The 140599-nt window shown below is 41.1% G+C and overlaps 2 protein-coding genes across 4 annotated transcripts in view; one reads left to right on the top strand and one right to left on the bottom strand.

The window, feature by feature from the left end:
- The window catches only part of LOC138967617 (phagosome assembly factor 1-like), a gene marked incomplete in the record, with an annotated part of 28625 nt that extends 24364 nt beyond the window's left edge, over nt 1-4261 (bottom strand). The window contains 2 exon segments of the mRNA XM_070340226.1: nt 3004-3086; nt 4072-4261. Of these exon segments, the coding sequence (XP_070196327.1) occupies nt 3004-3086; nt 4072-4135 (147 nt within the window).
- Nucleotides 4262-27822: 23561 nt separating this feature from the next.
- On the top strand, nt 27823-87738 carry LOC138967596 (core-binding factor subunit beta-like). 3 transcript variants are annotated; one of them, XM_070340198.1, is made up of 6 exons: nt 27823-28024; nt 30641-30727; nt 57571-57690; nt 76918-77034; nt 81706-81834; nt 87572-87738. In XM_070340198.1, the coding sequence occupies exons 1-6, from the start codon at nt 27887-27889 to the stop codon at nt 87722-87724; spliced, it is 744 nt and encodes a 247-aa protein (XP_070196299.1). In that variant the 5' UTR covers nt 27823-27886; the 3' UTR covers nt 87725-87738. The 3 variants fall into 3 exon arrangements, with proteins under 3 accessions (XP_070196299.1, XP_070196315.1, XP_070196307.1); XM_070340214.1 differs by lacking the exon at nt 27823-28024 and adding an exon at nt 28165-28298; XM_070340206.1 differs by lacking the exon at nt 27823-28024 and adding an exon at nt 28206-28343.
- Nucleotides 87739-140599: the final 52861 nt, after the last annotated feature.

Below are 140599 nucleotides of genomic sequence, written 5' to 3'. Positions count from 1 at the left end.
GGGGGGGGGGGGGGGGGGGGGGGGTGTCTCCCGGGTCTTTTCAAAGAAAATCTACACCACTTAAAGGCAGAGTAAGCCTCCCGTAAACCATCACAGATACGGTCAGGCTTTTACACACAGTACAAACACCATTTCATTTAAACACTCACCAATTGAGAACATCCTAGGTGCCCTCCGTAAAGAGCGAACAATTTTCAAAGAATTTATTTTTGCGTGGTTTATCTTACCCCTGAGCCATCGTGAACCCGTGTGATCCAGTTTTCCCTTTTCACAATGCAGTCGTCATAGTTAGTCATTTGAATGCGACTCGACGTGAGCTTATCTACAATAGCACGTTTTTTTTTATGCACGAAACAACGGCTGTGGTTCACAAGAACTCTAGCGATGGCTTTTGACTGTTGAGAGGAACGGCGATTTGCACTGATAAACCGGCCGTCGTCTGCTACGACCCTTGCGTGACCCTGCTTCCGGGCTTTTCTTTTTTTAAACTTTCACAACTTCGAATTGTTCTGATCTTGTCTTGATGAAAAACGAATTCTTTTATGATTAAAGAATGTTTGTGTAACAAGCTGTCAATTTATTATTTAGATTTTAAAAGTTAGGTCTAGCGCAAAAACGAGGCGCCGTTGTTGTTAACGGAACAAGTCTACGAAAATAAATTCTTTGAAAATGTCTCACGCTCGACAGAAAGCAGCCAGGATGTTCCCGTTCGGTGAGCGTTCAAATGGAAGTATGCTTGTACTGTATTTAGACGCTCGGGGAGCTCTGTGATGGTTTACGGGAGGCTTACTGTGCCTTTAAGTTTGCACAATAAAACAATACCCTCGAGTTTCGTTTCGAGTTATGTTTCGGAGACCGGTAACACCTATGGGGTTAAAACTGAAGAAATCAATACCGCCACAGTCTGAATGGCCTTTGTGTCTCTGAATGCAAATTCAGTGTAGGGCTGGACCGGACAGTTGTGGGTCACGGGGGCAGTTCTAGGTCAGTAGGTCCCCCATCCCCTCCACTTCATGAATAATGCCTGCACCTCTTTGTGTCAGCCCAGTACGGATGATGTCAGTCGCTTTGGACACATCACTTCTTTCCCCAAACAAGACTTTGTTTGCAGAAACTGATGGTGATGACATTATAGAATATGTGCTTTCCTTTCTAAACCTCTGAAGAAATCTACTTGCAAAAGGTCACCAAAAGAGTTAGGTCCTTGTAATGTAATTAATCTTAGCTTCTTCTTTTTTTGGAAACAATCATTTTACACATAAGTAATTGTAATTCTAAAGGGATACACTTTGATGATGCAGTACTTTGTTGATTCTGAAATTTCACATCTCAGATCTGCAGACTGTTGTGCTACGTGTACTAACAAACATAATTGACATGAGCATAAGTTTCAGTGGTTTGAGTTATCACAAATAATTAAATGAAAACTTCTCATAAACATATTATATATCAAATGTGGAAACCGATTTTAACAACTCCAAACAAGAGTGCATCAGCAAATACACCTTATACAAATTATCATTTATATGCCGTACGTGTATAGCTTTCTCCCATACGCACTTTATTCAGCCGCTCTTAGTGAACTTCCCATGGTTTCTTTTTCCTGTTGGAGATTCCATTTTCAAACACAGTACTGTTGCTTTTGGTTGTGACTGTATCCACAATGCGAAAAAGCGAAAGTGAGCGAAGCGAAAGTGAGTCTCCATCTAAACAAGCCACTGATTGGTCAGAAAAGGGACATGACAACCAATCAACAACCATTTGTGCTACGGCTGCCGAGCACTGACCTGAATAACAGTCGAGTTTTCGAAGTTGCGTTTTCATGTACGTTTGTGACAGTGTTTACACTTCCTACGGTCCGAAAAATCGTGTCCGCGTCCGTAAGTGGCTGGTGTCCGTCCGTTAAAGGTTAGTTATTGTTGAAATCGTGTTCGTTCCATGATAAACTGTCCGTATGTAGCAGGTGGCCGTTACAACAAGGGTCCGCTAGACTCAGGTTTTACTGTTTGAGGTTGCCGTTGTTGTATTTTTAGATTGCAAAACTACATCATGAAAGTGGCAACTAAAGGTTAGGTGACAAACGGAAAAAAACTTGTATGTACCAATTCTGGATTACTCCTTTGAATAAAAAGCTCCTATATATAATCTCAATATTTTCTTAATTGTATCGAATATTATGAACAACTGACACTAACACACTTTAAGACCGCTGTTGCACTGTTGAAAAAAATATCAACCCATGAATTGAATTTATATTTGAAGCGGTGATTTTTCAAAACAGTTTTTTTTTCTTTCTCAAAACAGCGAAAATTGAGATTCGAGGTTTATGAAGTACAACGACGATATACAATAGAGGTACAAATATCACCAGTATGTTTTTTTTATCTATTTATTTTATGCAATTTATATCGCGCACATATCTCAACCACGGATTCAAGGCGCAGGGATTTATTTATGTGTTGGAGCGGCAATCCTATACCGAACCAACCTGCTGTTATTTTACATCATCCATTCACAAGTGAAACTGACAGGTGTGTTAATTAACTGAGCGATATTGTTCCCACATTTCCAATGGTAACTTCAGTGTTTGAATCCTGTCACAGTCAGCAGCTGTTGGTTGGAGTTTGGTTTTCTGGGTCAACATACATGCAGATGTACTACATGTAGTGCAAAAACCATCTTTGTGAGAAATACTGATGCATGTCGTCAAATACACATACTTGTATGCCTGCTAGGTATCTGTGAGTTTCTTGTTAAACCCCCAGACTTTCGCTTGAAAATCCTGATATTCAACATGCGCATTGGTGTTTTTGCCTACATTTGCACACATGGGTGATACGATTCCGCTCGCTTAGAGTTTTGCACCGAACGTTGACTGAGGAAAACGCACACACAAAAACCCTGCTGTAACTGAAACTCTCACAGATAGCAACAAACTGGTTAGAAAGCCAATGAGCTATCAGCTGAGCTACCAACCCATCCCTAATGATAGACTGCACTGACCTGGTCGCTGTACCAGACCTGGACCCCCTTGATGTAGCGGTCCTGTCGACGCAGGATGTTTACCGCCTGGTAAAAGGGCATACCTGCACAAAAGAAAACAAACATTATTCATATGTCATACAACGATACAGCCCATTAGCTGGAACCATAGCTATGGAAAGCCGTTTGGCTCATAACCATTACACGTGTAAAAAATGATTAGTACACGTGTAATAAATAATTAACCCTTTCGCTGCCAATCAAAACTTGCGTATGTGCATTCCTGACTGCCAGGGAATATTGGAGTTCGGGGTGTAATAATTCACAAAAAATTCTAGTTCCAAACTGGCAGTAGGTAGGTAAGTAAAACCTATGTTATTTTTAAGGGAAATTGAACCAAGAATCTGTTTTTAGTGTCTAATCATGGAAATAATAATTAGATTGGCTTATAATGATGTTTATGAACCTTGGTTTTACACCAAAAGCTCCAGTTTCTACTAGTACTAGTCATGTGACAACTTTAAGCCTTGTCATATCTCAGCTAGTTACTGCCATGGTATTAGTAACTATGAACAAAGATTGGGACATAGATCATCTTAAGAATATAAATTATACATGTACTAAGTTATAGTTATAGGTGTGACACACTAGAAGTAGAACAATAAAACAATGAAGTGCACTGCAGTGCATAACAAGGACAAGCTCACAAACCAGATTAGCTGCATAGCATGCACTGCCCACAGATTTAAAATCTAAAAATACATTTTACCCAGTAACTAATATTGTTACAGAATGAACTCTTGTTATTGATTTGCTGTGTCAGAATAATCTAGTATCATAAGTATGATTCATGCAAACTGACAAGGATTGAAGGAACTGCATGGGTACAGCCCAATTATGTCAATGTACGTCAACATTCCACACATAATTATGCATTTAGTTGTCCAGTGAACGAGTATCGTGGTCAAACTGTCCAGTTTTGGTATCTGTTAGTACTCTTTTGTTGTCACTCGCTGGTCCACAGCTGATTTGGTGACGTTATGTGCATAAATAGAATCTCTAGCGAAGGGAAATCAGGTCAAAACTTACCCAAGACAAATTCCCATTGCTCGTTTCCAAGTGACCTTTCCGGGACAACTTCAAGATCGAGCATGGTTACGGTTCCTGTGGAGAAACCATACGGTTATTTAGAGGCAGGCAGGAACTCTAGATGGTCATGATCAGCTCTGTTCGAATGTGTTTACAAACTCACAGCTCAGTCAACGCCATTTTTGTTTTGTTTTTGTCAGCCTCCAGTATGGTTGTGTATAAAATGTGGATCGGAAAACACAAGTTTTTCCTATCCCGATTCCATACGAAGAAATACATCTTTTTGTATGATTTTTATGCTCAGTACTATCATCAAGAGAACAAAACATAAAAACAATACCATACCTGAAAATATTACCCAGTCTTTGATAAATTCAAACTTACTACTGCTGTAACTTAACCGCATGATTTTCCGATGCACATTTTCTGATTCACAAGAGAAAAGTTCGTCTGCTCTGCTACGTAGCACAACAGACGTAAACAAATCCAATTCGGAGAAGTGGGACGCCACATTATGCAAAGAGAACAAAGGAATTCTGATATTTTTAAATCACACCAGGAACGACAAGCTTGCACAGGTTGAACAATCGATCGAACCTCCGACTCGTGACACAAAGGTTAGCCTTGAGTCAGTCAGCTGCGATTGATCTATTTATATCGAAGGCCAATGGTGATAGAATTTGTAGCGAAGGAAGAGAGTAGAGAAACAGAGAGCGAGGAAGGCGAAAAGTCGGCCAGTGACCATGACACTGACCGCGTGCGTGTGTACCGTTGCCCTCTTGATGTGTAGGGTCAGCAGAAAGTTACCAGCACACCTGAGGAGCGATTACTTCAAAATATGCTACGAACTTGATGCTGCTACATGCAGAGAGACTGGACATTTTGAACTGAAAAACGAAGTCATTGTGAATCTAGCATTTCAGACACTGTAAAGTACAAAGCTGGCTCGTGCACTTGTTGTGCCGTAGTGATGTTGGCCGTAAGGGCGTGATAGTGTGCTGAGGGAATGAATAGCCCTGATATAGAACATTCAGTACTGACAAAACAGAGAGAGAGAGAGAGCATGTGTGTGCAGGTGTGTGGTGTGTGTCACTGGCAGTTCTGCAGTCTCATGTGAGCCCGAGTTTTCAGAATTTTTGACCTTCTCAAGTTTTCACCTGATAAATTATACCTGGCCTTTGCCACGGGTTCACTATATAGTAAATTCGAACAAACAGGTCAATTGTAGGTATAAATTTGAGTTCCCATCGGAAAATTGACAGGGCAGGAATTCCTAATTTGAAAGATTATTTCCTGGCAGATGTCCTGAACTGCATTTTCATAAAAGCAAGAAGAAAAGAAGATTTGTTTAAAAACTGAAAATGTGCTGATCATCGGAACGGCTTCAAATCTATTTTTCCACAATCCAAACATTCTCAGTTTTCATTTCTGCATTTAACTTGCAGCCGGCTACACATTTCTGAGTAAGTTAATAAGATACAAGTATATCAGTCGTGCCAGACTGATTTCATTGGTCACACCGCCCGAGTTAATGTTGATGACGTACAAGCTGTACAAGAAAAGCCCAATCTGACAGAAATTTTATCTGAATGACTTACTCATCTTGCCTTTTATTGTCAAATCTAGTATTTGATTGTACAAACAGTCCCAGCCTCCCCCCCCCCCCCCCCCTCCCCAAAAAAAAGCCAACCAAGAAAGACAAACAGCAAAACAATTAGAAAAACAACACACACCCACACACACACAAATCAAGAACAACATCAACAACAGACAAAACAGGTTATGATGCTGATGCTGTTGCTGGTAAAAGAATTAGTTTTCAAAACCAAACTGTAAAAAGCCACTGGTTTAATGTCACATAAGTTATGACAATCAATAGTATAGCGAAACAACACTGACTGAAGGTGACGCACGCGACACAGTGTACTGCGCCACACGCGCGCACAGTGACACGCCCACCAAGAAGAGTGATCTTCACTGACAATGATGTTCGCGTTAGATCACATTACAAACATTGAACAATGACATAGGTTCACTGACACACAAGGTTACGCCAACCTGAGACTCGAGGAACTAAGATTGATAATTTCTAGTGCAGTATCGTGACGGTAGATAGGTACCGGGAGAAGACACAGGGACGTCGTGTAAAAGGGGAAAACATACTTTGCTGAAAGTGTACGTGTGTGTTTATGTAACCAAAGCAAGATTTCTCTATTTTCAAGGGATCCTGTGAATTGGATGGCAATTCTGATGTGTATGAGAGAGAGAGAGAGAGAGAGAGAGAGAGAGAGAGAGAGAGAGAGAGAGAGAGAGAGAGAGAGAGACAAGACAAGACAAGACAAAATCTTTATTATCGAGGGTAATAGATAAGCAAGAATATTGCTTTTTTACATCCAGCCCTCGCCCTAATATAGGGTCAACAAGAACAGAAAACAATATAATCAAATAACTATCACATCAAACTTATAATACATTATATATTACTTACTTACTTACTGCCTTTCACGCCTGGTGGCGTGTATGGCAGCGACACATTATATATATATACAGATATAAATTAAAAAAAAAAAAAAATAAATAAATAAATAAAAAAAAAAATAAAAAAAAAAAATTAAAAAAAAATTAAAAAAAAATAAAAAAAAATTAAAAAAAAATAAAAAATTGTCATGCTGCATTTTAAGTACAATTTCCAATAATAAATATGTCAATTTTTAACATATCTTAATTTAGATCTGCATATTATTATAATTTAGTTTAACATGCACATACATTTTAAATGAATTGTTGAACCATTCAGCACATGTTTAGTTGCATTATGTGCGACATATAATTCTTTTTGAAGCTGTCTGTGTTTGTTTTATGCTTAAGAAAAATAGGAAGTGAGTTCCATAGGACCGCACCTGAATATAGAAGGCTTGATTTGAAAAGGTCAATACGTGGAGTCGGTGTGATAATTTTTAGTCTGTTATAGTTCAAAATAAAATTATCACGTAATGTCTCCGGTGCATATCCTGACATCACTTTATGCATTATAACACCTTTATTATACATTAACCTTTTTTGAAATGGTAATACTTGCAAATTTGTATAATCAGATTCTGAAGGAGTGTGATTTTTTAGCATAATAAGCTTAACTGCTCTTCTGTGAAGACTGGCTAAAGGTTTCAAAACATTAGCACTTGCACAATCCCACACAGTGGATGCATAATCAATATTTGACAAGATGTGATTGTAAAAAAAAATCTTTCGCGAGTGGAGATTCAAGAAATGTTTTATTTTTGATAACTGATATATTTTTTGGGAAGCAATCTTACAGATGTAATCAATGTGATCATGCCATGATAAATTATTATCAATCTTTACACCAAGGACTTTGTGGTGAGACACTTCTTCCAATACTTGATTTTTAATATAAAGAGGTGGAATGCTCGATAATAGATTTTGTCGTTTCTGTCTTGTGGTTATTAGCATAAATTTTGTTTTAGTGTGGTTAAGAGACATATGGTTTAACTCTGACCAATTCAGGAGTGCATCAATGCTTTCTTGTAGAGTTTTTGATAAATAATTTATGGAATGGTGACTAGAATGAATAGTAGTGTCATCTGCAAACAACTCACAGTTATTATGTATGTACAGTGGTAAATCATTGACATAAATGGAGAACAATAATGGGCCTAAAACAGATCCCTGTGGGACCCCATATTTCAAAGTACTTTCATTTGAATATGATGCATTAGTAAATGTAATTTGTTTTCTATTTAAAAGAAAAGATTTAAGAATATTAATGGTGGTGCATTGCATGCCATATATTGACAATTTCCTAATGAGAAGAGAATGATCAATAACATCGAACGCCTTTGCAAAATCAACAAACAGTGCTGCAGAAAATTTGTTAGAATTTATGTTGGTTAGCCATTGATCAATTAGATTTATAAGAGCTGTATGACATGAGTGCTTTTTGCGAAAACCAGATTGTTTTGGATGGAATAAATTGTTTTTATCAAAATGTGCTAAGGCATGTTTATATACAGGGTGACACGAAAAAAACAGATCCCACCAAAAGTTTAATATTTTCTGAAATAATCAGCCGATTCTTTTATTTTTTCAGGTGAGCCAAGCTGAAATGATGTTCTAACAGCCCACCAAGTTTGAGCTTCAAGATGTCATGGACAACGGAGCATAAGACATTTATAGTCGAGGCCTATTTTCGCCGGCGAACAGATTTGCTCGGGCTGCGCACAACAGACTCTCTGACTGAATCAATATTCCTCGGTGTCCTTGCTGATTTAGGTCGACCAGAGTGGGATCCCCTGTTAGGGTTTTTACTATTGAGGTTATTGACAGTCCCATGGTCTCTGAACTTATCCCTCCATCCATAGATAACTGATTTAACAGGAAAGTCTCTACGTCCAAACTGTCTTTTGAATTCCAGTTGAGCAGCGTGGATAGAATTCGACCGAAAATAGGCCTCGACTATAAATGTCTTATGCTCCGTTGTCCATGACATCTTGAAGCTCAAACTTGGTGGGCTGTTAGAACATCATTTCAGCTTGGCTCACCTGAAAAAATAAAAGAATCGGCTGATTATTTCAGAAAATATTAAACTTTTGGTGGGATCTGTTTTTTTCGTGTCACCCTGTATATGTTTTTCCAAGGGTTTTGAAAGTGGTGACAGGATTGAAATAGAGAGAGAGAGAGAGAGAGAGAGAGAGAGAGAGAGAGAGAGAGAACTCTGAACTCTGAACTCTGAACATTTATTGAATAAACACAAGGCTCATTTCAATGGGGAAATGGGGGGAGGGAAATTCAGCGTAGTACATGTGTCCACAGTGGAGCCGAATAAAAACAACAATAAAACAGTGAAAAACAAAACAACAGAACAGACATACAAACATGCCACACGTGAGATACCGTGTTTTAGGATTGAATGGTGATCATCTTAACTAATGTATTGAGATCTTTTCTTGAACACTTTATACAGAAAGTTCGACACATCCATGACATTCTTATCATCATCCGCACTCATAATTGCTGCCACATCGTCATTGGCTTCAAAAACAGAAAGCTCACTTCTGAACTCGTCATATGCAGCACAGTTCAATAAAACATGTTCTTCGTCTTCGTTTTCAGTCTTACATACTGGACATAATAACTGTTGAGGGGTTACACCGCGTTTGTACCTCGTCCTGTGACAGTTTATAGGTGATATACCAAATCTGAATTGGACATAAGCAATTTTAAAGCAACGTAACTGGCTACAATCCACATAATTCTCAATCTTAAACGATCTTTTAAACTTGGCATAGAACACGTATCTCTCTCTCGTCTGGATGTCATTATCCCAATCTGCTTTAAAGCGATTAATGAGTCTTTCTCTTAGTGTTCTAAGAAAATTACCAATGTCACCAACGCTTTGTTGCTGCCATGCTTCATTACAGCCATTCTCACATAGAATGTTCTTTAAATAGAAAGACCAAGATTTTTTACCAGAGTCACACAGAGCACATGACATAAGATACGCTTTACGAGGAAGTCTGTCCTGTGGCATAGCAATCAACCGTAACCAGTACTTCACCACCCTGATTGCTGAGTTAATGAATAGCGGGTGTCTACCCAGATCACCATACACCAGTCTGTTTGGGATTTGTTGCCCCACACGCAAAAGTCTTTTACACGCAAATAAATGCACTTTCTCAATGTCCCCATAAGCCTGGAAGCCCCAAACCTCTGCCCCATACATTAGAACAGGAAGAATCTGGGCGTCAAAAATCTTGAAGAAGATACTACTTGGGACATCACCAAGTCTGAAGAGACATCTTAAAATCTGCATAGTTCTTACCTTGGCCTTAACGGCCAGCTCACCAATAGCTTTCGTGAGTGATAACTTAGTTGTAAAATGAAGACCTAAATACTTATAGCTATTAACGACTTCTAAACGTTCATTACCATATTTCCACTGCTCTCGCTCAGCAAGAAAACCGCCTTTGCGGAAAACTATCACTTTGGTTTTAGACAAATTGACGGACATTCCAAAGTTGTCTGCAAAGTTTTTCAAAATGTTAATCTGCTTTTGGAGACCCCAGGCCGAAAAGGACGTTAAAGCGACATCGTCCGCGAACAAAAGGATTAAAATCTGAATGACATCTGGAGTCAGCTGAACACCATGTATTCCCTTTTCAGAGACCTCTACGGCTAGTTCATTTATCAAAAATGAGAATAATGTTGGTGAGAGGACACACCCCTGCCTTACACCAATGGGACACTCGAAAAAGTCTGTAATGCTGTCCGGACAGCGCACACACGAGCGAACTGATTTATACATACTTTGTAAAATCCTCAACATTTTCCCACCAACCCCAGCTTTTCGCAGTGTGTTCCAAAGAATTGCTCTGTTTACACAATCGAATGCTTTACGAAAATCAACGAAACATACATACAACTTTCCAGACCGTTTCAGTAAGTATTTCTGCACAATGCTAAAAAGAACAAAGACGTTATCAATAGTGGAATAACCCGCACGAAAACCACTTTGTACTTCATCGATTTTGTTATTCTCACTCGCCCAGCCTGACAAACGTTTATTCAATATGGTAGCAAACACCTTTCCTAGGATACTAAGCAATGAAATTCCACGGTAATTGTCAGGAGTATCAACATCACCACTTTTGTGAATTGGAACTACAATAGCACCTGTCCAGGCAGCGGGATAATTACCAGAGTCAAATATTGTGTTGAATAACTCTACTATGAACGGCAAAGTTTGCTGAACTGAGTTTATTAACATACCGGCAAGAATCCCATCGGGACCAGCAGATTTATTTGGGTTAAGATTTTTTATTGCAGAGGCGACTTCCTGAGGACTAATTGGCATGTCCAAACATTCTACAGCAATATCAGTATTTTCAGGATCAACCAAGTGTTCATCGTTACCAGCCTGAGTGTTACCTAGATCAGCACTAAAAACATTCTTGAAATGAGTGAACCACTGTTCACTAGTAATATCTGGGGTTTTACCAGCCGACTGTCGAATGGACTTAAGTTCGCTCCAAAAGAGTTTAGAGTCTTTTGCTTTTTCGGCAAGAGCAGCAAGTTTATTTTGTTTAAAAGATTGTCTTTTAGATGTTAATAAAAACCTGTAGGATTTTCTGTTTTCTACATAACTCAGCCTGTGTGCCGTTTTATTTTGAGTACAATGCAGCATTGACACACTTGAAAATAATTCGTGTTCACTGTGCACAGAGAGCTCCACTGCGATGTGCACTCGACCGCGGTCGAACGCTGAATGGAGAGAGAGAGAGAGAAAGAGAGAGAGAGAAAGAGAGAGAGAGAGAGAGAGAGAGAGAGAGAGAGAGAGAGAGAAAGAGAGAGAGAGAGAGAGAGAGAGAGAGAGAGAGAGAGGAATAGCTTGTCAGACTCTCTCCATTCGCATGAGGCGAGCCCTGTCATTTTCAAGGTCACAAGCACTATCTTCAGGGCATGACCGAAACCAGCAGTGGTTAGGTTAGTTTTTATGTTGTTAGGGGCAGGGCTCCTAATATGGACCACTTTTTGTTTCATGCTAATAACTAGCTTGTTTTCTTCCGAAGAAGTTTCATTTTGTGTTTGGTAGTCCTTCTCTCTTAGGTTAACGGTTAGGCCTAATTAGAGTGAAATAGCTTTGATAGACATTCAGCAAAAATTAAATACAGAAAAAATCACAAAGGGTCCATATTAGGAGCCTGGGTGCCTAATATGGACCAGTGAAGCGGCCTTCACGAATCACTGTAAAAAGCTCCCTATACTTCAAAATAACATGATACAACTTATTGTACAAGTCAGACTAATTAAAATATGCTTTAGATTTAGCTGTTTCGGGTTGATGAGAGCATTATTTGAAGCACACCAGGAAACTAAAGAAGCTTATCAAAAACAGAGTGAAAATAAGTGAAATTATCAACTTCCACGAAAAGAAGACTTTTTGTTATTTTTTTTTTAAATCACGAGGGCTAGTTATAGGTTATTTCCAGCAAGCTTCTTAATGAATTAATGAAAATAGTCTTTAGCTTTTTATATTTAGTGAAGTTTTGACTAAATATTTTAACGTAGAGGGGGGAATCGAGACGAGGGTCGTGGTGTATGTGTGTGTGTGTGTCTGTCTGTCTGTCTGTCTGTCTGTGTGTGTGTGTGTAGAGCGATTCAGACTAAACTACTGGACCGATCTTTATGAAATTTGACATGAGAGTTCCTGGGTATGAAATCCCCATACGTTTTTTTCATTTTTTTGATAAACGTCTTTGATGACGTCATATCCGGCTTTTCGTGAAAGTTGAGGCGGCACTGTCACGCTCTCATTTTTCAACCAAATTGTTTGAAAGTTTGGTCAAGTAATCTTCGACGGTGAGCTTGGTGGCTTAAAAATCTGAAAATTGTAAAAAAAAATATTTTTTTTATAAAACGATCCAAATTTACGTACATCTTATTCTTTATCATTTTCTGATTCCAAAAATATATAAATATGTTATATTTTGATTAAAAACAAGCTCTGACGATGCTACGAGTATACGGTCTTGCTGAAAAATGGCATTGCGTTCAGTTTCATTCTGTGAGTTCGACAGCTACTTGACTAAATGTTGTATTTTCGCCTTACGCGACTTGTTTTTTCTTCGATTTGTTGAAGGTGGTCCATATTAGGGGACTCGCACATACTTTGAGATTTTGCTATTATTTTCTGTTTGCAGTAGAAACTCGGGGTCAAACCTGCTAACATGTAACAAATACGGTCTTAGCTGTCATATATAGCAATTTTTGTGTGATAAAAGCTTTGGCTGTGGGCAGAAACGAGTCCGTTTTAGGCGGCAAATTTAGAGTGAACGCTGCCAAAAGTGAAAAAAAGAGAAAAAGCCTAACGGTTTTGAGATGTGTGTTTCTGCAACTGTTTTGACATGTGCAAGTTATCCAGAGAGGGTGAATACAGCGAATAAGACTTTTTTGAGCGCTCTAGCGCCGTTAATTTGTCAGAACAGGAGGTGGTCCGTAGGAGCCGGTAGGAGCCCTTCCCCTATTACAGCAGCATATCGTCAAAACGGTGATACCCCAAGGAGACAAACAATTAATGTACCATCATAGTGACTCTAATTGCTAATCTTTCGACTATTTAAACGTAAAAAGCTAGTGCCCAAACTAACAGTAGCACCCGTACCCTGGCAGACCGCTGAAAGCCCGAAGCAACCTGTGACGTAGATTGTGGACCAGCGTGTCACGCACGTCACGTCATTTGACGGCTCATGACGTAGTTTGCCCGGAAGGTGCGATCAGAGGTGACGGTACCCACATTTTGACCGTCGTCTGCGTGTGCCCCAACACAATAAAAGAACGGGTGTGTGGTTATTATTTTAATGTCCACGCAATTAGAACCGGAAAAGTCAAGGTCAACCTTTGGTCACCTTTGTGTGTACGAGTAGTTTCTTTAGAGGTTAGTCTCTCTCTCTCTCTCTCTCTCTCTCTCTCTCTCTCTCTCTCTCTCTCTCTCTCTCTCTCTCTCTGTCTCTGTCTCTCTCTCTCTCTCTTTCTATCTCTCTCTCTCTCTCTCTCTCTCTCTCTCTCTCTCTCTCTCTCTCTCTCTCTCTTATCTTTTTTTTAGGGGGGGAGGGGGGGTGCCGGTCATTTGAAATGGGCAAGATAAAAATACAAACTGATTTTGTAGCCAGTGGACTTGAGTGGGGATTGCTTATTGATTTGTGACTAAATAAAACGTGTTGCTAGAACATGCTGGAAAAGGGAGAACGGAAAATGTTCCAAGCGTTGAGTGTGGACCAGTACAATGTATATCTTAAACTTTCATAATAATTTACAGAATCTATGGCAGACTAGTGAAATCTGCGTATTCGAACTATTTGCGTCAGAATAAAAAAAACCAAGAAGTGTAGGTTAATTTATTATTGATAAAACGAAACGTTGCATTTACTAGTTCGTCAACACAATGGTCTTTTAATAGACAGACAGACAAACACTTATAATACAAATAATGAACTTATCTTAGAAGCGTGGATGTAATTCGCTTTCAAGATGCCAGCGAGGTCATTTGAAATCCTTGGGAAGACATCTTGCCTGCGTGTTGTCAGATTATTGCAACAACAAACAAGTCGCGTAAGGCGAAATTACTACATTTAGTCAAGCTGTGGAACTCACAGAATGAAACTGAACGTAGTCCGCCGCTAGTGCAAAAGGCAGTGAAAGTGACGAGCCTGTTTGGCGCGGCAGCGGTTGCGCTGTGCTTCATAGCACGCTTTACTGTACCTCTCTTCGTTTTAACTTTCTGAGCGTGTTTTTAATCCAAACATATCATATCTATATGTTTTTGGAATCAGGAACCAACAAGGAATAAGATGAAATAGGTTTTGAAACGATTTTGGAAATTTAATTTTGATCATAATTTTTAATTTTTTTAATTTTCAGAGCTTGTTTTTAATCCAAATTAACATATTTATATGTTTTTGGAATCAGAAAATGATGAAGAATAAGATGAACGTAAATTTGGATCGTTTTATAAAAAAAATTTTTTTTTTACAATTTTCAGATTTTTAATGACCAAAGTCATTAATTATATAAAAAAAGATCCGGGGATATAATTCACAGGAACTCTCATGTCAAATTTCAGAAAGATCGGTCCAGTAGTTTAGTCTGAATCGCTCTACACACACACACACGCACGCACACACACACACACACACACACACACATACACCACGACCCTCGTCTCGATTCCCCCTCTATGTTAAAACATTTAGAAATCGGGCTTGCTGCAGGGAGAAAAACAAATCAAAACTCAGCTTGCAATCACAGTTACTCAGGAACTGGTAATTAATTCAAAAAAGACATCACGCCCTTTCGACCCCGAGTACCCACCCCTTTCCCATCCTCATTTCCTTTTTCTTTTCACCAAGCATCACCCTTCCCGGGTGTCCGGACACCCGACAGAGTTTCTTTTTCACACCCCGATTTCCTGCAACTGACGATTTCAACTTGTGACTGTTTCTTGTCGGAGCCGGTTTGCACGTGCAAAATTCTCACCGGCTGTGACAGTGTCGATGCGCGACCTACTTTTTCCCACGGTGCGGCGAGGCACTGGGGTATATAATTACGCCGGATTGCAAAGCGCGTTCATTCTAATGACAGACTCGTGTAATGGATCCGAACCTGACCACTAATTTGCGTCCGGGGTAGAAGGAGACTGACCTATAATTTGATATCGGCGTTGATGGAGACTTGACAAGAACGGCTCGCTTTTGGGCTGTTTTGAAACAAGTGACGCAATTAGCTGTCAATCAACGTACACTTGCACGTGTGAGATGAAGTCATGAACCCCCAAGAAAACGTCTGATTGACTGAAGAAAGAAAGAAAGAAATACCGTCACTTTTCAAGCAAATTTCGGTGTCAAGTTTTCGAGAGATTTTCTGTGCAGTCAAGTCTAACTTGAGCATTATAGTGTCGGCCAAGGTTGAAGAAAATTATTGTATTTGTTATGTGTAAATCCTTGGTAAAACGAGACTCTCTTTTAAAATTCGCTTTCTCAAAATCTCTCCCTTCCTCCCCACCCCCCCTCTCTCTCTCTCTCTCTCTCTCTCTCTCTCTCTCTCTCTCTCTCTCTCTCTCTCTCTCTCTCTCTCTCTCTCTGTTTTCTTTGTTTCTTTCTTTTATTCATATTTGTTTTATATCTAGCCCATGTATTGTTGACACAGAAAAAATGTCCAGCCCGATCTTGTGTTCAGACCACACCAATAAACTAACCTCAATAGTTTCTATGGGTCAGCATGTAGTTTTGCTTGTCGACACCCTCCATAATCCATTGGGCAGCGCATTCAGGCAGGCGTCTGATATGTGTCTGCAACGCACACACCATTGATCATGCATTGTGGTGCTCCTGACACCCTCTCCTCTCATACACTCTTACAGCAAAGAACATTTGGTCCTCTTTATGGATGGACACGCCTGGTATCTTGTCCCTATTGTCGCTGCAAGCAAATTGCTCTTTTGTTACTGCTGAACGGATTTATCGGGTGGCAGTTTTTGTTACTTTTAACAGAAGAGATTTACTGACCAACAAAACGGTTACTCCTTTGTTATTGCTGACCGGCGGATTTACACGTTTTCTCTCTTCTCGCCGTGAAAGGAGCTACTAACCTAAACGTTGCTCTATTGTTATTGCTGACCGGATTTACAAGCCGGCGCTGTTGTCACCGCTGAAAGGACTATTTACCGAAACGTTGCTCTGAAAAGGATTTACAAGTTGCTCTTTTGTTACTGCTAACAGGTTTACAAAAAGGGGACGCACGTTAGGCGTCAGCGCGGGTAAATGATAAAACAGGACTTTGCAGAAGAGGGGAGCGTGTTGTAGAATAGCGCTCAAAGGCCGTTGCAGTTTTTTCAGCTGCTTGTCGGCGCGTGCGCTGCACGTGCAAGACTGCCTGGGTCAACACAGGGCGCGGGCTGCAGGCACGTAGTGACCGTCGTCCGGCTGTATGTGCACGATGTCCACTTTGTTGGTCCGCAGCCATGGACACCGGATCAGCCTTCATCAAGTAATGGCCTTAGGCTGCTCTGCATTATGCGATCTCATGAAGACTGTCCTGCAGTCTACTGTTTTTTTCCTTTTTCCCCTTTCCTTTTGTTTTTACCCATTGCCCCATGTCGACTCCGGACAAATTGCGAAGTCCTTCCCTAACCGTTTCAAGCCGCTCCTCGCAGATCTTGCATGGTTAGCTCACGTGTATAAACGGTTGTATCTTCACTGCAGTACATTAATTTCAAAAGGCCGCCATGCAGCCCAACCATCGTTCGTCTTGCCCTTTACTTGGTCGTCAGTACTGGACAACCCAAACAAAACTGTTAAAATACGATATCCTGCTATTACGGTCGGTGGTGAAAAAGAAGTTGGTTTTTTTTTACACCGAGCATCTGCACTACACGATTTAAGTTCTGTTGTCCGCACAAGCTATTTGTCTGGAATCAGTCCGGCATCGCAGGTGCATTCCAGGTGCTTGGCTGGTCGTCATTCCTTTCCTCGGGCAAACCTTGCGTCTGGAGGTGATTATCCAGCGGAAACCCCAAGGAAAACGTTATCCTCACCCTAGCCACTGTTGGCAAATCTCGATAGTTAAATTCTTGCTTTCAAAGTCACACCATTCACTATGACAGTGTTCTCTTTCAACGACGATATAAGCATACATACCCTCTTTCGAAGATCGTCAGATAATGACGATGTGGTGTCGTCAAACAAACAAACAAACAAACAAACAAACTCACTAACTCACTCACTAACTAACTAACTAACTAACTAACTAACTAACTAACTAACTAACTAACTAACAAACTCGTGTCTGTTTATCTGCCTGGCTGGCTGTCTGTGTATGTGTGTGCGTGTGTGTGTGTGTGTGTGTGTGTGTGTGTGTGTGTGTGTGTGTGTGTGTGTGTGCGTGTGTGTGTGTGTAATCGCCCACTTCACTAGTCCTTAATTTGTCCATCGCTTCGTACAAGTATCATTGCGCTATAACGAGCTGGGAAGTATACATGACCGAACGAAACGTCTGTACGTCCCAAACAACTCCAAACAACACCTCTTAACCCTCAACCCCCCCCCCCCCCCCCCTCCCCCCTCCCCCAAACCCGGCCTCCTAAAAAAGATTAGACACTATCAAGAAGAATATCGCGGTATCATTACAGCTATAGATGACCACTGGGGCCGGACATGCGGGTCAAGCGCGTGTCGCGCGTGCTGCAGTGTCCACGCCAGATGGTCACTAATGTCCATTTGTCCACCCCTATCATAAATGCGTAGGTATCCCTCCCTTTCAGGAGGCTGGCCTGCTTTCTTTGCTTCATCAAGTTTTGTTCAGAGAGAGAAAGAGAGAGAGAGGGAGAGAGAGAGAGTACATTGAAGGTGAGCCCGAAGTTTTACTGAAAATTCGGTGCCAAAGCTTCGTGCAACGAGCTTCGTGAATTCGACTTTGCGATGTCATCTTTGCCTAATTAATGTCAGGCTGCACTGAACTACTTTTAGTTTTATGACCATGCTAATGAAGATGATGCCCACAAATTTGACGACAGTTCGTGGAGTCCCCTCAAGCAAGCTTCCATCTTTTATTTTGTTTTGATTTGCCAGCACATCTTCCTGCAAGATCACCCCGGTCGCTCTGTCCCGTCTTCCTTAGTCTCTCCGACTGTCCGTCCGTCCGCCCACCCTCCCATCCCACCCCCTCTGTAGCCTCTGAGCATTTTGTTTTGTTTTTTTGTTGCCTGAACACTGGTGTTTTTCACGATCCCTTCGGGCAGCTGATAAAATGTATCATGTCTGTGTCCCCATGGTCAGCTGGGGTGCTGGCTGATTCAAGGGGATGGGAAAACACGAACGGACACGTCAGTGTAAACTATAGGGACCGTCCGAAATGTGACCATGCATGGTCCGGCGTCCTTTTTAGTTGAACGAGATTGCGTTAGATGGTATCATGGTGCATATTAATCTAGTAACTTGGGTCAGTGTTTTTTTAGGGCCTTTTTTTTTCGTGATTCATATTTAGTTGATGAGAGATGGGGATAAAGGGGGGGGGGGGGGGGGCGTGGGGGGGATGAGAAAATTTTATTAATGCGAGTCGGATGGGATATGTATCCGGAGTGTTTGACTTGGGATGATCACGACACAGGCTGCGACGCATTGGTCTATTAAATAAACACGCGAGCAAAAACAATGTCGTCATATATATTTGACACTAGAATGAATACCCGCTTCGCCGGGAAGAAGTAGAGCCGAATGAAGAAGTAGAGTCGAATACCCGGCTTCGCCGCCGGGAAGAAGTAGAGGACAGTGACCTTCTAAAAATAGTAACGGGAATATCCGGCTTCGCCGGGATGAAAGCGTTGTGGACAGTGACCTTCTAAAAATAGTAACGGGAATATGGATTGACGCCACACGAAGGAAGGGATATAAACGCAAAACACTGGAGAAGATAAGGAAGAGTTACTGGGAATGGATCTGGGAAGATGAACAGAAAAACCAAAATCGGTTCAGTGCTGCGCGCTGAGAGCACGTGTTGAAAATTCTCATCGACCAGGTTGTGTCCGGGGTCTACCTGAATATGCCCACCAAATTTGAAGCAGATCCATCAAGAACTTTGGCCGTGCATCGCGAACACACACACACACACACACACACACACACAGAGACAGACAGACAGACACAAGCCGTATATATATATATATATAAAAATATAGATATTACTTATCTAGAGTTTGTGGAGTGTCAGCGGCAACCAGAAACACAGTTACTGCATTGACATTGTTACACTAATCATCAGCTAGTTTCTGGATTTAAAACTGTTTTGTACATTAAAATGGTGACGCAAACAAGCAAGCACACACACACACACACACACACATACACACACCGTGGCACACACATACACACACACACACACACACACACACACACACACACACACACACACACACACACACACACACACACTATACCGATTATACCCCCAAAACTTATAAATATATGATGACCAAATCTCTACTTCAAAACCAACACCTCCTCAGTATACTCCTTCTAGCCCCAAGCCTACCGTCGACACCCACCCCAAGATTGTATCCACCGTATTTGTGACCAAGAGGTGTTTTTGTGGCGCCGTTTTGTGCAGACACCCGACACCCGGGCTGAGCGATCTACCCGTATCTCGCCCCCATCGTCATCTACAGGCTGCAGTCTCACCACCCCGGGTGTGAGGTCGGGTATCTCTCGTTCCCTCCCCCATGATGAAGCGAAAACTAATGACATCGCCTCATCGCTGTTCGGATGAGGATTAGCTTGGGGTCCGATTTCTGCACTGGGAGGATTGACTGAGACAAATGGTAGCGTGCAACCTGCTATAAACCGCCGTCATGAATATGACTAGATTTTCTTTTGCTTTTAGATGGTTATTGGCGATACAGTATAGCTCTGCAAGAAGCAAATTAACGGATTTACATTACTTATAAGACTCTTGGCGGAGGTGGGGGGGGGGAGAGATAGATTGAGACACACACACTCGCACGCACACACACGCACACACACACACACACACACACACACACACACACACACACACACACACACACACACACACACAGACAAATGTATTAATATTGTTATACATATATAATGAGATCTCGTCTGGTTCCTGTCCCACCCTCTTGCTCTACCTCTCCCCCTCCCATATATAGCTTACAGGACCAAGCCCCTCTCCCCTCCCACACATCCCCCGCCCCACCCCCTCCGTCCTAACGCCTTTCATTTCAGCCCAATCAAATCTTATCAAGTAAATCAGAAACAGTAACCAGGCCCAGTCCTACTGAAACCAGGCACCGGAGTCATTATCTTCTTCATCCCGCATGATGGCTGTTATGACAAGGTATCGTCTCAATCCGTGACAGTGGCCAGTAAAATCGGTGTCGCTACAAAGGGATTTAGGTTGATGAGCGCGAGGCGAGTTTCACGTGCGCTAAAAGGGAAAAGTGTCAGTGTCAACTGCTGCCTGTCAGATTAGTGCTCGTGCTGCTCGCTCTGTGAGTCACGCCCTCGTCATTTGATCAGTTTATGAGGGACTGGAGGATATGACATCGGGGTTGACGCGGATGAAAAAGATGTTGTCTTGGAAGGTAAAACTGTATAGTGGACAGCGAGTTGACGAAAATGATATCTTGCAAAATCATAATCAGCGACACATAAAGCATCATCATCGTCGTGGTCGTCGTCGTCATCATCATCGTCTTCATCATCAGTCGTCGTCGTCGTCATCCTTTCCTCCTTCTTCTACTCCTCCTCCTCCTCCTCATCTTCGTCGTCGTCATCATCATCATCGTCGTCGATTGCGTCATCAAAATGTTTGTTGTAAAAAAAAAAGGAAAGACAGTAAACAAGGGGAAAAACTGCAAAACATAATGTTGTCGGTGTGTGTGTGTGTGTGTGTGTGTGTGTGTGTGACTCGAGGGGTGTGGGTGTGTCAGTCTGTCTGTCCTTCTGTCGGTACGTCGGTCTGTGCATGCGCCGTGTGTATCTTTGTCTGTGCGTCGGTGTGCATGGTTATCTGTGTGTTCTACTTTCTATACTAGTGATTTCTTACTCCCATCATCAGACTTTTAACGTCAGCAACCTCACAGGCACCAGCCTCCGTGTCCATGGTGTCTCTGAATCGCCCGGATTGAGCTGGACACGCGCACTGCACGCGCTAACAACGGGTAAAGAACCGGTACCAACATTTCCACGGAGACTTCATGTCTTCGAGCAAATCTTCACGGAAATCTGAAGATGTTGGTCGCATTTGTCACTGTCTAGTTTCCTTTCAATGCTTAAGACAGATCTCACTGTGGCGGCTACTTTGTCTCACGCCAAGTTTCACATGAGGCGCCGCATGCATGCTTCTCAAATTTTCATTACTAGTGTCTTTGTGAGAACTGGTGGCTTCAATATCTGAAACTTACAGGAAGTAACAGTTCAAAAATTAAAACAAATTAAAACAAGTCGCGTAAGGCGAAAATACAATATTTAGTCAAGTAGCTGTCGAACTCACAGAATGAAACTGAACGCAACGCAACGCAGCAAGACCGTATACTCGTAGCATCGTCACTCCACCGCCCGTGGCAAAGGCAGTGCACGTGGAATTGACAAGAAGAGCGGGGTATTCGTTGCGCTGAGAAGGATAGCACGCTTTTCTGTACCTCTCTTCGTTTTAACTTTCTGAGCGTGTTTTTAATCCAAACATATCATATCTATATATTTTTGGAATCAGGAACCGACAAGGAATAAGATGAAAGTGTTTTTAAATTGATTTTGAAAAAAAAATGTTGATAATAATTTTTATATATTTAATTTTCAGAGCTTGTTTTTAATCCGAATATAACATATTTATATGTTTTTGGAATCAGCAAATGATGGAGAATAAGATAAACGTAAATTTGGATCGTTTTATAAATTTTTATTTTTTTTTACAATTTTCAGATTTTTAATGACCAAAGTCATTAATTAATTTTTAAGCCACCAAGCTGAAATGCAATACCGAACCCCGGGCTTCGTCGAAGAGTACTTGACCAAAATTTGAACCAATTTGGTTGAAAAATGAGGGCGTGACAGTGCCGCCTCAACTTTCACGAAAAGCCGGATATGACGTCATCAAAGACATTTATAAAAAAAATGAAAAAAACGTTCGGGGATTTCATACCCAGGAACTCTCATGTCAAATTTCATAAAGATCGGTCCAGTAGTTTAGTCTGAATCGCTCTACACACACACACGCACACACGCACACACGCACATACACCACGACCCTCGTTTCGATTCCCCCTCGATGTTAAAATATTTAGTCAAAACTTGACTAAATATAAAAAACAAGAAAAGCTCGTTAATTTATTAATCGACAAAACGAGACATTCACCAAAAATACACTGTTCAGTTATATTTTAAAGGAAGACCATTAAAGACGAAGAAAACGAAAATCTGAGAGACAAGGTCTTTCGCTTTGTTCACGTCCATTTTTTTTTTTTTTTTTTTTTACAGATTACATCTCTACAAAATAAAAGTTTCACCCTCCCCGGCGGACCGGCACGGTTGGCCTAGTGGTAAGGCGTCCGCCCCGTGATCGTGTGTGTGTGTGTGGGTTCGAATCCCGGCCGGGTCATACCTAAGACTTTAAAATTGGCAATCTAGTGGCTGCTCCGCCTGGCGTCTGGCATTATGGGGTTAGTGCTAGGACTGGTTGGTCCGGTGTCAGAATAATGTGACTGGGTGAGACATGAAGCCTGTGCTGCGACTTCTGTCTTGTGTGTGGCGCACGTTATATGTCAAAGCAGCACCGCCCTGATATGGCCCTTCGTGGTCGGCTGGGCGTTAAACAAGCAAGCAAACAAACAAACAAACAAACAAACCCTTCCCGGCGTTGTCCCACCCTGCACCGCGCTTGAATTAAACAACATCAAGCAATTTTGTTGTTGTTACATGCTCAACAGCATGGGTGAGTCTTCGCCGATGAACCTTATTGAATGGGGCATATTTTGGAATATTTATTTTTCAGTCTTGTTGCCATCCGTACAAAAACAATCAAGCAAGCAATCAGGACACACACATACACACACACACACTGTGACACACACACACACACACACACACACACACACACACACACACACACACACACACAGAAAATCTAGTGTGATTTCAATAAAATATCACACAGAGATAAATTCTCGGAAGAATTTTTGCGTGAGGTTCGTGGGTTGATTGGTTTGTTTCTTGAACCAGGCTGTTTAGTTAATTCTTGTTCAGTCTTTATTCTTTCCATGATTCAAAAGTGCATGGAGTTTGGTTCATTGTCCTTGTCTCACATTTGACGTCTGTTTTCAGCGCTTATTTAGTTACTTTTTTTATTTTTATCATTTCACTTGCATTAACTGATTTAGCTTTTTGTTTAATTTCGCCAAAAACTGGAGAGTAAAAAAATGTTCGTGGGAAAATGTATAGTTGATCGAGTAACGGTAAAAAAACCATAATTATAATGTATTGTTACACCACCACTCTTTAATACCTAAAGACGCTCTCTCCCCCCCCCCCTCCCCCCTCCTCTCTCTTCTTAGGTAAAGCTATCGAGGCTTTGCAGCGGCTCCCCTCCCACATTGCCATTGCGCCACGGAATGGAGGGAAGAGTTGTCGTTCGTCGACTGTTGTAGTTTAGAAGAGGTTGCCTCCCTTGGGTCGGCGAGGTTCGCGTGCGTTCGTGGCGCGTGCAGCCAGCGATTGGTTTACAAGCGGCGTGACCTTTTCACTCGCTTTGATCAAAGAATGGAATGAATATCGATGGGGGGAGATGGTAGAGGGAGGGGCTTGGGCCCAAGGGGTGGGGCTAAAAAATGGAAGGAACCGCTTATTTTCACCGTGATTTTGTGTGAGTGGAGAGTACTAATTTGACTGACGTTGTCAAAGGTCTGTGACTCGAAATGAAACTGATTTTTTCCCTTCGCTCATGTCTGTCTCCAGTTTTCTAACATCCCCACCCCAACCCCTAAATGATCCACCTCCACCACTCTCTCTCTCTCTCTCTCTCTCTCTCTCTCTCTCTCTCTCTCCAGTCTGAGCCGGTTTAATTCAGTAACATTTCTTAAAACAGCAGCCAGTGAGTCTCATTGTCTCCGTTTCTTCTTTGTTCGTTCTGTCCTGTACATCGTGGTTTTTTTTTCTTCTTTTCTTTGTTGTTCACTTTGCTTCATCTTCATATTTTTTTTTTATTAATTGCTGTGTGTTCGACGACTAAACCCTCCTCATTATTTTTTTTACTGACATAGAAAACCGTGTATTAATATTGAAAGTACTAGTCACCAGCGGCTGAAAAGATCAACAAAATGCTCGTTCATTTACCGAGAAGTGATGAAACACTATTAGAAACTCAATCACACCCCTACCCCCCCCCCCCCCCCCCCCCAAAAAAAGGCTTTTCCAGCTTAATTTTTTCCTTCTTTAGGTTAAGATTAGAATTTCATAAGTGTGGTAAATAAAGTGTGAGCTTTAGTCAGTTTAAATCTGACTCCAGTTTAATCACAGTATGGGCTTATTTTCGTCTCATAATAACTCATTTGTTGTATTGCTGTTCTTTTTTTTCTTTTTGTGAAATACATACATGCTTTTATTCTTAAAAAAATGAATGCTTTGTAGATTGAGTAAAACTCATGTATTGATTCTGACATCATTCTTCTTCTTCTTCTTCTTCTGCGTTCGTGGGCTGAAACTCCCATGCATACTCGTGTTTTTGCACGAGTGGAGTTTTAAGTGTATGACCGTTTTTACTACCCCGCCATTTAGGCAGCCATACGCCGCTTTCGGAGGAAATTCGACATCATTAAAAGTCATCACTCTGACACTCACAATCAAGTGTTCATCGCATTCTGATCCAGGATTTGGCAGCTAAATTAGTTGGTGTTTTGGGATGAATTACTTTCGCAGATGTAGGCCTACTACACTAGTGGCTTTTCAGAAAATAATCATTCATAAAAACAAATTCCCACTCTGCGCAGAAACTATGCAGGCTGTTCGTTTTGGGTATGTGTCCGGTTGGGGGGGGGGGGGGGGGCCGCTTTATCCGTCGTAAAAGCCTGGCCAGTGAGCTGAATCGTTTAGGCAAAAAAAAAAAATAGTCTGTTAACGGTAACCCGACCGACCCTATTTTTTTCGCGCGACCCTAGACTTTTTTTTGGCATTTGGGAAAAAAAAATCTTTTGGTTTTTTTGCAAAATAACGTAAAAATGTTTTTTGAAAAAAAAAAGAAAAAAAAATCCCGACCTACCGACCCTATTTTTTGGGCCTATGTTACCGTAAACAGACCTAATTTTTTTTGGCCTTATATGGGAAGGACTGTGCACAGTTTTTAAAGTGGACTCGTATAGTCTTGTAACTCGCTTTCTGCCCGCCTTGCCTTCAATGATCCTCTTTATGAAGAGTGTTGTACATACAGAATGTATAGACGGATATAGCGTACGTCGATTTGTAACCGACTGTCCTGTTAAGATTTTCCCACGATATTTTACAGACCTTGAAACAGACGGTATTCTATGCCCGCGAATCCGGAACAACGAAATTAGGTGATATGGGCGAGAATATGATAAATATTTAGCAGAGAATTCATTGATTCGAAGAAAACTCTCTTCCGGCATTCCATCCTCATCAGTGTGAGCATCTCGGCATTTCCAGTACGCAAGTTCCATTCTGGTACATTATTATATTATTGAGTTTGCATTAGAAATATTTCATGCAACTTTTAAACTATGTTAAAACATTTAGTCATAACTTGACTACATGTAAAATAGCAGGCGAGTCAAGGAAGTGCGGCCGCAATCATTCACTTCCAGCTCCTTCAATGAAAAGGACCATGAACGAGAAATAAACGGTTGTTTCCCTTTGTGCACTTTAGTGTTGCGAGGGTCTGGAAATTGTGCGAGTGAAGCAGAAAAGGAAGTTCTGGGACAAATTTAACTGAATACCACTTAATCTCACTAAAAATCTTTTCTATCCTGTCTGTGTGTCTGTGTCAAGTTCTGTCTGGTTTCCTTTTTCCCCCACAAGAGAACTATGTTTAGTGGCTGATGACTTGGCAGAAAACAACAAAGCTGATTATAAATGTTCAATTATTCTAAATTCTTGGAATAGAGGGATGTGTGGGAGTAAAGCGGTGGTTTTTACACCCCCGGTATAGGGGTGTGTATAGGTTTCGCTCGATGTGTTTGTGTGTTTGTGTGTTTGTGTTCGCATATAGATCTCAAGAATGAACGGACCGATCGTCACCAAACTTGGTGAACAGGTTCTATACATTCCTGAGACGGTCCTTACAAAAATTGGGACCAGTCAAACACACGGTTAGGGAGTTATTGGTGGATTAAGATTCTACAAGGACTTATAGAGTGACATTTTAATGGTCAAAGGGAAATAACCTTCTCAGTTGGTGGCAGTGAAAATGGTTATTTCCCTTTGACCAACGGGGGTGTTTTTCCTACCTCGAAGGAATTTCTTGTTTTTCTTACAAAGACCAATTAATATTATGTGGATTCTCAGTCTCCCCCCACCCAAACATTTTTTTCCCTTCATGTTTGCTTGAATGTCTTTTGCCCGAAACATATCCCTATTCAGTCATTCTGACAGAGAAAGAAAGAAAGAAAGAAAGAAAGAACTGAGGCGACGACGAAGAAGAGCGAGAGAGAGAAAAACAAGAAGACTCGCCTGAATACTTCAAACACGCCGAGGAAGACTATTCTGGATAATAAAAAAATGAATATGAAAAGAGAATGAGTAAATGAATTCATAGATAGATACATGAATTAGACCATAGACCTATCTAATATAGGTCCCTGATTAGACTAAAGAAATAAATCGAGAGAATAATCACCGTTTTCAAAAGTATTGATTAAGGCAAAATACACGTATACTAAGATATTACGATGAAAACGACACTTTCACGAAAATAATAGTGTTCGGTAGGGAAATAACAAATGTATAAGTCACGTAACTCGAACATAATGGCCTCATATGGGGAACCGAAGGCCTGAAAGAGAGAGACAGACAGACCGAGAGAGACTAACAGGGTGGTACCTTAAAATAAGGCGGTACCGTTTCAGTCAGTCAGTAATCACAAGCAATCAAAACAGAAGTTTGTCGTGTTCAGTTTGTATACAGTTTGTTTTGAAATCTGTGTTTAAAACAATCGCCCCACCTGTCAATCCGACATGACTTTCTCTTGCAACAAACACTGGATCTTTTTTCAGTTACTGATCCATTGACATTTGAAAGTCGTGGGCACTGGCAACGCCTGCCAGCAAAGTCACGCTCAAATCACGGCTCCCCGCCCGCTTCGCACTCTCTGCTCCACTTCTCTGTCGCACGCTCTTTCCGCGCGCCAGCCTCGCGCGTAAATGTTCGTAGTAAAAATCGTGTGTAAGCTCTAGCACGCGGTTTACTCCTCGTCGTGGAAATTAGGACACTCGGCAGCCTTCGGAAGTGATGAATAATTCATTGCTTACGGAATATTCTATATATGGAATCTTTCGTAAACGCGAAACCGAATCTCCGTGTTCGTTTTCCGCCTGGTAAACATTTATTGTGACGTACATCGATCGGGTCCCGCAAATCACCATATATGGAAGTCGGTGGTGCTCGGCCGATCCCGGACGATATCACGAAAGCCGAAGCGGTAGCCAATCAGCGACGGGCGGCTTTCCCTGCCCAGTCAACGTTGATTGTTGTGTACTACGAATGAATGAAGTGTCAGCAGAAGCATGTTACCATTCGAACCAAGCACGTTGTGTTGTGAACTAAAGACGAGACACATATTGAAAATGCCAAGAGTTGTGTCAAATCAAAGAGCAAAGTTTGAGAACGACGAAATTTTCAGAAAACTCAGCCGTGAATGTGAGGTAAGTTTCGCACAGCCCTTCAACTTTTTGGGGGCTTGGCACACATGTATAGAGCGAGCAGTTAGTAGTGTTTCGGGAGTGTGAATTTGGGGAATACCGGCACTTGCGACCCCGAAAAGAAAGCTGTCTTGGGACTTACAGAAACCACCATCACCCCTCGGAACCGAACTGTGATCCACTTTCTGGAATAAATGTCATCCACCTTGAGACTTGAACGGATGGGAAAATGCGTCGATTACCTCATCGGTTGGCTTTCGGACACATCCGATCGCCGGTATGGTGTGTCGTGTGTATACTTTCGCTGTGGAGGCGTGAAGGGGTGCGATATATAGGAATGTATTACACACCTTGTTGTGTTGTGTATATCGTGAAACTACTGATGAAAGTTCGGTGTGATTGTGCGATTGAGAATTTTTTTTAATTGATACATGGATTGTTTACTTCCGCGAGGTTTTCTTACACATGTGTGTGCTTTACCGATGTGTGAAGTTTACAGGTGTAACACATATAAATACGATATATGTGGGCCCCAAAAAATCAACTTGTGATTTTTCACTGACCATGGACTAATGTGATATTTATCATGTGAAAGTACTCTATTTCAAACGGATTTTCGTCTCGGCATCAACATTTTGGTCTTTCTAGTTTCCGATAAAGTCTCAAGTTTCACGTATTTACTAATCTGTTAAATGTTTATTGACTGTTAATTCATTCAGTCATCGTTTAGAAATATTACTTCTTTTTTTTCGTCAAAGGTGATTAAGAAATATGTGTTACTACAAGCTTATAGCTGCATCTTCGCTGATTCATTCATACCGTGAAGCTAGTCAGTCACCACCCCTTTAGTTTAATATCAGTATTCAGATACATCGTTTTCTTTTATGCTAACATTAAAAGATCCTCCTTTGTATGAGGAAAGCACTTCCAAGCAGAACACTTCAAAGCGATAATAAACAAGATTTAATTCAATTCTTGATACTCAGTGGAGGTGATGCAAAATAGTCCAATGTAGTCGATCCACAATGTGTTCTTTCTCAACTCAAGTTTTCCGTGAAGAAAATAATCAGGTTTCACACAAGTACTTCAAGTACAAAAAAAGATTCACTCTATTATTCACTAATCTATTCAAGGGAAAAGATTTAATCGTCTCGAGTTTTATCACCTGAAAGTTTGATTTTTGTGAAAGATGAGCAGAAGAATGTATCACACTTGCGCCTTTATTTCTACGTTCACTTCCGTATGTCAGTGTTCGGTGCTGACTTGAAATACTGGGATTTTTGAGAACAATGTTCGATGAATAATTTGCAAAAAGGCTGACGATTTGTGTGGGCTGCATCTTTTTTTTCCCACATTCACTTCCCTATGTCAGTATTCGATTAACGGTTTGTAAGACGACTAAAATACAATTCTCATAGCACATTCTGCAAAGACTTTTTTAAATCCCTTATCCTATTTTTGCGATGATATAATATTAATGTGCGATCATATGTCAGGAATTGATACGAAATGTCTTCTGACTCGCGTTCTTGTCACGAAACTAGAGTCAATTTGTCCGACTGGTGGTCCGTTTTGGAATGTACCCATTGTCCCAAGATGACAAATCAGCTCATCTTTTGTGGCATGCTGCCATTTTTTGTTAAAAAGAACAGACGGGGAAACCTTTCTTTCAACATAGTTATAAATTAGTCTTATCCAGTTGGTTTTCTGGACTATTCATTTTAGCTTTTAGTTGTCACTGGTGGAGTAAGATCATAAAAAATAAAAAAAAGATTCCAAGGCAAGATAGGCTTTTATTGCTGGATTTGTATACACTGCTGGATTGCTGGATTTGTATAATATATATATATATGTCTCTTACTAAAAGTCTCTGTATTTCCTTTGATCCGTGTTTAGCGTTGTTTTCCAACAAACATTATAAATGTTTGATCATAATTTGACTTTAAGTATTCTCATCCTCTAAACCGGCTCAAAGTTAATACAGTGACTGAAGTCATGTTTTGAACCTTGCTAGATACTGAGGTTGATTGGAAAAAAAAGTTTCTGTTTGTAACCCACATAACAGACAGTACAGTTGTATCGTTTAAGTTCAGTCTAGTGTTTATTTAGACATTGATAAGTAACAAACCCCCTCCCTTCAAATACCGAGAAGACATAAGTGATCAGGTGACGAGCGTGTCATTGCAAATCATTCAGGAATTAATCAAATTAATGTGACTACTGCAGAATCCTCATTAATTTAGTACAACAATAATCATTATACTGTTGCAGACAATAGTGCATACTGCTGGACAAATAATCGTCGATGTGAACTGTCTTTTGCGCAATATTTTTAACACGGCGTGCATGTGTATTGTGCCTCCCTCAGTTGGCCGTGAAGAAATTCCCCTTAAATGTTTCCTTTTGAGAAAGGAAACCATTCTACGAAGGCAGGTGCATTTCGGATAAGGATGTGTAGATTGCAATGAGAAGACTATCTATCAATACATTATTCCTTAAGACGTGAAACTGTCAATTTTCCCTTGACCCTAATTTTGGCGTGTTGTGTGTTTCACGTGCTATTTGGGACTGTGCGGTGCGTCAGTGTTTGTGACACAGTGGCGTGTTGTGACGTTGCAGGTACGCTACACAGGCTACAGAGACAGATCGCTCGACGAAAGACAGTTAAGATTCCAGACAGAATGCAGGGAAGGACACTCCGATCTTGTAAGTAAAATGATAACATCATTTTATTTGTTCATTTGATTGTGACCAGTTGTTTTTTTGCGTATATTTTTTCTTTGGCACTGCAGTCTACTTTGTGTCCGAATCGAGTGTGTAAACTGGTTTAGCTCTTTATGTGTGTGTCGTTTTGGATGAATCTGTGTATGGAGCTCCGCAGTCTCCCATATCATGCTGTAATCATTGTACATGTAGGCTACTACTGAAAGTATGAGGTTCAAATGAGAATGCAGATGTGATTATGTTGTTGTTTTGATTTGCCTCTTGCTTTTGTGTGGTTTATAGTAATAATAGTAGTCATGTTTGTTTCCTTCTATCTCTGTGCTCTTTTTACTTTTGAACTCTCTCTGACTGAAGTGTACACAAGTCAATTTTGGTTAAAAACTTCCCCATGAGCAAATTTAAGACAGTGCACAGGCTCAACACACAAAAACTACATCGACAAGGCCTATAATTCGTTACGCATACAGTTTGCACATTAATTTACGCGGATTGAAATTAACTGATTCCTTGTTAGAAATTTGTACCTTTATAAAACCACACACATTCATGTTTGCAAATATTTTAGGGCAAGGATGGTACTTTATTTGTACGAAGTTAACTCTAAGATGTGCAGTGTTTACCAGTTTGAATAAAACAAACTTGTTCTCTCAGTAATGATTGTGCTGCGCCTTGATGGGGTTTCTCTGTGTCATACCAATGGACTCATAAAACCATTGTTTATCTTCTCATATATGTTATATCGTACGAATGACCGTATGAAAGCATTATACTGTCACGTGAATAAACGTGTTCTTGGCCGACAACAAACCAGTTTTAAGTCTTTGCAACGTGGTCTAAGTTAATTGACAGAGCCATTTACATTGTTTACACAAATAAATAATGTTGTTGAAAAACAAAAGAAATCGATACTCAACAACACAAAGACAATGTCGAATGTTCGCCTATTGAGGCTTCTTCCCCATATAATCATATAATATGGTGAAAATATTATGTTGATCGAAATATATAATTTGCGGTATTCCAGATTTGCATTTGTCCGGTGCTCACTTTTGTCATGTTTCTTTAGACTTAGCGAATCAAGAGCAGAGCATTCACACACACACACACGCACGCACCGCACCGCACCGCATGCACGCACGCACGCACGCACACACACACACACACACACACACACACACACACACACACAGTAACAATGTACCGTCGGGATGTAACCTTGAACGGTTGAAAACGACGTTAAACACCAAAGAAAGAAAGAAAGAAAGTAACAATGTATCAACTTAAATTATATCACGAAAATCAAACTAAACAGACATTTTAACATGGTAACCTTGGAGTTGTGTGGGTAAAGAGGGATACAACTCTACAGCTTGACAGTGTGTGTGTGTGTGTGTGTGTGTGTGTGTGTGTGTGTGTGTGTGTGTGTGTGTGTGTGTGTGTGTTTTGTGTATGTGAGTGTATGTGTGGTGTGTGTGTTTGTTTGTTTCTATTTTACTTGTTTGTTTATTCTTTTTTCTAACAATTTGGAAAGCGAATTTATATCACTTTACTTAAGTTATATTGTAAATATGGAATCATGTTTATCATACACGTAGTTTGACAAACAGTTATATATATATGTATATACAGGAAACAATACACTTACAATAACCCAAACTATTGTAAATACCGTATGAAGGTTGCATACATTTCAATCCGTATTGATCGATGGACTTCAACTGCAAGTGTAACAATCGGTTCATACGTTGAATATTAAATCAAAAGTTATTGCATAATGAGTATTAATACACTCCATGATTTTTTTTATCGGTCCTAATATCTCACAGCTTAGTCACACTAAACAAATACCTGCATGCAAAAGTGCACGAGTTTCCGTCTGATAATGAATAAATATTATGTGGGCGTACACCGGCATATCATATTCAACTCAGCGTGAATAAACCTGTTATTGAACGTGTTCCATTCATAGATCAACAAAATCCGACAGCGTGTGATATGGCTTTTTTTCCTGGAACAGAACACTTGACAGTCGAATGACTTGTAACTTTGCTGTGAATTGTATCCCTTTCTTTCTTTGTCAAACAAAGGGGATAGTTCTGTTTCGGTATCAAAACTTTTCCTGTGTTCCTACACTGTGTGGCTGTTAGGTGTCTGTTGTATTGCAACTGTGTGAACAAGAGCGGGTAAAAGCTGATAGAAATTGTGAATCATATAGATATATATATATGTCACACGCTTTCCTTCTTTGCCACTACTAAAGCAAACGTGTGCAAGATTGTATGTTACACGCTTTGGAGCATGTGCAAGAACGGATTCAAACTCGAAATCGTCCCCCCAAAAACCCCAAAATGCACACACGACTTTTATTTCTCCTGCTGTTATCGTTTCTTCTCTTTACAAATTCTTCAACGCTCAGAATACTGAAAACGGCATCCCAGACGACAGTACTGTTTCCATACGCGAATTTAGCTGCCCTTGGAAAGTGGCTCGCTCAGGAGGCCTGTTAGTCTGACACTATAAGGACAGAGTTCTGAACATAGATGACAAAGATCCCAGAAAGAACAAACATTTCGCGGATGCAGACACAGAAAGACGTCATGAAGATTGCGATGCTTCAAAAGATACAGACTGTGACGATGACTGTGACGTCATTCACATATACCGAGACGTCATTTATAGTTGTTCGGTCACTTTCGTCAAAAAGTAGATCTCTCCACAATGGCTGCTCCTGTGTTTAGGTTTATCAAGCGTGAGTACGCAAAACGTGTTTGTTCTCTCCTCTGTTGAAGCTGTGAGACATAATCGCCATTACGATCTAGTCATGTGACAGAGAGTTTTCTTGCACACTCGACTGCTGCTGTTTGACTCTCTGTCACACGACTAGCTCGTAATAGCGGGTAATATACATGCACTGTTTTCGTTGAACAAAATACATACCTAAAACGGTAGCCAAACTGTTCCCGCTAGTCAAGCACTGTGCGGTTTTGTAAAGGTTCCTCTGTTCTGTGGTTGTGTGAACAGAAGTCTTTTTTTTTGTTGCTCCCACAATAGTTTTGTTTTGTTAGTTTCTTTTTTGTTTGTTTGTTTGTTTCTTTGTTTGTTTGTTTCTTTCTTTTTTGGACTGGTTTTTTTTTTTTTTTGGGGGGGGGGGCTGCTTTCACGTGCTTCTTTTCTGGAGTTTCTTTCTGAAGTCACCTCTCTTTCCAGAGAAATCACCACCATCTTGTAAATCATCGCGAATCTATCCAAAATTGTACGCTCTCTACCAGCACCACTCGTGATTTGAATATCATGCCAGAAAAGTGCTTTTGATTTCTTGCTCATCGTACTTTTTCTGTGCAACACTGCAACCCCCCTTTTCATACCCCCAACTTTAACCCCCCCCCCCCCCCCCCCCGCACCCCCCAAAAAAGGTCACGCATGTGCGCACAGACGCACACACCTCCGCCACTCACACACACACACACACACACACACACAAACACACACACATAGAAACACACACACACACACACACACTACCACACACACACACACACATTTCTTTTACTTTGCTAATTCAGATGATCTGTTCCTAATGTCTGTAAATGTACCTCCCTTTTAAGACTCCCTCCCTTGTAAGGCAATATCGTTTCAGATTTTCAGGTGATGTTAATAAGGGTTTCACTATACTGTGAGGCGTTGAGCAAGACGTCAGCTCTATTTTGTGTACATGTGTCGACCTGTACCTGTGGCCCAGTGCGGGTTATCTGTCACTTTAGTTCCGGGGTTACAGGGGGAGGAGACACGACGAGGCTAAGAAAAAATCTGACTTCATGTGACGGTTAAAACTATGTCCTTGCATTCTTCAAGTTTCATTTACACCCCCCCCCCCCCCCAAAAAAAAAAAAAAAAAAAAAAAAAAAACCAATCTCTTACCCCCCCCCCCCCCCCTTACTTTAGTCAGCATACACCCGCCTTTGTCTACCCTGCAGCTACTCGAGCGATATCTTTATTAAAGTGTTGTTTTCCGCAAAATCATCGTCATGTAAAAGGGCTTTTGCTGTTGCAGTATTGAGCGAGAGATGTGAAATGAAATATATCTTGAAACAGGTACAAACACAAGTTAAATTCGCACGCTCAGACACCGACAAAGACGCACAGAGTGAGGCTAACAAAGTTCGCACATATCAATTGACTGTCGATGATTGTTACATGTATCAAGAACTCAAGGCAGCGACGTAACACAACATGAAAGCATAGCTCTGAAATATCCATTTTTGTAAACCAACTACAAGCAAGGCTTTGGAATTGTTTTTGATGATGTCATGACTGTATGGGTGGTATACGCCTAGATCCATGTGTAAAACACATGCATTGAATTCTCCATACAGATAATGAAGTGGACAGGAATGGTAATCGTATTATATCGTCTTGAAATGTGTTGTATTGTTAAAGTGGCCAATATTAGTCTTGTAACTGTGGCTGTGACTTCAACATGTCTGCGCATTTTGCTTTTTTTTTTGAGAGTAGCAGACACGATTTAAAAAAAAAAGAAAGGAAAGTGTATGCTCACAGTTACAGTATTAATAACTAAGTACACAATGGCATCTAGGGGGGGGGGGGGGAGACAGACAGGTACATGGAGACAGAGAAAACGACCGACAGAATGACAAAGACAGACAGACAGACAGACAAAGAGAGAGAAAGTAGTTAACGGAGCACTATCAATTTGTGAACTCCAGAACTGTTTTGCTGCAACGATGATAAATAAAGTATGACATTGGCCGCATGACTGAATAGGCATTAGCATACCCTGTTACATCGCGTGTTGCCTTTCGCAGAGGATAAGATACAGCAAGTTTTTGTCTGTTTGGTCAGAAACACATTTGAAACAATTCCTTGTTGTTGTTATTTTCTCAAAAATCAGTGTAATCACGGGGTTTTTTATGCTTGCATTGAACGCATATCATTTGTGGATTAAAATGAATGCACACTACTTCCCATGGAAACAGTTCAAATGGCTTTTAAGGTGGAGGTTAAGTCAACTAATACGTACGGAAGTCATTGTTTTCAATTGCACCGTGCGTCTTCGTTTCTTGACCAGTACTCTTGATTTTGGTACCGGGTTGTGTTCCTAAGACTCTGCACTTTCCTTTGATATAATAAGGCTCACTGTGTATAACCGGATGAAACACGCAATAGTCGCTAATGAATACATTTTTTTAAAATTCCGATTAAGGTACATACTGTTACTAATTGGAACCTGGCAGTCAGCGAGGAGGGTATAACAGCAACAGTTATGTACCCGTGTTCGCATGTTTGGTTTTGATCATCTGCTAGAAGTGGTATAGATATCAGCAAAATATTAGTTATGGCCGCCATTTGCATTTCATATTTTCCAAAATATCTACTTTCTCAAACAGATAATGCAATCTAGTGGCTGCTCCGCATGGCGTCTGGCATTATGGGGTTAGTGCTATGACTGGTTGGTCCGGTGTCAGAATAATGTGACTGGGTGAGACATAAAGCCTGTGCTGCGACTTCTGTCTTGTGTGTGGCGCACGTTATATGTCAAAGCAGCACCGCCCTGATATGGCCCTTCGTGGTCGGCTGGGCGTTAAGCAAACAAACAAACAAACAAATCTAGCAGATAATCAAAACCAAACATGCGAACACGGGTACATCAGGATGTTGACTTTCTGTTTCGATGATACTCTCCTCACTGCCAGGTTCCAATTAGTAACAGTATGTACCTAAATCGGGAGAGAAAAAACTAATTACTTCATTCCTTAGCGACTATCATGTGTTTGATCCGGTTATACACCATGAGCCTAATATCAAAGGAAATTGCAGTGACTTCAGAACACAACGGTACTAACATCAAGAGAATTGATCAATGAACAAAGACGCACGAAGTAATTGAAAACTGTGACTTTCGTACGTAGTAGTTGACTTAAACCTATACCTTAAAGTTACTGTCCTTGACACTTCAAGGTGCACGGAGCTCCCAGGGCTTTCAGTCATGGTTCAGGCGTCTATCCATTTGAAATTATACCAAGTGTAATTGACCTTCTTGCAAGGCGGAGTCGAACATTGCAATTGTTTACGAACTCATTTTCGTCCGGGCAGGACAGCGTGGCCCTCGATCAGGCTCAGGAGAGGGAGAACTCTTTCCTACCTTGGGTACTTTGTGTCAAGACATTGTCGGTTTGATTACGAAAGAAAAATTTAAACGATGGTATGTGGGTCCATTTTGGCACAACCGCACACAGCCAGTTCAGGCCCAGAACGTGATCACGGGAAATGTTCATTACATTTTGGCGGGAGATGCGAACTAACACTGAAACCGCCTAAAGTTTCGGTAGGCTGACAACACTGAAGGTATACATGTGTAGTCATCTGTGAGATAGTTGTGCCGGTACAGCTTTTGACTGTTTATATCGTAATCTGCGACCCAAAAAAAACAAATCGTTGCTTCGGCAACTATGATGTGACCCTCTTCGGCAGCATTAAGAAACTGATTCATACAAAAATCTAGGCTCCGCACAGGAAGCACTGAGTCAGGGTGTTGGGTTTTGGTGTGTGTTCAAGTGGAGGTCCCCCCGGATGGTCTTACTCTTCTTATGCCGTGTAAAAGCCAGGGCAGATATGAGATTATGCCGTGTAAAAGCCAGGGCAGATATGAGATTATGCCGTGTAAAAGCCAGGGCAGATATGAGATTATGCCGTGTAAAAGCCAGGGCAGATATGAGATTATGCCGTGTAAAAGCCAGGGCAGATATGAGATTATGCCGTGTAAAAGCCAGGGCAGATATGAGATTATGCCGTGTAAAAGCCAGGGCAGATATGAGATTATGCCGTGTAAAAGCCAGGGCAGATATGAGATTATGCCGTGTAAAAGCCAGGGCAGATATGAGATTATGCCGGGTAAAAGCCAGGGCAGATATGAGATTATGCCGGGTAAAAGCCAGGGCAGATATGAGATTATGCCGGGTAAAAGCCAGGGCAGATATGAGATTATGCCGCCGAACTGTTTACATATGAAGGACTATGCCTTAACATTGAAGGATACTGTGCTGCTCAACTGGCTCTCGTCGAGATTCTCTCAGTGGATGTGTAGGCTTGTGGTGGTATGAGATACATGACTGTTCAGTCTCACTGCACACCAAACGCTGCAGTTATGCTCAATACATCAGCCGGTGAAAGTTGTATCATTATGGAGCGCGGAGTGTCTCCGAAATGACATGCATGGGCGGAACGCATAACGAATGTAAAGCACGATTGTAGGCGGTGTTTGAAAATGTTGGTGATGGTGTTTGTTTGTGCGTCAGCCGGTGTGGGTTCACGGTTCGTAGGCGCTTGTTTGTGCGTGTGTGCGTTCGTACGCATGTGTGTGCGTGCGAGTGTTTGTGTGTATTTGTGTGTGTCACTGTGTGTATGTGTGTGTGGGGGGGTGGGGTGCGCGCGTGTGTGTGTGCCGCGCGTGCTTATGTGCTTGTATGAATTTGGCAATAGCATCAGAAATTAGCACACTGAAATGCCTCATTAGTTTTAATAGTTTTAGAGCCGAGGCCCGTACCTTTCAACATTCATACACGGTTCGAGTCCCAGAAAGCGGGCGAAGCATTGAACCACGGGGCCAGCTAGCGGGACCCTCTGGGCAGTGTTTTAGCGGTTATTAGCGGCACACACCTCACCCACCAACAATGCGACCCCCGACATGAATGAAATATCAGCCCCACATCGCTCACATTCTTCGGCGGAATATCATGACCGTTACACCTCCCCTTTTCAGTCGCCTAGGGCTTCCCAGGAAAAGCTTAGTCGTGGAGGAAGGGGGGGGGGTGTGGATGAAGAGAGTGGCTGTGTGGTGAGAGAGAGAGAGAGAGAGAGAGAGAGAGAGAGAGAGAGAGAGAGATATTTAAAATCGGTGCAAATGGGAACCTTGACGTTCTTCAAATAAGTGATGAGTGTCATGTGCGCGTGTGAGTACGTCAGTGTGTGTATATGTGTTCGCATATATGGAAACCTATCCCTTGCATTTATCATAAAAATGCATATCAGATCCTGTATTCATATACTGCCACACACTGTGCCTTTCAAGAAGAAAAAACAAGTCGCGTAAGGCGAAAATACAATATTTAGTCAAGTAGCTGTCGAACTCACAGAATGAAACTGAACGCAACGCAACGCAGCAAGACCGTATACTCGTAGCATCGTCACTCCACCGCCCGTGGCAAAGGCAGTGCACGTGGAATGGACAAGAAGAGCGGGGTATTCGTTGCGCTGAGAAGGATAGCACGCTTTTCTGTACCTCTCTTCGTTTTAACTTTCTGAGCGTGTTTTTAATCCAAACATATCATATCTATATATTTTTGGAATCAGGAACCGACAAGGAATAAGATGAAAGTGTTTTTAAATTGATTTCGGGGAAAAAAATTTGATAATAATTTTTATATATTTAATTTTCAGAGCTTGTTTTTAATCCGAATATAACATATTTATATGTTTTTGGAATCGGCAAGTGATGGAGAATAAGATAAACGTAAATTTGGATCGTTTTATAAATTTTTATTTTTTTTTACAATTTTCAGATTTTTAATGACCAAAGTCATTAATTAATTTTTAAGCCACCAAGCTGAAATGCAATACCGAACCCCGGGCTTCGTCGAAGAGTACTTGACGAAAATTTCAACCAATTTGGTTGAAAAATGAGGGCGTGACAGTGCCGCCTCAACTTTCACGAAAAGCCGGATATGACGTCATCAAAGACATTTATCAAAAAAATGAAAAAAACGTTCGGGGATTTCATACCCAGGAACTCTCATGTCAAATTTCATAAAGATCGGTCCAGTAGTTTAGTCTGAATCGCTCTACACACACACACAGACAGACGCACATACACCATACCCTCGTTTCGATTCCCCCTCGATGTTAAAATATTTAGTCAAAACTTGACTAAATATAAAAAGTCACGCATGTGCACACAGACGCACAAGCACGCGCGCATGCACACACACACGTCCTTCCCCCGTCACTCACACACACACACACACACACACACACACACACACATACACACACATAAAGACACATCATGACACCTCCTTATATCCTGACTTCAGTTTCAGTCGTATTTTACATTCATCATGCATTTTGCGCACTCATCAACAGTTGCAAGTCACCAACACTCCTCTTCTTATAAAGATATTGTTTTTTCTTGCTGAAGAATTTTGTACGGCTGCAATGTTTGATGTATGGAGAGATCCTAGTCACTCCGTTTGCTGCGACGAAATTATGTGTGTAGGGGATAAATCAGTTTCTCACAAGCGTTATTATTACTTTTTTATGACGGAGGAAACAAGTCACAGCTTGAGAGAACATAAATCATTTTAATTAACGCAGTTCAAAACTTGGAGATGATGTAAACATGACAGGCCTCCTACACTGAAAGTCGAAGCCCTGCAGCTAACGCCACAAGAGAGTGTTAGTTTCTCTTCATAATTCAGAACATTTTATTTCGTTTTTGAATGCGTGTTTCAGGTTTGGGTTGATGGAATTCTAATCTTTTCAAGCTTTGATTGGATGGAATCATATTCTTTTCAGCTCAGGAAATTGACTTATGGAAGGTTTAGAAACGTCCTTAAAAGTTAAAAGAATGATGACCACGATGCCGCATAAAACTTTTAGAAGATTTTAAAAGAAACACACACACAAAAACGTAAAGAAGCATGGAAAGGAACGTTGCATTCTGCTAACCTGACCTGGGTACACAAAAACTACAAAAGCAACCAGAAGAATCATATGTGTTAGAGCATGTGACACTGAACAAAATAAATAAAAAATAAATAAATAAAAAAAGAACAACGAAAGTCTTCGTGATTGTGAGAAAAAATAGAGCCTGACTTGAATTTTTTTTCTTCACACACACACACACACACACACACACACACACACATACACACACACACACACACACACACACACACACACACACACACACACACACACCACACACACATCGCCTCTCCTTTATCCACATGACTCTGAGACATCCCATGATACAACGATAACAAAACATCGATCTTTCAACTTTTGAAAGAAAAAAAATCCACCCTTAATTCACGTGAGGTTGTTACCTTACAAAACATGCTGGGGTTAAACCGCAAGTCAGCTGACCCCCCAAAAAGTGCGGGGGCTAAACCTCAAGTCAGCTGACGAACAAATATACTGACAATACAACCCACACTTTGACAGCAAGTTCGAATAGACTACCCCGGCACTCACACCCCCCCCCCCCCCTTCCTTTTAAAGTACGGCCGGGGTTAAACCACAAGTCGGAAAACAAAGTAAGCCTATATACAACCCCTGACTTTAGCACACTTTGTGTTTGAAAAGTAACCACACACACACACACACAAATAAATAGATAAATAAACACAAATAAAAAGCATGCAGGGGTTATAAACCAAAAGGCAGGTGACGGACCAAAATACCCACAACGTTCCCAAACTTCAACAGTGAGTTAAAACAAAATTTAGAAAGAAGAAAAAAAATCAAACGGAAACCACATGACCTATTTGGGAGTCGTAATTCACTGAGCGGGCCAAGGTGTAACAAAAACTCGGCTCAGCTGTGAGTGAGAGAACGGTGTGTGAGTGTGTAGGCCTTGCCACGTAATCTGCCGACCTCCTTTCTCGGTCGAGGTGGGTTTTTCCCCCCGAATACTTGCACCTTTCAGGGTCGCGCAAGCCGGCCGCCAAGAAGAGGGTTCTCCTTTACACTGTGTCTAAACTTGTGCTCCCCGAAAGCTCAGTGTGTATAGTTGCTATTCTATCTACGGCCTCGCCTCCCACCCCCACAGCGGCTGTTCTGGCAAAATGCCGACTCAGGTGTTTTCCGAGTTTAGCATGGATCGAGCGTAGGCCTCGGGTGCAGTTATGGCACCCTGTTGGCTCATTCATTGCATTGCATTGCATGCCGAATTCAAAAGTGCAGTTGATTATTTGCTGAGAGTTACACAGACAGTCATGCGATATGCTTTAGTCAATTCAAAGTGATGGACGGTTTATTTCAATAGTGGTGGGTGGGTGTGATTGGGAAGGGGGGGGGGGGGGGGTGGGGGGGGGGGGAGGGTACATGGGTAAAAAAAACAAGTCGCGTAAGGCGAAAATACAATATTTAGTCAAGTAGCTGTCGAACTCACAGAATGAAACTGAACGCAATGCCATTTCAAGTTTCAGCAAGACCGTATACTCGTAGCATCGTCAGTCCACCGCTCATGGCAAAGGCAGTGAAATTGACAAGAAGAGCGGGGTAGTAGTTGCGCTAAGAAGGATAGCACGCTTTTCTGTACCTCTCTTTGTTTTAACTTTCTGAGCGTGTTTTTAATCCAAACATATCATATCTATATGTTTTTGGAATCAGGAACCGACAAGAAATAAGATGAAAGTGTTTTTAAATTGATTTGGACAATTTAATTTTGATAATAATTTTTATATATATTTAATTTTCAGAGCTTGTTTTTAATCCGAATATAACATATTTATATGTTTTTGGAATCAGCAAATGATGGAGAATAAGATAAACGTAAATTTGGATCGTTTTATAAATTGTTATTTTTTTTTACAATTTTCAGATTTTTAATGACCAAAGTCATTAATTAATTTTTAAGCCACCAAGCTGAAATGCAATACCGAAGTCCGGGCTTCGTCGAAGATTACTTGACCAAAATTTGAACCAATTTGGTTGAAAAATGAGGGCGTGACAGTGCCGCCTCAACTTTCACGAAAAGCCGGATATGACGTCATCAAAGACATTTATCAAAAAAATGAAAAAAACGTTCGGGGATTTCATACCCAGGAACTCTCATGTCAAATTTCATAAAGATCGGTCCAGTAGTTTAGTCTGAATCGCTCTACACACACACACACACACACACAGACACACAGACAAACAGACACACGCACATACACCACGACCCTCGTTTCGATTCCCCCTCGATGTTAAAATATTTAGTCAAAACTTGACTAAATATAAAAAGGAAATAGGAAAAACAAAAAAAAAGATCTCAACAATTCACATTCCTGCATGTTGGTGCATGGCCCGGTGTTGACACCGTGATCATTTATAGAAAACATGTCCCATCACGTTGTGACACTGCCTTAAACCATTTGTATTATCGTATATAGTCGTCCTTTCCTGTTCATTGAAAAGTTTTACTGGTGCAGTATTTTCACACAAATGCTTTCTTGCTCACTTACACCGTCTCACAAGACACTGAAACATGTTCAAGTGTTCAATTATACTTGAAGTGTTCAATTATTCCTTGACCCACGTGACTCAATGCAAGGTCGGCGGTACTAACTTAACTCATCTATTGATCATTTGCATTTCATTTCTACATCTTCCCACTCGGAACATTACCTTCGCAAGTCGTTCTGTTCTATCAGTGATGAGTGTACAGTCTTCAATTTTTGCCGAGAGACTTACTTTTTTGGACAAATCTATCTGATTTCGCAAACAACCGAGAATTGATTACGCTATATCCGTACAAGCACTCATTTATTTTGCCGTGAAACGACGGAAAAAAAGTGCCTTTGTTTGGCCGCCGGCCGAAACTGACGAGTGATTCGCTCTTGAACTTGAAATCTCAGAAATCCCTCCGCGGCCGGCTGATTCAACGCACAACCCTCCGGGTTTGTTTTACCGCTTGTAATTTGCGGCCTTATGGCCGTAATGTTGAAATCCATCGTCGGAACCGGCTAAGAAAAATATTTCGTTTCGTCTTAGTTTCGGTTTTTTAAGAAGGTGTCGTGATGTTCGCTTTTAGCATTTTATACGTGATGTCGTAAAAGGTCAAGTTTGGTTCCTGATCATTGAAGCTGCGTGGATGGCTGATATTGGATGGATATTGTGCAAGATCGGACTACGTTTTACACGCGCAGAACGGTGTCACGTGCACATGGGAACACGCATGCGTGAAGTGTTATAGAATTGTTTCTGTCTTTCTTCTTCTTAGTCATGTAGGCCTAATTACTAGTTTACGATATCAGTTTTGACATCATGATCTGCTTTACTGCTTCGACCTTCTTTTTCCAGATCTGAGATCTCTTGTTTTCCCGCATATTTTGGCATTATTAAAGCGTGTGATTTGATGCCAAAATATAAGGAACATGCAGGATTTAGGCCAGGCGGTGCTCCTCGATCTTTCGGCGTACACTGAAAGTTGAAATGGCCGATCAGTCCAACCATAGATAATTATATATCTATGGTCCAACAAAGAATCGGTCGTGTGACCCACTTAAATATAATTTCTTGCATGCCGTTAAGGCCTTCTTTAATTGATCCCGAAGTTGACTTCGCGGAGATTTCAGTCGCAACATCTTTTTACCAAAATCTCAGCGGCAAAGCTTCGCGGAACGAGCTTCGTAAATTAGACTTTGCGCAGTCGACTTCGCCATATTAATATCAGGCTTTATCAAATGAGTGAAATGCCGCACCGACCCTTTATTGTTTTTATGACTCATGTCATTGATTTCATTATGTATCGGTTATACCTTTTCTGTTGTTGCTAGTTTTCGCCTGAAATAACTTCCGATGTACAGGGTGACCCAAAAAAAAGAGTACCCAAACGAAACGTCATAAATTGAACAAAAATAAAGCAATCTTCATAAAATGTATTTACACACACAAGTAGCCTCTGCATGATTTGCACAGAAAATTTTAGCGTTCTAGCTTGTCTTTCAGGAAAGTTATGCTCATTCTACAGAACATGCTCCAAATGGCCTCCCCCGGATTTAAATCCCCCAGATTTCTATCTTTGGGGGTTCCTGAAAGACAACGTCTACAGGAACAACCCACAGACAATCACAGAACTCAAGAGAGCCATCACAACAACCATTCGCGGAATCTCGCAACAGGAGTGTGTGCGGGTGATTGATAACTTAGCGCGGCGAGTTCAAGTTTGCCTGCAGCGGCGCGGAGGCCATTTGGAGCATGTTCTGGAGAATGAGCATAACTTTCCTGAAAGACAAACTAGAACGCTAAAATTTTCTGTGCAAATCATGCAGAGGCTACTTGTGTGTGTAAATAAATTTTATGAAGATTGCTTTATTTTTGTTCAATTTATGACGGTTTGTTTGGGTACTCTTTTTGGGGGGTCACCCTGTATAATGAATTGGTCAATCTTGGGATAATTCGGGCGTAAAAGGACTTTACTTTCTTTACGAGTCTGTCAAATGACCCATCTTACACTTAGGTTGATCCTAACTTAAAATGACTGATTATGTTTAATACTGATTCGGTCAAAGGTTAATCTTGGGCGGATTCTGACGTAAAACGACTCTTTGTTTTTATAACGAATCTGTCAAAGTACCTATCTTAGGTGGATTCGTGCCTGAAATGACTCTGATTTTATAACGAATCACTTTAATTGACATGTCTTGTGTCGATATCTGACACAGTAACGAGTATAAAAAGGGAGATAGATTCTAAGTTAAACATTACATGCTAGTTAAACATTACATGCTCAGTAACGTCCTTTTTAAAAAAAAATTGTATGCCTTGTAGCCCATAGCATATCACGTCAGAAACAACGTCGGCCAAAATGGCTGTCCTAAAAGTGTCCACTGTCTCATACAGTTTGTCCAAAATCACAAACGCTTCGGCCGTCGAGACACGATAGCAACAGAGCAATATCCTAGTGCTTTAGCCGTCTCGGTGGCTGTGCTGGTAGTATTCTTTCCAAGACTGGATATCCTGATGCTGTACCTGATTTGTCCGCCCTGTCTCCTCATTAGGCGAGGAGAGGGTTGAAAATAGCCGTTGATTGGACAAGATGTTGACGGTAGAAATGCCAAGGGATCGATGGTGGACCAAGCCAGTAGAGTGCTGCGTACTCAGTCTTTTGCTGTTCAGACAAGCTTTCCCGCTGCAATTTTAAGACAACAACAAAATACGCTTTGAGAGAGAGAGAGAGAGAGAGAGAGAGAGAGAGAGAGAGAGAGAGAGAGAGAGAGAGAGAGAGAGAGAGACAGAGACAGAGACAGAGACAGAGACAGAGACAGAGACAGAGAGAGTTCTTTATTTTTCGAGTGTTACAAGAATAAGAATAGATATGCCTTTTCACATAGAGGGGGAATCGAGACGAGGGTCGTGGTGTGTGTGTGTGTGTGAGTGTGTGTAGAGCGATTCAGAGTAAACTACTGGACCGATCTTCATGAAACTTTACATGAGAGCTTCTGGGAATGATATCCCCAGACGTGTTTTTCATGTTTTCGATAAATGTCACTGATGACGTCATATCCGGCTTTTTGTAAAAGTTGAGGTGGCGGAGGGAAACCTGGTAAACGGAACGGAAAAAACTCTTTTCTCGTTTAGTTTAACATCTTTTATTCTATTTCAGTTTTGTTAACGGTCTGTCGCTGAACTGTAAACTCTTCACGCGCTCTTTCTCTTCAATTTCAATCGCCGCGTAACCTTTTTACGAGACCCCTGAAGGCTTTTTCCTTCGCGTAGTAATATGCGGCGAGGGTTGTGATCAATTATGAATGAACTTGGATTGCTTTTTCAGAGTCCCTGTCCGTTTTCGTCATTCCAAAGCACTTTTAGCAGCGTGTAGTTTGACCTTGAAAGAATAAGGGTTAACATGGTCGATTTTCTAAATCGCAGTTCATTGCAGATCTTTTCGTTTTATGTCTTTGCTTGTCAGGTCCGATTTCACGTTCTCCGTATGTCACGTGCATGCACAGTGAGTTATACAGACACTAATTTATAACCTAGTGGTCACATGTATATTACCGATGCTGAGTGTCGTTCGATTACTATTATGACTGCATTCTTTGTGGTCAGAGGTAATCCGGATTATTGATTAGGCAGTCTCTGAATTAAGTTTTGCTGTCTATTTCTCCCCCCCCCCCTCCTCTCAATCTTATTACCTGACCACCCCCTTTCCTTCACGATTGTATTCATTTTATGTCGATAAATACTGGACACACACATTATATATTCCATCCGAGAATTTGAGCCCAGGTCAAGTTTCTTCGTGTGTGCAGTGTACGTAGTAGTGTGGCTCAGTGGTTTGCTCATCTCTAAGGTGAAGCGAGAAAGAGAGACTGGTGATCTTGTCTTATAATAATAATAAGAAGAACATTTATATAGCGCTAAATCAAAAACTTTCGTTAAAAAGGCTTGCTCTAAGCGCTTGACATCTAAACTAAAACGTCATTCACACTCTTTACAATGATGTACAAGAACTTCATGTCACACTCTTTCATTCAGTATAGCACCATTCACACAGTTGTTATTCTTATATTTGTTTTATTTGCCAGTTTAGCTGATTCAAAGCATAACACCAGGCTATTTGTGCGCACGGGGCAAGGACTGGCTGACTGCGTTCTGAATCTTTTCAATCTTGCGTTCGTTGACCTGTTCGCTACGTGCTGAAGTTGTCGCCGGGGGAAAAGAACAAAACGTTTATGGATATGACCCGGAGTTACATTTTCTGCTGCTAAAGTCACAATAATGACAGAAAGGATCAAATTCAAAGAAAGACTGAGACTGGCATTTTCCACAAAAATATCAGTAAAAAAACACCCAATAACAACAGCAACAAGGAAAGACGGGATCGGGAGACTGAGACGGAAGCAAGTAAGAAGGTCAGCTAAGTGTAGCAAGTTAAACCCATTATCGACAACTCGGCTCGGTTGGACTTCAAGGGACATAACTCTTCCAGTCTGAAAGAAAAAGCTAAGGTTTTCCTGCAGCGTGAAAAATCACCTCACCTGTAGGTGCAGATAATGTCACGGGGTTGATGCCATCATCTTACCTGGAAATACTTTGACTCCCAGAGCTTCTTAGCCCCTCCTGTTTCCGGAGGGAATTTGAGGAGCGTTGGAGCGGAAAATGTGACCGGTGAGAAGCCAATAAAGCGTGGATCGTTGTTCCGTTAGATCTTTGCTCAGGTATGCCGTGGCGCCTATACCTTGTGACAACACCAGCTTCCACTCCTTTTTCCTGTCCAGTCTTTGGTATGCAGGTAATACCGGCAGTCATTTAGCACTGGTGGGAGTACTGGCAAAAGTCTCGCGCCGTAGCGAAAGTGGTAACGTACGTTGCAGTATACATCGAAGTTCAGTCCTACTGCGGAAGCATAACTTAAAAAATAAAAAAATAAAAAAATTCTGCTTTGTTTTTCTTTCTTTCTTACAATTCATTTTACATCCTATCTCTGCTGTGATAAGCGGCTCTCCATCTGTCTCTTTCTGTCTGTCTGTCTGTCTGTCTGTCTATCTCTCTCTCTCTCGCTCGCTCATTTCCTTAACTCACGCAGGATTTATGGACCGTTTACTCGAGCCGAATGCGAGGTCAGCTCTTTTTTGTTTTGTTTTGTAAAACCTTCCCGAATACTCGTTTCAAATTGCTCTCTTTCTCTTTTTCTAAAAGTGAAACTTATGTTCTTGTTCTTCTTGCGTTTCAATCAATCAATAGGAGGCTTATATCGCGCATATTCCGTGGGTACAGTTCTAGGCGCTCTGCAATGATGCCGTGTGAGATGAAATTTTATACGGCCAGTAGATTGCAGCCATTTCGGCGCATATTTACCTTTCACGGCCTATTATTCCCAGTCACACGGGTATAGGTAGACAATTATTAACTGTGCCTAAGCAATTTTGCCAGGAAAGACCCTATTGTCAATCGTGGGACGTTTCCTTGCTACTGACAAAATAACGAACTAAAACAAAAACAACAACAAAAAGAAGAAGAAGAAACAAAACCCATTGCATTTCGCCTCGGTCAACCTTCCATCTTTGATGTTTTCTAAATGATCGTCAGTAAACCTTTTTCTCTTCGTTTCTTTTTTCATTCTTATACCTCCCTCATCCCGCATTGCATGCAGGAGTCGAAATGTCCACCACAGTCCCAAAAACTGTTCGCTTTTAATTTTGCCCGTTTTTTAAACTGATTATTTTTTTAAATGTTACCCTCATGATTGTAGTTATGTCCCAAAACTAATTTTACGGGATCGCTCAGTCACGAAATGTAACAAAAATTGCTGGTGGAAAACTGAGTGTGAATGTAAGACGAAAGTGCTTAAAACACACGAAAAAGAAGAAAACCGATATTGTTGCATCACGATAAGAAGGGTAATGGTTTGTGAAGGGGACAATGAATTGAGTTCGTCGAAAGGGCATGAGCACGTGTGTTTTCTAGCACACTCAGATTTACTTGTGCGTTTGTGTAGCTTCATTTTTGTGTTTGTGCGTTTTCTAGCACACTCAGATTTACTTGTGCGTTTGTGTAGCTTCATTTTTGTGTTTGTGCGTTTTCTAGCACACTCAGATTTACTTGTGCGTTTGTGTAGCTTCATTTTTGTGTTTGTGCGTTTTCTAGCACACTCAGATTTACTTGCGCGTTTGTGTAGCTTCATTTTTGTGTTTGTGCGTTTTCTAGCACACTCAGATTTACTTGTGCGTTTGTGTAGCTTCATTTTTGTGTTTGTGCGTTTTCTAGCACACTCAGATTTACTTGTGCGTTTGTGTAGCTTCATTTTTGTGTTTGTGCGTTTTCTAGCATGTCACCTTCCATAAAGTATATCAAGGTCATATATTCATGTACGACTGGTGTACTTCTAAACGAAAAGGAGAAGAAGTAAACAATAACAAAAAGTAACAAAAAAAGACTCTTTTCTATTGTGGTAAACTAACTTTAACAGCGCCCTTGGTTTGCAAGCGGCACTACAGTGTAGCGACGCTATAAAAACGTGTGTGAAATTTTGATCTTCTTCCTCTGTTAACAAAAACAACATGATGCAATGCATCTGTACAGAAAAGTGAAAGTGCAGGCGACTACTTTGGATGATACGGAAACTGCCACGTCCGTGATTCAAGGTTTTTTGTGTGCATTCGCGTCGCAATTATACTTGAGGAAGTTAATGGTTTACTAGCTTCCGCCTTTTCAGAACTTGATGAGTCTATCGACAAGCATGTTTTCCTAAAGCAGTTGTTTAATGGAAATATTATCTTCCTTAAAGCATTCGACGTGCTCGACTTTTTGGTGACTGTGGCACAGTCGGTTTAACTCTGTGCGTGATTATCTGAACCAGGAAGGCTGTTTAGAGATGATTACAAAAAACTCTTATGTAGTCACTTGAGGTTTAATTCGAGAGGGTGTACGTGTATACTTCACGCAACGTCTGTAGTCTCATATTACATGTATAATATTAAAGGTACACTCCGTCTCAGAGCTACACAGTTCAGTCTAGGGTTTGAAATGTCACCACACGCCATAGTAATTATATAATGCCTTGACTTCAGTGTTTGAATGTTCAGTTGTTCCAGTTTTAAACGCAGTTTTTTTTAATCTTTGCAGAATGGGAATAAAGTCTGTTTATTTGATTTTTATTTAAAGAACGTTTCCTGGCAGAACGAAACCACATCTTTGTATCGGTGTCTTAATCAACTCCGGCTTTGCCTATTTGACAGTTGAGATACTGCAAGGAGCGAGGGAGTGAACAAAAGCAGGGGTCATGCCAGAAGTGCATGTAATCCTCCAGCATTGATGCCATGAGGGTACAGTCTCCCGGACATATGCTTTTGACACCCGCTTTCCCTTAACCTTTCACGCCTGATTGTGTCACAGTAAATTGAAGCGAAGGACAAGGGAACAAGAGGGAGAGATTAACATTTTTTGTGGCCGTCCTTCCGATGGCCTTTCACTTTTAATTGTGACTAAGAAAATTGAAGGCAAGTAGAATTAAACACGAGGGAGAGTTCAACATTTTGCGGTTGTCGACTCAGAACTGTCTTAATCCCTTTAGCCTGCCACACTTGACTGTGACAAAGAAAACTGCAACCAGGGTGAAACATACACGAGAGGGATGGCTTAAACATCTTATTAGGCGAGTGTCGACTCAGAACCGTTTTCATTGAGGGTGGATTTGCAACTTTCAGGACTGCAAGGGCGATAATGCAGTGGATAGAATTGAAGTTCGTGCATCTCAGTCATCTGCATCGGTGATTTTAAGTGTCTAGCACCTGCACCATCTGTTGGTAGCAGTTCGAGTAGAATTCTCCTTCCTTAATTTGTTACCTCCCTTTTCTGTAGCATCATGTCTTTAATAGGATTTGTAACATAAGGTTTAAATTGTTTTGAGACGGCGGGTTGGAATGAGCAGGCTGTAGAGTTTTCCTTCCTTGGTTTTGTACTTCTCTTTTTGTAGCATTATGTCTTAAATAGGATTTGTAACATAAGGTTTCCATTGCTTCGAGACGGCGAGTTGGAATGAGCGGGTCGGATTTTAAACGGGGGTAAGGGAAGAGCCAAGTTCAGAGCAAATTATACAAAATGTTATTTCACGCCTCAGTGACTTTCATACGAGTTTGAAAGGTCGCGGTTGGAAAAGAAGAGTTTTGCAGCCACCACGTGCTCGACGTTTTGAAAACCTTTATCAACAGTGTTAAGGTTCCCTTTCTTTTAAGAAAATGCGGAGAGAACGACACAAGCATGTCTATAGAATAACGGTTAGAATAAAAATGAACCAGTAAAATCAAAGTCCAGAAAAGAGCGTGGAAGGACGGATTTTCTGCACAATAGCCAGGGACTTAGACGAAGTTGTTTTTTGTTCCCCTCATGTTTATCTTTTCCTTTTTGAAGACTTTCGCGCCTCAGACTGTGAAGATAGTTGAAGGTCTATTAACTTTATTGTTTTGTTTTACTTTGTCTTGCACATTTCTGGTAGCCATCTTTTAACATTTAATTTTTTTTTTTATTTTTTTTTTTTTACAGATTCTCAAATATGCCACTTGGCACAAATCCTGCCACCCCACGCGGGTTAGGGGGAAGAATTTACCCGATGCTCCCCAGCATGTCGTAAGAGGCGACTAACGGATTCTGTTTCTCCTTTTACCCTTGTTAAGTGTTTCTTGTATAGAATATAGTCAATGTTTGTAAAGATTTTAGTCAAGCAGTATGTAAGAAATGTTAAGTCCTTTGTACTGGAAACTTGCATTCTCCCAGTAAGGTAATATATTGTACTACGTTGCAAGCCCCTGGAGCAATGTTTTGATTAGTGCTTTTGTGAACAAGAAACAATTAACAAGTGGCTCTATCCCATCTCCCCCCTTTCCCCGTCGCGATATAACCTTCGTGGTTGAAAACGACGTTAAACACCAAATAAAGAAAGAAAGATTGTTGTGTGAAAGTGTTTTTTGTTTGGGTATATATATATATATATTTTTTTTTTTGGGGGGGGGGGGGGGAGTGAGGAGAATGTCTTTTTTACCTGATCCAAACGAGTTGAATTTTAGTCGCAGAATGCACCAGATTGCACTGATTTTAATGTACCATTTAAACAAAATTCGGGGGAGCATGCCCCCGAACCCCCCTAGAAAGGGATTTCCTCGTTTTTCATCACAAGAGAGTCCCACCCCTAATGGAGTAAATTTAGGGTATGTATCTGAGCGGGCGGAAGCTATTATCTCATGCATTGTGATGATCTGGAAGATGGTTAACAAGGGAAGAGGGGTACCGTTAAAAACGGCCGAGCAATGCCGCTTTATAGATTTATCGCTGACAAGAGAATACAAAAACTCCCACTTTCCGTTGAAATGGGGATCAAAGAGAGATCGACTTTTAGTTTTGTCCGTACTTTGAGAAAGGACAAAGCTTCACACACAAAAATTAACTTGTCTTTGAGTTTAACAACCAAAGAAAGTGAAGAGATGGAATCGTCTTTTTTGTGTTTTGCACTGAAACTGAAAAGTTACTGCAGTTTTCTGTCTTTAATCGTCTTGAATGAAGATTACGATGGGATTGTAAAATGGAAGCATACTTAAAATTATTTTAAAAAAATCAGAATACAAACAGGTCGAAGAAGAACAAGAAGGAAACGAACGGAAAAGGAAAAGAAAATATGTAAAGGTGGATCGGAACTTTGAAAGTAAAGGACATAACAGCAACAAAGAACGAAGAAGAAAGAGCTAGAAAGAACTTACTGCATCTCAAACTTGAGAACACGGAATAAATGGCGTAGCATTACTTTGCTTAAAGTAATCAAATCCAAGATATGACCGTGAAGCTGGTCACGATGGCTGGAATAACATCATTTTCTTGTTTTCCAAACCTCTCTGTCATGATCAGCTGAGAAAGTGTTTACAGGCTCATTTTGGCGCTGCGGACAAGAACAAAACTTGTCATTGGGGTGATACGATCCTTATCAATCTTACTTCCTGTTCCAAACCGCACGAATCCTAGCATCATTGTGGCATGTAGCACTTGAGAAAAAAAAGGGAGGCGGAGGAAACCCGAGGACAAACAAAGAAAAGAAAAAAGATTAACTAGAAAAAAGATAGCTTAGGTTTCAATCAGATATCCACTTAATTGTTTATTTTTATTGTTTTTCTGTCATTTTTTTCTCTGTATCTCTTTGCAATGTTTGTTGAAAGTGTGACAGCAATATGCACAATATCCGTGTCACTGGATCTGTTTCATGCTTCAACTTCCTGAACCAAATGGGTTTTTCCGAAGATGATCATGTTTTAAAGCGAAAGTGCTCAAGGAAGATCATCGCTGAACGTAATCTTGTTCATGACAGTGAATCATAAAACAGCGTACCATGTAATGTTTTATTCAAAAAGAGTGCAGAATTTGACTGACTGGGACAGATTCTTACGTCAATGCACGTCAACCATCAAGGTAACCTGTTCACCATGGAACGATCGAGCAAATCCCGCTATGGCGAGAATTTGCGAGAGCCATCAGGGATTTAATGACGATTCTTAATCTTAGTCCCAGTCCTTTGCGCATCAACTTCATGTCCCCATAAACAGGCACTAGTTTCCTGTGAGGACTTTTAAATTTAGCCTTACCCAGTCAGTTGACAGTTGTTACTATGTCTTAGCTACTTACCATTGACACTGTTGGCTGACAGAAACTAGGGAAGCATAATTTAATTAGAAACGACACCGACGAAAATAAGACGATAAAGCTTGGCCCTCTTCCAGCGTTAATTATCTGACGTCAGAAGATAATCAAACTTCGAAATGATGTCACAGTACGAATAATGGCGTCACGTAAACATTCTGTCACTTCTGCTGCATGTCTCTCAAGTAACCGACAAAGACTTTCGAGAACAAATTTTGTCTCGGTGACTGCGTCATATCAGCAGCAAAAAAATGACTCTTAAGGTCACCGCATGGCTGTGCATGTATCTGTATCGTAGGTCATTAATAATGTACACCGCCAGGAGGTTAACAATGGGTTTTGTTCAACAAGAATTGATGACCAGCAATTACTGTGGGGCCCGGGTAGCTCAGGTGGTAGAGCACTGGACTTGTGATCGAAAGGTCGCTGGTTCGAATCCGGGCCGGGACGGACACGGGTCAACTTTATGTGCAGACCCAGAGACGGTATCCATCTCCCACCCCCGTGTCACCACAATGGCACGTTAAAGATCTTGGTCATTCTACCATAAGTGCAGATGGCTGATACCACCTAAACACGCATACATCAAAAGCCGTGAGGGCGTAAAAACTCGAATCGTATAAACCAATTCATGTCCAATATAGGCAATTAAGACCTGACGGACAATAAGCCCCTTAAAATTTACTTTTTTTACAATTACTGTAATGAGTTTCAGTTTGGGTTATCTGACCCATCAGAGGTTCTGATAGTTTGTAAATCCAAACTTGATTAAATTACGAGAAAAAAAATTGTCAAGCGAGGTTGTTCTCATGAAATTAAGAAAAGGAAGCACTTCCGAAGAGATAGAGTGTCGATTTTATGTATGTTGTTCGCTGATTTAAAGCGACACATAATTGGAATTCTATATTCGTTCTTGATTTTGAAGAACAAGGCTGAACGATTGTTTTGTGATTGCATTTTCTTGTGCGCACCTGCGGAGCTTTCACAATCACGACGTGTTTAATGGATGGTTGACCTCTCAGTAGAGGTAACCTTCAGTGATATAGGCTAAGTGAAATTATCAAGTGTGCACCCAAAATCATGTGTCTGTCTCAATTTACACGGCAACTTCTTTTCATGGAAAGTAATCAGAGGTAAATGCAGTCAAATGTCCTGAAGTACGACTGACAAACCTTTAATTGTCTAAGATGTGGCTTTATTGATAACTGGACGTGTTGAAAATCCACAGTCATAGATCAGTGTGTCATATTGTGAATCATTCAGGCTTGACGTCTTTTACAGAGGCTGAAGCACAGGAATGTTGCAGGGCTTCCTGGCTTCCGGAAGACTCTCTCTCCCCCCCCTTCACACATGAACGTGGGCTCCCAACATGGCCTTGGGCAACCGCCGTACCCTTGCCTTATTTAGGAAGGCCCCACCCACCCCCACCCCGTTCTCATCCAGTCAAGCCCCGTGTTAAAACGACTACCGGAATTTTGAAAACCATGTCAAAGGTCAAAAACATCAACCGGTTAACCCTCTCAGTTGCGCGTGCATATAGCTGCAAGTTGTTCAATAGTATATATTGTCCACTTCCTCGAGATACGTAGAGGTTACATGCCGAGTCTCAGTGATTATTAAAAATAATGGTCGAAGTTAGCGGATCATGAAAAATGCGAGCTTTAGCGATCTTTTTCGTGACCGCGAACTGAGACCATTATTTTTTATAATCACCGAGACGAGGTGTGTAACCTCTTTATTCCTCCTTTCTTCAGTTATTCAAAGAAAAGAGGAGTTTTTTTGCGAAAGTTTGATCGAATCCTATTCACTCAACCAGTCAACCTGCGCAGGCGATCGATTAATGCGCGGTTGTATTATATAGTTCCGTGCAAATCATTCCATTCTGTTAACACTTCTTGTCAGTTTTCCTATTTTGGACTAAAATGAAGTACACAGATATGCTGTTATTCTGCTGTGGCGGCAAAGGCGGATATTGTGTGTTCTGTATATGTTTTGGTATCGCTTAGGATAATGTTCTTTTGTCAAATGGGACTAGCAGACGAACTTTTGCACCCGTGTTCCAACGTTAAAAACTGTATGAAGTTCTGTTTTCTGGGGAAAATAGTGTATGAAACCGCTTTATGTTGTTTAAATTGATGAGATGTGTGCATTTGGTTGCGTGTGATCTGTTTATTAAATGAAATATTGTTGAAAACTGACCGTCGGATTGCAGTCTGTTGTCGAAGAAACTGAGTGAAAAGAAATTTGAAAGGGGAACTACTCATGTCGCTGGACAAAGTATGAGAGTTACTTGCCTTGGGAATTTGCTTGTGATGAACCGTTTGTGCACAGCAGACCAAGATTCAGAAAACAACCAAACTCATGGATTTTATATGGAGATTCATGTGTTCAGGCCTGTAGTTGTTAATTTAAATGCGATATGTTTGTATTGTTTGCTCCAGAGATGTATACTTCGTACATTAGAGCGTTCGGAACTTTTCAGTCGCAAAAGTAGTACCGACGCAGAACAGCTTCTCAACCCATTGCGCTATCGAGGATTCAGGCTGTTGCTGGGTCGTTATTTGTTTGGTTGCTGGGTGTTTATCGAAAAATAACTAGCTCTACAAGTTTACAGAGGTAAAGAAGCAGAGGGGGGGAATAAAGTAATTTACTGGAGATGCTTGCAATCGGGAGCGAAGGCAGAAACAATGACAATAATTCTCTTCACTCATGTCCTATATTTCTCTCTTTATTCCACAAGCTCCATCTCCTCTTACCGCTAAAAATCTAATTTTCAGAACCTCATTGAGATTTGTCGCCCGTTTCCGGTAATAAAATCCACAGAATTGAGTTTAAGGGAAACTGGAGAAAGACGTTTGAAATGATACCGCAGGAAACCGAAGAACGAAATGAAGTTTTGTGCGTGTTTTCTTGGTTGCAAGCGGAGGAAGGGAGGAGGATTGGGGGGGGGGGGGGCGGGGCGGGGGGGGGGGGGGGGGCGCGATACAGTAAACATTTGTTATCAGTGCTGAGCTATTGCTAGCAAAAAAAAAGTACAATCAAATTAGGATAGTTTTGTTCTGTTTCTTTTCCCTTTGTCGTGGAATTGAATTCAATCATCGATGGTCAAATTTCATGTCGTTGACATTGATATTTCTTCCTGGTTCCATGTTTGGTCTACATCTCTTTGGGTTCACACACACACACCCACACACACACACACACACACACACACACACACACACACACACACACACACACACACACACACTGTGTGTGTGTGTGTGTGTGTGTGTGTGTGTGTGTGTGTGTGTGTGTGTGTCTCTCTCTCTCTCCTCTGTCTGTCTGTATGTCTGTCTGTTTGTCTGTAAGCCTTCACTAGAAATAAGACATTTGATCAATGTCTTTTCTCCGTCTTTTGCCTTTTTGATGTTCTGTGTCTTTTCTATTCGCTCTGCTCGTTTATGCGACACTTTTGTGGGTAAATATTGCTTTGCTAATATTGGTTTGCTGAAGGGAGTTTTTGTCGCCAACAAAATCTGTTTCAACTCGCAGCAAAAGTTAATATTCGCCATATTCTTTTGGACCGGGGACATGACAATGCACAGTAGGACTGCCGTTATTCGGTGTATTCGGTTGACCCCCACACACCCCTCGTAAGACCCCCTGTTTTTAGCCAACCCATTGTCACACTCACCCCATAAAGACTATGTTTTCTCAGATTTTTTTTGTTCACGAACCTTTTAAATTCATCTCCAATGTACGACTTTTGTTGTTGTTGAGAACTGAGTTTTTTTCAGTTTTTTCTTCTTCTTCGAGGTCTGTAAAATAAGACTGTCACTGCAGCTATAGCCCTTATTGCTGGTCATTTGATCATTGCTTGCTTGATTGAACGATCGCCTGACCCGTTGATTCATTAGCTTCAGTTCTGTTTGTTTCAGGCTTTTGTATCGACGGGGACGAACTTACAGTTGAATTTTTCCGCCAACGCCTGGTCGGACATAGCAGAAGAGAGAGTGCCCACCAGAGAATTCGTTAATTTCGACAGAGAACCTGGAAAGGTGAGTCACGCATTTACTTTGCAACAAATGTTGTCTTGTTGTGGAAAAAAAAGTCACATTGTTGTATACTTGAGTTTTGGTTCAAGCTTTATTTGGAGTTTCCGTGTTGTGAAGCTTGAGGTTTGTGTTTTTTTGGTTTTTTTTTAAGCAGTGTTGTATTCACTTCAGAACAGAAAAAGAACAGACAAGTTAAGATCTACAGCAAGTTTGAAGCTCATTGTGGTACTACACATAGTAATGCTCGTCATCTCTCTATGGTTAATGTGTTCGTCCGTTTGTAATTCATTCGCACTAACGTCAAACCAATAATTCATAACTCCGTCATTGTTAATCAGCAGTCACTGTTAACGAATGATTACACAACAGCGTGGAAGACAATGTTTCATCAAGACAGAGCCTCATTCAATGAAACAAAACGAGACACAAACACATCACACGAAAGTGTTTTCTTGCCGTACCCTTTGTGGTGACGAGGAGACTGCAATTGTGCCAAAAGAAACACACATTGCATTCATCAGTTATAAAGCAACACACGTTCGAGTGAAAATTGATGATTACTGCGTCGTAAGGTCAGCTGATTGTTTTGCCTCGGGGCGGGGATGGTAGGGGATTTTTTTCTTCTTCTTTTTTTATATTTAGTCAAGTTTTGACTAAATATTTTAACATCGAGGGGGAATCGAAACGAGGGTCGTGGTGTGTGTGTGTGTGTGTGTGTGTGTGTGTGTGTCTGTCTGTGTGTGTGTGTGTGTGTGTGTGTGTAGAGCAATTCAGACTAAACTACTGGACCGATCTTTATGAAATTTGACATGAGAGTTCCTGGGTATGAAATCCCCGAACGTTTTTTTCATTTTTTTGATAAATGTCTTTGATGACGTCATATCCGACTTTTCGTGAAAGTTGAGGCGGCACTGTCACGCCCTCATTTTTCAACCAAATTGGTTGAAATTTTGGTCAAGTAATCTTCGACGAAGCCCGGACTTCGGTATTGCATTTCAGCTTGGTGGCTTAAAAATTAATTAATGACTTTGGTCATTAAAAACTGAAAATTGTAAAAAAAAATAAAAATTTATAAAACGATCCAAATTTACGTTTATCTTATTCTCCATCATTTGCTGATTCCCAAAACATATAAATATGTTATATTCGGATTAAAAACAAGCTCTGAAAATTAAATATATAAAAATTATTATCAAAATTAAATTGTCCAAATCAATTTAAAAACACTTTCATCTTATTCCTTGTCGGTTCCTGATTCCAAAAACATATAGATATGATATGTTTGGATTAAAAACACGCTCAGAAAGTTAAAACAAAGAGAGGTACAGAAAAGCGTGCTATCCTTCTTAGCGCAACTACTACCCCGCTCTTCTTGTCAATTTCACTGCCTTTGCCATGAGCGGTGGACTGACGATGCTACGAGTATACGGTCTTGCTGAAAAATGGCATTGCGTTCAGTTTCATTCTGTGAGTTCGACAGCTACTTGACTAAATATTCTATTTTCGCCTTACGCGACTTGTTACTTGCTTCTGTTCGTCTTCTTCTTGAAGTTGTTCCTTTTTATATTTAGTCAAGTTTTGACTAAATATTTTAACGTAGAGGGGGGAATCGAGACGAGGGTCGTGGTGTATGTGTGTGTGTGTGTGTGTGTGTGTGTGTGTGTGTGTGTCTGTGTGTGTGTGTAGAGCGATTCAGACTAAACTACTGGACCGATCTTTATGAAATTTGACATGAGAGTTCCTGGGTATGAAATCCCCGAACGTTTTTTTCATTTTTTTGATAAATGTCTTTGATGACGTCATATCCGGCTTTTCGTGAAAGTTGAGGCGGCACTGTCACGCCCTCATTTTTCAACCAAATTGGTTGAAATTTTGGTCAAGTAATCTTCGACGAAGCCCGGGGTTCGGTATTGCATTTCAGCTTGGTGGCTTAAAAATTAATTAATGACTTTGGTCATTAAAAATCGGAAAATTGTAAAAAAAAATAAAAATTTATAAAACGCTCCAAATTTACGTTTATCTTATTTTCCATCATTTGCTGATTCCAAAAACATATAAATATGTTATATTCGGATTAAAAACAAGCTCTGAAAATTAAATATATAAAAATTATTATCAAAATTAAATTGTCCAAATCAATTTAAAAACACTTTCATCTTATTCCTTGTCGGTTCCTGATTCCAAAAACATATAGATATGATATGTTTGGATTAAAAACACGCTCAGAAAGTTAAAACAAAGAGAGGTACAGAAAAGCGTGCTATCCTTCTTAGCGCAACTACTACCCCGCTCTTCTTGTCAATTTCACTGCCTTTGCCATGAGCGGTGGCCTGACGATGCTACGAGTAAAATGGCATTGCGTTCAGTTTCATTCTGTGAGTTCGACAGCTACTTGACTAAATATTGTATTTTCGCCTTACGCGACTTGTTGCCTTTACCTTGTTCTTGGGCGTTCTTCTGCTTCTGACATGCTCGCTAACTCACTCACGCACTCAATCACTCACTCTCTCACTTACTTACTTTTAGAGTGATCAGAGAATGCTAAATTAGAAAGTATTTCACCAAAGAGTAATAGATAAAACAAAAAGAAGGTATTAAAGGAAGAAAGAAAGAAAAGAGAGAAAGAAAAATATTGAGAATGATCAGAGAATGCTGAATTAGAAAGTATTTCACCAAAGATTCATAGAGAAAACAACAAGAAGTCATTAAAGGGGAAAAGAAAACAAGTCGCGTAAGGCGAAAATACAATATTTAGTCAAGTAGCTGTTGAACTCACAGAATGAAACTGAACGCAACGCAACGCAGCAAGACCGTATACTCGTAGCATCGTCACTCCACCGCCTGTGGCAAAGGCAGTGCACGTGGAATTGACAAGAAGAGCGGGGTATTCGTTGCGCTGAGAAGGATAGCACGCTTTTCTGTACCTCTCTTTGTTTTAACTTTCTGAGCGTGTTTTTAATCCAAACATATCATATCTATATATTTTTGGAATCAGGAACCGACAAGGAATAAGATGAAAGTGTTTTTAAATTGATTTCGAAAAAAAAAATTTGATAATAATTTTTATATATTTAATTTTCAGAGCTTGTTTTTAATCCAAATATAACATATTTATATGTTTTTGGAATCAGCAAATGATGGAGAATAAGATAAACGTAAATTTGGATCGTTTTATAAATTTTTATTTTTTTTTACAATTTTCAGATTTTTAATGACCAAAGTCATTAATTAATTTTTAAGCCACCAAGCTGAAATGCAATACCGAACCCCGGGCTTCGTCGAAGAGTACTTGACGAAAATTTCAACCAATTTGGTTGAAAAATGAGGGCGTGACAGTGCCGCCTCAACTTTCACGAAAAGCCGGATGTGACGTCATCAAAGACATTTATCAAAAAAATGAAAAAAACGTTCGGGGATTTCATACCCAGGAACTCTCATGTCAAATTTCATAAAGATCGGTCCAGTAGTTTAGTCTGAATCGCTCTACACACACACACACACACACACAGACACACACACGCACACACACACGCACATACACCACGACCCTCGTTTCGATTCCCCCTCGATGTTAAAATATTTAGTCAAAACTTGACTAAATATAAAAAAGAGAGAGAAAGAAAGACAGGAAGAAGAAAAGTAAAACCAAAAATATAAAAAAATAAAGCAATGATACTGTTTACAAACAAAATACTTCCACCAGTTTGTTTGTTTGTTTGCTGAACGCCCAGCCGACCACGAAGGGCCATATCAGGGCGGTACTTCCACCAGTATCCGTGACCGTTTTTATACCGTGTTGGGGCTTGTCTTTCAACTGAACTATTAACACCATTTTTTGCTTCAACCTCCTGTTTTATTACTTTCGGTCCACCCAACGCACCTCTTCTTCTGATCCGCTTTCACGCGGCTCGTTTTGACGTAAAAACACAAAACCAGTAATAAAACTGAGTAATATTGTCGCTTGGGGGATGGGTGGGGAGGGGGTCGTATTTCCCATTAGGTGCTTTAAAATGAAGCCCTGAATATGACTAAGTGTTACGCCTATAAGCTAAACGCGTTGTACTCCGTTACAAGTACAATTTACATGTATGCGGGATTTTATTTTGCCAGATGGTTGAATAAATCGTTTAGACGAATATGATTAAATATAGCCCTGGAGATGTGGAGTTGCAGCTAAAGTAACGTTTACTGCAGCGTGTAGAGAACGGACGCCTCAGGAGCAGACATTTTTAAAACTTGCGGCTTTCATGCACGCGCCCTGTGCGTGTTCTGCCCGTTGGAAGCTTGGGGGGAGGGGTGACGTGAGGGGAGGGGTGACGTGAGGGGAGGTTCGTATTAGATTGATTAAAATGAAACCATAAATATGACTAAATAAATAGATTTTGAGTTGCAGATAAAATAAAATGCAAAGCGCGTATACATGGCACGACACAGGGGCAAAAATTGTTAAAACCTGCGGCTTAGCTATAAAACACATTGCCCAATGTGTTGTTTTCTGCTCGTTTGATTGGCGAGTCGCGTTGCTTTTCACGTTCTCGCTTTTATTTTAATGTAACTAGGTACGTGGGGAAAAAATGATAAAAGTGTCGTAATCGTCTAAAGGATAGTGACCCGTCTGTGCGCGTGGAACAAGTGAGCGAATGATAACAGGAAAGGAAATCCTACACTTCAACATGAGTTTAAGGGTTTAAGCTGCTTCGGCCCATTTGTAATGACTAAGGTTTGAGAGAATGGTTTCAAAGAGAGATAAAAAATGAGCTTGGTTGTCCACCAGGCTTTGTTCGCAAGTTTTTGGCCTTCTTTGCGACAGCGGGAAAGTTTATTTGATCAAATGGTTTGACTACACACGCACGCACGCACATGTATCAAGCGCGGGGGGAGAGGGGAGGGAGGTAGCCAACCACATGCAAAACCTCACACGCTGGTCAACGGAAGGAAAATCGAGCTGCAGTATAAAGGATCAAAAGCTACAAACTTGTGTCTTTAAAAAAAAAGTCCGCCGAAGCAAATGCACCAAGGTATGTTCTGCTCAAATAAAGAAATCGATGCAGTATTGTGTCAGAGTCTTATTAATTACGTTGGTATTGAAAAGGGGGATGGGGGGGGGGGGGGGGGGGGAGAAAAAGCAAACATGAAAACTTAAAAAAGAGAAAATGGAATAAGTAGAAAGCTGCAGTTTAAATGTTGATGACTGACGCACTATTTTGTGGAAGTGCATGTACCGCTACTTTGCTGTCCAAGGAACATTGATTCTGTTGGGCTTGAACAAATATTCATCGGAGCTAAAAGCATCTCATCCGGAATCAATCGTCTGTCGCAACAGAGGGAGTTCAGTTCTTGGTGCCAGGTGATTGATGCGGCTTCAATTGTGGGTACAACTCCTCACCAGACAGCCTTACAGGTGAAATAATAAACGGTTGAACAAAAACTTCGTCCGTTATTTTTCAGTTTAAATTGTCATGTGTCTCCCATTGCTCCCGATCGTTAAAACACATAATCGTCGTCGTCCTGGAGTTTTGGCGTAACTCGATTCTTGACAATTTTGATGTTTTTGTACTTTAGACTCAGTAAATTATTCTTCATGAGAAATATTCTCTAACACAAATGATGGACAATACATGATTTAACGTTCTTTTATCTTTCTTTCCATACCAGGTACAAACAAAAACACACACACACACACACTATTTCAGAATAAAAATAATCAGTTTTGGTCTTCTGCTGAAAAGCTGTCTCAAATGAGTTAAACGCCAAAATTCCAGGACGACGTCAAAATGATCAGAAGCAAAGGTATCAAATACAATGGATGAGATTCCTGTATAGAACACATCTATAGCAGATTTCGCCTCTAAAAAGGTGGAACGATTTCCTGCAGATACTTCCATTGTACGATGTTGCGAGCACAACTCGAGCTTTTCTGCTGAATAAAAAGCAACGAAAATCTACAACATACAACCTACTAACTACAAGAAAAAGACACGGAGATTTAAAAATAAAGTATCTTGGGTATCAAAACACAGAATCCCCCCCCCCCCCCCCCTCAAACACACAAACACGCCAGACTTCACTCCGCTCCCTCCTTCATCACAAGCGAGGACAACTCTTTTTTTTTAAATTCCAGAACAGGCTCCCTTGTGCAAAACTGATCGGGATAACCCGTCGCCGAGATAACAATCTGCTCATGTCTCAAAACAATAAAATAAAATAAAAATAAAAAAATAAGTGAGAAAAAAGCAGAAAGAAACAGGCATAATTATATGAACGACAGAACTGAAAAGCCAAACCTTGCCCCACGAAAAAAAAAGAAAAAAAGAAAAAAAGGAGAGTGAAAACAAAGTAGGCTATCAGGGAGCAAAAGCAGAGATGGGCAACTTTCCCACCTCCGTTGTTTCTTCGTCAGCACACTGCAACATTGAAACTAGTCCCTCCGTAAACTCAACACCAACGAGCATCCCTCCCCCGGGCCACTGGTCGGACCTCGGGGGCCACGATGGCGCACGAGATGGAGTGCTCGTGCCTCTCTCGTGCGTCTCGAGCTAGTTGTCTGAACGTGTCTGAACGTGCGTCTTCGTCGTTCGTTCGTTCGTTCGTTCGTCCGTTCGTTCTTTCGTTGTCACAGCGCCCCCCTGCCGGGTCGGCGTCAGTCGTTGGTCTCGAGGTTGCGGAGAAAACGGATCGAGGCGAAGATGACGTTATGTTTCTCATCCAAGACTGCAGGTGTAACATCCTGTTTGGTGATGCAAGTTTGGCCCTCGAAGGACCGTTTCGAACGGGTTAACATCGTTGATCTGAGAGCGTCATTTTTGTCTCGGTTCTGTGCGGAGTATTCCGTCGTTCTCCCCGCAGCCTCTCAAGTAGCGCTTGTAAAAAAAAAATGCAAATAATTCATGTGAACGAACAATTACTCTTTTAAGGTGTAACCGGTAGTGTCTCCGGGGTTGATTTCAACTTTGAGTTCAAGTTGAACTGTTCCGTTGCTTGGTAAGTGATGGCATAAAGGGCTGCCTCGTACGAAGCAAGTTAATGGTCTTTGCTGGGACTCGCGCAAACCTAATTGGTTACTTTATATTCTGCTTGATGCCATATGAATGACGTCACTCGAGTTTTGCCGAAAGAAAAGACGTTTACTTCCGTACGCTCTGTGGCTTCTTCTTATTCTTTGTTGGATCAAAGTCAGCATATAAACATTTAAAATAAAACAGAACGTTTTAAGTTCCGAAGGCGGAACGTTCAATCGTAACACGTTAGATCGTGAGATTGATACATTAAAAATGTTAAAACAAATATAGGCCTATATATATAAAATTCTGAAACTCAAAACGGTTTTGGTAACTGGAAAAAACATACTAATATAATACAAACAATCCGCCAGAGAAGGATGACGTACAACTGTGAAACGAACACCATGGGCCCAGAAACAGCAGAAGTGCACGTGATACACAGCGGGACGAATAGCCTGGATATGCATTTCAGGGCTACACAGCCAACAGGGATCGCGATTACTGGAATTTTCCGGCATTCATGATTGTACTGAAAAATACGAAGATACTGCTTCACGGTAGATTTTTCGTTTGAAGTTTGTGGGGTGTGGGTTTGTTCAGTTTTGCAAACAGTTAACAATATGATAAGTTCAACATAACTGACCAGTTTTCATGAGAATTGCCGATTTGGGACATGGCTACCGCGACCACCAGAAAAGCCTAGAAATTATGAACATTTCTGTGTTTTCTTGATAGCGGCGTACGTGAAAACTAGAGCAAGCAAGAGTTACGTCTTAAGCGCATGCTTCTTGATGCACATCCAGGTTATCTTCCGAGCAGATCTCCATGTCGTTTGGCCAGGCGCGTGGCCGTGTGTATCTGTGATTTTAACACCTCGTGCACAGTTACAGCTACTACTGCTTCCTTCCCGTTATAATCATCGTCTCAACCCTTTTCCTTTCCTTGTTTTGTTTCCCCGTCTTGACAACACACCATCAAAACTTTTATTCCGGCTCGACAGTTTAATCTTGAAATCAGACACGACAGCAGGGTAATTGCCGTTAATTTGGAAAGTCTTTGGGCTCACGAAAAACACAAAGTGGCGTTTGGTTGGACAAGTCATTATCACTTTCATCTCCCTGTCCTGAAAATATTTTTAATTCTGCAATGTTTGGCACTTGTGGCTGTCTCCTTGGCGCTCTCGGGCAAATTAAACAATGCCGCGCGCTACTTTTACGTGGCCCTAGAATTTAACAAGGCGTATCGGATGTACTGTAAATGTGTCTTTTTTTGTTTCGCTTAAATACATGTAATAATAAAATAGAATGTAAAAAAAACATTGCGGAGAAGGAAATGGGGAACTAGGACTTTCAATTGTAATGTCGACAGAAACAAAGACTTTTTTCGGCGACCCTACCAATTTCCTGAACTCTTGACAAATGTAATTGGAGCTTAAGTGCACTTGAACTGCATTTGGCTGTCGCAAGTTGAAGTTTTAATCCCGTTCTTGCCATCTTATTGTCTCACAGCGAGGAACATTGGGAGGAAAAATTAACAGAGACCGGAATGAATTCTTTTTAAAAAGCTGCATGTGTGCACATGCTCTTTATTATCTAATATGCAGGCACTGTGCTTTCACAATCACTTTTCAGTTTTTGTCGGAAACGAATCATGAAAATGACATGAAGTCCTTATTCTAACCACCAGACAGTATCCAATGCACATGCCCGATATCGAAACAACAAAAAGAGAACACAAGTGTGAAGAATAAATTATTTTCTATTTTTCAATTTCCCTGTTCTGTTTAACAGGTAATTATATATACTTTGACGAACACAATCTTACGATAAATTAAGATTAAATGCGAAAGAGCATACATCGCGCGTGCGTGTACGTACGTGAGCGCGTATATGAGTGTGTACCCGTGCATGAGTGCGTTCGACGGTGCATTCGCAGTGTTGCTCTTTTTGTCTATAGGACAGTGACGAAGACCGGCTATGACCACTTGAGCACCTGTGTACTATTTTCCCGTTTTCATTATTATTTAAAAAAGAAACCGCCCACACTCCCGGTTTCCGATGTCACATGAACCCGACTGTGTAATATTCGGAGAAGCAGTGATTGTAATTACATGTACTCGGTTTATCTTCCAGGGAATTCCAGCAGATCACAGCGCTGCGCACAGACAGTAAAAAAAGCTCAGTACCAAAGCTCACGTGCAGCTGTGTGTACACAACGGATCACCGCCTTTTGCCCTCATATACCCGAGTAGCTGCGGGGGTTCCTGCTTTTCTTTATCCCGTTTCTGCACTTCCCTGCAGCTAGGGAAACACGATTTTCATCCGTTTTGGGCTTTTTATTTTTTAATCTTTATCCTTTTTTTTCTCTCCAATTTTCTGCCATTTTTTTCCCCCCAGTGATCTTTTTCTGTTTTGCTGTAATATTTACCTGACCCTCGCCTGCGGCCAGCGAGCTGGAATTACAAAACGGGTTTGTGCTGATTGGATGGAGATCGGTTTTCAACCAAGTGCGCTGTTTTACCTGCCCGAGGCTATCAAATATGAGATCTTCTGAGTCCGCTGCAGTTGTTGTGGTGGAATATGGAGATGAGAATGATTCACACAGGGAAAAATAACACGCGCAACTCAGTTTTTAATCATAAAAATTATCCTGCGCCGCAGCAAGCAATCAAAGAAATTGGAGTGAAATAAAACTGTTTCTGGATTCTTCGTCTGGAAGCTAATGAAATCTGACGTCGTGAGGTTAAACAGTATTAAAGAATACGTCATCATTAAATGTCGTGTTTAAAATCCTAAAAGGCTACAGGAGTAAGGTCCCGCAGTGGGGCACTGCGGTTATGAAATTAAAGGCCCCTCCTGTTTTTGGAACCGCAGGAGCTTTCTAGTTTGCTGTTAGGTAGATTTTTGGTTCCTCTTTCCTGTCATGCTCTCTTTTTCTTCATGAATTCTTTTCTTTTTTCTGCCTTCTTGCTCATTCACCTGTATTTTTTCCAAAAATCTCTTCTCTTGCCGCTTGTCTCGCGATTCATGTATAGTTTAATCTGTTAGTGTTCTGATGTAAGTCCAGCAGTAGATAGGTTAAGCCTATTTTAACATACTGGAAACTGGTAATCTTCCAGTAGGTATTAATTTAGTTTTACTAAAGCCTGCTGGGACACAAGTAATGGGTTAGTGCATTTGTAAACAGGAATCGCTTGACAAGTGGCCCCCTTCATCCCCCCCTTCCTCGTCCTGATATGGCTCTGCGTAGTCGGCTGGACGTTAAGCAACAAATAAACAAACAAACAAACAAACAGGAGTAAGGAAAAGATAATGTCATTGAGTCAAGCGAAAAACAAAACCAATCGATGTAATTATAAGCATGCAAAAAATCAACCATATATGTTGGCAGAATTGGCCTGTGTAATTAGGCTATTTTGGGAAAAACGGAATTAGTTCTTGATACAAAACACGATCACACGCATTTCAAGAGTCTGCCCATCTTCTAAGAATGACTCGAATTTGTCATGTTTCATTCAATCCATTTCTTTGTTTTGTACCCGTTTATTAGCTGAAATGTGTGACCCCCCCCCCCCCCCTCCCCAAAGGCAGCCCAAAGCCTCTAATAGTCTGCTTACAGCTCAATGAGAATCGCTTCAATCATTTTCAGGATCCATGAATTGTAAATTGATGTTCCCGAGTTAAATATGTGTGCCTCCTTTTTTGTGTAGCGTTTTTAATTCCGAGACCCTGCAACTGCGACTCAAATTTCTTTAATAAGCTCGGTTATGAAACAAATATTTTCTGTTCGAATCGATTTTGGAACTTGGATGAAGATCGGGTTCAACTGACTAGTTTTCTTCTGGGACAAAGCTACTGTTTCCTCTTTGTCATTTTCTTTGTTTATCTAAACAACAAACATACACACAACAAAGTATGAAACAAGAAAATACGCGCATAGAATCAGGGAAAAGAAATATGATCTGATATCGTTCCATGATCTGATAGCACGAGGTATTTAATTCAGTCTATATGGCTGTTTGTGTCATATCTCCAATAAATACAAACATTTCTCCACCAGAGAGAACATGCCCTGTTTCCTGTCTCTACTTCCTCATTTTCTCCCCCCCTCCCCCCCTCCCCCGTGTTTCCTTCTTTCCGTCTTTCTTTGCCTTTCGTCCTTTGGATCTTTGAGATGCAGCACTTTAAAATGTTTAACTTGCAGCTTTTCAGAATGACTATTCTGAGAAACGCAAACTATCGTTTTGGGGGCAATGTAAAATGTATAGAAGCCTGGCGTCTGGAATGTCCCTTTACTTTTCCCACAATGACTTACACATTTAATCTTACGCCGGAAGCACTGAGACGACATTCATTCAACGCCGCGGTTCTAGTCCTGTTCTCCTTGATACAGAAATAGTGGATACTGTATAATTATGTTCGTCTGTCTATGTGTGCCTTTTCTGTGAAAGCATGTGACTCCGTTTCCCTTTCCTCCCCTCTAAAGTACTTTTCAAGGTCTGCAGTGGTGCTACAAAAACACGACTTTTAACTCGAAAACGCGGTTAGATGAGGTAGGGTGAACAAGCAAAATCGTCTTCAATGATAGCTTTACAGGCCTCAAACCATTGACACCGAAAGTGTGTGTAAATGTGTGGTCCAGTGAAATGTCGTAGGTCTCAGGCCGTTGAAGCTGAAAGTGTGTGTAAATGTGTGGTCCAATGATAATTCCATAGACCTGAGACAGTTATTGACATCTACTGTCTATGTAAACGTGTGGTCAGACAGTGCCGATGGCCATAAAACAGTACATTCAAACCAACAGTAGGAACAGACGACTTCGTTATTGACGATGTCTACCATCGACCAGATGATAATTGATTGTCTAGCTTGCTTGTCTTTCCAGTTCCCTCTGCTTATTTGGACAGTGTTAAGCGCCGTTCACATCGCCGATTTTGAACCGACTTTTGTTAGCTAGAAGTCTTTTAGAAATTGGCGACACAGAATCGGTGAGAATTTGGCCATGTTAACAGACCCTTCGATTTTTCATGTTAACAGACCCTTCGATTTTCAATCAGCTCTCATTCGACTCGAAACCCGAGTAGAGCATTGTTCAACTTTCTAGCCGATATTGAAACGACTTATTCCATTTGGGGCTACATTTAGCGCAGCTTTCCATTGGCTCGCTTTTTCATGCTTCCGAGGCGTAGACGTGAGGAGTCTGGTGAAAATCGATGAGCCACCTCAGCTGTTGAGCGACAACTTTCCAGCGATTTAGCGCTACAATGAAAACGTTCAGCAAGGCTGCTGACACTCGGATGAAAAGCATCCATGTGGACAGCACTTTACAGTAGGCTTGCGTACACCACAATGGGTTACTTACGGAATCAACGGTCAATCCGGAACGGAGAACTACTGAAGTGGGCGCAGTGTCTATAACAGCCTGCTAATTACCCCATTGAAAACGCTTCCCGTTGAACATTCCGGATGGTTTTTCCACGGAACTGACTGACAAACGCAGCGTTAGGTTATCTGTCGTTGCGACGGAAAAGGACGGAAACACTAGATGGCGCCATTGACCTGCAGGGTCTTTGATGTGCGGTGACCTTTTTATATTTGGAAGTACAGTGCACTTTACTTTTCAGTTGTACGTTTTCCGATCACGTAATGGTGTACTGGGAAAGGGGGTCAGAGCAAGGAAGAAGGAAGGAATCGAGGTGATTGATCTATACGGGTTTAAATGGGACATTCCTTCTCGTGACATACCCGGTTGTTTTTATCAGCGATTATGTTAACCACCAGAGATCTGTTTTAAGCTTATATTACGGGATGTGAATGCGTGATATATTGTGTAAAAAATTCCATCTCACACGGCATTAATAGGTAGGCTAACATGCGCCTTGAGTCGCCTTGTGTGGTGAGATACGTGCGCGATATAAATCCTCGTAAATAAAATAAATAGATAAATAAGAGCATCCTACAACTGAAATACATGTATATATAAACAGAAACCAACAGCCTGGCTGCTTTCTGTGCATTGTGGGAATTTCTTGTTGAATTGATTCAGGACACCTATATCAAGCTGCTAAACTAATTGAGAAACTTTCTTTCTTGTTGAATTGATTCAGGACACCGATATCAAGCTGCTAAACTAATTGAGAAACTTTCTTTCTTGTTGAATTGATTCAGGACACCTATATCAAGCTGCTAAACTAATTGAGAAACTTTCTTTCTTGTTGAATTGATTCAGGACACCGATATCAAGCTGCTAAACTAATTGAGAAACTTTCTTTCTTGTTGAATTGATTCAGGACACCTATATCAAGCTGCTAAACTAATTGAGAAACTTTCTTTCTTGTTGAATTGATTCAGGACACCTATATCAAGCTGCTAAACTAATTGAGAAACTTTCTTTCTTGTTGAATTGATTCAGGACACCTATGTCAAGCTGCTAAACTAATTGAGAAACTTTCTTTCTTGTTGAATTGATTCAGGACACCTATATCAAGCTGCTAAACTAATTGAGAAACTTTCTTTCTTGTTGAATTGATTCAGAACACCTATATCAAGCTGCTAAACTAATTGAGAAACTTTCTTTCTTGTTGAATTGATTCAGGACACCTATATCAAGCTGCTAAACTAATTGAGAAACTTTCTTTCTTGTTGAATTGATTCAGGACACCTATATCAAGCTGCTAAACTAATTGAGAAACTTTCTTTCTTGTTGAATTGATTCAGGACACCTATATCAAGCTGCTAAACTAATTGAGAAACTTTCTTTCTTGTTGAATTGATTCAGGACACCTATATCAAGCTGCTAAACTAATTGAGAAACTTTCTTTCTTTCTTTCTTTGGTGTTTAACGTCGTTTTCAACCACGATGGTTATATCGCGACAGTGAAAAGGGGGGGGGGGGGGGGGAGATGGGATTAACACACTTGTTTATTGCTTCTTGTTCACAAAAGCACTAATCAAAAAATTGCTCCAGGGGCTTGCAACGTAGTACAATGTATTACCTTACTGGGAGAATGCAACATTTCTTACATACTGCCTGACTAAAATCTTTACAAACATTGACTATATTCTATACAAGAAACACTTAACAAGGGTAAAAGGAGAAACAGAATCCGTTAGTCGCCTCTTACGACATGCTGGGGAGCATCGGGTAAATTCTTCCCCCTAACCCGCGGAGGGAATTGAGAAACAAAATCCTAGTGAAAGTTTAACATAAGGGAAGGAAAACGATTGAGCAAAGCAAAGAAATATTATAGTCAAAAATGAAATACGACGCACAATCATACACAGTGTATATGTTCCCCGTCACAGATCTGTCCAGATTTTCATGTGGAGTAAAGAGAATCTTAGATTTGGATACATACCAAAAATCAACAGCGTCGCTGCATTCTGTGAAGAATGTTTTTTTAAATTTTTTTTAAACTAATTTTGCAGATTCAGTCACATGTGCTGAATGATAAGTTTGCTTGTTGACTAGTTGTTAGTTGTTTAATTTGTTGCCCCCACAGTCTATGTTACATCTTCGTTCTGTTTTAGATCTGAACGCTTTTGTGTGAGTTCTGGTTTAGTGTCAGACTTTTTATGTGTAACTATGTGTCTATTACTTATCTTACGTGTTTTTGTTTTTGGTTTTTTTCTTTCATCTTTTTAAAAACAATTTTTCTAGATTATTTTATATAACTATAAGTGGTCGTTGTCTAGGAATTGTGTGTAATGCTTGTATGTTATTTCTTACGAGAAAACTTTTTATGTAAAATGTTAAATTTTAATGTCTAATGTAAAGCGCCATGAGACTGCCATTCGGCGGTGAACAGCGCTATAAAAATGTTTTATTATTATTATTATTATTATTATTATTATTATTATTATTATTATTATTATTATTATTATTATTATATACTATAGGTGTCACAGAAGTGGATCCCGCAGTGGGGCACTGCGGTTATGAAATTAAAGACCCCTCCTGTTTTTGGAACCGCAGGAGCTTTCTAGTTTGCTGTTAGGTAGATTTTTGGTTCCTCTTTCCTGTCATGCTCTCTTTTTCTTCATGAATTCTTTTCTTTTTTCTGCCTTCTTGCTCATTCACCTGTATTTTTTCCAAAAATCTCTTCTCTTGCCGCTTGTCTCGCGATTCATGTATAGTTTAATCTGTTAGTGTTCTGATGTAAGTCCAGCAGTAGATAGGTTAAGCCTATTTTAACATACTGAAAACTGGTAATCTTCCAGAAGGTATTAATTTAGTTTTACTAAAGCCTGCTGGGACACAAGTAATGGGTTAGTGCATTTGTAAACAGGAATCGCTTGACAAGTGGCCCCCTTCATCCCCCCCTTCCTCGTCCTGATATGGCTCTGCGTAGTCGGCTGGACGTTAAGCAACAAATAAACAAACAAACAAACAAATCACAGAAGTGGAAGGGTGTTCTTACCCCGTGTAAAAGCTCAACAATAACAACATAACATAATGATTGAAGAAAGAAAATCAAGAAAACAAACGAAGGAAAATATGGGCAAGAAGGAGACACGACGCAAAAGACATCGCCCTAAATAACTGTGTCACTGCCTGTATGCAGTGGTTCCATGTCGTCATGCCTCCTGGAAGAGACCATACTAATATTACAGACAAATATGTATTGATGACTCTAAAAACACTTTTAATTATGGAATATGTTGCCTCGGGCTGTTTGCAGATGAAGCGGCTTATCAGCCTGAGGTTTGTGTGAGATGAACTTGAAACTCATTCAATTTCGAATCGAGTCAATGAAAAATACACTGCTAATGTAAACCGCGCGTGGTTACGCCGCTCTCAACTCTCTCAACACACACACACACACTGGCACACACACACACACCGTGCTCACACACACACACACCGTGCACACACACACACACACCGTGCACACACACACCGTGCACACACACACACACATACACATCATACACACTGACAAACACACACACACCGTGCACACACACACACACACCGTGCACACACACACACACACACACTATGCACACACACACACACACACACACGTGACGACACAAAGCCTCCTTAATTTCATAAACGCAGTTCAGAAAATGTTAGACTGATGACTGAACCTCAATCAATCTGGGTGGTTTAAAAACACGTTGCCTGTAACTGACTCACCTCAACTGAACACGTGATAGACGGAGGTGTATAACAAAACGCCAGAATGCTATTAAACTGCGCACAACTAGCAAATAACTATACTAAGTTATTAACGATTTGGCCTTTTTTGCCGGGGTTCAAAGTCCATCCAAGAAAACTACGCACTCAGCCCCACCCGAACCCGGCCTTTCAACCCAACATTGTTTCGGTATGATCTGGCACTACAGGGTATGCCAAGGCCCCAAAAGATGGGGGCAAAACGAATCAAAAATTCAAGCAGGCCCAACAAAGCCCCCAGCAGATTTTGCGGAGGTGGTCACTGACTCACGCCTTACCTGTGACCTTACACACTACCACCAGCTGGCTGACCGCCTCTGCAATTTCCTGACCTACTTTTTTCAGCTGGGGAACTCCCTCTAGCTTACGCCTTTTTATCGTGTATGTAGATTTTGGTTCTCCGACATCTTCATTCTTTTGGAGGCTTGGTCGTTGGTATTGACTGTATTCAGCAACGATGTTCCACTTCGGTTGTCTTCTTTGACAAAAATGCGTTTATATTTTCGCTTCTGTCACTTTGTACTCTCTAAGAGCAGTACTCAGCCTTAGTCGCAGAAATGAAAGGCGCCGACTCACACTGCGCAGCCAAAATCGAGAAAGAATACAGTCAGTTGATCGCTTTTTGACAGACTGCAGACTGTGTCCCGTTTCCTTTGCGCCCACGAGCGTCTTACCCGCACAACCACCTGCTCTGCTACTCATTGCGACTGGCTGCCTATGTAGGTCATTCTTGCCTCGCCTTCGCTCTGACCTTGCCAGTTCGCGGGTTTCCCGAAGACGCGCGTGTGGAAGAAGAAGGAACGTCTGCCAAAGATGTTACGACAAAACACGCAACAAGTGTCCGTTCAGGACGAGATTGACCGATCGAACTGGAGGGGAATGCCGCCAGCTCGGCCTGGGAAGCTACCGGACTCCGCACACGTGGGCCATGAAGCGTAAGAGGTTGAAGAGAAGTGATAATGAAGGGGAGAGTTGTGCGAGGGGCTCTGTTCCCAGTCAGTGGAACAACATGGCGTAACCCGTTAGACAAACACAGGCGCAACAGGCCGACGACTAGGGGGAACGTTTTCGGCTTCTTTCCAAATCGTGCGTAATTTTGATGAGTGATACATGGCAAACCTTGTGTTGATCACAGGTCTTGTATTGTTGTAAGAGCGAGGGATGATTACCAGTTTGTTTCTTCTTCATTAGCAACACAGTGCAATTATGAATACAGTTATCATCACTATCACAGTATCAGACGATAACAACGAAGATAACAAGTTCAGACACAGATCAGTTTGCAGCTGAAGCCACTCCTTTTGAGCTTTCGTTTTTGTCATTTAGCTGTTCGACCAAGGTTTCCTTGACTTTCTTGTTGCCCTTAGGCCTAATCCGTGACTACAGGAACACAATACAGTACAAACCGAGTGGGTGTAAAGTGGGCGAAAATCTCCATGCTTCAGTGATTTATCATAGACCAGTATAAAGGCACTTTTATTATTAAGTTGTGGATGAAGTTGTGATTTTGGTTATTTTTTTTAGACAAGTCTGGTTTGTGCAGTAATTAATTGTTTTACTAACAAAAGCAACACCCACAAAAAGACATGGGACAAAGTTTGTTGACGCTAATTCATATACCCAATGCACCACACATGAGTGCACTGGACTTTGAGGAGTCAGAGGAGTCCTGTTCTTTGTCAGAGTGCCACACATGAAGGGTTGACTGTGTCCTTAAAGTTTCACCTGTTGTTGACCAGAACTTTTGAGTAGGCAGGTGGATTTGGGCCAGTGTATCCACTATATATATGTCTTTATTTTTTTTTTATTCAGCCTACAATTCATTGCTTCACCACAGATCAATTCCACAGTGCTTTTCAAAGATTGTGTTCACCATGGCCATACTGTTATACAGTGCAACCCTCCATTTAAGGCCACCCCACTTTCAAGACCCTAGTTTTCAAGATTTCCAGTTCTTAACCTGTGTACATTTACCTCCATTTTAAGGCTCCTTTCCCTTTTAGTGCCTGATTTTCTCAGATTTGTGGAGGTCTCTAAAGGGGGGGGGGAGGGGAGTACAACTGTACTATATGTTCACCAGGGTCATACTGTTAGTACCCCTCAAGCTGCACATGTGGCTAGGGTAGAAGGGCTAATAGAAAAGATTCAGGATTGGCTCCTATACATCCAGTGAATCAGAGAGGAAGTAGGATTGCCAGGGTGGTGTACAGTATGTAGTTTCAAGTAACTTGGACAGATAATGTGGAGGATGGTTGTAACAGAGAAAATGTATATGTAGGTTGGTGCTGAGTGAGTCTGCGTGAAGCTATTTGAATGTGACTCGTGAGAAAAGTGAGCAACCAACCAATCACAATGTAAGCTTTTTAAACATTGTCCATTTGTAAATGTGAGACAGTTTCTTTTAATTTTTTTTAACTTTTCTTTTGAATCACACACTGCATGTGTGCACACAAACTGTTCCCAAGAAATATGATAATTCTTCATATTTAAGAAAATTGAGGGGGGGAGGCTGGACACAAGAGCTCACGAGTCACATCTGGGTTGAATTCTGAATATTGAGTGTTATCAATTCACACAGAGAAGACTTTTGGAACTCCCATTAGCAAAGATGTGTCTGCAACTTTCGTTTTAATAAAAATGTGGTGCTACTGTCAACAAAAAGAAATGAAAACTGTTAATGTTTTATTCATTAATAGCAGTGAATGAGTAATGCATGGAGGTGCACAACAACAAACAAAAACAAAACAAAAAAAGGCTTGCAAGGGTTTGTCGACTTACAAACTGTAAAATCTTCTGAAAGTCAAAAATGTTATAAATCATCTTTTTTGCATGTGCTTTTTCAAGAAACACAATAATTGAAGTTTTATTTTGACGTTTTACCGCTTTCTCTATTTCAGGTTCACTTAGAGACACAGTTTATTCTTGATGGCTAAATAAGTAAAATCTAAAATACTGTGATATATATGGAATTAGTCATTTTTCTTTAAAATGTAAACTACAAGAAAGTGAGAACTAAAATCTGATGAAATGCCTTTTTTCTGTGTTGCAGGTTCACCTAAAGTCACAGTTTATTCTCAACGGCGTATGCGTCATATGGAGGGGCTGGGTTGATCTTGATCGGCTTGATGGCATTGGAAGTCTGGAGTTCGACGAAGAAAGAGCAGAAGTGAGTACACTGTACTGAAACCAGAATGGAACCACCCTTTTACTTTCAGGCCTCCAATCTGAGAAAATCAGGTTGTATGAAGGGGAATTGACAATGAAGGCAAATCATAAAACAACCACACACAAAACCCACCCCAAAACAGGGTCTCAAAGGCCGAGGGTCGGGTATAAAAGCAGAGCGGCGCGTGGCACTTCAGTCTAATGTCCAACCCTTTTCAGGAAACGAGCTCTCACTTGAAATATTATTTTCAAAAATACTCTGTCTATACAAACTCAAAAGCACCATTTTTGTCAGGCAAATATTTGAAGGTGTACACGACACATGCACCCCAAAAAGTGTGTATAATAAGTCCTAGATAACGTACTTTCAGAAAAAAAATTCACTCACCAAATTTGAATTCAAAATCAAACAGTTGTCAGTCGTGGTGGACTGGGCGGAGCTAAAGACTCGAGAAAGATAATGTCCACGCACCGCTCATTCCTTTTCGGCAACACACACCCGCCACATAACGTTTACCAGATGTTGCCTGACCCCAAAGTTCCGGTCACTCCGCGCTATTGCAGCCGCCCTGGATGCTACATGACACCTCTGGCTAATCTGCCTGAGCACTTTCAATGATCGTTCTGTAATTAATAAATCATTTCAAAGATAGTCTGCACTTTTCGAATGTTAGTTTGGTTTATATTACTTCTTTTTTTTAAAGTGAAACATATCCATCCGAAAAAAACCGTTTTCTTCTTGGGCTAAAAGGTGAATACCACACACACATACACACACACACACACACACACACACACAACGGGAATTTACAGAGGTTCACAAGAAAGGCACACACACCAAGGAGAGGTATGCAGTCTGCTGTTGGCTTGTTTAATCAAGCGGAATGCCTTGGCCACTGCATCCACCAGACTAGGTAACTTGGGTATTTTGGCCTGTTGGACCTCGGCCTTTAAATTCGATAAGTCTTTAATCAAGGGGTCCTAAAAAAGAGGTTCTACTGTACTACTTCCCTTGCTGATGGGGAAAGTTTGTTGGGCTCTGCTGCTCTAAAACCCCACCCACAACTGTTACTTTAAGGGTGTTCTCTTGTTCTTGGTTTGGTTGTTCTTCTGCCCAGGCAATATCATGATCTCACTAAAAGGCATTTAAATGTGAACTTGAATATTAACAAGCTCCTGTCTGTAAGAAGAAAAAATGGGCACTAGGGGAATTATTCAGTCCTTGCTCTCCAAATTTAAATGTTTCTGAGATTCTGATCATTTAGAAGTAATTAATCATGTTTTGGACATATCATTATGCAAATAGATCTGTGTGTTCTTGAGCACAGTGGAGAATGCAACATCTGTTCCTTAACTTGTCGCCAGTTTTTCAGAATTGGTGTCCGAGTTAAACAAAAATCTTTGGTATATCTGGTGCTAATTTGTTAAGTTTCAAATGATTGTTACCAGTGAAATTTAACAATGAGTATGGAGTAGAGACTTCAAATGCAATTTATTTTATTTTATTGTCATTCAAACCCTGTCAGGTTCTGTTTTTAAAGTAACAAAATTAATTTCTCAGTTGGAGAGACGGGGAACAAAATCAGTACCTCTAAATTAAACCCCATGTAAATCATTTTTAATTAGCATTTTCTTCCATGTATCCACAGTTAAATCTAATATTTGAGAGAAGTTTGATCAAATGAAAATGAGGACAAAAATACAGCATTACCAAATACTACTCTTGAGTAATTACGTATTTTCCCCACTTGATGTTGGGGAGCAGATTCAGATCAGCAGCATTATAGACACAAGAAAAACGACTGCTCTTAAAACTAAAATAGTTAGGTCATATTTTGTTTGAATATTTTCAGTTACAATTCAGATATATACACTTTTAATATCCATTTGGAAGTTATATTCATGTGTATAGAGCCTTTTTAGGGGAAGTCCTACGCTTATCAGCGTTAAAAAAGGGATACCAATAACATTAGAAGAGAAAAAAGGTTTTCCCAGGGTGAGAAAACAGATAAAGAGCTTTTTTTGTTTATTAAAACATTCTTTAAGCCCTGTTCATAAAGCATTTTCATCTGTTAAGGAGCAGGTAACTGGGTAAAAAATACAATGAAAGAATTACCGTCATGCGGCTGATTCAAACCCTCTTCTGACGAGGTCCTGACGGAAGTGAATTCCGATATGAATTTTAATTGGAGAGAAAGATAGGGACATGCCTGTGGTTTTAGCCTACAAGATGAGATTTGTCACACATGCAAATGTAGATGAATATTGCTCAACACTGCCAGATTTTGTCGTTCTTTGTTCCATAACCTCATCCTGTGTTTTGTGGGGAGGTTGGTGAACCACAGGCCATATGGCCGCTTAATCATATTCTTCGACCAAAATTTTATCGCTGCCATGAAGGCGTTCAAGATTCACCACAGTAAATACGCCCTCCCTTCCACATCATCGTCTTTCCCCGCATCTCGCCCCTCGCCTCTTTTGTCTCCGCTTCATTTTAATTTCAGATATGAATAGCGACCGTGGCGCTTTTTGAAATCATTGCCGGAGCCCCGTCTGTGGTGGAGTTTCTTGGGCGAATCTTGGGGATGTGGTTTGCATTTCTTAGTCGTTTAATCCAATTAGTCAACCTGTCCCTGAGTTTTCTTGTCTTTTGTGGCCAGTGTGGTGAAGAGGAGACCAGATGATACAAGATGGGCTGGGAGTGGAGAAGAAAGGAGGAGAGAGAGGCGGCAAAGCACCAAGCATAAGACGGCATCTGTGCCCTCATTCTGTCCCCTTCTTCCCTTCTTCTGGAAGTTTTTGGCCCCTGTTTCTGTCACATCTTTCATAGCTCACTTTGAATGGAAATTCAGAACAGCTGGGTTTTTTTAAGGATGGAAATTCTATATTTTAGCAAATTAAGGAGCTCGGAAAATCCTGTAAGGAATTGCAGTAAACAACAAAACCAATGACTTGAATTTTTTTCTTTTTTGCTTGGCAGATTTTTTGGCCCTACCTTAACAGCTTGATTGAAAACTCCACCAGCTTCAATTTCATTTGCATGGGGAGAAAAAAGACAAAGAAATGAACAAAAGTTGGACTTTTGGTGCACCAGAATATCTCTTCAAAGCACAGGTTGCACAATGAGGGGTTGAAATGGGACATATTGTGCAGAGGAAGACTTCTTTGTTTGCATCCTGTTGGCTCCATTAGACATCTTGCCTCTTTCTTCTGTCTCCCCAAAACTCCCTCTCAACCCAACAAAAATACAGAAAAACCACAAAGAACTACAAAAAGACATGAAGAAGAAGTAGAAGATCATTTTCCAGTGAGTCAAACAGGACCAGAAGGGGTGAGAAGGGGCCATATTGTGAGGAGAAAGAGCTGGGACACAGTGGAAATCTGCCTCCTTCTCTGGGCCTGTGCAGAGAGCAGCTTGCATGGGAAGGGAGGTAAACGCTCTGTGACCAAGGCAAGGGCAAGCCCGGGCCTGCAGCAGAGAGTTTGGGTGGAGGGGTGTTTACCATTCGTCCTGACCAGGCCCATATGTTGCACCCACTCTCACTTTTTAACACTGGGCAGTAACAGGACACTATAATCTTTGCTCCCTGCTTTCTTTACATGATTTTACCCTCAGTTTTTTTGCTGGCACACTTGCCTGTGAGGTGCACACACCCCCTTCTGCTTGCCATTTTTCTTGTAGGGGCCTGTTACCCTGGCTCCTTTCTTCCTTCCATCTGCCACTTTCTTGACAAGAAACTGCTAAGACAATGGAACAAAGAGGCTGAAGGAAGCAGGAAAAGAGTCTTTGCAGAGATTGTGGAGGTCCCAGCTTAGCTGGAAGCACATGTTTACCAGCAGCTTCTGTCAGCTGGCCCTTCACAAAAAACCCACCTCATAAGATTCATAACTTGGGGCTGGCAAAACAAGAAAATTAAACTGTAAGCACACAATGGGGCAGGGGAGGAAAGACAAAGGAAAAAATCAATATGCAAGTGGGGGTCCTTGGTCCTGCTCAGCTGTGTGGAATGGTTCCCACCTTTATTAGGGCTCCTTTCCTTGTATCTTTCTTAGGCAACTCTTGGGGCAGCCATATGCATGTCTGGCAGGCTGGCTGGGACCCCATTACAATGGCCAAACCAATTAAAACTGGCTTTGTTAGCTTTCTTAGCAAGGCAGCTGATAGTGTTTTTCCTCATTTCCCTGGCTTTCTTCTTGCACAAGGCACATGTTGTCCTTTGTAAGCAGGGGCCCCCCTCTTAGTCATGATCAGCTGGGCCCTCCTGCCTGCCCTGCCCCCTGCCTGCTAATCACACAACCCACTCATGTCTTAATAAGACCTCCTCCACAATTGTTTAATTATACACACAGGGCACAGGTGAAGCAAGTTGCTTTCCTCCAAGATGCTGGCCTTTGCCTCGTCCCGTCATTGAGGGTGGGTCTGGCGTCATTGTTCGGGCCTCGAGCGGCACTCGTAAGCAACAAGGGGCAGCATGCTGCACGCATGTTCTCCGCCCCGCACCTGGGTTGACACACACCGTCGACACTTGCAGGGGGCGTTCATAAATCTCAGATTATACCCCGGGCCCCATTAAGGGCCCTCTAGATTTGAGAAATGACATCTTGCTCAAGTCCCGTTAGAAAGTCTGTCAGCTGATGTAATAGGATTGCTTTGTTTCTCTCTGTCTGGCAGGCGGAGGACGCTTTGTTGCGGGAGCAGGATGAGGAATACGAGAGAATCTTCAACCAACAGCAGGAGTTTGAAGAACGACAGCGACGATTCCGCCAGGAGCAGGAACGACAAGCAGAATCAGAAGCCGAGGTAGTGGAAGCTTTGTTACAGATTTCCAACCCCCCAGACCACCCCAGGCCCCACCCCCCAGAAAAAAAAAACAATAATCCGTCATGAAACTTGTCGTTCCGCCTCCTAAATTTGTGCTATAATGTCTGGAACCAAACTGAACGGGCTCCACCCCCACCGTGTTCTGATGGTCTTTGTCTCAGAGTGACAGCACCTTGCTGCCTCCAATCCCGTGGTTTGGAGGATGTGGCGAGCATTTGTCGTTACTTGTGATGGAAAAACAGTATTTACCCTCCCGCCCTCTCTTCCCATGGGTCGATCTTTGCTTTGTTGCGATGCATGCATCTCAGGCTTTCTGTTTGCATGAAACAGTCAGCACTATGTGATGGAGAAAATGAGGATGTGGTTTGAATGTTGACATGTACATATAATTTCTCAACCTTCACACTTCATGATCATTTCGGTTTTCAAAATGTAAAGATGTATGTGAAAGTTCTACAAAAAGTCTACCTCTGTTTTGTAAGCTTTGGTCGCTGTTGTGGTTGGCATGTGCGAGTGTAAGTTGCTGCATGCACTTTTTTGTTTGATGTGATTGTTTGCTGGTAAATTATGAGACCTTATGTGTCAGCTTCTTTACTAGAGTTTGACTGGTTTTCATACTTGCACCAAGTGGTATTTTACATATTCAAATCATTTGTGACATAAAAGTGTTTTTATTTTAAATATGGCACTGCTGATTATTGTCTTCTGTGTTAGTGATGCACAGATAGTTTCTTCTGCAAGAAAAATGCAAACTATATTTTAGATTTGTTCCCATGAAGAATATATTATACAAGTATTTTTTTTTAACTATTTGTTAAACAAAAACTTTGATACTATTTCTATCATCTTTTCTGTTTTGTACATTTTGTTGATAAAAGTGTTCCGTGTCCTTTTTGTTTGAGAGACAAAACTTTATTTTTGTTCAAGACTGCTTGTGATACCTGTGCTGTTGCTGAAGCAAGTGGTAGTAAACTAACTGCCAAAAGTTACAGTTGCTGTTATGTATTTTAGATGTGTGATGTTGTGAAAAAGAGTGCACCTTCTAGTCAGAAAAAAATCTTTCATGTGTCATAAAATAAGACTGAATCTATTTTCAAAGTAGATTTTTGTTCTGTTTTGATCCATGTTCAGCATGCTTTTGTTACTTTGTATCTTCTGACTTTGTGAAAATGAAAGCTTTAGCTTTTTGTCATGTCTTTTTTGTTGTTGAAAAGTGAGCTGTCCTCTTTTTTTATCGTGTTATTTTGTGCATGGTTCTTTAGTTGCCTCTTTTCAACAAATTTGAAATCTGTTTTATGATTTGGTACAAAGGCAATTACAAAATAAAATAATGTTTTACACTTCTGCTTGCGTTTTGTATTGCATGTAGCTTTTGCATGTTTTGTGTATATTATTTGTCCGACTTGAAGCTTTTTCTTTTGTCTGGTCTTTCCATTTCACCCCCTTTGTAAAAAAAAAAGTGCTTCAAATGTGTATCACAAATTTCAGACACTTGCCTCAAACCCTTACACTGTGATGAAGTAAAGGTAGACAACTGTGCTACCCGGTCCTTACCCAAAATACATTACCTGCCGTTGCAAGCACAGGCGTAAACAATCCGGTGAGCTGCGAATAAAATCTAACGGTTCCGTAGCTAGCTTGCCTGGCAGTGAGAAAGAGAGGGCGAGAAAAGGCCGCGTTGGCGACCGTCCTCCCTGCCTCTCCCCTCCCGACTGAGGAAGCAACAATGTCCTGTTGCCTTCCCCCCACGCCACAAAAATCGATTAATGGGGTGCGCAGAGTTGCCTCCCTTTAACAATCGACAGGGTTCCGCGCTGCCTCAGCGGGTGAATTTTGACTGAGAAAGCCGGTGTGCTTGGGTTTACAAATTTTGACTGAGAAAGCCGGTGTGCTTGGGGTTTGCAGTTCCTTATGATTTTAAAGTTTATTTGCAGAGTGAATTTGTTGTTTCAATGCTAGTTATATAACATGGAATTAGGTTTGTGTTGTGGTTTTTTTTTTGGCACCAGAATAAATTGCACGACTTACCCGCATCGAATGAATGCATATACTGGTACAGTTGTCAAACCTTGCACAACGGTTTCGGCACTGGAACGTACTTCGTGCTATCTTGGCCTAAGGGAATTTGTTTCCAAAGAACATCATTTGGGCGAGGGTTGCTGATGATAATGTCTCCTTCTTTAATAACTATCTTTTTCTTACCATTTCTTACTAAATGTTTTTTAAATGATTTTTCAACGTGAATGTCCGTTGTATCAAAAACAACACAACAAAACAACAATATTTCTCATAGGACGAGACATTCATGAAGTATGCCGCATCGAACTGACTGGAACGTTTTTATGACTGGTTTAAAATACATATCATGGACCGATGATTACACTGATAAGAGTTGGAAGTAAGGGATTTACTCATGTGCTTGAAGTGGCCCGGCGGAGACGGTCAGCGCCGACCGAGCAGGGTTTTTAAGCCGCCTTTATGTAATAATGGGGCTTATAGGATTTACTCGGTCTGTTTGGGTGTTTGTTTGTCTACAGATTAGATTTGTATCTCTGGTACTCTGATTTGTTTTGTTTTTCCACCGGTAAATTTTACGTAATGGTCATGGAGGCAGTCCTTGGAGTCGCTTTTTCCGAACCATGGACACATTCTGCAATTCTGCCTAGCTGACCCAACATTTTGTGGACATTTGAAATAAGTTGCGGCGACTGCCGACTACAAACGACATCCCTGGGCAGTGTGCATGGGAATATGCCTGAAATCAGATTTCGGTAGTTTTATTGGCGGTAAGGCAATTGTCAGTCCCGCGATTATCTTGTTAAGCGTTCACATTTGCCTTGAGTCAGTAGCGCACATGAAAGTTTTACTTACCAGACGTTTGAGCTCACACGCATGTGCTGATGGAGACAATCATAAAATAACTACAGCATACACAAAGGCAAAGTTGTTCTTAGATACGCAGAGGTTAGAAAACCGATTACAGCAAGACCTCTGGTTTAAGACCTTTAAAAAATCTGAAAGATTTAGGTCTTAACAGAGATGTATGTCTTAACAGAGAGGTTAATTTCGGACACTATGAAGAGAAAGTCTGAGGAAATTGGTTTTTGGTTTTTCAGAGGTCTTAAAATGGAGAGCCTTAAAACAGAAGTTCCACTGTGTCAGAATTGATAGATATGTCTGTACTGCGACGTTATTTCCTCGACAGACGGTCTGACAATCGTAATTAAGACCGCCACACAAGCTTGGCCACGAAGAACAACACAGAGCGAAACTGACGGTGTATAATTGCCTTCAAACGGTACCGTGGTCACGGACTTGTGTGTATAGAGAAAGGACCGTCCCCATTGTCTACCCCTACACGACATGTGGCCAACCTGAAATGGAAAAAAAAGACCAACACAAACTCTTCAACTGGGCAAAGAAAGAGAAAAGATAACGGGTATTCAGAGACCTTTTCTTCTCTTCCCCTTCCTCTCGGCCCCTGTCCTTTTCTATTTCGTCTTTCTTTCAACATCTCTTTTTCTTCGTCTCCTTATTCTTTTTCTTCTGTTCTGTCAATTGGTCTGGTGTCCCCTTTCGTTTTGAGACGCTTCCAGTGGCCAGATTGGGCGGTATTTTTTTTTCTTTCTCGCCCTATGAATGTGGATGATATTGGGGTGGAACAAGGCGGCGGAGAGCCACAGACCACAAGGTATTTGTTCGCTCAAGATCTTTTTTGACCAGGCTTCGTCTTTGATTTTTAGCCGCTCTTTTTGGCAAACCCCGCCGCCTCCCTTCATCCCTAGCCCTCTGTTTCTCCCTTCATCCCTAGCCCTCTGTTTCTCCCTTCATCCCTAGCCCTCTGATTCTCCCTTCATCCCTAGCCCTCTGATTCTCCCTTCATCCCTAGCCCTCTGTTTCTCACTCCAGCTTTTAACAACGATCCTTGTTGGACAATCCACTGTTGAAGCTGTCGGGTTTTTGAGTACTGTGGATGATAATACGGAGATTTAAGAAACAGCACGTTTCGTTTTGCAGCTCGTTTCGTTTGGTGAATGAGTCACCCCGCGAAACGGAACGTGTAACGAGACGGCATAGGCCGCAGACAAGATTTAGATGTATTCACGTTTCGTTTCGGAATGAAAGGCCGGGCATGGCAGGATATGATCCGCTGACTGGGCATGGCACAATTTCAACTCCACGAGTCAATAAAGGATTGACATACTCGCATTGCACGCACAAGAGCTTCACATTTTTCAATTCATGCACCTGATCACATACGAAGCCAGAATAAAAATTCGATGCGATGACCTACTTCTGCTTCGCCATTTGCTTTCTCACCATGAAGTTGGATAAATGTACCAGGATCAGCACCCTTCAAAATATTTCAGTTCACAACAGTTGTCTACCTCCAATGAACACATTCTCAGCGCTGAAAGACTGTGAAAGGGTTGATGAATCTCGCAATGCATAAAATGGCCAACAAATAAAACTGTTAGTGTGCAAAAATACTCACAAAAGTTGACGAAATATTGTTCGTTTTTGGGGGGTGGAAAACGTGACTGCGTTTTGACGTTCCACGTTCCGTTTCAGTTGACCTTCACCTTTCCAGCGAGAGACCCCCGAAATAATGACGTTTACCACAACTTCAAAACGAAACGTCCCAACGTTTCGTTTCTTAAATCTCCGTAATATGGGCTTTCGTCGTTGTAGGTTTGTTTGGTTAAAAAAAAATCAGATTGATTTGTAGTTTGAATATTAAAGCTTAATAAAAATAAAAAAAAGCGATCAGGGTTGGACAAAATGCACCGTTTACGAATATTGTAATGGATTGAAAGCTAAGCACGCTTTCTCACGCAAACGAGTGTATGTACTATTAAACACACATTTACCCACACTTGGAACAAACAAAAGAAAGCGAAGTTTAAACGTGCCCCTCTCGCCGCCTCCTCTCGCCTCCCCCCTCCCCAATTAAAAAAGGCAGCCAAAGCCCCCCCAACAACAAAACAAAAAAAAACCAACAACAACACGAGAGTTAGGACTCGTACGGGACTCAGGGGTATTGCTGGTTTGCACCCACTGTCGAACAAACACTGATATGGAACAGAAAGCACACGCAAATAAGTTGGAACGCAAAAGCCCACTGACCATCTTACGTAGGAAACGGGAGCACGTGCACACACTCAATCACTGACAGCGATATACGCGCACCAATGTCGGTCTTTGGATAGGTTTGTAAGGATTCTCGAACGTGTAAAGTCTGTGTGAATGTGTTTGTGTGTGAATGTGAATTGTGGCTGTCTAAACTGGGATTAACAGAGGTTTATACTTAATCTTTCGAGTGGTTTTCGTGTTATTTAGACAGCATCAGTTTGTCCGTCATTGGTAACTGTGGTAATTTTCTCTCAGTTTCTGCCCCATGCACTGCTTAAATATCTATCTTTCCTATATTTTTCTTTCTACCATTGTTCAAAACTTGTTTCTTAGTAATCAGATTTTAGTCTGTGATGTCTGGTGTGTGACACAAGTTATACGATGACCCTGAAAAGGTCTCAAAGCGTTCTTGACTCAGTTTCACAGTTAGTATTTCCCAATATGTTATGTTCATGTGACAAAATTATGAAACGATGATTTTTTTCCCCAGTATTGACAGGGCATACAGTTTATATTGCATCTCAAAAGTCCTTGACCTCTGATGCCCTCCCTGACCCTTGTTCTTTGTGTGGTGTGTTCACAGGGGCCGCTGCCACAGGGTCAAGGTCGGGGCTGGCACAGGGGAACACCACTCTCCACCCTCAACGTGCATGACAAAAATTCTTACCTCCGCCTTATTCAAGGCTCTTTCGGCAAAACTGTATTTACTCGACCTCGACATTCCTTAATAAAGTAAGACTGTGATATCCATACACATTGTTTGTTCTTGAACTGAATGGTACTGCTTGAGACAAGAGTGGGGACAGTGTGAACTTTAGCTGCTTCCACGTGTCTCAGGCCCAGAGGGTTTTTCTTACTGCAAGTCTTCCCGAATTTTACGCCATTTCGGAGAAGGACATCATGAGACAGTTACATCATGATTCATAGTCGAATGGGCTTTCTGTCTCTCTCTGTCTGCCTCTCTGTCTGTCTGTCTGTCTCTCTGTCTCTCTCTCTCTCTCTCTCTCTCTCTCTCTCTCTCTCTCTCTCTCTCTCTCTCTCTCTCTCTCTTCAGGTGAAGGACAGTCGACTACAAAACTAAAAGAGCGCCCTTATTTTACCATTCATTCATAGACGTTGATACACCAACAAACATTCTATACATATATATATACATACTCATTTACATACATAGAGAATACTGCATGGCTTGCTATGTGATATCAGGTATACTCAAGTTGTTTTTTAAATGTTGAAAGCGAGCTTTTTAATAGGGCCTATTTGAAAAAGGAACGAGTGTAAACCTCGTATCACAGAGTATTACATTGTATACAGCCATGTAGTATTCTGTTCATCCTACATTCTGCACTTGCGTACCTTCTGCTTCAACTGAACTTCCCGGGGTAGAAGTGTCCAAATTGAAGACGCGTCTTTTTGAGCCTCGATCTTTTGCCTTTCAAAGCCTCGCGAAATCTCTGACGACAAAGGCAAAAAGACGCCACAATAGGACTTAAAGCGTGACGTGTAAGTTCTCAAAATGTTTCCAGAAACAACAAAATGCAAAAGTGTTTCGAGAATGACTGTCATTATGAGCAGTGGAAAGTTAGGTCCAGACTGTGGTTTAATCTGACCTCATTTACATGATATACACACATGTGAACCTATGGTTTATTTAGCACGTGCCTGGTCTCGCTCACTTGTGTAGGATAAATGTCGGCTTTTTTAAAAAATTTTTACTGATTACAAAGAACCAACACCAACCTATCAATGTGAGAAAAAAAACCAGCCAGCCAATCGAGCAACCAAGCTAAATACCATACTAGAAAACCAACTATCAAGGGGGTTCCTTCATGAATCACAAACGTCACGCAAGCTTTCGGAACACGATCTTTGCTCAATTCTGTGCGCCATTGGCAGAGACGCCATCTACAGACATCGTCTGTTGTAACCATTTTTTAACTCGTGCATTCTCGTTTTCTGGCACTGGGATTACCAGTCCACTATCACTGGCTTATAATTGATCATCAGCCCAAATCCATAGATGAGCCAGAAAGCTCTGGACTGGTTTTCTTTTGGCATTGGCGTATCACTGTATGCTCCGTTCTCTCTGAGAAAATCACGGAGTGTAGTATGTCAGCCAATAATTATGGTAAAGTCGTACGGTTGTGGTGTGCGAATTTTGTGGCAGATGGCACTTGTTTCGTTTCCTTTGTCTCTCTTTATTTGTCATGGGGTTTATTCTATATCCTTTTCTAATGTTATTTACTACATTTTATATTTTGTTTTTCCTTTGGTTCTAGCCTTTTCTTGAGAATTTGTACTTGCTCTGTGTCTGTCTTTTTTTTACATTTAGTCAAGTTTTGAATAAATGTTTTAACGTAGAGGGGGAATCGAGATGAGGGTCGTGGTGTACGTGTGTGTGTGTGTGTGTGTCTGTCTGTCTGTGCGTGTGTGTGTGTAGAGCGATTCAGACTAAACTACTGGACCGATCTTTATGAAATTTAATATGAGAGTTCCTGGGAATGATATCCCCGGACTTTTTTTCTTTTTTTCCATAAATGTCTTTGATGACGTCATATCCGGCTTTTTGTAAAAGTTAAGGCGGCACTGTCACACCCTCATTTTTCAATCAAATTGATTGCAATTTTGGCCAAGCAATCTTCGACGAAGGCCGGACTTCGGTATTGTATTTCAGCTTGGTGGCTTAAAAGTTAATTAATGACTTTGGTCATTAAAAATCTGAAAATTGTAAAAAAAACCAATGTTTGTATAAAACGATCCAAATTTACGTTCATCTTATTCTTCATCATTTCCTGATTTCAAAAACATATAAATATGTTATATTTGGATTAAAAACAAGCTCTGAAAATTAAAAATATAAAAATTATGATCAAAATTAAATTTCCGAAATCGTTTTAAAAACTATTTCATCTTATTCCTTGTCGGTTCCTGATTCCAAAAACATATAGATATGATATGTTTGGATTAAAAACACGCTCAGAAAGTTAAAACGAAGAGAGGTACAGTAAAGCGTGCTATGAAGCACAGCGCAACCGCAACCGCGCCAAAACAGGCTCGTCACTTTCACTGCCTTTTGCACTAGCGGCGGACTACGTTCAGTTTCATTCTGTGAGTTCCACAGCTTGACTAAATGTAGTAATTTCGCCTTACGCGACTTGCTCTTTCTTTGCATGGTTTTGCAGTATGTGACGTCCTATGTGTAATCCATCACGGATTAATACTTTTTGTTGGTATAGATCTCTATGTTCTGTTGCTGAACTTTTTTAGACCTTTTCTGTCAAACCACACAATCAGAAGTCTAAAGATGCAGTACTGAGTAGCTTAATTGTCGAAATGTTCACATGCATGGAGGCACTTGGTACGTCAAATCGAGTTACGAGTGTAACCTATGCAGCAGCAGTAACTTCGACACTGGAGGTCTTTTCCAGACTTTGTTTCAACAGTCTAATTTGAGACGTGAAATTCTTTGAATGAGTATGCGAGAAGATATTCTTTTTAAAATTTCGAATAAACGGTTTTACTATAATATTTGTGGGAGGAACGTCTTACTGACTCATCAACACTAACCAAAGCCATAGCAGCAACTGTGACGCAGTGGATTGCTTCCAGACTGTCGTTTTAACCAGAGGTGGTGTAGCTACAGATCTCTGTTTTAACAAGCTCTTTTGAGACGATTAGAATGTTCTTGATTGTTCAAAGCCGTGGAGGGAAGGAGATATTTTACCCATAACATCTGTGGTAAGAAAGGCTCAGTAACACGTCGGCACTGTAGATTTCATTCAGACTATTGTTACAACCGTTTCTTTGGAGACGATTAGAATGTCGTGGACTTTTCAAGGCCGGGGGTGTGAGGATTGGGGAGGAGCTCTCTTTTCCCCCAAACTTTGAATGAATGGTTTAACCGTCGTAACATCTGTGAGAGGAACAGTCTCAGTGGTATCTTAGTCATAACTAAACTGGCAGGCTCGGACTATGTTCTACTCACGGACAACTGATATGTTTTCTTTGATGGAGATTCTTCTGCGGTGGGAAATTATTCATAGGTTTCACTTGCTTGTGGGTAGTCAAAGCTCCAGTCTGAAGTACCATAATGACACTGGTTGTCATTGTTTTCTCGGAGGAGTTGGGTGGATCCCCTGTCTTCGTGGGTTGAACTCGATCAGTCGGGTAAATTGGGGTGTATTCGCAGAGTGATGGCGCAGAGTCGACTGAAAGGTTTGGGGAGTTTTCGCGGAGTGGGAGGGTTAGCAAGTGTATTGTATGTGGTGACTGTTTTGATATTCGATATGTTATCACTTGGTGAACAAAAAACACACACCACTTTTTGCCTCTTTTTCTGTTCTGTTCTTTTGGTTTAAGCGTGTGGGTTTTTTTAAAAATTAATTTCTTGTATACACGTTATAAACAGTAACAACATTAAGAACGTTAACAAGCAGACTGCTTATGGGCACGTTCTAAAACTGATAATCAATACACATTCTGATAACAAGACATGGCGAACAAGTGATAACTTCAACCCTTTTCTTTCAAAATATTTCATAATATTTTATACAAATAAAAAGAGAGAGAGAATGCTTTGCTACATCTGTGTGTGTGTGTGTGTGTGTGTCTGTATGTGCGTGTGTGTGTGTGTGTGTAGAGCGATTCAGAGTAAACTACTGGACCGATCTTAATGAAATTTGACATGAGAGTTCATGGGGATGATATCCCCGGACGTTTTTTTTTCTTTTTTTCGATAAATTCCTTTGATGACGTCGTTGAGGCGGCACTGTCACACCCTCATTTTTCAATCAAATTGATTGAAATTTTGGCAAAGCAATCTTCGACGAAGGCCGGACTTTGGTATTGCATTTCAGCTTGGTGGCTTAAAAACTGATGAATGAGTTTGGTCATCAAAAATCGGAAACTTGTCATTAACATTTTTTATTTATTAAACGATCCAAAAATAATTTCATCTTATTCTTCGTCATTTTCTGATTCCATAAACATATACATATGTCATATTTGGATTACAAACAAGCTCTGAAAATTAAAAATATGAAAATTATGATTAAAATTCATTTTCCGTAATCGATTTAAAAACAATGTCATCTTATTCCTTGTCGGTCCCTGTGTTCAAAAACATATAGATATGATGTGTTTGGATTAAAAACAAACTCAGTAAGCTAAAAAGAATAGACATACAGAAAAGCGTGTTATCCTGCTCAGCGCGACCACTACCGCACTATTCTGCGACGAAACTACGAGTATGTGGTCTTGGTGAAAAAAGCAGTGCGTTCAGTTTCATTCTGTGAGTTCGACAGCTTGACTAAGTAGAGGTTACATGCCGAGTCTCAGTGATTATCAAAAATAATGGTCGAAGTTAGCGGATCATGAAAAATGCGAGCTTTAGCGAGCTTTTTCATGACCGCGAACTGAGACCATTATTTTTGATAATCACTGAGACGAGGTGTGTAACCTCTTTATTCCTCCTTTCTTCAGTTATTCAAAGAAAAGAGGAGTTTTTTTTGCGAAAGTTTGATCGAATCCTATTCTCTCAACCAGTCAACCTGCGCAGGCGATCGATTAATGCGCGGTTGTATAGTTCCGTGCAAATCATTCCATTCTGTTAACACTTCTTGTCAGTTTTCCTATTTTAGGCTAAAATCAAGTACACAGATATGCTGTTATTCTGCTGTGGCGGCAAAGGCAGATATTGTGTGTTCTGTATATGTTTTGGTATCGCTTAGGGTAATGTTTTTTCGTCAAATGGGACTAGCAGACGAACTTTTGCACCCGTGTTCCAACGTTAAAAACTGTATGAAGTTCAGTTTTCCGGGGAAAATAGTGTATGAAACCCCTTTATGTTGTTTAAATTGATGAGATGTGTGCATTTGGTTGCGTGTGATCTGTTTATTAAATGAAATATTGTTGAAAACTGACCGTCGGATTGCAGTCTGTTGTCGAAGGAACTGAGTGAAAAGAAGGGGAACTACTCTTGTCGCTAGACAAAGTATGAGTTACTTGCCTTGGGAAATTGCTTGTGATGAACGGCTTGAGCCACGGCAGATGAGATTCAGAAAACAACCGAACTCATGGATTTTATATGGAGATTCATGTGTTCAGGCCTGTAGTTGTTAATTTAAATGCGGTATGTTTGTATTGTTTGCTCCAGAGATGTATACTTCGTACATTAGAGCGTTCTGAACTTTTCAGTCGCAAAAAGTAGTACCGAAACAGAACAACCTCTCAACCCATTGCACTATCGAGGATTCAGGCTGTTGCTGGGTCGTTATTTGTTTGGTTGCTGGGTCATTATCGAAAAATAACTACCCCTACAAGTTTACAGAGGTAAAGAAGCAGAGGGGGGAATAAATGTTGTTATTTCGCCTTACGCGACTTGTTTTCTTTCTTTCTTCCTTCCTTCCTTCCTTCCTTCCTTCCTTTCTTTCTATCTTTCTGTCTTCTTTTCTTTTTAAAATTTCTTTTTCTTTCTTATAGATGATGTTGTTGAAAGATTGGACAGGGATTGGCATCAGTGAATGCGAAGGAAAAGATGTCAAATTTATAATAGATCATGTATATTTTTCGGTCGACGTGAAGTTAAAACACTCAGCCTATCTTTATCGAATTTCTCTAACAGAAGCGAAAAGGTACATAGTTATGTGGGAGTGAACAGTGCATCTCTCTCTCTCTCTCTCTCTCTCTCGCTCTCGCTCTCGCTCTCTCTCTCTCTCTCTCTCTCTCTCTCTCTCTCTCTCTCTCTCTCTAACTCTCTCGCTCTCGCTCTATCTGGTTTAAGCGTGTTTTTATTAATTTCTTGTATACACGATATAAACAGTAACAACATTAAGAACGTTAACAAGCAGACTGCTTATGGACACGTTCTAAAACTGATAATCAATACTCTCTATCTCGCTCTCCCTCCCTCCCCCTCTCTCTCTCTCTCTCTCTCTCTCTCTCTCTCTCTCTCTCTCTCTCTCTCTCTCTCTCTCTCTCTCTCTCTCTCTCTCTTTTCTCCAGCATTTTTAAAATATTTTTTTTATAGGTGAAGCAGAAATTCTTCCGCGTCCAGCCATACGTAAAATTGATCAACTTCTGTCACTACTCCCGTCTTTCCTTTGCCCAGGTAACTCCTCCCCAAAATGAAATCGAGCAACCAGTTATAATACAATTTCATTAACACACTAAGTCATGCAAAACGAATGGAAAAGCGGTAACTTCCAAGCTAGTTTTTGACGCGCGTTTTCAGCCATTGTTACTAAAGCGGCTTGATTAGCAGTAATTACTACCTTTATCGCTCTCCGCTTGAGTGATTCACCGTTCACCAAGGATGGAGGCAAAGAAAGAAAATAATTGTGTGCCACTTTTTGTCAGCACCAATGCATCTTGGAGGTACCGACTTCTGTCTTGATTCTGCAATCGCTGAATTTGATTTCTGCTGCAGTCAATGAACTATTCAAACCTTTCGCTTTCCGCTGCTGTGTCCGTTTGGTGACAGATCAAAGCAAAAGAGACGCCAGAGAACTATGTAAAGATCTCAAAACGATCAGATTTCTTCCGAAACCAGATTAAAAACGACAAAGAAAGCAGAGTAAAGGGAAAAGGGAGGAATAGGGTTGGAGACAGTATGAGAAAAGACGTGTGTGTGTGTGTGTGTGTGTGTGTGTGTGTGAGAGAGAGCGAGAGAGAATACATGTATGTGTGTTTGTGATGCAGTGTTCGTGTGTTAGAGAGAGACAGAGAGAGAGAGAGAGAGAGAGAGAGAGAGAGAGAGAGAGAGAGAATTTGCCTTAGTGTTTTGTGTCGCTTTATTGAGCAGGTCCATAAGAAGCAATTAAAAAGTCCAGAAGTTTTTCATCTTTAGTGCGTCTTGTACCATTATGCAAGAGATTGCTTTCCTCTCGGGACTCGACCCCCTGCAGTTTGTCAAGGTACCGTTTCTTCCTCCAGGCCTTTGAAAGTACATTAAGTGCCGGCACTCAACATAGGGACCCCCTCAAGTGAATAAGAATGGTCTCCTACGACGCCGCTGTTTCTAGCATTCAACCTCCTCGGAAAATTACGACTTCTCTTGCTGAGAAAAGTGACGCTTCAAGCTGAGAAGGAACAGAGACACGTTTTTCATTTTTATTTTTAACCGGTGAGCGACTTAGTTTTCGTCAGCCTTGTAATTCTATCAAAGAGAATGGTCTTCTGTTTTCTGGATGTTTTCCTCCCCTCCGGTACGACCACACGTAAAGGAGCAGGTCTCTCAGAAAGAAAGAAGGAATGAGCGAAGGGAAGAAAAAAGAAAGAAAGGAAAAAAGGGGTTTATGAGACGTTGGGCACTAAAACTGAGGAGATAATTAAGTGTCCAGAAACAAAGAACCTGGTCTCTGTTTTAAAAGGAGAAGAGGGAAGCAGAGAGAAAAGTCTTGACACCCGACCCGACCTTTCACGAGGGGTGGAGGGAAGAGGGCCGAAGCCTAATGCAACACTTTTGTCTAGTTCTCTGAAGACTCTCTCCTTGTTGTGTCACGGACAAACTCGGCACCCGCTGGCAAAGTCGCACTGAAATTAGCGACGGCGCGACCCCCAATTACACCTAATGTCTTGGCCCCTTTTGTCGCATGGCGGACGAGGAGGAAAAAAGGTCGCCGAACTGTTTTTGAGGGGGAGGGTTAGAAGGCGGGTCCAGGGATGTTTCAGGGTGGAAGAGCGAGCGGAGGTTAAGAGAGGGAAGACAGAGAGCGGGGTGTAATTGCGTGTGTCATGGTAATTCCATGCGATTGCCGCTCATCACCTTGCCCTCTCAGAAGCGGAGTCCACGTGGACAGGTCCCTAATGCCTCCTCATCACCAGACAGAAAGGAAAAGGGCTCTTTGTCTCGCATGAGGTCTCTCCGGCGTCCAGTGACGTTTTATGTCATTGTCGACTTCATCAATGGCGAGGGTCGAGTAACCGAGACTCGGACGGGAGTTGGGTGGCGTTTTATTCGATTGTCGAGACGTCATCTCTGACCGAGACTTAGCGAGAGTCCAGCGACATGCTCGGAATATGGTGTCCTCTTCCTCAATTGGCTAACGTCATGTCATAGAAAAGGGGTCCTATGACAATTTTTGTAAAGCTCACTTCTTGAGAAATTGGCTTAGCGAATATTTGCTTGACGCTTTGAAATGTCACTCGCATTGGATCATGTCTTTTTTTTTTAGGGGAGTCAGTTATTATTAAGGCTTTGGTAAAAGGTCTGTTCACCAGTTCATTATTTGAATTGCCTCTTTCTTTTGGTCACTCAAATGAGGTGCTCTTATTACGCTGGGAGTAGTTCGAAATGGATACATTGTCTTTGATAAATGGTCAGCTGCTGAAGTGATTCGATTATGTGAAGAACAAGAGAGAGAGAAACGATTTCCTAAGAATTGTAATATTATCCCGTTATGACCCTCAGATTGGTCATTTCACACCCGACCGATGAAACGGTTACTGAGACAATGTGTATGGAGAATTGCAGAAAAGCAAGGGATGGCTTAAAGGAAAAACCCGCTCCTGAACCCCTCACCCCACCCACCACCCAATCAATCCGTTGCACATATCTCACAAACGCAAACAATACAAAGTAGAAGACGAAAAAAGAACGACAACAACAAAATCCCCCCAAAAATCAATAATGGGAAGTAACTGTTTTGTTTTTGTTTTTTTAATAAACAGATTGGGTTTTTTCTTTTTTTCCAGCGGAACTGTTTATATCTCTTGTTTGGTGACCAGCATTTTTTCTTGTAGGCAATTCACAATTGTACACGTCAACGTTTTCACATAAAGGTTATTATCCATTAGTCGTATTAAGCGTATTTTATGTATCCTTCTCATTTCTGTTGTTGTTTATTCTTTATTCTAAGCACACGGCCTGGGACATCGTCATTTTTACCCCCCCCCCCCCCTTCACACTTCCCCACTTGCAGACATGATCGACATTACTGCGTAAATGTACGACTTTCGGTAAATGTTAAAGCCTTAGCCCAAGGGTTGTGTTTTTGTTAGTCAAAAAGAGCACTTCAACGTAGGTATCAACGAGGGGGGCGATGCTTTACCACATGCACCGGCAATGGGCTTTTTGGACGTAACGTGCATGGGAATGGGGAAATTCTCGTAGCGTGCACCGTGCACAGAGGTCCGGCGTGCACCGTGCATGGAGCTTTTTCGTAACGTGCAGCGTGGATCACCGTGCATGGCACTTTTGGCCTCAACGTGCACGTGCACAGACCCCCCCCCCCCCCCCAATGGTGACCCTCATGAACCCCAGCTTTGCTCAGAGTGATTAATGTCAGAATCCCATGTCTGATGGTCTTGCCTTCTGCCTTCTTCCCCTGTCCCAGTTCTCATTTGATCTTTTCTATTCGCCAACCATATTGTTCAGAACTGAGACCGTCCAGCCTTGCTACACCTTCTTTCCTGTCAGCTCGACTGAAAAATGAAGACTCTCATTTCACGGAAAATTAGCCAGTCTGGAGTCAGTAACAGTATCCTTCCAGAAATGCCATTCCCTCGTTATCTGCTTCGTTCCATGGCGGGACAGTGCCCTAAGGTCAAAGGACAGTGATGATGAGTTAATCTCGTTGTTTCTAGGTCACTGCTTCTTCTCTTCTGCTGCACGTGCCGTAAAACTGGAGCCGTGACTGTGCAACTGTCACTCTCTGGACTTGACGTCTGTCCTTTTACTTGTTTTTAAATATTTTTTTTTACCGGAACCAATACAATGAGAGGCGGACACACACACACACACACACACACACACACACACACACACACACACACACACACACACACACACACACATACATACACACACACACACACACACACACACACACACACACACACACACACACACACACACACACACACGCGCGCGCGCACACCCATGCAATCACACATATGGAAGCTCTTTCTTTTTCTGTCTGTCCGTTAGAATTGTCCGCGTTAACTTTGTCGTACGATTGCCATGCCTGTGCCGAATCTGTTAAGAACTTTATAGTTTACTACACAATGTACACTACACAAAATAAATATCTACGTTCTTATAGACCACTATGCCTATTACGGACATTTACTGGTGATACTCTAATCAAATCCAACGTCACATTTCCTCGGAAGCATCACGAAGGTCGAGCAGCAGCCTAAAGCCAAAAAAGCAGAGGACACAGTATGTGTTCAATGAGGCGTGATGAACGATTTGAAGACGAGTGTCCGGAGCATCTGGACGTCAGCAGACGGCGGACCATGCGTGACGTCTGCAACAGACGCTAACCTCCCACTCGTCGGCGAGCATGAAGGAGATTCAACCTTTATTGGAGAGTGCATTAAAAGTGAACGTGCTCCTTGAGAGCGGTGGCCCTAAGCGATTGGTAGACGTGCAATCTGTTTCACTTTTGGAAGCATTGTTTTGTTTTTCTTTCTATTTTGTTGATGTGTTGTTTCCTTCCTTCCCTCCTTTCTTTCTTTCTTTCTTCCTTCCTTTCTTTCTTTCTTTCTTTCTTTCTTTCTTTATTTCTTTCTTTCTTTCTTTCTTCCTTCCTTCCTTCCTTCCTTCCTTCCTTCCTTCCTTACTTCCTTCCTTCCTTCCTTCCCTCCTTCCTTCCTTCCTTCTTTCCCGTCTTTCTTCTAACTTACTTTCTTCCTTCCTTCCTTCCTTCCTTCCTTCCTTCTTTCCTTCCTTCCTTCCTTCCTTCCTTCCTTCCTTCCTTCCTTCCTTCCTTCCTTCCTTCTTTCCTTTCTTCCTTCCTTCCTTCCTTCCTTCCTTCCTTCTTTCCCGTCTTTCTTCTAACTTACTTTCTTCCTTCCCGTCTTTCTTCTTTCTTTCTTTCTTTCTTTCTGTCTGTTTTCCTTTCTTTGACATCTTTCCTTCTATTCTTTTCATTTGTATGTGTTTACTTCTTGGTCAGTGTTTCAATGTTTCTTTTAGTTGTTTTCCCCCTGCTTTCGATAGCCCTACGTTATCTCTTCCCCTTACAACCCCCCCCTCCCCGCCACCCAACTTCGTTTTCTTCTTATTATTATCACCGTTTTTGTCTTTCCTCTCTTGATGGGTTTTTTCTTCTTCTATTTTTCTGCTTTGCAAAACTCCATGTCGTCAGCGCCCTGTGCAGACTTTGGCCTGAAGGTATAATGAAGCACGTGAACAATCTGCTTCAGGTTAATCATTGCGAAGTGTAGTGACCCTCATCTACGAAACGAGCACTCTTTTCTTTAGCTTTCACCTCCGGCCACTCTATCATTATAGCTCATTACCTCCATGTGACAATCTGTTACTCAGTTCGAATTTCGTGGTAGAAAAAAAGAACACATTGCATTCTTCTTCGATCATAGTTGAATGCATTATTTTTTTAATTGACTTAGGGGATGTAGTATACAAATCATCTGTTACGAGATAGTGAAAAAGATGACGTAACTCTGAAAAACAATTTCTGCATGTGGCTTTTTTATGCAGTCCAAATAGAGCAAAATGAAAAAAAAAATTTCTAAGCTTTATTTTGAAAGGTTCATGAACATGTGGGTTCTTCTTCGAATTACTCATAATAATAAGCTTCCTAAGTCCCACACTTACAACAAGAAACAAAACTGTTGACAAATCGAAACAAAAGAAACCGAAAAGGAGCAAACAGGAGAAGAAAGGAGAAGAAAACACTGATTGAAACCTAAACTTTCTCATTCTCTTCGTTTGATTTTTAAAATCTTTTCTCTTATTTTTTGTTGAAACGTAATGACTTGTATTTAGAGCGATCGAAACAAAAGCAGCAATCTTTTGCAATACAATAATACAATTATTATCAGGGGAAAATGGTTGGACATCATCATGTTCCTCTAGTAAGTGATTGCTGGCAGATCTTGTGATTTTACCAAATCACAAACCTTGCAATTACTAGCTGTATAATTAGTCTTGAGCAATCCATACACGGCCTCCGCTATTTCGCAATATGATAAAGAGGACATGGACGAGCGAAATCAAACGAAGGGCAATTAGTATTGAATTCAGAACTGGTCTTCCATGCACTATTGAGTTGACTAATAAGCACCTTCCCTGTCTCATCAAATACAAATAGGAGAAAATTGATTGTATTGTGCGTTTCGACCTTTTCAGAGGAAAAAAACCCACGCATGTTCTCTTGTGGATAATTTCTTTGCTCTGTTCTCTACAGTGTTCGCTTTCTGTCATTTAAAAAAAAAGGTTGGGTTTTTGGTGAGTTTTTTCGAGGTTGCAGAGAAAATGACGTTGACATAAGAGTTGTAGCGGAATACCCAAGGTAGCTTTCAAGAGAGAAATTAGCAGTCAGCCATTGGGGGATTCAATTGCAACGGCCCTACCAATTTAAGCAAAGTAACAAGAGATTTAAATCGGGAACCTTTTTTTTTAACTGTTTCCTCTTTTATTGGCTGGCCACGGTCCAACGAAGGTCCAGGGTTATGCGTGCCATGACAGATGGTTGTCGCCCCACCCCCACCCACACTTTTTTCAAGTGCTGTCCAGTAATCATACGGTACCGCCTTGGAGCAAATAGTCCTGACTACGAACATTACAGAGAAAATGTATACCTAAGATAGAATGTTGGTAAACCAGTGTAATTTTGGGAGAGGGGGACTAATTCGCGAAAGCCTTCCTTGATTAATAATAACCGGGTTTCCGCTGTATGTATTGAAAACTTCCGCCTGCGAAAAAATAACTTCCTATCACTGCTTCTACCAACATGTGTTTTTCTTCCTTCAAACTGGAAAACAAAATAGGGTCATGCTGCATGACAAGAAAAATTTAATGACAGCCTTGGGTAGTAGGATTAGTCCTTGTTGACTATCGACTAGAAATAACTAGGTGCATTCAGCACGCCTTTTTCGATACCCGGGGTGGAAGGGGGATGCGGGTAGATCCACCTCTGGGCGGTCGACTGTCATAACTTAAGGTGTTTGACCAAGCGGAAAGATTTCTTTGACAGAAAACGTGTGTCGTTAGTTTCTTAGGAACTACTTTGCTATTGTCACTTGATACAAACACGCTTTTCGACCAAGACAGTGTTTTTTGAAGTCTGAAGTCTTCGGTGACCGACGGCTGTGAAAGTTACTGCTGTGGTACCCTTATCACGGTGTTTTCACCACCCATGAAGCTGTGGGCATACTTTTGTTCCTGAAGGAAAATGCAACTGTGAAAAAAATAATTATAGAGAAGCAGTGATGCGAAAGAGACAGGATGCAGTGACTATAACTAAGAGGACAATGCGGCATACTCAAACGCGATTTTACCCCCCCCCCCCCCTTCTCTCTGCTCAGCGGCGTTGAATTTGCTCTCTCTCTCTCTCTCTCTCTCTCTCTCTCTCTCTCTCTCTCTCTCTCTCTTTCTCTCTCTCTCTCTCTCTCTCTCTCTCTCTCTCTCTTTCTTTCTCTCTCTCTCTCTCTCTCTCTCTCTCTCTCTCTCTCTCTCTCTCTCTCTCTCTCTCTCTCTCTCTCTCTCTCTCTCTCTGAGTCAAATTGAGGCGAGACGATTTAATTTAACACCGTTCCTGTACTCGTATAAACAGACTTTTTATCCATCATTGCTGTCTCATCTGTCTAAATCTAAACCGGTGCCGGTCTTCACCACGACTGAGTCATTGCAGCTAACTTACATTCACTGACCCTCGGTCACTTACTCCAAAAGCAGGGGCGGATTAGCGGGGGGAGGGTGGGGGTTACAGGGGTTCCGGCCGCCCCCCCCCCCCCCCGGCGGCTGTCCAAAAAAAGAAAGATTTAATACTAACTTTAAAAGAAATTATAATGAGTGGCTGCTGACACCAGTTGATCATGGTTCAAATCGAGGATAAGCCATAAATTGTTCATAAAATAACTAAAACTCTTCAGCTTGGACCCCAGGTTGTAACCACCCCCCCCCCCCCCCCTCCGGCTTAACTGCTCCGCCCCTGAAAAGTACACCATAACTTCCAATGTTACGTTCCTGGGGTCAGTCAATAGGTTATTAACAAGACATCATTTCAGGCATGTCAAAACAGACGTCGCCGGCTCATGTGAACCATAAGCAAACAAATCCTCGTGGTACGCTTAGAGAATGTAGGGAGGTAGCAGACGGGGGCGGGGACGTAGCTCAGTTGGTAGCGCGCTGGCTTTGTAGCCAGTTGGTCGCTATCAGCGTGGGTTCGATCCCCACGTTCGGCGAGAGATTTATTTCTCGGAGTCAACTTTGTGCAGACTCTCTTCGGTGTCCGAACACCCCCGTGTGCACACATGCGCACCAAAAAGATCCTACGTTCACAGCGAAAGTCTCAGGGCTTGGAAAACACGAAGACACGCATGCATCATCTCTCGTCTCTGATTATCATGATCGTATTTCGATACTTTGACGAGACAAACCCAATGCTGGTGTGTCGAAGAGGATAGCCACAGCGGGCTTTATCGAATCAAAGTATCACACCATATCTTCAGCGTATTACCAATACCTGTCCCAATATAGACCAGTTGGTCTAAGAGGACGTTAAACCCTAATAGTCAGTCAGGTAGCAGACGCTTGTTAAAAGAAGCATGAACATGACAGGAGGTTGAGCGGCGCTTCCCAACGGCGCAGTGCTGCATTCTGCACACGGTTTATGGAGCTTGATGCACGTGCCTGTCTGCTTTGCCTGTCTACCGGCACACGATAGTATCAGACTGTGCTGACCCAGGCCTCTTCTATTGAATTTCTATTGCCATGTGCATTCTGTCGAAGCTCAGAGGGAGAGAGAGAGAGAGAGAGAGAGAGAGAGAGAGAGGCAGAGGGAGAGAAGAAGGGAGGAAGGGAGAGAGAGACGGGGATCTGACAGACAGACATGAAAGGGAAAGGGATTCAGATATAAACACCGAGACACAGGGAGGGGAGTTATTGGGACATAACAGTAACACTTGTCAACTATCTGCTGTACCTGCTGTCTCCTGTTGTGGGCATAAGACTGTGAGTATAATTATTCTGAGATATCATGAAAGTTCAACAGCAATAATCAAGCCGTCGATGCCCCCTACCCCATCACCCCTCTCCCACTTAATCTTATGTCCTTCAAATGGAGATTGTCACGAACACAGCTGCAGCGATCGTGGTCTTTGGAGGAAGTAACGTTAGAGCAAACCAGAAATATTAATAATTCGAACCATTCTTTTATTAAAAACTGTTCTTGCAAAGTGAGCGAGACATTCAATACTCGCATTTCGAACACTGTGGGCAAACACCGTAAATAGGAAACGGCTTCAGTGGGGTACCCGTTTAAATGGGGAACTTGACAGGCGACGGGTGCACGTGTGAAAAGTGCCTGAGATCTTTCTCTGCAAGGCGAGAAGGTCAAGTGGCGTGAAACAAAAGTGGAGTCGTGTCTGTGGCAAGCTCTTGAAAACTGATGTATCACGACACAACGTTTCCTTTAGGAACAGAAACATTGACCCCATGTGAAAGATTTGTAAACTGAGTTGTTTGAACACCAATAGATAAATCATCTCTTCGCGCCCCCCCCCCCCCCCCCTTCTTCGCTCCCTTGTTGGCTATGTCCAAACCTCTTACGGCAATTGTTGGGTAGAGATATAACATTTCAAATAATAGCTTTCCCGTTTTTCTGAAGAAAAAAGACAAGCAGTATTTGAATATCTCGATGTATTATCCACTGAACATTCCTCACGTAAAGTGAGCGAGAATTTAGGCCAGAAATGTAATGTATCAAACAATTTGTTTCCATTGAACATTTTTGATATAATGAGAGAGAGACAGAGAGGGAGGGAGAGAGAGAGAGGGGGGGGGGGGGTGTACTAAATACTGACATCCCGAACGCTTGGAACGAACACCCGTAAATAGGAGACGGCTTCAGTGGGGTACCCGTTTAAATGGGGAACTTGACAAGTGACAGGGTGCACGTGTGAACACTGCCTGAGATCTTTCCTACACCGGGCGAGAAGGTCAAGTGTTGTGGGACAAAAGTTGAGACGTGGCTATGACAAGCTTGTCATCTTTGTCACTGATCTCTGAGAGTTCCCCCCACCCCTTCTCTGTTTCTCTCTGAGAGTTCCCCCCACCCCTTCTCTGTTTCTCCCTTCAAGTGTTTGGTAAATCACCCGCACGCACTCATAGAGTTTGGAAAAAGCCTTTTTTGTGGATTTAAAAAAAAAGTCAGGTTCTTTTTAGGATCTAGTCATCAAAAATACTCAAGATGCTGAGAATACTCAGTCGCTCAGAAACCGAGTCACGGGATCTTACGTTTCGGTTGTAAGCTTGACGCCCCAGGCTTTTGACGTCTTTGACTTGTCCAGATCGGCATGGCACGGGTGTTGCTGACATGCTTTTTAGGGTGTAGAGTCATGAAAACCTGGGCTGTTGAACTTGAGACTCACTATTCAGTTGCTTGCCACTCCGCCATGCTTTCGTGGCCATTCTGTTCAACCCATCTGAGTGTCTTGAGTTGTCCCGGCACGACGCAGGTTTTGCTGACATGCTTTCCCAGCGTATACAGAGTCCTGAAAACCTTGTTTGTTGAATTACACAAAAAGTTTTTTTTTTAAAACACCTCTTTTCTGTTGTGGTTAACTAACTTCAACGGTGCCCTGAGTTTGCAAACGGTACTATACATGCAGTTGCTTGTCTCTCCGTCTTGCTTCCATGGCAATAGACTTTGTCATCATTTCAGTCACGAGTTTTCATTCACAAGCACCTGGGAAATAAATCTCATGTTCCCCAGGCAATAAATCCCCGGTTACCATAGTTGCAGGAAGCAGGTTATACATGGATAATCAAAAGCAAACCCAATAGAAACGCTCGGGGATTCTTCGGCTCTTTTCATTGGTGTTTCCCCAGACCTAAACAGACGACACGACACTGCTTTGCAAAGTTCCAAAAACGAACTGGCAAACTGGCAAAAGTCAACAAAAAACAAAACTACTTCATGAAAGGTCATACATTCATCAAAAACAAATGAAACCTAGCTATATGTTTTGTCTTCTTACAGAGTCATGGAGTGCGTGTATCTGTGTTTCGATACACAGACGTTCGGAGAAACACGAACGTCAAGTTCAAGTAAAACGACCCCTGACACACACATTTTGACCCGTGCACAAGACGTTGTATCGATAAACGAAGCACAAATAAGAAACAATAATAAAATCAAAGAAAATAGCAACAAGATATGCAAACATCTAACAAAGCCGAGCAAGCAGAATCAGTGACAGGTCTAATGAAAAACAAAGAGGTACTGAGTCGGAAACAAGATCGCGATATCTTTCCTTCGCTGCACGACGCAAATCTTCTGTGACCTTTGACCAAACGTAGCTTCCACATTCGATCAATCAGCTTAATATTTACAACAGAAAGCCGAGGGGGAGGAATACCGAGATGAACCTACAGAACTGTGCATCCTCAAACCTGACATATTCATCCCAACATTTAATGAACTCAAAAACACAGAAAGTTGCTTTCACACGCCAGCTTTGATTGCCAGTGGTTATCAAACCGGGACTCGTGTGTTTATCAGCACGGAACCCGTGTTTCAAAGCATGGCTCCCTGGGTTGATTGTGCACTTATTTTCTCACTACCAAAATGATGACAAAAACAATGTTTGGTGGTTTGTTGACAGACCAGCTTTTTTGTCGGTCCGAGGGGGGCATATCGACTTTTGTTTCATATTTATTGACCGCGGCCTTCGGCCTTGGTCAATAAAGCCGCGGTCAATAAATATGAAACAAAAGTCGGACCGACAAAAAAGCTGGTCTGTCAACAACCCATCAAACATCTTATAATGTTCGGAAATAACTCTGTTGGGGTTGTATGTTTTGTGAAAGAGAGAATACTCTTACTTTTATTTGGTCAAGCTTTCCAACGTGACATTATAGCGAGGTCTGAAACTCATGGACAAGGAGCACATGTGGATAGCTTGCCTCAATAAAGCAAAGAGTGTTTACTCTTTCACCACCACATACAAACCCGACATAAAGTTATTTCCGGAGTCCGTCTATTACAAGCACTGTTCAAACCATTTGAGTGTCGGGAGATGTATCATAATATGACCTGAAACGAGAAATCCAGTTCTGGCGACGGCTTTGTGACCACAGCAACTTTGCTTCTCAAAGGCGGTGTCATACTTTGACGAATCGAGCGCGTCAAAATCAAGAGTGGGCAGGGGGAGCGACCCTTTCGTATACAATACAATACAATACAATACAATAATCTTTATTCATCTCTAAAAGAGAAATTACAAGCTTGACTGTGTGTCTGTAAAATCATTCAACCATGCATGTAGTAGCATTCACATCGCATATTCACATCATATCGTTACACGAAAGAAAACATGAACGATGATAAGGCCAAAAAAAAAAAATTGTCTGTTTAGGGTAACATGACCAAAAAAAGTAGGGTCGGTAGGTAGGTAAAGTTTTTTTTTTTTTTTTTTTTTTTTTGTAAATGCTATGTTGGCTGAACATTCACTTCTTATATTTGATGAATACATGTTTCAAAACTAACGTATAAATAAAACAGAGAGAAAGGGAGAGAAAGAAACGCCAAATGTCTCTTTTTAGCATTTTTACCTCTTTTTTTTTCTTTTCTTTTTTTGAAATAAAAAAAAAGTTTTTGGGTCGGCGCCAAATCGATAGGGTCGGTCGGGTTACCCTAAACAGACAATTTTTTTTTTTTGGCCTAAACGAAACAATGAATTTCACGAGCAGGCAAATATCATGGCCCAACGAGTGATGCACGTGTTAGTTCATGTGTTGCACGTGTTAGTATAGTCTTCGCTCTGTAAAATGATAGACACTTTCTGGTAAGGGACACACAGATTCAGGCTAGTCGACGAAAGTCATATGGTGTTGTGACAATGCTGCCACAGATTTTGTTTGTTTGTTTGCTTAACGCCCAGCCGACCACGAAGGGCCATATCAGGGCGGTGCTGCTTTGACATTTAACGTGCGCCACACACAAGACAGAAGTCGCAGCACAGGCTTCATGTCTCACCCAGTCACATTATTCTGACACCGGATCAACCAGTCCTAGCACTAACCCCATAAGATAATAACAGTACGTGAAGATGATGCCCCATGGATGACTGAACATATTTTACAATTACGAAACGCAAAAAATTGTATACATCAAGTTGCTAAGCGCTTAAATACACCTGAGCAGTGGGCATTATTCCGCCTGACTAGAAATCAGTATACAGATGAAATTCGTAAAAGAAAAAGAGATTATTTTCTAGAACTTGATGAGAGGATAAATTGTAAACAGAACTTCGGAAGCAAAAATTGGTGGCAACTTGTTAATTCCTTCTTGAAGAAAAAAGGTGTTGCATGTAACGAAATTCCACCGCTAGAAGATAATGGAAAAATTATTGATAACATTTGTGAAAAAACGATTTTGTTTAATAATTATTTTGAAAGCCAGTCTAAAGTTGAAAATCCAGACGATCCCCTGCCCGAGGCAAATTGGTGTAATACATCTTTATCGACTTTTGAATTAACAGAAGCTGAAGTTGTCCAAGTGTTAAGGAATTTAAATTTATCCAAGGCCGTGGGCCCTGACGGAATACATAATAAATTGCTTGTAGATGGATTACCTGTAGAGAAAGGGGGAATGTACGTTCTGGCTCACCGATTCCGACAGACCCTAAATATTAACGCAAAATAGGCTTCTGGACTAAACTTTTACTAAAATGAAACATGCGACAAAATCAGAAAATTACTGCATAAATCCATACAAAAAAAATACAGTAAAGTAAGGTTGTTTTGAACCAATGCCGGGTCTGTCGGAATCGGTAACCCAGAACGTACATTCCCCCTTTCTCTTATACAACATTCTTAAGCTCAATACGCTCTCTCATTTACAAACTTTACTTCATGTGTTCTTTCACTGTTAGAATTATATCTGATACATGCAATGTGACTGTCTAAACGAATAGTTAACTCTTTACAAGTGATTCTATTTTTACTTTTTCTTCCCGTCCTATTTGAATCCCCTTTTTTAAAAACTGCTTTTTCAGATCTTCTATATCGATTGGCTTGTTATATTCAGCTCGTGTTTTTGTTTGAATACTTGCTTTCTTACTTTTGTAGTCATCAAAGTCTGTTTGTATCTGTTTGAATTCTTCGTCAGAAACTTTTGAATCTTCAAGTGCTTTACTGATAGACAGTTTTAGGCTAGACAATTTTGATGATGCAAGAGTGGAAATGGATTCGTGTTTTTCAAGCTTTTTCACAATTTTTTTCATTATAGCTGATGCTATAAATGATAAACCACCAACTGCTGCTGCGACACCACCTAGGATTAGAGAAACTGGAGTCCCTACTCCGGTAGCTAACAGAATTGTTCCCGTTACACCTGCAGCTGATGCAAGGATAGTAGAACCAGTGCTGGCATTAGAAAGGCTGTTGTAAGTTGTTGAGTACTTACGTCTAGCGCGAGAATATTTTTCTAATTCATCTTCTAGTTGTTTTTGTATATTACTAATGTGCGCCAGTCTGAATTGTTGACTTTCTGCTGCACTTTCATCAATATTAGGATAAAGCTTCACACTGCTAGTCATCTTTTAATGCAAAATATAAAATATTTATCTTAATTCTCACTGGCCAGTGTTTCTGCTAAGCTTTGAAGCTGTTCATTGCTTAACACCTTATCTGTATAGTAGAAAGCAATCAAATCAAGATAAGTAAGATTAATACTTCTTATTTCTGTTAAATTATTTATATCTGCGTTAACAACAACATTTTGGTTTGACGTCTGTTTTTTTATTGTGTTAGAATCCTTTTGAACAGCAATAAATACTCTGACTTCTTCAACATTTAATGGTCTCCAGTTGAGATTTATTCCTCTCATTAGAACAGTGTTTGTGGTTTCTTCCCTTTTCCTGACAACTATATCAAATATCATAGTTGCATTCTGCCCTATTGGAAGCTTGGGTATAAAATCGACAATGGTGTCAGCGTCCTTTTCAACACTTTGTTTTCTGTGAATGAGATAGTTGTTCTTATGGAAAGGTTTAACTGCAACTTCTCCCCTGCTGTTAAACGCAGGAACAAGGCTAACAATTAGTGGTTTAGCATTGATTGACTTACGGAATGTGTCGTCTTTTCCAACAAGAGTGTATGGACTCACAAATTCAAACTTCATTTCCCAGTCAATCTTTTTCATAACAGGACTAAGTACCCATTTTTTATTCTGATGTTTCCACATGTAGTATATGTCATCGACAATTGGATCAGGTACATTAACATCACGGATTTGACCTAGTTTGAGAAATCTTGGTTTCTTTTCATCGTCGATTTCCTTTCTCTTGTAATAACCAGTGTCTGTAAACTCGAATGCATACACTGCACCAACTTCAGCATTGCTCTCAAAGTCGATAGCGTCTGCTAAATCTTTCAACTCTATAGTTGAACATGCAACAGGATAAACTATTGTAGGTCCACTCGACATTTTAATACTCAATATTTTATGGAACTATTTCCAATGTAATGTTAAACAAACAATCAACTGGTTGTCCACTTTGATTTTTCAGATCAATGTGTAGGAATTCATGACACCCTTCCTCCAAGTCCTTGAACTGAAGTGTCTTAAATGTTGGCACGTGCATTTTACAAAAAGAGGCATCACTCGGTGGAAGAATCCTAAGCAGATCAGAACGCTGATCATTAAACAGATTATAGGATGTGTTAAGCTCTCTCATGTGAACAAACAGTACACTGTTAACATCCATGTCAATGGGACGTGTTCCCTTGTATATTTTTGTAATTCCAAGCATATCAAGGAGTTTGGTTGGAAACTCAAATGATCTGTTTACTTCTCTAGTTTTGGGCATAGTAAGAGTAGCAATGAGACTTGCATGATTTAAACTCGCTGTAATACCTACTGGAGCAAACAATTCTTTCTCTAAAGTGCAGAAGTCATAGTAACCATCTTCTACAGAATGTGTTTTACCATTAATTCTAACCCAGTTGTTATTCTTTTTTTTACTGATATTATACCAAGTAACCTTGTACATAATTTCATGCAGTGCAACTTTCATTCCTCCATTTTGATTGTTGATAGGGTTTGCAAGTTTAACTGGCACACCAGTCTTCACATTTGTTAGTGTGATAAACATTTTTTATTCAACAACAAAAATGATTCAGTATAAATTCAACAAAGACGTTAAATACAAAACTGGACCATATTACAATCCAAAGACTATTTCTTTCCATGAGTTGGACTTTGCTGTAACAGAAACAGAATCCATTCGCGTTAAAGTGCCTGACCCATTCCATTCTTACCTAAATCCCCCAATCAAAAATGATAGTGTTCCAAAGATGTGGAACTCTCACCCAATTCAGTTCTATCAGAATCAGTTAAACTTTGCAATATTCTGTGCAACCACAGGATGTGGAGTGTCCTATGCAGACCACATGAATAATTCAAACTTACTGACAAAGTGTGTGTACACATTTCACGTTTACTATCAGTGCAGGAGAATCTTGTCTGAACTTCAGGCACCAATGCCGCATGAAAAGAGCTGGAACCCATTCAACAATAGGATAAACATGAAAGTGTATGAGCGTCTCTGCAATGAATTCAATATAGATTTTAAGACCGACTTTAGGCAAAAGCAAGACAAAAACCATGGCATGGGAACACTATATTTATGGGGTGTCCACAGGAGGTATAATTTTGATTACTGGCCAGGTCATACATCTTTTTCTTCAAATGTGCAGGTACAGTTAGGATCAATAGAACAAGAGCACCACAATGCATGGACTACTTTTATATTAGACACCGGCAAAGGTTTCACTGGATCAGGTGTTGAAAGGATCAATGAATCTATCCGAACATATGCGTGGTGCTTGCTAGGCTCGCAGGCACAGACACGATCAAACATAATGAGAACAAGCACAGGGTTTGGTGCACAGAAACAGTTGTTATCAAATTTAGAAGATGTCATAAACTCTGCAGTTGATCTGCCTTCCAGCATCAAAAGGTATCAAGACTCTCTCCGTTATGCAAGATCAAAAGTTGACTTTGCTGTTGGTAACGGCCTTTACATGTTACCTTCTGATCTCCAGCTGCAGATTGGAACAATAACAAATTATAACAATGAAATCATTATTGCTAGTGACACCCAGCCGCTTGGAAAGGGTGAAGAACTGAATTCAGAAATCAGAACGATGTTACAGCCATATCACAATGAACAGAAACAAAGCGTGACAAGTGAAGATCGGGCTGCAGGTGAAGATCATTCTGTCACTAGTGATGATCAAGCTGTTAGTATTAGTGATGATCATGAATCGCAGAAGACTGCTCTAGTAATTGGTGGAGTGGGTGTAGGCTTACTTTTGCTTTATTCTCGTTAGCAGAACACCTGCAATTAAAACTATTAGAGTCCAGAGATGTTCAGCCATGAAACCAACAACTTTACCTGCAAAAGATAACAGCCAGCTAACAATTGAACCAATGATTCCTGGAAGTGCATCCAAAGCTTTTGCTGCTAGTTTCTTTAATAGTTCTGCAATGTGTTTGAGTTGTTTCTTTACCCATCCCGGATCAGATGGAGATGAAGGTGAAGGTGGAGGTGGAGGTGTGACAGTGCCACCTGTGAGTGTTAACACTAATGTGCTTATTGCAAATCCTAACGCAGTTAGTATACTAGCTATTGTGATTCCCTGCTCTCTGAAAAGCGTTCTAATTCTTTCAGCAAGAGTTGTGTCTTCGTAAAGGATTCTTTGAATTGTATTTTTTATTCTGCTGACCTGTGTTCTCAGTTGTTCTCTATTGTTACTTAGAACTTCTAACCTTATGGCTTTCTCCTCCTGCAAATCTTTTAAACGCTTAGAAATTCTGTTTTTTACTTCTTGTTCTAGGTTCAAATCATCAGCATCAGCAAGTTTTTGTTTCTCTTTGTTTATATCTTCATCCAGCTGACCTAGTTTTGACAGATTATTTGCTATTTCACCTCTGATGGTTTGTAGTGATTGATTAAGGGCTTCTATTTCTCTCATAGGTAATAGTTCATGTGGAGTCTTCAGTGAAGTTTCCTCAGAAAAAGAAGTCTCTATCTCTTGTATAAGTTGATCAGCCTCATCTGCAAGTTTATTAAGATCTTGCAATGGAACAGATTCTATTTGAGTAGCAGTTGGTAGTCCTAGTTCTGCTTGTTGAAGTAAGGAAACAACATGGGAAGATGATGACCGTGTGCTAGGCACAATATCCAATTGCCTAAGTCGATTAGCAGTAAGTTTTTGTTTTAGTGAAACTTTTGATAGAAACTTAGCAGGATTAGATTTATATGTAAGTTGGACTTTTTCTCCTTTATCGCTAGTTGTATATAAATGATTTGCTTCCATTTTGAACTGGTTTGGATCTAAAACATCAGGTTCTTCTCCTAAACTTTTGTAGAAATCTCTAACTTTACCTTCCAGAAGTTCATGTCGTGCCACCTCATAATGCAGTGAATGATGGTAGGGAACCAAAGGGATTGCTTCGCTCATGTCGTCCGCTGGCTCAAATAAATCTTCAAATCCACCTTCTGCCATTTGTAACTTATTTTTTATTTTGAAAATAAAAAAAGATGGCACAATCGTTCGGTTCTGTTCTTGATCCTTACAGAAGACTGAAAGAACCTCTCGGGGTAAAAGGAATAAGGCAAACAGTTATAGTTACAAATAATCCTTCTACTATTGATCAGAATGAAATACTTACTGTTAGGTTTCCTAATCTAGGTAAGAACGATGTTATTGTACCAGGCACTGTAAGACTATCATTCAAATTAGAATTAGAATCTGGCTCAGATGCAAATAGGACTTTGGCTTATAATGTAGGAAGAGCAATTGTGAGGAAGATTACTGTCAAACTGGAAGGGCGGGAAGTGATGTCATTGAATAATGCAGATGTATTTTTAGTTTACGCAGATAATTGGTTGACTGACAATGAAAAGAAAAACAGAGTGTTTCAAGGGATTCAGTCAGACAATGGGATAAAAGTTAGAATAGGAGCAGGAGATAAAGCTGACAACAAAAAAGATAACGCTGTCAATGTTGCTTTTGGAAACAAATTTTGTATTCCACTTGACTTTGAACTCATAAATTCACATCCTCCCTTCTATCAAGGAGCATTGCGTGACAGGCTGTCATACGACCTGACTTTCAATAGTTATGATCGTGTTATGCTTTCACAAGACCCGGAAGCAAAGTATAAGGTGTCTGGAATTTCTTTAGAGTTTGATGTTGTAAACCATCCTGAACTGGCTAGACTTATAGAAAATCAGTACAGTTCTAAGCTGCCTATCTATTATGAAAGAGTGTTGAATCACAGTACACTTTCAAAAAGCCAGGCTGATCCAATCTGGAACATTAACTTGAATACACCAGCTAGGTCAATGAAGGGAATACTTATGTTGTTTGAGGAACCAAAAGATTCATATGAAAGGCAAATAGAAAAGTTTTACAATCCACTAATCAATAGAGTATATTGCACAATTGAAGGGCAGCCAAACCAAATATTTGCATCTGGCATGCTGCCATACCAACACTATGATGAAGCAAGAAAGTACTTTACTGGAGGAAGATTGAAAGACCCAACATCTGATCTTGTGGCTAAAGATCTACATTTACACGGTGTTGGCGTAGAAGATTTCTTGACAAATAAATATGCGTTATGGCTGGATCTCAGAACAACTGACGACAACAAACTGCATGGAAGTGGAAGGCGAATTGAAAACGGATCAGAAGGAATCACAATACAAATTGAAAAGGAAGTAGGGAGTAGTAGTAAATCAGTTAAGATCTACGTGTTTGTTGTGTCAGATGCGCAGTTAAACATCTCTGAAAGCAGATTACAGGATATTGTTTATTGAACGTGTTAAAATGAAGTATCTAGATTTTCTTCCAAAAGATCCACACTGTTCTTTGATTTGTGGGGCAACAGGTTGCGGCAAAACAAGATATGTTTTGGATTTATTACAGACTGTTTACATAAATCACTTTGAACACATAGTCATATTCTGTCCAACCATAAAGCATAACAGAACATACAAGGAGAGAAAATTCATATGGTCTGATCAAAATATATTTATTGTAAATCCTTCTGATCGTCTAAATGTTTGCTTGGAGCATTATTTCGATCTTTTTCAGAACACGCCCACACTGTTTATTATTGATGACTGTGCAGCAGAACGTGACATTGTTAGAAAGAAAAGTGCACTAGCAAAGCTTGCATTCAGTGGACGACATGCATTAATATCAGTTTGGATATTAACACAAAAATACAATGCAGTTCTGAAAGACTTTAGAGAGCAACTCAAAACAATAACATTGTTCTATTCAAAGGACCGTGACAGTTTTGAAGAGTGTCTTCGAGAAAATGATGTCATTGAAAACAAACAGGAGAGAGAAAGAATAAAGAATAATCTGAAATCTTCTAAGCACTCGAAACTGGTTTTAAAAACTGATCAACCAGTTCAGTATGTATGTTTGTAGAAATCCTTGCTAAGTTCTTGTCAAGTTCTTACTCAAGTTCTTGACAAGTTCTTACTCAAGTTCTTGTCAAGTTCTTACTCAAGTTCTTGTCAAGTTCTTACTAAGTTCTTACTAAGTTCTTACTCAAGTTCTTGTCAAGTTCTTACTAAGTTCTTGTTAAGTTCTTGTTAAGTTCCTACCTAAGTTCTTACTTAAGTTCCTACCTAAGTTCTTGTTAAGTTCTTACTCAAGTTCTTGTTAAGTTCCTACCTAAGTTCTTACTCAAGTTCTTGTTAAGTTCCTACCCAAGTTCTTACTCAAGTTTAATTACTAGATTTTTATTTTATTCTGCATCAAAATAAAATGAACTGTGATGAATTGCTGATGCAGACTGCTACAGATATTGAAATCTGTGACAGTAGGACTATACCTGATAAAAAAGAAAGATTGTATTCACTTGCTGTTTGTGGAAAAACAAAACACTACCTTGGGCAGCAGTTAACTGTGGAAGAAGTACAACATCTTTCCTCAGAAGATATAGCAAAGTATCATGGACGGTATGAATCAGTGCTTGGTTCTAAGATGGTTAGAAGTATTGGACAGACTGTTATAGGTTTGTACACAAAGATTTTTGGACATTTTACACCTCTCGACTCGGAGGAAGACTTAACACATGATCTAACTCATGACCCTGTTGTTTCCAAGTCCCTCGAATCTCTTGCCTGTGGCCTGTATTATCGATTTGGTGCTTTATTAGTACCATTTGTTGCTGGATTAATTACTTTCAAACACATTAATTTTCAGAATAAAAAAGATGACAGATCAGTTGAAGCAGACAGTGGAGCAGACGAAAATACCAGAAGTGAACACAGTGACAAAGAAACCTGGTAGAGTAGAAGCAGGAAAAAAACTAGCCGAATGGAACAGACAAAAAAAGTTAAATCAAAAGGCAAAGCAGAACATTATGTCTGAAGTTGAGCAGACACCAAACATTCCTGAAGTGACTAAGGTCACACAAACTGATCAAGAATTAAAATCTTCATTTCTATCATACAGAAAAGTAGCTGTAGCAGCTGTTGTTGGAGGAGGTGGATACTTGCTTTACAAACTTTGGCAAGGCAAATATAAAGTGTCAGAAAAACCAAAATCAGAAACACCAAAATCAGAAACACCAAAACCAACAAACAAAGCAGTACAAACAATAACAAAGCCCACAGTAGTACCTGCAGTGGATTCATTTCATATGGAATAATTTTAATATTTTAATTTTGATAACATAAAAATGAGTTCTGAAAAGACAATAGTTAATCTAGTTTATCACGCTGCAGTGATTGGAGGCTTGAGTGTAGGTTACACAATGCTGGGTAAAAGTCTCCTCAGAATGAAACCAGCCGACTTGGGAAAGTTAGACTTCGAAGACGGTGCTAAACTAATTGGTGTTGTGACAGCTTCCTTTGCAACAAAAGACTTTTTGGTGAAGCAAGGAATTATTCCAGAAAATATAAACATGTAAGACAATAAAATGGCTAGCTTGGTTATGATGGTGGGAGGTGCGATTGTAAATGCGCTTGCATTTTCTGGCAGCAACTATTTGTTTTCTAAACTGCAAAATGGTGAAGAGAGGGAAAGGCACAACAAAGCCATGGAACAACTGGCGAAAGCACAGGATGAATACGAGAAGAAACGAATTGCGCAGTTAGACTTTATGAATGATAAACTCAGGCAGCAAGGACATGCAAACAAAACCTTTGCCAATGTTGATGCAGCCATTCAAGAATACTATCTTGTAACTGGAAAGAAAATGAAGACAAGTGCTCCTCCAAAACTGGGTGACTTTTATCAGCCTTCAGAAGAGCAGAAGGTGGGCGAGATTGTTTTCATTGTTATTGGTATGGCTGTTGTTTACTTTATTGCGCGTGCTGTCAAATCTTAATATTCTGTCATTTAAAAAACCATGAGTGATGCTTTGTTATCTAAAATATATTATTCCCCAAAAGGATACTGGAAAGGAAGAACTGCTATTGACAAGCTCAGTGACGCAGCAGGTGTTTCTCAAGATATAGCAAAGAAATGGTTGTCAAAGCAGGCAGTTTGGCAGATCTATTTACCTGCACCAAGAAAAATTACACGACCACACTTTGTTAACATTAAACCGAATGACACTCATCAAATAGACCTGCTCTATTTACCGCATGACACAGTCAGAAGGAAGAAATATAAGTATGCACTGACTGTAGTTGATGTTGCAACAAGATACAAAGATGCTGAACCGTTGACAGAGAAAAGTGCTATAGCTACAGCTGTTGCCCTGCAAGAAATTTACAGACGTGGACCACTAAAGTATCCCAGAATGATTCAGTGCGATGATGGTAAGGAGTTTAAAGGAGCTGTCAACCAGCTTCTTTTAAAACATCATGTTACAGTGAAGAGAGGTATTCCAGGAAACCACAGGTCACAGGCTATTGTTGAGAGCTTTAACAAACAGTTGGCAGAAAAACTGTTTTCATATCAGTACCATCAGGAATTTTTGGACACAGAAAGTAAATTGCGTAACACTGAATGGGTCAAAAGATTACCATCAGTACTTAGAGCAATGAATCTGGAGGTATTTAAAGCTACAGGGTTAAGACCAGTTGATGCAATCAAACAGAAAACAATACCTGTTGCTCCAAAGTCAACAACACCAGTGGCATTACTACCTTTCAATCAGAAAGTCAGATATTTATATGCACCCGGTGAAGCTGAGGGTGACAGCAGGAAGCGTGCAACGGATCCAATCTGGAGTATTGACATTCATGAAATCAAGAGAGTAGTAGAGACAAATCCACCTATATATTACTTGAGAGAACCAGCACCGCAAAGAGCCTTTGTAAAAGAGGAATTACAATTAGTTCCACGTGGTACAAATGTTAAATGATTTTTTATTTCAGATTTTATAGTGTTAACAAAAATGGAAGCTCTGAGAAAGAATTCTAAGCAACTTCATTTTTTTAATTTATATTTTTATTTTGAGTTATAAAATCAAACTCACAGCGATGGAAGACTCTGTATTAGAATCTTTATCGACAGTATTTGACACCGTTGAATTACAAGTAACGGATCCTCAAAATGTGCAGTCCAGTGTGCAAGACGCCATTGAACAAATTCCAAACAATTTGTTGATTGAACCTCCAGTAAAAGCGCAGATAGTCAGTTTAATAAAATACAAAACAGTCAGTGATGAGGTGCTAGAAGTTCATGTTTCAACCAGACAACTAGCACTTAATTCTATGGCAGAATTGAATGGAAACTGGGCAGATGAAATGATGAAACGGTTTGAGCAAGCTGCAGAGGATGCAAAGATGAAAGGATCCGGATGGTCAGAAGGTGAAATTCTAAAAATAGAATTGAAGCTAAGTAAATTTGCCCCCATCAGAGGTAGAAGTTACATACCTTTACCTCCTGCTCTTGTCAAAAAACGTGCTGTGCTGAACATAAAGAATGATGATGACAAATGTTTTATGTGGTGTGTTCTGGCAAGACTGTACAGTGTAAAGAAAAATGCAGAAAGAGTGTCTAACTATCATGCATACAGAAATAAACTAAACTTTACTGGTATTGAATTTCCTGTCAGCATTACAAGCATTGACAAATTTGAACAGCAAAACAAACCCATCACCGTAAATGTTTACACGTGGGATGAGGAAGATGAACTGAAACCAGTCAGAATATCAAAGAACTCACCAACGATTGGTGATTGTGATACTAACCATGTTGACATGTTACTAATGACTGATGGTGTAAAATATCATTACACTTTGATTCGTACAATGAGTAGACTGATGGCGAGCACAAGCAATCACAATAGTAAACAAGACTTTTGTAGGCGATGTCTCTTGCGTATTCCATCAATTCATGCAGCACTTATACACAAGCAACATTGTAAGAGCGTTGATGATGCGGTCGTGAAGTTAACAACACCACCGCCAGACAGCAAAGTGTATTTTAAGAATGTATGCAAACTACAGAAAAGTCCTTATGTTGTTTATGCTGACTTTGAATCTATCATTGTGCCATATGAAGGACCTTTACCAAAAGACCTACCTAAAACAGTAACTCTAAGTAATCATCAAGTCTGTTCATATGCATTTATTGTTGTTAGTTCAGATGGTAAACATTCTAAACCGCAATTGTACAGAGGACCTAATGCAGCAAAGAACTTCTTACAGCAAATGAACCAAGTGCGAAATGACTGCTCCAAACAACTGAATCTTTCAGACATTGTTATGAAACCTGAAGACCAAGAACAGTTTAACTCTACCACACAGTGTTGGATATGCGAACAAAGTCTAACACCAAACACAGACAATCCAATAGTAAGAGATCATGATCATGTAAGTGGGCAGTTCCGAGGAGCAGCACACAGCAAATGTAATCTACAATTAAAGTTTGATCCTAAGACTTGGAAGCTTCCAATCTTCTTCCATAACTTGCGCGGTTATGATTCACATCTGATCATGCAGGCAGTAACTGATGAATACAAAGCAAGATGCATTGCGCAGTCTTCAGAAAAGTACATGGCCTTTACTCTGAATAGTTTATACTTCTACGATTCTGCTCAACATCTGATGGGAACACTTGAGTCTTTATCTTCATCACTAACTGCTTTCCCAATCACATGTAAGTACTTTGACAGTGACTTAGTTAGAAAGGGAGTCTATCCATATGAATACATGGATTCGTGGGAGAGGTTTGATGAAGATGAGTTACCACCAAAGGATGCTTACTTCTCACGGCTGAAGGGTAAAGGTATAAGTGACGAAGACTATGAACACGCTAAGACTGCATGGAATAAATTAGGATGTAATACAATGGGTGATTATCATGATCAATATTTGTTGGCTGATGTTTGTTTACTTGCAGATATATTTGAGAATTACAGAAGAACATGTATGAAGCACTACAATCTAGATCCTTCACATTACATATCTGCACCAGGCATGAGCTGGGATGCATTTCTTAGATTTACAGGAGTAAAGATTGACTTGCTATCAGATCTACCTACACTTCAGATGATTGAAAATGGACTACGTGGAGGAATCAGTATGGCTTCACACAATTACTGCAAAGCCAACAACAAATACTTGGACGACTTTGATCCTATGAAACCTTCTAATTACATCATGTATCTAGATGCAAACAATTTGTATGGTTGGGCAATGTGTCAGACGCTTCCACTTCGGAACTTTAAGATCTATTCAGGACCATTTTCACAATGTGTTGTGCTGACAATATTAAAAGCAGGCCCAGACAGTCGAAAGGGATGGATACTAGAAGTTGACTTAGACTATCCACTATCACTTCATGATCTACATAATGATTATCCTTTAGCGGCTGAGAGGTTAAAAGTAAACCCAAGAGAACCTCCAAAGCTGGTGCCCAATCTGTTTCACAAAAAGAAGTATGTGTGTCACTACAGACTGTTACAGTTTTACATTAGACATGGATTAATTTTGAAGGCTGTTCATCGTATAATTTTATTTGATCAAGAACAGTTTATGAAACCTTACATCATGAAAAACACAGAACTGAGAACCAAAGCCGCTGATGCATCAGAGAAAGACTTTTTTAAACTGATGAACAACAGTTGCTTTGGTAAGACAATGGAAAACCCACACAAGAGAAAGGATGTTAGACTTGTTACAAGAGAAAATGAGGCCATCAAGCTGACATCCAAACCACAGTATCAAGACTTTAAATACTTTCATGAACAGCTGTATGGTATCTTAATGAAAAAACTTGTAGTCAAGCTTGACAAACCAGTATTCATAGGCTTTACTGTGCTAGAGTTGTCAAAACTGTTGATGCTTGAGTTTTTGTATGATTATTTGAAACCAAGATATCCCAAATCGAGAGTACTTTACACAGACACAGATTCATTCTTACTTGACATTCCAGCGGATGACATTTACAAAGATCTAGAAGCTGAAAGTCCTGCAGTAAAAGGAAAAGATTCTTTTTATGACACTTGCGACTACCCTAAAGAATCACCATTGCACTCAAATGTTAACAAGAAGGTTATTGGAAAGATGAAAGATGAAATGAATGGGAAGATAATTAAGGAGTATGTTGGATTGCGTGCAAAGATGTACAGTGTTGCAAGTGAGAAAGGGGTGGTTAAAAAAGCAAAGGGTGTAAGCAAACAGGTTGTAAAGTCGAGCATATCGCATGATAACTACAAGGAAGCACTGTTTCAGAAGCGAGTGTTTCACCATGACAACCCTAAGATCAGTTCCGCGCTTCATCAGATCAACACAACTATTGTAAACAAGAAATCTTTAGATGCTAATGACACAAAGCGCGTTTATTCATCACCAGAATATTCTTATGCAATTGGCCACTGGAGAACAAACGCGGCTTCAAATAGTCTGAGTGTGTAATAAGAATTTTTGTCAATCGGGAAAACCCGCTATGACGGGGAAGTGTTTGTGAAAGGGGAGTAGGTTGAGTTTCAAAGCAGCCACCAAGTACACTTTTCAAAGCTTGATTCAATAAACAAGTTTTAATATTCATGAACCACGTGATACACCAGAACCAATCGTGGTGGAACAATATTACACAAGTCATTTGCATAAAGTGCACTCGGTGGCCGCCTGAAAAGGCAGCCTAAATATTGAAGCGTAGTGAAGCGAAGCGTTGAAACAGCAAGACCAGCGGTTTACCAGCAAGACCTACCGTTCACGCGTGAACGGTACTATTTTTAGAATCCTAGAATTCTTGAGAATTTCGGAGCTGGCTTGTTTCTGGTACAGGCAAAATTGGTCATCACTGAGTTTGTGTAACACAGGAAGTGGAGGAGTGACGTCACGGCAAAATTGTTACCAAAAACATCATAGATCGTATTGTGCAGGGTCAACTGCAACAAACTCAAACCGAGCCATTCATTCCTTCTTGTATTTGAGCGACTTATATACCAACATTTTTATGTCTTATTTTCAGCACAGGTGTAGGAAAAATCATAAAACAAAATGTTATTTATTTTCTAATTTAACATTTTTTTTACAAATATGACCATGGTCTTTTAAACATACAGTGACATTAAACATTGTTATGTTAAAAAAAAGAAAAAAGAAAGAAAGCTTTTGCGCACAAATCAGAAATACAGGCCAAACCGTGAGTTTCTGTGGCAAAGCGCGACAGAGGAAATTGCACTGGTTTTATTTTTAGATCAGTGGGAAATTTTCAAGAACAGACGCTTGCATTTGGATGTGTCCAATGATAGTAGGTTTGGTTGTGATCAATCAGAATAATGTAGGCAGGGATGTCGTTAGGCGTCGGACATCGGACATATAACGATGAAAATCCCCAAATGTCCGATTCACATTGCCGCATGTCGGTCAGATGTCCTATCCGTTTTAGCCTGAGCGTGGTCATTGTCCGACTCGATGTATCAATCAATCAATGAGTCTTATATCGCGCATATTCCGTGGGTACAGTGTACTCCATTCCTTCGGACAGCGCGATATTCGTTAATTTTCATTTCAAGATACAAATCTTCTAAAAGACCGAACGCTCTCGTGTTCAGCTGACACTGAAGTTGCCAGTACCGTATGATCTTTTCTTTTGTTGGGAATTCCCGATCCGCCACAGAGATGCAGCGCACTGATCTAAACTGACTAGTGCATGCTACAGGAGTACGGGAGACAACTCCAACTGACTAAATTTGTCGTCTGCTTTTGTTTTCGATACGAGACGATTATTTAGCTTGAACACCTGCAACGGCTTGTAATTTCCGTGGTTGTATGAGAGAAAGGGGGAATGTACGTTCTGGGTTACTGATTCCGACAGACCCGGCATTGGTTCAAAACAACCTTACTTTACTGTATTTTTTTTGTATGGATTTATGCAGTATTTTTCTGATTTTGTCGCATGTTTCATTTTAGTAAAAGTTTAGTCCAGAAGCCTATTTTGCGTTAATATTTAGGGTCTGTCGGAATCGGTGAGCCAGAACGTACATTCCCCCTTTCTCTCCTGTTATCGTTCCACCGCTTACAGTTCTCTTTAACAGATCCTTGTCTGAGGGTGTTTTTCCAGTTGTCTGGAAAACTGCTCACATTACGCCCATTTTTAAGAAAGGCGATAGGAGTGCTTGTTCCAACTACCGTCCAATCTCTTTGCTGAGTTGTATTGGGAAGGTGCTTGAAAAATGTATACAAATCCGTGTGTTTGGTTATTTGAAAAATTATGATTTGATTACACACTGCCAATCTGGTTTTATTGCTGGTGATTCGACTGTTTATCAACTATTGAGTATATATGATGATTTTTGTGTTGCACTTGATAAAAACATTATGTCACAGGCAATATTTTTTGATGTATCCAAAGCTTTTGATAAAGTCTGGCATCGCGGTCTGCTCCACAAGCTTGAGGCGATAGGTATAAGAGGTCCCTTGCTTGTTTGGTTTGAACATTACTTGAGCGATCGCAGACAAGCAGTAGTATTGAAAGGAACCAAATCAAGTTATGCTACCCCTTCTGCTGGTGTCCCTCAGGGTTCTGTCTTAGGACCTCTTTTATTTCTCATTTATATTAACGATATTGGTGTTGGTCTTGAATCAGTGTTGAAACTCTTTGCAGACGATACGAGTATGTACTTAAGTTTAGATAACGATGATGTACGAGCAGAGATTTTGAATTCTGATTTGGATAAAATTCGCACATGGGCTTCTAAATGGAAAGTCACTTTTAATTGTCAAAAGACAGAATTGTTGGACATTTGTAGGCAACAAAATGTTTTACTTCCACCATTGTATTTCGAAGATGCACACTTAGTTGATGTTGAAAATCACAAGCACCTTGGCGTCATTCTACAAGGTAATTGTAAATGGGATTCCCACATAAAAAGTCTAATTGCTAAATGTAGAAAGTCAATTGCGTGTTTTGGTTTATTCAAGCATCGTTTAAACAGAAAATCACTTGAAGTTATATATAAATCCTTTATGTTACCATTGTTTGATTATGCGGACGTTATCTGGGATAACTGTACACAGTGTTTGGCAGACGAGTTGGAGACATTGCATCTCGATGCAATCCGAATCATTGTAGGTGCAGTACGTGGCACAAGCCACCAAAAACTGTATAACGAATCGGGTTTTGTGCCCCTGAAAGAAAGGCGACGTCGTCATAAACTTTTGCTGTATTATAAAATTGTAAATCGTTTAACCCCAGAATATTTATATTCCAAACTGCCGGTCCTGGTTTCCGATGTAAATCCTTACCACAGACGACGCCCTCTTGAACGTAAGTTTCCATTGTGCAGAAGTGAGTTATATAAATCTTCATTTTTTCCTTCAACGACAGCTTTGTGGAATAATCTTCCAGAAAATATACAACAAACGCAGTCAGTTGGTGAATTTAAAAGGTATTTGACCGATGGAGATGTTGTTGTTCCACCGTATTATTATCTAGGCAACCGCCAGGGACAGGTACTTCACAGCAGGTTGAGATTAAACATGAGCGATTTGCAACAAGACTTAGTTAACCGACACCTCTCTGATAATTTAGAATGTACGTGTGGAGCATGCCCGGAAGATTCTGAACATTTCTTATTACACTGTCCAAAATTTAAAGAACATAGAACCATTTTATTCAATAGTCTGCCAACACACGTTCTGGACTGCAAAACACTCTTGTTTGGAAATACTGATTTAACTATATCTTTGAACACGAAAATATTCTCTGTTGTACAAGACTATGTTATGTTAACTAATCGCTTCGGCTGATATTATATTAACTGTGCAATTGATGTAGCCAGGCATTCTCTCCCTCCCTCTCTCTCTCTCTCCCTCTCCCTCTCTCTCTCTCTCTCTCTCTCTCTCTCTCTCTCTCTCTCTCTCTCTCTCTCTCTCTCTCTTTACCCTATTTGTATAAAATATAATTAAAGATTATCAAGATAAGTGTTGAAGCTATCACTTGTTCGCCATGTTTTGCTATTTTAATGTGTATTGATTATAAGTTCAAGAACGTGTCCATAAGCAATCTGCTTGTTAACGTTCTCAATGTTGTTATTGTTTGAAACGTGTGTATGTGAATTTGAATAAACACGCTTAAACCAACCCCATATTGCCAGACGCCAGGCGGAGCAGCCACTAGATTGCCAATTTTAAAGTCTTAGCACGGTATGACCCGGCCGGGGTTCGAACCCACGACCTCCCGATCACGGGGCAGACGCCTTACCACTAGGCCAACCGTGCCGGTCTGCCACAGATGGATTATCTCTTCGCAAGACAGTCTGATAAATCATGTATGTCAAAAAAGATCTGTGGCTTGAGAAGGTCAGAAGAGCAAGGCAAAACCCATGCACATATATCACCCGTTTCTGGACTGTAGAAAACACGTTCAGTCTTTGGCTGGGTCCATAATTATGACCCATATCTTGTCATTTAGAGGCAAAGTATTTAGCCTGCAGGACAGTAAGCATTCTCTCTTTCTTTTTGTGCTGGGTCCATGCTATTTTTGATGTCCAATGATAGCTTTTCAAAGTGGCTAGATATATTAGATACTAAAATAATATTTTCAAGATTAGTCTCTCTCTCTCTCTCTCTCTCTCTCTCTCTCTCTCTCTCTCTCTCTCTCTCTCTCTCTCTCTCTCGGTATTGCACCTCGGTTCGACCGAAGCTAAGTTAAGAATAAATTCCTGTTGTGCAGCGGGTTAAAGTATTCCCTCATACCTCGGAGATATACCTTCACTCGCTCGCAGCGACGTCACGTGACGGAAAGAACGTTATCACACCATTGAAATGACATTCTTTCCGTCCCCTATAGGCGACGAAATAGGTCAAATTTTGTGCACTTTTTAGTGGAAAATGCTTCGACGCCGGAGCGGGTACTGGACCCAGTGCCGTTCTAGTGCAAGTGCACTACAAAGGCACTGCACCCAGTGCCGATAAGCGACAGCATTCTTTCCACCATCTAAAATGTCACGTGACGTCGCTGCGAGCGAGTGAAGGTATATCTCCGAGGTATGAGGGAATACTTTATCCCGCTGCACAACAGGAATTTATTCTTAACTTAGCTTCGGTCGAACCGAGGTGCAATGGGTGCTCTCTCTCTCTCTCTCTCTCTCTGACTCTCTGACTCTCTCTCTCTCTCTCTCTCTCTCTCTCTCTCTCTCTCTCTCTCTCTCTCTCTCTCCGTTTGTATGCTTTTGTTTTGTGACTCGCCTGTCTTTTCCACTTGCTTGTCTTTAGTCCCCTTTCTTCTGTCCTTTTCCCCTCCTGCCTCTCCCCCTACTCTCTTGTATTTTGTCTCTATAGCATAGTGCTAATTAAACAAGTGACGACGCTCGTTCCTTTGTCTTTTGTGTCGACCATGCTCACGTTTTGGGCTTTTAAATGACACTTTGCATTCTTTTCCCTTCAGAGAAATGTAAATTTCATCTTGCGCCAAAAGGAGCGTCCTGTTTCGGCACCAGACCTCGAGACCCCACTTCTTTTCAACACGCGTAAATGGACGGTTAAATGGTTTTTAAAATGAATACCAAATACAACGACATTTGCTGCAATATGAAAACCAAACACCGCTTTTGTTTTTCCTGATGGGGACCTGTTAGCTGAAACTTCTTTCTCGGGCGCAGTCATTGAAATTTACGAGTTGTTAAACAAACTCAAAACGCTTTTAGATCTGTTCACCTCTTCATGGACGACAGTGGGCGAGGGTGAGCGGAGACAGCTTTATGACGTGTTTATGTAAATGACGTCTGTATTTCATCCCACGTTTATGCAAACGCTCTCGGTAGTGCCTCGGTATCTCCGCACAATGACTGTTGCCTAGCCAAACAGTAGGTGACAGATACCATTAATTTATTCTTTCATGCCCTGGCTACACGTCTGTGAGGCTTCCCATCTTAGCACCCATGCAGTCTGAATACTCAGTTGAAAAAAATATAGTTTTGGGCTTTCTGCATGTGTGTGTATGTCTTGATCAGATAGGCTCGTGGATGATACGAAACTGATTTGTGCCAAGTTTGTTTTTTCGTGTTGGAGAGTGTGTATGATTTAACCCCCAAAATGGTACTTCTTTTTGACAGAGTCATTAAGCCTTTCAGAGAGAGAAAGAGAGAGAGAGAGAGAGAGAGAGAGAGAGAGAGAGAGAGAGAGAGAGAGAGAGAGAGAGGGAGCGCGCAGGAAATTCAATGTGGAGGATGGGGGGATGGAGGTGGTAAAAGTTCAGATATTACCAATTCATACCTAAAACAAGGTAGGGTCGTCTCATGTTCAGTAAGATTAAATAGGAGTTCTGGCATTACCATTTTATAACAAAACAATAATGGGCAACTTGTTTTCAATGAGGTCAAGTATCTTTGCTTTTTCAAGCAGCATCATTGATACACCTTAACAAGGTAAGGTCAGCTGAGGTCATGCGAAATTTCCTCAAAGGTTACCCTCATGAAAATCCAGGTTGCCTTTCTCCTGGGGAAAGCGAGTTGCTATACAGTACGGCGCTACCCATTTTTGTTAACAATAATTTTTTTTTAACAAGCTGCTGACAGTTACTACGACCAGTCACCGAGTTCTCAAACAGTTGTGTAATTACGCATGCTCCTCTCCACTGCAGGCAAGTAGACACGTGGCCCTTGCACCATGCCGTAATTGCTGGGTGCATCGAACACGATACTGCAGAGCTGTTTGCAGCACGTGTTGTGTCGTCACGGCGTTCGTCGGCCACGCGATGTCGTCATTAAGAGAATCGAACTAGTGACGTCGGCGCGAACGGTGTCAGAAAAGCCAAGTCGTCATTAAGGGAATTAGAGAAGCCTGGTCCGACCATGGTCGTAAGCGGCTTACACAGATTCGAACTGAAAAGAGATACAGTTGCCGCTCTCCTACTCCCTCCCTTCCCCCACCCCCATTTTTGGAGTCGGGTTTGTTCTGTGTTTGCTTGTTTGTTAGTTTTAAATGAACCTCCGATCTAATACTTCCTTCCTTTTAAGACCCTGTTTCCAGAGATTTTCCTTTCATACGGCCCATACGTTAAATTCAATTTTAAGACTCCCTCTCTTTTTAAAAACGATGTTCTCTGATTTGTGGCGGTTCTAAAGTGGGGGGGGGGGGGTGGTGGGGGGGGGGGGGGGGGGTTCAGTGTACTATTTCACAGTTGTATCCAGGCACGCGCCGGACAAGTCCACGTCCCGCCCCCGGGGTACCGAAAAAAACAGTACCCGAGATGGTTATAAAAGATAGCACCCAATCACTCGTAGTGATCTACAATTCGCTATGGCGTGTCGCTTGCACCGCAATTTTGAGAATGAATGCGCGTGCAGCAGGTAGTATGGTTACCTATTTGGTGCACTATCTCTACCTCGGAAACCTGTGATTTTCAAACCTAAATAATTAGCGTTTTGATGGTATCAGACACTTTCCTTCTTTTTAAAGGGTACTTGGATTTTATATCTTGTTTCGGTTTTGGCCACATACAGAAGAAAACAAGTTGTAAAACAACAAAAACAACAACAACAACGACAACGGCAACGACAACGACAACGACGGCAGCAACAAAAGCATCTGTTTTGTTGCCATAATGAACACATTCCAATCGGTGAAAAGAGAAAATGGAGAAGAAACTTCAACTCGCCTTTCGTTATTCAAGTGTGTTTCATACGTTCTATGGAGTTGCGATATGGAAAAAGGCTTCGTCTTTAACTTTTATTCTCTTCTGACGAGAATTCTCTCTCTCTCTCTCTCTCTCTCTCTCTCTCTCTCTCTCTCTCTCTCTCTCTCTCTCTCTCTGTCTCGCTATTTGGCTGCCAGAGAAAGATGGATTTATGAAGGGAATGTTTTACCTGTAGTGAATGCATATAAGTATTTGGGAATACTTTTTTCGACCAGACTTAGTTTTACGGCTGCCTGCTTAGACCTTGCAAGTAGAGCTAAGCAAGCTTTGTTGTCGATTTCACATAAGTTATACATGATTAATAATACTAATTTGGATGTTTATCTAAAGCTATTTGATGCACAAGTACAACCTATTACACAATATGGTGCAGAGTTATGGGGCTTAGATAAAGCAGCCATAGAATGTGAAAAGGTTCATTTATTTGCATTGAAAAAGTTTCTGGGTTTAGAAATGCGTACACCAAACGATTTGGTATATGGAGAAACTAACAGATACCCTTTGTACGTAAATTCAATATTGAAATGCATTAAATATTGGTTGAAATTGTTGAGAATGTCTGAGCATAGATTGCCTCATAAATCATATAAAATGCTGTACAGGATGGATGAGAATGGTAAATCTCCATTATTTGCTGATTCCAAAAACATATAAATATGTTATATTTGGATTAAAAACAAGCTCTGAAAATTAAATATATAAAAATTATTATCAAAATTAAATTGTCGAAATCAATTTAAAAACACTTTCATCTTATTCCTTGTCGGTTCCTGATTCCAAAAACATATAGATATGATATGTTTGGATTAAAAACACGCTCAGAAAGTTAAAACAAAGAGAGGTACAGAAAAGCGTGCTATCCTTCTTAGCGCAACTACAACCCCGCTCTTCTTGTCAATTTCACTGCCTTTGCCATGAGCGGTGGACTGACGATGCTACGAGTATACGGTCTTGCTGAAAAATGGCAGCTACTTGACTAAATATTGTATTTTCGCCTTACGCGACTTGTTTGTTTATCATATCGAATTTAATGAGCAGTGAAACGGTCCACCCTCATCGAGTCGTCAGCGAACTACATTTGAACTCCTGAAATTAATCATTTTCGTACAGATTTACTGTGTTTTGCTTTATTGAGGCAGTTTGCGTCAAGAAACCAATTAACATTTCTGTTTTGGTCTTTTTCTCATTAAAATGCCCGGATGCTTTCACAATGCCCTTTTTCCTGCAACATTACTAAGCTAGTTTTGTTGAAGTTCTAAACAACCATGGCTCTCTCTCTCTCTCTCTCTCTCTCTCTCTCTCTCTCTCTCTCTCTCTCTCTCTCTCTCTCTCTCACCGCAACACGGTGGCCTAGTGGTAAGGCGTCCGCCCCGTGAGCGGGAGGTCGTGGGTTCGAACCCCAGCCGGGACATACCAAGACTTTAAAATTGGCAATCTTGTGGCTGCTCCGCCTGGCGTCTGGCATTATGGGGTTAGTGCTAGGACTGGTTGGTCCGGTGTTAGAATAATGTGACTGGGTGAGACATGAAGCATGTGCTGCGACTTCTGTCTTGTGTGTGGCGCACGTTAAATGTCAAAGCAGCACCGCCCTGATATGGCCCTTCGTGGTCGGCTGGGCGTTAAGCAAACAAACAAACAAACAAATCTCTCTCTCTCTCTCTCTCTCTCTCTCTCTCTCTCTCTCTCTCTCTCTCTCTCTCTCTCTCTCTCTTGTATGTTTTGGTCGTGTTTTTTGGCGGCGCCACCCGAATAGTACGGGGTGGCCCGAAGGAGTTCAGCCCACCCCGTGCATCATTAAAGGGTGCTACCCGTACAATCCGGGGTGTATTAATGCAGTTAGATTAGGGTTATGGTGAAATAATGTGCCGTTAGCATGTGCAGACACTCGATACGGTGCACACGCTTTGACACTCTGTTTCACATCAGTCTCCCATTATGAGAGGAGGGGGCTTATCAAAACGCAATATAACTTTGTAATACAAAAATATATTGAATAAAAGGTTGGGAGATGAGGGGGGGGGAGGGGTGGTTGATACCCTGTTCCTTTCGACATTATTGAACTTGAACTTGAACCGCACACATGTCATTGTAGTGATTTGGTATAACAAGCAAACCTTGTTGGGAGCGTGACGCAACATTTGACTGTTACGTAAAAAGAGTGAGAACAACATCAACTAAGAAACGAAATAATTACCCAGTCTTGTATTTCGCCGGCACAACGAGTCACATTTACATGTAGTTATCCAGAGGTTAGTCCAGTTAGATGTGAACAATAATTTGATTTTCTGGATCAGGGAGTTCCTATGCGATCGGCCACAACGTGTCAGCCTCAGCAACCGTTTGTTTGGTCATTCTGTGCTTTCAGACGAAGTTGTTTTAAACACCGGGGCCCCACAAGGTTGTGTTCTCTCTCCTGTCCTTTTTTCCATTTACACAAACAACATGCTTTTAAATGATCCAGTTCTAGCCCTCATTAAATATGCAGACGACATGGCCCTCGTTGGGCGTTTGAAGGACGACGAAACTTTGTCAAAGTATTTTACCCAAGTTGATCTTCTGAATGAATGGTTCAAGTCCAGTTTCTTGCAGTTGAATGTAGGCAAAACAAAAGAAATGATTTTTGGAGGAAAGAGTGATAATTGTGGTCCCCAAAAAGTGAGAATAAGCGACAAGGAAGTTGAACTTGTGGAAACCTTCAAATATCTTGGGGTTTCAATTGACAATAAGCTGACTTTTAGTGATCATGTTCATGCTGTTTATAAGAAAGCTCAGCAGCGACTTTTTCTTCTCAGGAAGCTTAAATATTTTAATGTCAATCAAAGTGTTATGGAACTTGTGTATCGCAGTTTGATTGAAAGCATACTGACTTTTAACATTGTGACATGGTATGGTACCACAAATGTTAAAAACAAAGCTAAACTCCACCGCATTGTTGCGACGGCTAGCAAGCTTGTTGGGCAACCCCAACGACAGCTGACCAGTCTCTACGAAGCTGCCATTAAGCGGAAAGCTCTCAAAATTGTCCGTGATCCGATCCATCCTCTCAACCCCTGTTTCGAAATTCTCCCTTCAGGTAAACGTTATAAGGTCCCTTTGGCACGCAAAAACCAGTTTAAAAAGTCATTCCTGCCTTCTGCAGTCACCATTTTAAATTCTTCTCGCATCACGTAGAGGCTGGTCGGCTGGGAAAAAACAAACAATGTGTACATGTGAAGGTGTGTGGGAAATATTTGTAATGTGATTACTCGGCTGTGAAACCCAACTCCTGTGATATGAGAGGGTAAATTTACATAGTGCAATATCATATTTGATTGTATCCCTTTTATGTTTTATGTTTTATGTGTGTCGTCCTATACAATTGTTGTTATAATCGTTTACAGGCAGACAGGGTGTGCCGAAGAAAAATTTCCATTTTTATGTAATATTTTAATGGACAATAAAGTGCTGTTATTGTTATTGTTATTGTTATTGTTATTGTTTGACATTACAAAATGTACTCAGGCTCTTCAAGTACATTGCACTGGTCTGTTGTGACCTGAGCAAGGTTAAAAAAAAATTGGCCAACGATAGAAAGTCAAAAAATATTGCTGAACTTTGTCTCATTCCGTGTCCCTTTCAAGCACAAGCATACATCAGCGAGATGCAGGAATCAGCGTATTGTATTGATATAAGTATACGAGTTCCCAATCATGCACCTTTCGTTGGAATCGCCATGGGACAGAAATACAATCATGTGTGTACGTGCAAATATTTTTCGGACCTAAACCTCTGAAAATGCCTTCAATTCTTAACTGCTTGGCTGAGCCCAAACAGAAAGGTAGCTTTTTATGTTTGCTTGTAGTTCAGACTAATGTATTGTCTACTTCTTCTTCTTCTGCGTTCGATGTTGGTGGCCGTGCTAGATCCTCAGACCAGTGGCTGCCAGGAAGTCCGCAGTATTGTCTACTGAAATTAGCGCTTCAAAAAAAGTCTTGCCTGGTCTGTGAGTAGTGCAATGTTGGTTGACGTCACAATTCACAAGCGTCTTTGTTCATATTGCGCACAGAAAGCTACTGTTGCGCTCACAAGTAAAGCAAAGCAGAAACTGGATAAAAAGAGGAAGAAGGGTTGATAAAGATAAGGCAGCACGGGTTTTTTTCCCTCCCTCTCTCCATCCACTGCTCTGAATTTCCCACCCCACCCCACGGACAAAAAGATACTTGCTACCTGCAGAGAAAAGCCCGCATGTATCCGTCACAAACTCCGTCACATGTTTGGGGTTCCTTCGCTGCTTCAGCAAGCTCGTTTGGCGTTCGACTTTGTTTCTTAAATCCACGGGGTTCCACCCTGATATAGTTATGGTTTCGCCGAGACAGCCTACCCCCATCGTAAGAAAATTCCCCGCCAATTTTGCAGCCTTAATTATGATCGGCGTCGCCGGTGCTTGCGAGAAGCAACGTGTCATTTTCAGCTACATGCTTGGGTGTAAGGCGATCATATGTGAAGGGTAGCAACTGTTTCGTGTTTTTGAGGGTTTTAAAACATGAGTTGGCTTGTTACGGGCTGTAAACTCCGTGTGTTTGATTCATTAATAATTGGCATGACTGGCAGTTTTGTGATTAGTGTTTTTGTGGCTTAGAATGGAAGTTTAATTACTGTGAGTAAATGTGGGTCGGGGTGGGTGTGGGAATGGGGGCTTAGGTGGAGACAGAGGCAGAGAGAGGGATTTTTTTGTTTGTTTGTTTGTTTGCTTAACGCCCAGCCGACCACGAAGGGCCATATCAGGGCGGTGCTGCTTTAACATATAACGTGCGCCACACACAAGACAGAAGTCGCAGCACAGGCTTCATGTCTCACCCAGTCACATTATTCTGACACCGGACCAACCAGTCCTAGCACTAACCCCATAATGCCAGACGCCAGGCGGAGCAGCCACTAGATTGCCAATATTAAAGTCTTAGGTATGACCCGGCCGGGGTTCGAACCCATGACCTCCCGATCACGGGGCGGACGCCTTACCACTGGGCCAACCGTGCCGGTGTGGCAGAGAGAGGGAGAGTGGGGAGGGTGTTGAACATGCTATAGGTTTAAGCGTGTTTTTATTAATTTCTTGTATACATGTTATATACAGTAACAACATTAAGAACGTTAACAAGCAGACTGCTTATGGACACGTTCCAAAACTAATAATCAATATACATTCTGATAACAAGACATGGCGAACAAGTGATAACTTCAACCCTTTTCTTTCAAAATATTTCATAATATTTTATACAAATAAAGAGAGAGAGAGAGAGAGAGAGAGAGAGAGAGAGAGAGAGAGAGAGAGAGAGAGAGAGAGTGCTATTCAGGCTGTGAACGATGTCAGGTTTTCTTCTCTTGTCCGAGGAGTCGTCTGCTTAAAAGGGGGTAAGGCCACGCAGACACATACACAGATATGTTTTTACTTTAATGCACGTTTGAAGAAGTAACGCCATTTCAAGCACACATCGAACAATATACACAAACTCTTACGTCGATTTCCGTTTTGAAATACACAGCCAAAGAGTTCAAGCATACAACGCAAACATTTTCTTTTGGGGACAGATTGAATTAGTATATTTGAGGGATGACTTTACGGCAGCCCTTTTCACAGCAACAGGAAGACGCAACTGTATCAGGATCAGGCGTCAACGACAGTTTGAGTTCTCAGAGGTAGGACACTATCGGCCTTCTATTGAATTGTTGGGATAACAACTCCTTGGTGTACTGTGAGCGAAATGGCAACAAAGATACAGGCTTTTGACTCTGAGCAGTAAACCTTTATCACAAACGCTGCTGAAAATTGTAAAGGACCTTGCTGGCACAGCGGAAAATAACAGAACATCAAAGTGAGATCCAGTGATAAACAGAGGGGAAACTTTGAAGTGAGGATGGTCGCTGCCGGTCACTCTAATCACACTTCAGTCGTCTCAGGGTGTTCCGGCCAGACCAACCGTATCACTGATCACACCCGTGGTGGTGCTGTGAATTGGAATTCATCTGTCTTTGGCACCTTCTCCTTATGCAGAAAATTGTATACTGTTTCAGTGCTCGCACACAGTGGTGTCTATAGTCAGACCTCTATCAGATACGATTGAAGCCTTTAAGGTCGGAAGTGAAGCTGATAAAGCTATCAGAGGTGTAGAGCTGGGCTGGTTGGTCCAAGTCACTTACGTCACAGTGATAGTAAGTTTTGTTGAGTTTCGACGGATTTTGAGTGATGCGTGGTATGCAGTGTAAATGCTGATAGTAAGTTCTTCGTGGTACTCTCAGACCCGCTGTGGTATCTTTGCACGCGGGTTTGGTTTTGTTGTTTTAGAGGATTAACGTGCAGGGCCAGTCATTCAAACATCAAGCAGTAAAGTAATCCTCAGTTATTAGGGACGGTCTGACTGCCAGTGGCTGATTCACATCAAAGCGAAACTCGAAATCAAACCAAGTGGTTAAGATTATATATACCTCTGTCTATGAACACAGAACTTTTGGTCATCGCAACGCTGACTCATCGCAAAGCAAATACACTGTATCAAGGTAGTGGAAGTAACAACACCGACATCAAAGATTGCTGACCACTGCTCACTCAACTTGACCACGGCGTGTGAGTGTGTTTGCGGGGACGGCATTCCACTCTTTCCTCCCTCACCCTCCTGACCTAGTGATCGGTTTACACCTGTAATTTTCACCTGTACGGCCTTCGTCCATTCACTTGTCAAACGTGAAACGGTGATTCACTGGCTAAACATTTTTTCATCCGCTGTCCGTACAATCAGGTCATCTGTCAGGTCATTTATGCATTAGAGAAGATGTCCTTGATACTGATAGCCGTTCGTAAACTGAGATGTGTGGGTGGTTGTATTGATGAGTAATAGAGTGGATGTGGTCGGGGAGTTCATGGCCGTGGGGGAAGGTGATGGGTGGACAGGAGAGTAAGAGAGATGCAGACACAGGTGGCAACAGTGCGATACTAATAAGCGACACAAATCTCTGTGTTTCTTGTGTAAACGATTTGACTCACCATCTCAGATCTGGTCAAGCTTTCGCATCAGATAAGATGACCTCTTCATGTGGACACATACCCACAATCAACAGTAGTGTCAATCTGCGCAAATCATTTATCAAAAAGAGGCGAAGCCTTCAAGGCTCACGTAAGAAATCGACAAACAGTAACACAAACTCAATCACTCCGTCACACATACACACACACACACACACACACACACATAGGTGGTTTTACAGTCATTTGGGGTCGGCTGTGTATCAAAATGCCATCTTGCTCAAAACACAGGCATTTGGGGTCTCTTTTGTTTTAAGTGTTAGAAAGTTTCTTAAAACTTCAATGAGCGTTAAATGCCATTTTAAAGTGTGAAAACTCATTTCAGGAGGTTATTACATAAAATGCAACCTCCAGCGTGATTTTTTAGAAAAACAGACATTTGGGGACGATGTTTGCTGTACAGCAGTGAAATGGGGACGTATGTGTACACAAAGTGCAGAGCTAGAATTACGTTATCGGTGCTATGAATGTTTTAGGTGTTAGAAAGTTTGTTAAAACTTCAATGAGCGTTAAATGCCATTCTAAAGTGTCAAAACTCATTTCAGGAGGTTATTACATAAAATGCAACCTCCAGCGTGATTTTTTAGAAACAAACAGGTATTTGGGGACGATGTTTGCTGTACAGCAGTGAAATGGGGACGTCCAAAATTGCAGAGCTCCCGCAGAGCTATATGAATGGTTTCATCACATACATGGCGCTAGGCGACATATGTTGTGAAAAATTTTACAAATCAGGTTTTTGCGCCCGATATTTTCTTGTCATCTCCAAAGTCAAGGGACAAACACGAAATTCCTTTACTTTTGGGGTAGCGCGACTCTGTTAATTTTAAGAATTAAAAAAAAAAAAAATTAATTACTAGGATGTCCCATCGTTGGGAAATTCCGGTCGCTTCCTCCGAGTGGAAAGCTAGCAGTGACAGAGTCGCATTACCCCAAGTCAAGGGATCTATTAGTCCTGTTTCGCCGTTATCCCAATTCGCCCCCATCCCATTTTGACGACATTTCTCAGGCCAAGTGTCATTTTACCACCATATCATGTACCATTAGCTCCACATCCCATTTTGGCGCAATCCCGTTTCGCCGTTAGCCCATTTCGCCCCCATCCCATTTTTGCGACATTTTACAGGCCAAGTGTCATTTTACCACCATGTCATGTACCATTAGCTCCACATCCCATTTTGACGCAATCCCGTTTGGCCGTTATCCCATTTTGCCCCCATCCCATTTTTGCGACATTTCATAGGTTATGTGTCATTTTACATGCCATTCTAAAGTGTCAAAACTCATTTCAGGAGGTTATTACATAAAATGCAACCTCCAGCGTGATTTTTTTAGAAACAAACAGGTATTTGGGGACGATGTTTGCTGTACAGCAGTGAAATGGGGACGTCCAAAAGTGCAGAGCTCCCGCAGAGCTATATGAATGGTTTCATCACATACATGGCGCTAGGCGACATATGTTGTGAAAAATTTTACAAATCAGGTTTTTGCGCCCGATATTTTCTTGTCATCTCCAAAGTCAAGGGACAAACACGAAATTCCTTGACTTTTGGGGTAGCGCGACTCTGTTAATTTTAAGAATTAAAAAAAAAAAAAAAATTCATTACTAGGATGCCCCATCGTTGGGAAATTCCGGTCGCTTCCTCCGAGTGGAAAGCTAGCAGTGACAGAGTCGCACTACCCCAAGTCAAGGGATCTATTAGTCCTGTTTCGCCGTTATCCCAATTCGCCCCCATACCATTTTGGCGACATTTCTCAGGCCAAGTGTCATTTTACCACCATATCATGTACCATTAGCTCCACATCCCATTTTGGCGCAATCCCGTTTCGCCGTTAACCCATTTCGCCCCATCCCATTTTGGCGACATTTTACAGGCCAAGTGTCATTTTACCACCATGTCATGTACCATTAGCTCCACGTCCCATTTTGGCGCAATCCCGTTTGGCCGTTAGCCCATTTCGCCCCCATCCCATTTTTGCGACATTTTACAGGCCAAGTGTCATTTTACCACCATGTCATGTACCATTAGCTCCACGTCCCATTTTGGCGCAATCCCGTTTGGCCGTTATCCCATTTTGCCCCCATCCCATTTTTGCGACATTTCATAGGCCATGTGTCATTTTACATGCCATTCTAAAGTGTCAAAACTCATTTCAGGAGGTTATTACATAAAATGCAACCTCCAGCGTGATTTTTTAGAAACAAACAGGTATTTGGGGACGATGTTTGCTGTACAGCAGTGAAATGGGGACGTCCAAAAGTGCAGAGCTCCCGCAGAGCTATATGAATGGTTTCATCACATACATGGCGCTAGGCGACATATGTTGTGAAAAATTTTACAAATCACGTTTTTGCGCCCGATATTTTCTTGTCATCTCCAAAGTCAAGGGACAAACACGAAATTCCTTGACTTTTGGGGTAGCGCGACTCTGTTAATTTTAGGAATTAAAAAAAAAAAAATTAATTACTAGGATGTCCCATCGTTGGGAAATTCCGGTCGCTTCCTCCGAGTGGAAAGCTAGCAGTGACAGAGTCGCACTACCCCAAGTCAAGGGATCTATTAGTCCTGTTTCGCCGTTATCCCAATTCGCCCCCATCCCATTTTGGCGACATTTCTCAGGCCTAGTGTCATTTTACCACCATATCATGTACCAATAGCCCCACATCCTATTTTGGCGCAATCCCGTTTGGCCGTTAGCCCATTTCGCCCCCATCCCATTTTTGCGACATTTTACAGGCCAAGTGTCATTTTACCACCATGTCATGTACCATTAGCTCCACTTCCCATTGTGGCGCAATCCCGTTTCGCCGTTATCCCATTTTGCCCCCATCCCATTTTTGCGACATTTCATAGGCCATGTGTCATTTTACCACCGTGTCAAACCACTAGCGCCACATTCCATTTTGTCGCCATGCCGTTTTGCCGTCATCCCATTTTGCCGCCATCTCTATTTCGCGACATTTTGGATTGTGGCAAAAATGGAATTTGGCCTAAACGGAATGTCTTCCTAGTTGAATAACGCAGTATAGTAGTATAGTGAGGCTTGGCAAGAAGAATAAATAAAAAATGTGATGGCGGCCAAATGGGATGGTGTCAAAATGGGATGACGTGCTATTGTTATGACACGGTAGTAAAATGACGCTTGGCTTGTGAAATGTCGCGACAATGGGATGGAGGATAAATGGAATACGGTGAAACGGCATGGCGGCCAAATGGGATATGGTGTCAAAATGGGATGTCGCGCTATTGTTATGACATGTTAGTAAAATGCCCTGTCACGTAGTCTCAATCCAAATTGGAAATCCATAGCATCATCATTATAATCATCCTCATCTCATTAATCATCCAAAATTATAAATTTTATAAAATGACGCTTGGCTTGTGAAATGTCGCGAAAATGGGATAGGGAAAAAAATGGGACGGCGGCAAAATGGGATTGCACCAAAATGGGATGTGGATCAGCCACTAGATTTCCAATTTTAAAGTCTTAGGTATGACCCGGTGTGACGTTTTCATCTTTCGCCGTGTTGATATTTCGATTTTCGGCCTCGTTGATCTAGTATAAACTCTACACTGAACAAAAAAAACACCCTTCGATAGTACTGATGAGCGACCTTGTGTACCTTACATTCATGGGGCCAAATTTGTCCAACCAATTATTTTATTTAACTTAGAAATTTGATTCATCCTAAAATGTTTCCCTTCTTACTCAAGGGACGTAACCACTCGGTACACGTTTTCGAAGAATTCGATTTTGGGAGTGAAATCTATTTAATTTCACAACAAATTTTTTTCTCATGCAAGAAACTGACATGCTTTTCGTCCATAAATAATTTCTCTTCTTAATTTTACCAGGAAACAACATTTCGGTCTCGAGTAAATATCGAGGGGGAAATATGTACACAGGCGAAAGATGAAATCGTGACACCGGCCGAGGTTCAAACCCACGACCTCCCGATCACGGGGCGGACGCCTTACCACTAAGCTAATCGTGCCGGTTTACCCTTGAGTGACAGACGGACAGACAAAAGAATATACAGACAGACCGTAATTAACACAAACACACACACTCAGCAGAGCAAAGCGGTATAACACACAAACTCAGCAGAGCAAGGCAGTATTACACACACAGACTCTGCAGAGCAACTAAGTCGGTGACACACAGACACAGTTATTTGGGGACGATGTTTGCTGTATAGCAGTGAAATGGGGACGTCCAAAAACCGATAGCTCTGCGCTGTGCTATGAATGGTTTCATCAGTTACATATGGCGCTAGGCGACATAAGAGTATTTCCAATCCAGTCAGTAGCTAGCATTCACGACCCTGACAACGGATGGTTTGAGTCTGATTTATGAGAATGAGAATGAGGGAGAGAGAGTTGTATTAAATTGAATTGAATTAAATTGAATTGAATTTATCTTTCTCTTAACACTGTAACAGAACAAGAAATGCTAAAATGTTTTTTTTTCCATCCCGCCCTCGCCCATTGAGTTGAAATAGAAGTTAACCACATTATGTTTGAAAATGTTCCAGTGCTTTATGTACAATAATGTTTCAATACAATCATAGTGTATTAACATTTTACCAGTATCAGCTGCAAAATAGAAGTAGTGCTTTACAAGTTTCGAAAGAGAAACAGCATGTAATGATACGTAAATGGTGTACAGCAGTGAATTGGGGACTGTTTCCCAAACAGCAGTCAGATGGGGTCTGGTTGTTGTACAGCAGTCATTTGGAGGCACAAGCTAAAACTGCTTCAGAGATGTGTGTTTTTCATTGGCTTTGATCTCCGCTGAGAGGGAGAGAGTCAGAAAGAGCGACATAGACAGATAGACAGAGACAGAGAGACAGACCGAGACAACAAAGGAGAGGTTAAGGACACCCCCTTACCCTTGAGTGACAGACGGACAGACAAAAGAATATACAGACAGACAGACCGTAATTAACACAAACACACTCAGCAGAGCAAAGCGGTATAACACAAACTCTGCAGCAAGGCAGTATTACACACACACACACACACTCTGCAGAGCAACCAAGTCGGTGACACACAGACACAGGTATTTGGGGACGATGTATGCTGTACAGCAGTGAAATGTGCTTGTTTGTTTGTTTGTTTGCTTCACGCCCAGCCGACCACGAAGGGCCTTATCAGGGCGGTGCTGCTTTGACATATAACGTGCGCCACACACAAGACAGAAGTCGCAGCACAGGCTTCATGTCTTACCCAGTCACATTATTCTGACACCGGACCAACCAGTCCTAGCACTAACCCCATAATGCCAGACGCCAGGCGGAGCAGCCACTAGATTGCCAATTTTAAAGTCTTAGGTATGACCCGGCCGGGTTTCGAACCCACGACCTCCCGATCACGGGGCGGACGCCTTACCACTAGGCCACCGTGCCGGTATGGTTTGAGTCCTATTTATGAGAACGAGAATGAGGGAGAGATGATTGTATTGAATTGAATTGAATTAAATTGAATTGAATTGAT

Source organism: Littorina saxatilis, linkage group LG1 (genome assembly GCF_037325665.1).
Source record: "Littorina saxatilis isolate snail1 linkage group LG1, US_GU_Lsax_2.0, whole genome shotgun sequence".
NCBI classification, from domain to species: Eukaryota; Metazoa; Mollusca; class Gastropoda; order Littorinimorpha; family Littorinidae; genus Littorina; species Littorina saxatilis.
Note: the sequence above shows the minus strand (reverse complement) of the source record. Positions and strands in the feature narration are given on the sequence as shown.

Bases quoted from the DNA above. Each gene is read 5' to 3' on its own strand.
- LOC138967596 (XM_070340198.1), top strand. From the start codon at position 27,887: ATGTTACCATTCGAACCAAGCACGTTGTGTTGTGAACTAAAGACGAGA. The intron at 77,035-81,705 runs GTGAGTACACTG...TCTGTCTGGCAG, and splicing joins TCGACGAAGAAAGAGCAGAA to GCGGAGGACGCTTTGTTGCG. The intron at 81,835-87,571 runs GTAGTGGAAGCT...GTGTGTTCACAG, and splicing joins AAGCAGAATCAGAAGCCGAG to GGGCCGCTGCCACAGGGTCA.